Genomic DNA, 144,179 nt, shown 5'->3' on the forward strand with positions numbered 1-144,179 from the left:
TGTTTTAAATTTCCTTAAAGTTCTCTTTGGCATAGAAAGTATTGTTAACTAGATGGGAGGTGTTTACCATTGCTTTGCATAGATCCTTCTGTGCTGCAGTTTTTATAAAGCTGTTAGCTCTGCCCCGAACAACTTTAGTCGCAGCCATGCTTCGATAGGGTGTGTACCTTTTCCCTTGGATTTTTGGGGGACTCTTTTTTCCTAAGCATATATGTGTTTTAGGAGGAAGAGGGGGTGAAACTTGCTGCCTCCCTTTCTTTAATGCATGAGAACTCTGCCCGCAATTTGACCTGGGGCTTTAGGTGGTGGCAAGGAAGAAGTAGCCTAACCTTTGGCCATAATCTCACAGTTGTCCACTGCCTAGCAACACTTTTGAAATGGCATGCTGCCTTTCCTTTCTTTAGCCGTAAAGTTCTTCCTGCCCAGAACTATCCTCCTTTCTTCCTAAGTGGACAACTGAAAACTTGCGGGCGGTCACCCTAGTGCGAGTCTACCTTTGCTTCTTTGAATGATCATGATCCAGATGCCTTAGATCAAAGCACATTGTGACGTAGGTACAATGTTCTCCTCCCAAGTTTAACAAGAATGATTGTATAACTTGTTTTGAACATGCTTGCTCTTTTGTCAGGCTGTTATCAATTGTGAATTCACAAATATGATGCTGTGGAGTCACTTTGCTTACCTTTATAAGAGGTTGATATGGGGTAAGCAGACTTACTGGAAGTTATTTTATTGCTCTAAATCATGGAATCACTTCATGGCAAATTGATGGGGAAACAGTGGAGACAGACTTTATTTTGGGGGGCTCCAAAATCACTGCAGATGGTGACTGCAGCCATGAAATTAAAAGGCACTTACTCCTTGGAAGGAAAGTTACGAACAACCTAGACAGCATATTAAAAAGCAGAGACATTACTTTGCTAACAAAGATCTGTCTAGTCAAGGCTATGGTTTTTCCAGTAGTCGTGTATGGATGTGAGAGTTGGACCATAAAGAAAGCTGAGCGCCAAGGAATTGATGCTTTTGAACTGTGGTGTTGGAGAAGACTCTTGAGAGTCCCTTGGACTGCAAAGAGATCAAGCCAGTGAATCCTAAAGGAGATCAGTCCTGAATATCCATTGGAAGGACTGATGCTGAAGCTGAAACTCCAATACTTTAGCCACCTGATGCGAAGAGCTGACTCATTGGAAAAGACCCTGATGCTGGGAAAGATTGAGGGCGGGAGGAGAAGGGGATGACAGAGGATGAGATGGCTGGATGGCATCACCGACTCAATGGACATGGGTTTGGGTAAACTCTGGGAGCTGGTGATGGACGGGGAGGCCTGGCGTGCTGAGGTCCATGGGGCTGCAAAGGTCAGACACGACTGAGCGACTGAACTGAAACCATGGGATTGAGTGCCACTCGGATTTCTCTATCACTGTATAAGCTAGCCTCCCATCTAGTGTGATCACTTCTTTAAAACGGAGTCTTGGTTTTATTAATAAACTGCAAGGAGATCCAACCAGTCCATCCTAAAGGAGATCAGTTCTGAGTGTTCACTGGAAGGACTGATCCGTTGAAGCTGAAACGCCAATACTTTGGCCACTGATGTGAAGAACTGACTCATTTGAAAAGACCCTGATGTTGGGAAGGATTGAGGGCAGGAGGAGAAGGGGACGACAGAGGATGAGATGGTTGGATGGCATCACTGACTCAATGGACATGGGTTTGGGTAAACTCCGGGAGTTGGTGATGGACAGGGAGGCCTGGTGTGCTGCGGTTCATGGGGTTGCAAAGAGTCAGACACGACTGAGCGACTGAATTGAACTGAAAGATGCCATCCAAAAACCACAAACTATTAGAACTACTAAATGAATTCAGTAACACTGCAGCATACAAAGTTAATATATAGGAATCTATTGCATAGATTTCTACATCTGGTAACAAACTCTCAGATTTTTAAAAATATTCCATTTACTCTTGCATCAGAAAATAAAATACCTAGGAATTAATCTAACCAAGGATATAAAAGATCTCTACTTAGAAAAGTATAAGATAATGATGAAAGAAATTTAAGATGATACAAGCAAATAGAATAGTATACCATGCTTATGGATTGGAAGAGTTAATATCCAAATAACCATACTACCCAGAGCAATCTACAGATTCAGTGCAATCCCTACCAAATACCAATGGCATTTTGTCTGATTTTCAGAGAATCAGACAAATAATTTTAAAATCTGTATGGTAACACAAAAGACCTCAAATAGTCAAAATTATTTTGGAAAGAACAAGGCTGGAGAAGGCATTATGCTGTCTGATTTCAAACCACACAATGAAGCTACAGTGATAGGAAGTTTTATGGTACTGGAACAAAATAAGGGAGCCCAGAAGTGACCTCATATTTCTATGGTCAATTAATCTATAGCAAAGGAAGCAAGAATATACAATGGGGAAAAGACAACCTCTTCAAAAAATGGTGTTGGGAAAACAGGACCCCTACATGCAAAATAATTAAACTGCACTACCTTCTCATACCATATACCAACATCAACTCAAAATGGATTCAAAGTTTAACAACACCTGAAACCATAAAACCCCTAGAAGAAAACATAGGAAGTGTATTAACATTAGTCTTTCAAATATCGTTTGGTGGGGATATATGTCCTCAGACAAGAGAAACAAAAGTAAACATAAGTGTGACTACACCAAAATAAAAAGCTTTGGCACAGCAAAGGAAACTTAACAAAATGAAAAGTTCTACTGAATTGCGAGAAAACGTATGCTAACTGTAGAGAAAGATGGTGGAGTAGAAGGATGTGCACTCACCTCCTGTGAAAACACCAAATCACAAGTAGCTGCTGAACAACCATCGAAAGGAGGATCTTGGAACCCACCAAAAAAAGATGCCCCATGTCCAAGAACAAAGGGCAGGAGGGGTGCAATCACATTTAAAATCAAACCTCCTACTTGCCAGACTCGTGGAGGGCACAAAGAAAGCGCTGTGTGCACCAGGACCAGGGAAAGGAGTGGTGACGGTCACAAGAGACTGGGTCAGGCCTGCGAGAGTCTGAGGGTCTCCGCGCCGGGTCAGCGGTGGCCTGCCGCGGGGGCGGGGCACTGATGGCGGCAGCCCTGGGAGGAGGCATGGTGTGGGGCAGAAGCCCTCTTGGAGGAAGGCGCCGGGACGATCCACAAACAGGAGATCGACTATACCAAAGACGTTCTCGCACTGCTGTGCAAGTCCTAGGCCCCACAAGACTTCCCAACCTGGGGACCTGGCGAAAGGAATGGGAATCCCCCGGGAATTTGGCTTTGCAGTTCAGCTGGATTTGATCGCACAACTTCTATAGGCCTGGAGAACAGAGACTGTGGGAGGGCACAGACAAAGCCACGTGCACACGAGAACCCAGTAGAAAGGAACCGTGACCCCACAAGAGACTGAGGCAGACTCGCCTGTGTGTCTGGGAGGCTCCGGAGCAGGCGTGGGTTGGCGACGGCCTGCCGCGGGGTCGGGGCACTGGCAGCTGCGGTCCCGGGAGGCGAGGAGTGCTGGCCTAAGTTCTCTTGAAGGAGGTCACCATCACCCCTGGACGGAGCCCATAGCCTGCCACAGAGACTGCAGCTCCAGGACTGGGCTGCCTCAGGCCAAACTACTGGGAGCACGGCCCATCACAGAAAACTGGATTAAAGCCCTACTGAGCGCGGCGCCGCCCAGCAGAGCAAGACCCAGGTTTCCCCGATTGCTCTGATGGGCAGGGCCAGGCTCAGGAAATGTGCGTTTCCATTCACCCACATATCCTCAGTCTTCCTTCTCAATTTCTGAATTAAGTTTTTATTTTCATTAAATGCTGTCATTTTCCTCTTAATACTCAATTGGATTTTAAATAAGGAATTAGAAAAACAATTTAGAATTTTCATTTCTGAAATTTCTTTCCTTCATGGAGGTATGTTTCACCAGATATCACATGCCTTCAATGTGAAGAACTTCAACATTTCTTTTGTGCATATTTCCTGGTGTCAACTTTTTTGTTTTCATTATAGAATTTTAGCTTGACATTTTTTTTTTTCTCTTCAGCATTTTAAAGACATTGTTCTACTGTATTCTTGATTTATGTTGTCCTGGTTAAGTTGTTCATTCTTTCCATTGTTCAGTTATGTGTCAAAATCTTGACTGCTTTTTAAAATTTTTCATCTTTTTTAGTAATTGATTGTCATCTTAATATGTATTGTTTGCAGTTCAAGTTTCCTGATGGATGTGTGGGTTGCTTTTTATTTTTTAAATCAAGTTTGTAAAATTTTTAACCTTTATTTCCCCACATATATTTTCCTGTTCCAGTCACTCTTGATTTCCTCTGGATCCAACTATACATGTTAGACCACTTGTTATTTAGCTCATATGTCAGTTTTTTAAATTCCTTTTATCTCTCTCTTCTTAGTTTGAACAGTTCCAATTAAACTGTCAAGTTCATTGACCTTTACTCCTATAGTGTCTTGTATATTTTTATGCCATGTAGTAAATCTTTCATTTCAGAATGTATTTTTAAGCTGTAGAAGATATGGGGTTTTTATGTTATTGTTCTCAGACTCACTAAGAATTAAATATTCTTTAATATTTTGAACATTTATGTAGTAGCTTTTAAAGTGTTTCTGCTATTTGTAATATCCGTGTCAACTGTGGATCTATTTTGATGACTTGTTTTTTCCCTCTGCTTATGGTCACGTCTTCTTGTCTTCACACCTAATTTTTTATTGCATGTTGTATACTGCGGATGCTGTAATGCTGCTGAGGACCTGGATTTTGTTGTCTTTAGAGAGCGTCAGGTTCTGTGGCAGCAGTTAATTAGCTTACTGGCACATTTAGTGTGATCTTCTTGAGGACTGGTTTTAGGGTAATGCTGATTTATAGTAACTATTTCAAAGGCTTGGCCAGTTTGGGGTCTCAACTGAATGTCAATGTCTGGCCTTTATTTAACTTCTACAAAAGTAAAGTCAAAAGTTCACATACTCAGACTGCTTAAAACAGAGAGCTATGACTAAATCTTATTTTTATTGTATTATTTCCAAAACTCCAAAGAGATTCTGCTTTTTAATCATTCTTTCAAGAGCTAGACTTTTGAGGAATGAAGGAGATGCCCATATCACAGTATGACTAGCCAAAATATTTAGTACTTTCCTCTCTCCCTGAATTAAGTAGTTGATACTGATGGATAATGATAGATTTAAAATAATGGGACAGAAATTGATCAAGAGTATATTACAACAGAGAAAACACTTTGATGTTACACGCAACACAGGGCAGCTAGGTTTGAGGGAGAATTGAGAAATGGGAGGTTACTAAAAACGAAATTCTTAACCACGTTTATTAAGGCCCTGTTGAAGTTTTCTTTTCCCTGAAACCTTTCTTCTTTTTTGGTGAATATTCTCATTGCAAAAATGCTATTGAATGGGTAAAAGGGACTCCTCCTGCCAGAGGAGTCTGGCAGGCTACAGTCCATGTGGTCGCAAAAGAGTTGCACACAACTTGGCAACAACAAGAAATCATCTTCATAACAAACTCATTTTCAATTTAGAAGCAAAGAAAAGCATCCCATCAACTCATTCAGAGCTCAAAAGAACAAGAAAGTGCTCAATCAAGTGCACCAAAGGATGTCGAACCATATCGACAGGTGTGAAATTAATTTGAAAGTTATGATGATAAAAACTGGTACATCATTTCCAAAATCAAGCTAATCAGACGTGACATTTTATCAAGAGAATAAGAATTCATCCAAAACAACTAGTTGTAGATGTCTCTTCTAAACAATATTTTAAGGTGAATTAATACTTTTTAATAAATTCTTAGTAATAATAAATCTATAAGCACATGGACAGATAAATATTGACTTCTAGTCCATTATACCAAAAAAATAGAAATAGACTTTCAATAAACACATTACAGGTGAAATAAATTTAACCAAAAAGACAAAAAAGAGAGAGAGATAGACTGGGAAATTCAATTTGCCACAGAGAACTTTGTAATACTTCTTTGTCTAACACAAAATGTCTAGAGATTTGTATGAAAATACAGACATTAAGCACACCTAGGTATAAACCAAGACAGGACACATACTTCAATAAATAACCATAGGATTAAACGCTATGTCATCTCCAACAAAGCATTTCAAAGTAACCATCTTGAGAATAGGAAAGGCAGGTTTTAACCTTCTATATTTTAACCTTTAATAATTCTGATAATACCCAAAAAGTACTGCGATATTAAAAGTACTTACACCCAAACATCTTTAAGTTTCAGTGACAGGAATTAATTCAGTGTTCACACAGAAATAAGTAGTTCCATTCAAAATTTATTGAACTGCAAATTCGTTTAAGGGTTATGCTCGTTAACTAGAGAATATAGCTCCAGAAACAACCCTGGCAGGTTCCTGAATATATGCCAACATTATTAGATGGTTTATTAGAAGCTGAGAATATGAATTGCCTGTCAAGGTTTCAACAATAAAAAAAAAATTAAATCCCATCATATTTGTCAATAAATTAGACTTATACAATTGATAATTTCAAAATAAATAAAACCTGAGTTGATCATGCCCTCTATTTCCACCCACCCTCAGCATATATACATTTACATCCCATTTCCTGTTAGACCAGTGTGTATCAGACTTTAATAAGCATACATATTTGAGGATCTTATTAAGATGCAATTTCTGATTCAGTAAGTCTGCTATACTGCCTGTGAGGCTACCTTTCTGACAAGCCACAAATGGAGCTGACGCTGTCTCTGAACTACCCTTTGGGCAGCACAGTAACGCAATACATAAAGGGAGGCAAAGCTCTGGCCTAATGACTGCGGTTTTATAGATTCGATGCTGTTATATTTTGGAATCAAACATAAATAACCAACAGTGATCACAAAAAAGTTAAGTCTTAGAAGAAAAGAATGTTCCAGTTAAATGAGAACTTAAAGTATATCAGACTGGCAGTGTTTCTATTTGTCTGACAATTGACACCTTTGATACATTACAATGTAACCAGGACAAAAAACTCTAGTTAACTTTAAAAAATAGTTACTATCGCTTGAGGCTCTCCTAGTTAATTCAAGTTCGGAAAATTCAAGCCAGTACACTGTAAAATCTCTATTAAAAATCTTTAATGGTAAAGTGTCCATATAAATTACTTGTAAACCTGCTCTACACCATGCCATCTCCTCCTCTTTCAACGAATAAATGCTTTTTTTTCTTCTGTCTTATAGCTAAACAGCGTGTAACACCCAGTGCCCCTCCCTTTAAAAACCGAACAAAATTGTCTCCAACCAATGGACCCAATGCAAAAAGGTTGGCTTCTTTAACACACTCATAGGTATACGCATCTATTTCCACAGGATTCCCCTTACACATGATTGGCAGGCTTGAGTTATGGCCCAGGTAGCGCCCTTGCTCCTTCAGGAAAGACAGGTTGGGATGAGAGCCTATCAACACCACTGCTGCAGACAGCTTAAATACTCTCTTCAGTCCAGAGAGATTCAGAAGAACGCACTTCATGTCTGACTTAAAGGCAAGCACACGGTGCTCAGGAAAACTAGTATAATCAGGTAAGAGATTGGAGTCTAAAGAACATGACTGAGTACACATCATATGATAGACTTTATGGTATTCTGGGTAAAGCTTTTTGGGAAGCTGCTTGAAAATTAAGTCTGGATCAGTTACTCGTCTGCGAAATACATGAATCACAGGGATACTATTGTTGTAAGCACACAGGACCGCATCAGCTGCGGTGAGCCCAGAACCGACAATTAACACTGGGTCCACTCTGCCACGCAACTTTCCTTTGCTGACAGCAGCTCCAAATTCAGGCATTGAATGAAACACAAAAGGAAAATCTTCCCCTTCGATTTCCAGACGGCCAGGAGAGTCTAATGTTCCAGTTGCCAGAGCGACATTTTCAGCAAAGAGACAGAAGGGAATATGAGAACCATCTCCTACGCGTTGATAACCCCTGATTTCCCAGTTTCTCTTGGTAAATTTTGATTTCTCTATCTGTAAATGCTGTGTTGAGATATTTCTGCCTTGACCATCATTATCAACTTGATCTCTGTAGAGTCTTGATACAGAGGTAATGTAAGTGTTCTCTCTGAAGTTCTTCTGAAGACCCATGACTTTGACGTAGTGTTTATAGTAGCGAGCTACTTCCTCTGGCATAACTCGGTCCCCTTTTAGGTTCCTGTGAAAAGGAAAGGGAAAACATTCTATGAGGATAAGACTTTTAGTTTCCATGATTACTACTTCTCCATCTAGTCAACTACTATATCTTTTTACTTCTCTGGATTGTGTAAGCTAAGCTAACTCTTACCCTAACACTTCATAAAGAAAGCAAGCCTTTCCTTTTCTTTAAAAACGTTAATAAATTAAAGGCTGTCCCTGGTGGTCCAGTGGATAGGAATCCGCCTGCCAATGCAGGGGATGCGGGTTTGATCCCTGGTCCAGGAAGATTCCACATGCCACGGAGCAATTGAGACCGTGTGCCACAACCGCTGAGACCACGCTCCAGAGCCCACGACCCACAACTCCCGAGCCCACAGGCCACAACTCCTGAGCCCACGACCCACAGCTCCCGAGCCCACGGGCCACAACTTCCCGGAGCAATTGAGACCGTGTGCCACAACACGCTGCTCCAGAGCCCACGCTCCACGGAGCCCACAGGACCCACGACCCACTCCCGAGCCCAGCCACAACTCCCGAGCCCACGGGCCACAATTGCTGAGACCACGCTCCAGAGCCCACGACCCACAACTCCCGAGCCCACGGGCCACAACTCCCGAACCCACAGGCCACAACTCCCGAGCCCACGACCCACAACTCCCGGCCCACGACCCACAGCTCTCCCGAGACGGGCCACAACTCCCGAGCCCACGGGCCACAGCTCCCGAGCCCACGGGCCACAACTCCCGAGCCCACGGGCCACAACTGGAGACCCACAAACACCCGCCCAGCCCACGACCCACAACTCCCGAGCCACGGGCCACAACCGCTGAGACCACACTCCAGAGGCCCCCGACCCACAACTCCCGAGCCCCACAGGCCACAACTCCGGAGCCCATGGCCACAACTCCCGAGCCCACGACCCACAACTCCCGAGCCCACGGGCCACAGCTCCCGAGCCACGACCCACAGCTCCCGAGGCCCACGGGCCACAACTCCCGAGCCCACGGGCCACAACCGCTGAGACCACGCTCCAGGGCCCACGACCACAACTCCCGAGCCCGCTGAGCTCCCGAGCCCACGGGCCACAACTCCCGAGCCCACGGGCCACAACTCCCGAGCCCACGACCCACAACTCCCGAGCCCACGGGCCACAGCTCCCGAGCCCACGACCCACAGCTCCCGAGCCCACGGGCCACAACTCCCGAGCCCACAGGCCACAACTCCGGAGCCCACGGACCACAACTCCCGAGCCCACGACCCACAACTCCCGAGCCCACAGGCCACAACCACTGAAGCCTGTGCTCCACAGCAAGAGAAGCTGACGCTCTGCAGCTCAGAGCAGCCCCCTTCCTCACAGCACTAGAGAAAGCCTGTGGGCAGCAAAGACAACCCAGTGCCACCAAAAATAAGTTTTTAAAGTGCTAATAATTTATTTTTATCAACAGAGTAAGTCCCATGAGCATAGAAACTGTAGTTAAGGCATCTTTGTTTCCCCAGTGCCTTGTCTAAATATCTGTTCAGGTTAGCCGTCTTTGTCAATAAACTTCTGTTAAATAAATGGATTAAAATGTGGTTATCTGGAAATCAGACTATTTTACTCTATCTCACAATTGTAATCTAAATAATTCAGTCTACAGCTATAATATCAGTCTGTGTTCTACACACCTGTAGACTGAATTAGATTATAACCATCGAGCTACTACAGGTCTGACTGTAATATACATACTTCTTAAAGATAATATTTAGATACACTTTTTAATAAGTTGCTTTTTACTTTCATAATGACCAAAAATAACACAGATCCCTTTTGCTGAACAAAATCATCCTACATTTAAGTAGATAACATTTCTCTCTGTATTTTCCTACTCGTTTATTATTCATTCGCCCAGTGGTGTCCGACTCTTTGCAACCCCATGGACTGCAGCACGCCAGGCCTCCCTGTCATTCACCATCTCCCAAGGTTTGCCCAAGTTCAAGTCCATTGCATTGGTGATGCCATCCAGCCATCTCATCCTCTGATGCCCTCTTCTTCTTCTGCCCTCAATCTTTCCCAGCAACAGGGGCTTTTCCAAAGATTTGGCTGTTTGCATCAGGTGACCAAAATACTGGAGCTTTAGCTTCAGCATCAGTCCTTCCAGTGAGTAGTCAGGGTTGATTTCCTTTAAGACTGACTGGTTTGATCTCCTTGCTGTCCAAGGGACTCTCAGGAGTCTCCTCCAGCACCACAGTTCAAACGCATCAATTCTGCAGTGCTCCCCCTTCCTTACGGTCCAGCTCTCAGAACCGTACGTGACCACTAGGAAGACCAGAGCCTTTGACCATACGGACCCTTGTTGGCAGAGTAATGTCTCTGGTTTTCAATACATCATCTAGGTTTGTCATAGCTTTCCTGAAAAGAAGCAATCGTCTTCTGATTTCATGGCTGCAATCACCATCTGCAGTGATTTTAGAGCCCAAGAAGAGGAAATCTGTCACGACTTCCACCTTTTCCCCTTCTGAAGTAATGGGGCCGGATGCTATAATCTTAGTTTTCATAACATTCAGTTTTAAGCCGGCTTTTTCACTCCTCCTTCACCCTCATCAAGAGACTCTAGTTCTTCTTCACTTTCTGCCATTACAGTGGTATCATCTGCATATCCAAGGCTTTTGATGCTTCTCCCACTTATCTTGATTCCAGCTTGTAACTCATCCAGCCCGGCATTTCTCATGATGTGCTCAGCGTATAGGTTAAACAAACAGGGTGACAGCAGACAGCCCTGTCTTACTCCTTTCTCAATCTTGAACCAATCAGCTGTTCCATACAGGGTTAACTGTTGCTTCTTGATCCACATACAGGTTTCTCAGGAGACGGGTAAGATGGTCTGGTATCCCCATCCCTTTAAGAGCTTTCCACAGTTTGTTATGATCCACACAGCCGAAGACTTCAGCATAGTGGATGAAACAGAGGTAAATGTTTTTTCTGGAATTTCCTTGCTTTTTTTTTATGATCCAGCAAATGTTGGCAGTTTGATCTCTGGTTCTTCTTCTTTTTCTAAACCCAGCTTGGACATCTGGATGTTCTTGGTTCACATAATGCTGAAGCCCAGCATGCAAGATTTTAAGTGTAACCTTACTAGCATGACAGATGAGTGCAACTGTCTAACGGCTGGCACATTCTTTAGTACTACCCTTTTTGGGAACTGGGATGAGGATTGGTCTTTTCCAGCCTGTGGTCACCATTGGGTCTTTGAGATTTGCTGACATATTGAATGCAACACCTTGATGGCATTGTCCTTTAGGGTTTTGAATAGCTCTACTGGAATTCCATGACATTCTTCCTACTCATAAGGAGATCTAGAAATATAATCTTCTCTTTATGAAAAAAAGCACATTAATACCTCTTTTATTTTCCACTTGAACTGTAAAGCAATGGGCATTAGTATCCATAAACACTGCCCCAATTACAGGTAAGCAGCAGAAAAAACACCAAGTCAGGGAGCTCCCTGGTAGTCCAGTGGTTAGGACTCCACGCTTTCACTGCCAAGAGCGTGGGTTCAACCCCTGGTTGGGAAACTAAGACCCCACAAGCCACGTGGTGGGGCCAAAAAACAAAGCAAAAACGATTCATTTCACACAATTCAGTGTGACTTGTAACTGGAGTAAGTAAAAAGTTTAATGACTACAGTAACTAAGAATGTATTAACTCTCAATTTTTACAGAAATCCTATGTAATAATTATAATTATTATTACCTCAATTTTGCAAACCAGGAAATTGATAGCTAATGAAATGATACTGTTTTAAGTTCTTTGACCAGGGTCACAACATTAGAAGTTACAGAGTCAGAATTCAAACCCTGCAATTAATCTCGAGAGGCCTAAGACTCTTCTCAACACCATGCAAGAGCAGGAACTAAAGCTGATATTTATCACAAGAGTCATTTTCACATGTTACTTAAACACAGCATGCTCAACTTAAAAGGACGAACACTTCTGGTATAAATCATAAAGCTTCTCCTTGTTTACCTGCATCATAAAGGGGAAAATATGTTGAGCAATTTCACTTTTTTATGAAAATCAAGAATTTATACAATATGCCCAATTGTGCAATTTTACATTTCAAACTTACACAATAAAACTTCTGTTAAAAAAATCCCAAAGTAATATCTGAAAGGCTTAATTTCAATTACCCACGCCGGTCTAAATTTGCTCTCCTTAAACCTCACATTAAGGATAACTACTGAAGATTAACATGGCTTTTATCTAGCAGGAAGTCAAGCATTTGAACATTACAGCCCTGTTTCAAGGGTTTTGTGTAACTTCCTGTTTTAATTTATTGTTTCTCTGAGCAGTCAGAGTAGATTCTCTGTATTGGTAATTCCTATCTCTAGGAATGAAAATGGCTTGATAATGATAAGGCTTTTCATAATTTCTTTCTTTCAACTTTGAATTCTTTCTCCCAAATAAATATAAAATAAATTTGTATTCTTTCAAGTTGAGATTATCATATTTTCTTTTCTCATACTTTACTATTCTTATTAAATATTTACCTCTATAGCTGAGTAGATGATCACATCATGGAATCGATTTTATTCCATCATTCTAAATTATTCATTATGGTTTTTCTGGTTTTTCTTCAGATTGTATAAGTCTTTTGCCTTTTTAAGTTATTCATTATATATATACTCTTCTACTCTGAAAATTCAATACTTTAGGTATCTGAGATATGCATTAAATGAAGTGATCCATTTATAAAAATGAGCAACTGCATACTTCAGGAATGTATACATAAGATATGTATACATTGAAGATATACATATTCACTTATAAAAAAAAGTTATACAAATCCATTCTTAAAAATAAGTAAACAAGTAAAGGATATGTAGGTGGACAAGAAAATAACTAAACAGAGAGTGGTTTAAGAGTAGAGTGGGATAAAACGGTGGTAACAATCTGTAGACAAGCCCATACCTCTGTGTACTTACTGTTATAAAATCTCTAAACAGAACTAGCTCATAACCACCACTATTAGGAGGTTTTATTTGAAAGATACAAACATCAGTATTATTCATCTAGGACAGCGTCACAACTATTTTGAAATTTGCTGATAGACTCTTTCCCACTGTATATCAAAATTTTAATAGTTTGATCTTTACCTTCGTTTGCTAGATACCCAGTCTTTAAATTTAAGTCCAGGTAGCTCCATCCAATTTCCAAAGCTGATTGTCAACATTGAGCCTTCCATATTCTATTTGAATAAAAAATGCATAAGCAAAAAACACATTTTATCAGTAACATGGTCTTTTTCTTTTTTTTTTAAACCAAACCCATCTCATTTACTCTAAGTCTGGATAAGGAGAGCTCAAAGAAGTCCTAAATGGTCTGTAAATTACCTCTTGAAATTTATTCCAATTAACTTTCAAATACTTTCAATATTTGGTAGTGTCTATGCTCCACTCCAGTATTCTTGCCTGGAGAATCCCATGGACAGAGGAGCCTGGTGGGCTACAGTCCACGGGGTCGCAAAGAGTCGGATATGACTGAGTGACTTCACTTTTCACTTTATACTCCTTTCATATAGTTATACATTTATAAATCAGATTTACATTACCTGATGCCTACACAATGGTGATAGCTTTGGCCTATAAAACATAATTAGATGCAGAATACAGTGTTATAGGAGCAAATCAGTTACTTTCACACTTTAAACAAAAGGGAAAAAGTTAATTCCTAACACTTTAAGAAACCAGGGAAATAAGCAAGTGGTCCCATCCGATTAAGAACAGACTCAGTGCTGAAGCCAGAGTGGCCTTTAAGGAAGGGAGCCCTGCGAGCGTGCCCTACTTACTTCTCTTCTGCTCAGCACAGAGCAAGCAAAGCCCAAGGGCCAGAAGCACCCTTCCCAACGACCTCCATGGTCTCTTTCAACCAACTCTTTTCAGCTGTGCTTTTTTTTCCTAATCCGAATCCTTCTTTCCCTGTTTCTGTACAGCCCAGTATTGGGAATGGGAGTCATTATTATTATTATTGGCTAACATTTATAGAGCACTTACTGTGTACTATCGCTTATAAAGTCTTACTATTTGTGATAGTACAAAATCACCACAGGAAGACAATGCATAAGGCCGCTACTGCTTTGAAGCAGGCTGGGCCTGATACTAGGATAAGAACCAAGTTTCAGGTATATTTCACGTTACCACTGATTCAAATATGCTTCCAGTAATCAAGGCTTATCCACACTTTAACTTTCTGATATGTAAATGGGAGAAAAGAAAAGATGAATTATTGCCTACAGCACATTTTTCTAAGGAGAAAACAAACAAGTACAATAAAAACTCTGGAATTTATAGAAGGTATCCTAAAACTTAAAAAATGTATCATGGCTGTTTCAATAAATGCAGTTTTATTAAGAATGCTATTTATTAACAAAGCAAACATAAACATGTAAGCTAAAAGGCATAGATATTTTGATAGTTGTGATCCATTACCATAAAGGTAATTAAGATTTTTAAAAGTTAGTGATATATTTCCTCTACAAATATTCCAAAACAGTTGTTTGATAAATGTAAACCTTCAGTCATATAACATTGCACTAATACAGGAATATCCAACTGAAATTTATACTCAAGATTTGATATTAAATGTTAAAATTCCCACGAAGTCTGTATTTCATAACATAGCAAATATTATTTAACATTTATTTGTACAACAAATGAGTATTTACCATATGCTAGACACGATACTAGCTGCTGCCTGCTAAGGAGACAGGCTGGCTCTTTGTGGTGCTCAGTTTGTGGTTTATCTTCTGCTACGGACTGAACTGTATCATCCCCTAAATCCACGTGCTGACACCCTAACCCCACATGTGGTAGTATTTGGAGATGGGCTTTTGGAAGGTAATTAGGGCTAGATGAGGTCATGGGCTGATGCCCTCATAACAGGATCAGTGACTTTACAGGAAGAGTTTACCCTCTCTTTGCCGCAGGAGGATATGCAAGAGAGCAGCTGCCTGCAAGCGCGAAGAAGAGCCCTCAGCACAGACTGAGGCACCTGGCACCACAGTCCTGGGCTTTCCAACCGTCAGAACGTGAGTGTGTTTTTAAGCCACTCACTCTATGGTATTTTTGTTTTAGCAGCCCAAGCAGATAAATACAATTTTTTTTCTTTTACAATACATTTTTTCATTTAAGCTCTTGAAAATATAGGGAAATAATAGGTAGTAGTATGAAATACTGTGTGAGATTTTGTAAACTCTACAATAAGTAAACATTTTTTTTTACTATGCAAAACATTCTTGAAATATTCTCTATATAATTCTTAGAGAAACATTTATTCTAAGACACCATCAGTAATCAAATTTGGCTTAATTTCTACTATCAATTAACTTGGATTTCACTGAACACATTAAAATTCTCAGATAAAGATATGGTAATCATCATATATAACATTATAACATAATGTTTAAGAATCAAAATGGTCTTATCAAGATGTCATACAAAATAACTCACACTCACTAAAATGCTAAGAAAAATATACTCACGTGCCAAGCTCCACCAGGTGGACCTTTACCAAGAACTAAGTGAGGGATATAATGATGCTGTTCTAATTTCCAATGCAAAACGGATGGGTAATCATATCCAAAGTCAGCATCTGGATGAAGAAGTGTGTCGAAAAGTACTGCAACTGGATTGGATGATCGGCCCTCAAGGCCCTCAGACAAATACTCTAAGTCCTAAATAAGTTAAAAAAGAAAAAGAAAAAAAGACATAAAGAAAAAAGGCAGATAGAGTTTGGAAAAAACAAAAAAACTCCAGCTAACATAATAGAGAAAACCATTACTCTAATCCAGCATTTTACAGACAGAGTACAACAAAACACTGATACTCCTTAGAGATCTTAACAGATTCTCAGGTCAAATAAATACAGGAAATGGTTGGTTTCAAAAAGCTAGTCAGATCGTTTTACTACAAAATTTGAAGATGGCTTTAATATGGCAGTATGCCTTAATATATCTACCCTGACACTTTAATAATAAAAAGCAGTATTTCCAAAACTTATCTGAGCATAAAGCACCTACTAAACTCCATCAGGGTATAATTTGGGAAATTCTGCTCTAATTAATTCAAGAAAATAAATGGAAGTTAACTCAGCAAAATATATTTACAAATCTAAAATTAAAATGTTAAAAAGTGTTATTTAAAAGGAAAGGTTTTCAGCTAAGAAATGCAATGCTCATGTAGCAGAAAATTAACTTTGTCTCAGTATAAAAAATTGAAAAGGACTGACATGTAAAAAATAATACCTGATCAACAATGGAAAGATGTCTTGCTTCCTCTAATTTACTATGTAAGATTGTATTTGGATGGATTGCTTCTGATGATAAATACGGTCTGTAGCCTGACAGCATATAAGAAAGGCAGATTCCTGAGGGTCCATTTCCTATTTTTAAAAAAGTGGAGAGGGGTGTATCATTAATCTTAATACTCACGTTCTTTGGCTTTTCCATTCCATAGATGGCTTTTCTCCTCCATCAATTCTTCCATCCCTAAATTCTTAAAACCAAGTATTCGCAAGAGAAGACTTTTACTTTCTCTCCTGTTTTCTTCAGGGAATCTCACCTACTCAAAACTTCAACTCTCTATGCTACTAACCTCAAAATTAGATTTCTAGGCTGACCTCTATCAAAATATATCCCATATTTCCATATGCCACTTCTTCACTCCAGCTGACTGAACGACTAATAACTGTGTTCAAAAGCAAATTCATGACGTCCTCCATTTTTGGTGCCCTCTCCTTTAAACCTCATTCCTCCTAATATACTTACTAGCAAAATCCTAAGTTAATTATAGTTCTAAACCTCTTTTGTCACCTATATCCATTCAGCTGTTGTAGCCATTATCATTCATATACTCTCACTCAGAAGACAAAAATCTCTTCTTGTTCAAGATTCACCTACTCCAAATCATTTCATATTTTACATTCAAATGACTTTTTGTAACACAGTCTTCATTATATTAACCAATCTCTTCTAAAGCCCGTCACTGTTTGTTTCTGACTATCTCCACATTCTGCTCTCAACCATCTTCTAAGCCCCACCTCCTAACACCTTCCCTCCTGTATATGTATCTCCTTTACCTAAAACAAAACTGGAAACAGGTTTTTGTGGAACCTATTAAACTACTTTGATTTCTATAGCTCCTTTAGTCTGGATTGCCACTTCTCTATTATCTCCATCTACCAAAAATTGAATCCACCTGGGACAACTTTTACCCATCAGAGAAAATTCTGATCCTTGCCTAATATTTTGCTCCAAATAAAATAAACTCAAAGATGTAAATATGGAAAGTAAAATCATGATATCAGAAAAGAGAGCAATATTTCTACATATAATGCTCTAGTAGGAAGCCTTTAAGTATGACACAAAACTCAAAAGAAAGGAAAATATAAATAATTTTACCTCACAAAAACTTTTAAAATGACAAATACTGAGGAAAAGGTCTAATTTCCTTGAATGAAATGAAAGACAAAACTAAATAAGTAAAATCATGATAATACCAACAGAACAGAAAAAGCATTTGACAAAATCCAACACCTATTTATGTAAAAACTTTCAACGAGCAACAAAGGGGAACTTGTCAAAGAGTATCGACCAAAATCCAATGGCTAACATCATACTTAATGGTGAGAATTTAGCGTTGTTTTTTTTTCCCCTATAAGATCAAGGCAAGCATGTCTTTTCTCATCATTCCTACTCAAAACATACCATAAAGAAAATCCTAGCTAATGCATTAAGACCAGAAAAGGAAATTAAAGGTATACAGATTGGGAAGGAAGAAACAAAACTGTGTCTGCAAATGTGGTAATTATACAGAAAGTCCAAAAGAATTTACCAAAAAACTCCTGGAAGTAACAAGCTTACAGTAAGGTTGAATGATACAGTCAGTCACGTCAGTCGCTCAGTCGTGTCCGACTCTTTGTGACCGACCCCATGGACTGCAGCACACCAGGCCTCTCTGTCCATCACCAACTCCCGGAGCTTGCTCAAACTCATGTCCATCGAGTGGGTAATGCCATCCAACCATCTCATTCTCTGTCATCCCCTTCTCTTGCTGTCAATCTTTCCCAGCATCGGAGTCTTTTCTAATGAGTCAGCTTTTTGCATCAGGTGGCCAAGATACTGGAGTTTCAGCTTCAGCATCAGTCCTTCCAATGAATAATCAGGGTTGATTTCCTTTAGGATTGACTAGTTTGGTTTAGGTCATACCTGAATGGCCTAGTGGTTTTCCCTAAATTCTTCAAATTAAGTCTGAATTTTGCAATAAGGAGTATATGATCTGAACCACAGTCAACTCCCAGTCTTATTTTTGCTGACAGTATAGAGCTTCTCCATCTTCGGCTACAAAGAAAATAATCGATCTGATTTTCTATTGACCTTTTGGTGATATAGTCATCTCCTGTATTGTTGGAAGAGATTATATGCTATGATCACCACGTTAGACCTAATATAAAACACTAAATCATAAAACTTTTGGAAGATAACACAGGAGAAAAGTTAGATGACCTTGGGATTGGTAATGAGTTTTTAGATGTTTAACACCAAAAGCAAGATCTATGAAGGAAAAAACCAATATGTAGTACTTCATTAAAGTTTAAAATTTCTGCTCTGCCAAGTCACTAAGACAATGAAAAGACAAGCCACAGACTGGGGGAAAATATTTACAAAGCATATATGTGATAAAGCATTTGTCTTCCAACAACATAACAGACAACTATACACGTGGACATCACCAGAGTCAATATCGAAATCAGACTGATTATATTCTTTGCAGCCAAAGATGGAGAAGCTCTATACAGTCAGCAAAATCTGTGGAGCTGACTGTAGCTGAGATCATAAACTCCTTATTGCCAATTCAGACTTAAATTGAAGAAAGTAGGGAAAACCACTAGGCCATTCAGGTATAACCTATATCAAATCCCTTATGATTATACAGTGGAAATGACAAATAGATTTAAGGGATTAGATCTGAGAGAGTGCCTGAAGAACTATGGATGGAGGTTGGTAATGTTGTACAGAGGGTGGTGATCAAACCATCTCCAAGAAAAAGAAATGCAAAAAGGCAAAACTGAGGAGGCCTTACACACAGCTGAGAAACAAAGAGAACCGAAAGCCAAGGGAGAAAAGGAAAGATATATCCATCTGAAAGCAGAGTTCCAAAGAATAGCAAGGAGAGGTAAGAAAGCCTTCCTCAGTGATCAATGCAAAGAGATAGAGGAAAACAACAGAATGGGGAAGACTAGAGATCTCTTCAAGAAAATTAGAGATACCAAGGGAACATTTCATGCAAAGATGGGCAGATAAATGGACAGAAATGGTATGGACCTAACAAAAGGTATTAAGAAACAGAAGATATTAAGAAGAGGTGACAGGAATACACAGAAGAATTATCCAAAAAAATCTTAATGACCCAGATGTTACCACACACGATGGTATGATCACTCACCTAGAGCCAGACATCCTGGAGTGGGAAGACAAATGGGCCTTAGGAACCATTACTACAAACATAGCTAGTGGAAGTGATGGAATTCCAGCTGAGCTATTTTAAATCCTAAAAGATGATGCTGTTGAAGTGCTGCACTCAATATGCCAGCAAATTTGGAAAACCCAGCAGTGGCCACAGGACTGGAAAAGGTCAGTTTTCATTCCAGTCTCAAAGAAGAGTAATGCCAGATAATGTTCAAATTACCACAGAATTTTACTCATTTCACATGCTAGCAAGGTATGCTCAAAATTCTTTAAGCTAGGCTTCAACAGTATGTGAACAGAGAACTTCTGATATACAAGCTGGATTTAGAAAAGGCAGAGAAAAGAGATCAAATTGCCAATAACTGTTGGATCACAAAAAGCAAGGAAATTCCAGAAAAAACATCTACTTCTGCTTTCTTGATTACACTAAAGCCTCTGACTGTGTGGATCACAACAAACTGTGGAAAATTCTTAAAGAAATGGGAATACCAGACCACCTAACCTGCCTCCTGTGAAACCTGTATGTAGGTCAAGAAGCAACAGTCAGAACCAGACATGGAACAAAGGACCGCTTCCAAATTGGGAAAGGAGTACATCAAGGCTGTCTATTGTCAGGCTGCTTATTTAACTTATATGGAAAGTACATCATGCGAAATGCCAGGCAGGATGAAGCTCAAGTGGGAATTGATACTACTAGGAGAAATCACCAATAACTTCAGATATGCAGATGACACCACTAATGGAGAAAGCAAAGAGGAACTAAAGGGCCTCCTGATGAAGGTGAAAGAGGAGAGTAAAAAACCTGGCTTAAAACTCAACATTCAAAAAACGAAGATCATGGCATCTTGGCCCATCACTTCATGGCAAAGAGATTGGGGAAAAATGGAAACAGTTTTGGACTTATTTTCTTGGGCTCCAAAATCACTGTGGAAGTTGACTGCAGCTATGAAATGAAAAGATGGTTGCTCCTTGAAAGAAAAGCTATGACCGACAGACAGCATATTAAAAAGCAAAGACATAACTTTGCCAAAAAAGGTCCATATAGTCAAAGCTATGGTTTTTTCAGTAGTCATGTATGGATGTGAGAGTTGGAATATAAAGAAAGCTGAATGCCAAAGAATTGATGCTTTCAAACCATGGTGTTGGAGAAGACTCTAGAGAGTTCCTTGGACTGAAAGGAGATCAAACTAGTCAATCCTAAAGGAAATCAACCCTGAATACTCATTGAAAGGACTGATCCTGAAGCTGAAGCTCCAGTAACTTTGGCCACTTAATGCAAAGAACTGACTCATTTGAAAAGACCCTGATGCTGGGAAAGATTGAAGGCAGAAGGGGACAACAGAGGAGGAGATGGTGAGATGGTATCACTGACTCAATGGACCTGAGTTTAAGTAAACTCTGGGAGTTGCTGATGGACAGCGAAGCCTGGCGTGCTGCGGTCCGTGGGGTCACAAAGAGTCAAACACAACTGAGCAACTGAACTGAACTGAGTATCTGAGACAAAGAATTAGAAAGAAGTAACATTCAAAAGACTACACAAAAAGAATACAAACAAGTCATTCATAGAGAAATATACACACAAGCAGAATGCACCTCAAGTCCCAAAGATTTTCCATTCTTAACGCCAAAAACCTGAGCGTGGTATGTTACAGAGAAAAAGGACTTTGTAAATGTGATTAAAGTAAGGACCATGAGCTGCGACAGAGTACCCTGGATTATCCAAGTGGGCCCAAACTAATCACACAAGTCCTTAGAAACAAAGACCCTTTCCCACCTGTGGTGAGGAGGAACCATAACTCCTCAAACTTTACGAAAGGTTAAAAGAAAAACAGCAGTGCTAGCTTTGAAGATGCAGAAGTGGTTCAGGAGCCAAGGAATACCAGTAGCCTCTAGAAACTGGAAAAGCAAGGAAACATTCTATCTACCCTAGAGCCTCCAAAAGGAATGCAGCCCAGCTGACACCTTGATTCTAGTCCAGTGAGACTAGTGTTGGACTTCCATTCTATAGAACAGTCAGATAACACATTTATGTTATAAAAGCCACCAGGTTCGTGGTGATTTGTTATGTTAACAATAGAAAATCAATTACATATATTAAGGAAATTAGCCCATTATGGTGCTAGTGCCAGCAATAATGGCCCTATCATACATGAGGTTAAGTCACTCTTTGGCTAGCTAAGGCAAAACAGGAACAAATTGTTTTGGGGGACGTGAGGTGGGTGAGTAGGTACAGATGAAAGGAGTTTTTCCTTTTGTAACCCTGCTATGGCCTAACCAGAAGAAGACAGGCTCCTTTACCTACTGCAAGACATCCAGAATGGAAAACCAGGTTTGGACACACGTGGGAAATGGAGCACGATGTTTGGTTTCCAGCATGGGACTGCTGCAAATGCTCTATCAGCTCCCTTACAGGAGAATCTAGTCCAGAACTACCTTGCTTCCCCTCTTTCCTTCATTTATTACATCTCCTGGGGAGAGATGTCCATATGCCATACAGAGAGCAGAACTTTCCACTGCATTAACTTTGAAACAGGCCATCAAAGAAACCAAGGATGTTGTATGCCATCAAGGTCCATTATGTCCCGTAATTCTTTCCTTTGGCTTGGCTTCACACCAGATTACTTGTCCACATTAACAAGTCCCTCCAACGGCTCAGCAGGTAAAGAATTTGCCTGCAATGCAGGAGATGTGGGTTCGATTCGTGGGTCAGAAAGAGCCCCTGGAGAAGGAAATGGCAACCCACTCCATTCTTCTTGCCTGGAGAATCCCATGGACAGAGAGGAGCCTGGTGGGCTATAGACCATGGGGTTGCAAAGAGCTGCTGATGACTGAGTGACTAAACATGCAACATACATACTGGGTTTGCCAAAAATTTTGTTCAGGTGTTTTTGCATCATCTTCTGGAAAATTCTGATTGAACCTTTTGGTGAACCTAATACATGACAGGTTAACAAAATCATAAAATTATATAATTCTGAAGTAATCAAGTTTTATTAATAGCTTAATTTCTAATATATTAAATACCTATCTATTGAGGTGGATGGATACATAATAGTAATAGGTGGTTAAAATACTATAAACATAACTGTAGAGTACTATAATGTTTTTTACTGAGCACTGACTACTAACTTGCACAAGTTACTCAACTATTGAGTTTCCCTGTCTGTCCATACTTTAAAATATCAATGTGCTATAGGACTGTAAGGCACAATTCAATAATGTGCATAGAAATCCTCTGTATTGGGTTCTAATAACATTTGATTATCATCACGACCATGACACTGTCTAAAAGTAACATAAATGATAGATTACTGATATTTTAAAATAACAGAGCAATCTCAGCCCTTCAATGAAAAAATGTTTCACTCTAATACAGAATCTAATGTCAGAGAAACCAATTCCTCTCTCCAAAGACTTGGTTATTGGTTATCAGGCAACCTAAGAATACTTTTCAACACAATCCTAGGGATTTGTGCTATATATAACCATACATTTATAAAAGCAGTTAGGATCATAACTGTAATTTTAAGAGATAAAAGGCAACAAAACTTACCTATTACTACCACAGGCAAAGTCACTGATGAATCTTCAAGTAAAGAAGTTTCTTCAACTAATGGCATAGCTTTAACTTTTTGCCCCAAATTATCACCAAAATATTGCACTAATGAATTAAAAATCTCTCCTTCAGTTTCAGTGTCACTGTAGTTTCTTTTAAAAGAAAAACATGGAACAAAAAACAACAGATATATAGTCAATATAGCCTTTATAAAAATCTGTCTCTACTCAGTTTTCATTCAGGCCACAAAATATTCAATAGTTTCATAAAAGGAGAAAAGGAAATCCTTCTGATTAATGCTTTCAAATTAGCTTAGCTACATGTACACCACTTTGTCAGAAATCCTAAATACAGTGGTCCCTTGCTATCCAACAGGGGTTGGTTCCAGAACCCCACCCCCAACCCCCGAACACCAAAATCCATGGATCCTTAAGTCCCTTTTATAAAATGGCATATTATTTGCATATATCTACCGACACCCATCCACAGAATCTCAACTGTCTCTAGATTAATTGTATCACCTAATACAATATAAATGCTATGTATGCAGTTGTCTTCATGCAGCACATTCAAATTTTGCTTTTTGGAACTTCTTTCCCAAATATTTCCCATCTGCGGTTGGTTGAACCCATGGATGTAGAACCTGTGGATATGGACGGCTGACTGTAGCTGCTGTGTCTTCAATGACTTGAAGGCAAGTTTTAAATAAGAAGCTATTTTTAATGACCAAAGACACAGGACCATATTAGGCATTTTTACATTCTCTGAGAGCTCCTAGGACTGGCAAGTGTCTCCTTCACTTTTTTTTCCTCATTAATAAAAAGGTATGTGCATTAGAGGCAGTACATACATGTGGGCTTTCCTGATAGCTCAGACAGTAAAGAAGCTACTTGCAATATGGGAGACCCAGGTTTGATCCCTGGGTTGGGAAGATCTCCTAGAAAAGGGAATGGCAATCCACTCTACTATTCTTGTCTGGAGAATTCCATGGATAAAGGAGCCTGGCGGACTATAGTCCAAGGGGTCACAAAGAATTGGACACGGCTGAACAACTAACACTTCCACTTTTCATGTGGAACAAGCTAGCTACATACAGTATTATAAGGAAAGGTTACTGAGCTTACATATTACCAATTGTGTATTTTGGCTAAAAAATAAGGTTTATACATCTTATTCTCAGAGATACTGAAAAGTGCAAAGATCTTAAATGTTGATTTCCAATCTACCTTCTTTCCCAACTGCCTCCCTAGAAACTAGTTTTGGCATTCTGACACATTCATGCAACAAATGGAGCATCCTCTGAGCACAGTTAATGTTCTGCATTATACAAGAGATTACTTCAAAATAGAATTCCTGAGTTATTCTTCATTTTTATATAGTCAGAAACAGGCTAATTATCTAAAAATATTAACCTGAGTACTGACTAGTGGGGGAGTGTGGTTATTACTATTCCCCAAATGACAAACATGGGAATCAATCAGTTATTTCACAAGACTCACTGATCCTAGGGGAGGAAGACAATTAGGAAACAATTAGGCAGAGAGCAATAATTTCTCCTTCCTATAACCCTCCAATTTCCCAAACTAACCTCGGAAAGGGCAGAGTTCCCCAGGATACACTGATAGCTTTCCTTTCCCCAATAATTGGACTTCCCTATCAATATATTGGCCCATTTTGGCCAGAACAGATTTCATTTAATATGGTTACTCCTCACACTGCAAAGCTGCCCCTGGAGGAAGCAACTTAAGATCAACCATCCCTTTCAGATCATTTCATCTCCTACCATTGATCAGATCCAGATGTACTAGCTGTCTTGCCTTCTGCTTGACGACTGAACTCAAAGTGAGTGAATTACACTTGGGCTTGTCCCTCATACTTCTCCTAAATGTGTGTCAAGGACAGGTTCCTCAGCTTCCTTTGGAGGCTTCTTTCTTCTTAATATATATACTTTATTGAAGTATTCTTGACTTACAATGTTTCTGGTGCAGAGTCATTCAGTTTACATATACATATAAATTTTTTTGAGATTATTTTTTATTATAGATTTTATTATAGGTTGTTACAAGATATTCACTATAGTTCCCTGTGCTATACAGTTAACCTTTGGGGCTTTTTGCATATCTATTTCTTTAAAATTAGAACTCTAGCATTCTATTCACTCAAAGTCAAACAAATGGAATAAAAATATAAATTTTTCAGTTAGGCAAAAATCCATGTTTTTTAAAAATATATGTATTACATACTATTTAAAAGATTTTCTACTATGCTTGATAAAGGTTTGAGAAAGAACATCAAAAAAAGAGAAGAGATGGAATGAAGAAACTGGAAAACAAACTAAATGAAATCGTGGGAGAACTGATTATGAAATACAAAAAGTGAAGCAAACTAGATAAAAGATTATCATATAGTCCAGTAATTTTTAAACAAACCTACTTGTCAGAAACATATCTGGGGCTTTGGAGAAAAAAAGCAATATCTGGGCATTTGTATTTTTCAGAAAATTCCAAGATAATTCTGATACATAGTTGGATTTTAAAAAGTGGTTACAGGTTTTCCCATTAAATGGTAGGTTTGATGATATAGAATTCTATCAATTTTCTGTTGACCAATCATGATATGATGTTATTGAGTAATAGTTACATAATCACAATAGTAAAAGATATTAATCAGTTTTCACAATCAATAGGGAGACAAAAAATAAGAGTTGCAAAGACAAAATAGGAACATGATTAACGTAACAATATAAACTAATTACATACAATTTGGGGGATCAAAGAAAAGATATACCAATCTGAATGCAGAGTTTCAAAGAATAACAAGAAGAGATAAGAAAGCCTTCTTAAGGGAACAATGCAAAGAAACAGACAAAAACAACAGAATGGGAAAGACTAGAGATTTCTTCAAGAAAATCAGGGCTATCAAGGGGACATTTCATGCAAAGATAGGAACAATAAAGGACAGAAATGGTATGAACCCGACAGAAGCAGAAGATATTAAGAGGTGGCAGGAATACACAGAAGAACTAAACAAAAAAGTTCTCAGTGACCACGACAAGCACGATAGTGTGGTCACTTACCTAGAGCCAGAAATCCTGGAGTGGGCAGTCAAGTGGGTCTTAGGAAGCATTACTACAAACAAAGCTAGTGGAGGTGATGGAAATCCAGCTGAGCTATTTAAAATCCTAAATGATGATGCTGTTAAAGTGCTGCACTCAATATGTCAGCAAACTTAAAAAATTCAGCAGCGGTCACAGGACTGGAAAAGGTCAGTTTTCATTCCAATCCCAAAGAAGGGCAATGCCAAAGAATGTTCAAACTACTGCACAATTGCACTCATTTCACATGTTAGAAAGGTAATGCTCAAAACCCTTCAAGTTAGGCTTCAACAGTATGTGAACCGAGAACTTTCAGATGTACAAGCTGGATTTAGAAACGGCAGAGGAACCAGAGATAAAATTGCCAACAACCAAGGGATCATAGAAAAAGCAAGTGAATTTCAGAACATCTACTTCTGTTTCATTGACTGTGCTAAAGCCTTTGACTGTGGATCACAACAAACTGTGGTAAGTTTTTAAAGAAATGGGAATACCAAACCACCTTACTTGCCTCCTGAGAAATCTGTATGCAGGTCAAGAAGCAACAGTTAGAATTGGACATGGAACAACAAACTAGTTCAAAATAGGGAAAGGAGTACTTCAAGGCTGTCTATTGTCATCCTGCTTATTTAACTTACATGCAGAATACATCATGTGAAATGCTAGGCTGGATGAATCACAAGCTGGAATGAGGAGTGCCGGGAGAAATATCAATAACTTTAAATATGCAGATGATATCACCTCAATGGCAGAATTGAAGAGGAACTTAAGAGCATCTTGATACAGGTGAAAGAGCAGAGTGAAAAAGCTGGCTTAAAACTCAACATTTAAAAAATGAAGATCAGGGCACCTGGTCTCACCATTTCATGGCAAATAGATGAGGAAAAAATGGAAACACTGACAGAATTTACTTTCTTAGGTTCCAAAATCACTGTGGATGGTGACTGCAGCCATGAAATTCAAAGACATTTGCTGCTTGGAAGAAAAGCTGTAACAAACCTAGACAGCATGTTAAAAAGCAGAAACATCATTTTGCCCACAAAGGTCTGTGTAATCAAAGCTATGGTTTTTTCCAGTAGTCATGTACAGATGTAAAAGTTGGACCGTAAAGAAGGCTGAGCATCAAAGAACTGATGCTTTTGAACTGTGGTGCTGGAGAAGACTTTTGAGAGTCCCCTGATCAAGGGGATCACGCAAGACCAAACCAGTCAATCTAAAAGAAATGAACCCTGAATATTCATTGGATGGACTGATGCTGAAGCTCAAACTCCAATACTTTGGCCACCTGATGTCAAGAGCTGACTCACTGGGAAAGACCCTGATGCTGGGCAAGATTGAGGGCAGGGGGAAAAGGAGGTGAAAAAGGATGAGATGGTTGGATGACATCATCAACTCAATGGTCATGAGTTTGAACAAACTCCAGGAGATAGTGAAGGACAGGGAAGCTTGGTTTGCTGCAGTCCATGGGGTTGCAAAGAGTTGGACACAACTGAGTGACTGAACTGAAATAGAGGGAACTTGGAAATAAATTTTTTAAAGACCATTCATGAAATATAATTCACAAATATCACAAATTTCACCCTTTTATTTATTTTTTTGCCAAGTCATATAGCATGTGGATCGTAGTTCCCTAACAGGGATCGAACTTGTGCCCTCTGTATTAAATGCACATTCTTAACCAATGGACCACCAGCAAAGTCCAAAATTCACTCTTTTAAAGTGTACAATTCAGGGTTCTAAGTATGGTCACAAGGCTTTGCAACCATTACCAATAACTCCAAAGAAATTTTACCATCCCAGAAGTATGCACTGCACTCTTTAGCACTCAGTCCTCACTCTTCCCTCCCCGCAGCCACTGGCAGCCACTAATCTACTGTCTTACTGCACGTGCCTACGCCGGAAATTTCAAGCAAATGGAACCCCTCATCCATTATGGGGCCTTTTATATCTGGGTTCTTCCATTTAGCATGACTGCAAGGTTCACCCATGTTGTAGGATGTATTGGTACTTCATTCCTTTCTAGGCCTAAATAATATTCCACTGTTTAGATATAACACTTTGTTTATTCATTCATGAGCTGATGAGTATCTGAATGATTACCACTTTTTAGCTATTACAAATATGCTATGAACATTTGTGTATAAATCTTTATATGAACATATGTTATTTCTCTCAGGTATGTTCTTAGAAGTGCATGCAATGGCTGGCCCCTAAGTTTAACATCTTGAAGAATCGGCAAAGTGTTTCCCAAGTGTGTACCATCTTATAATCCCACCAGTGATAAGCAGGTTCCAACATCTCCACATCCTCACCAGCATGTGATTTTTTGTGTTTTTTATTTTAGCTATCTTAGTAGCCATAAAGTAGCACCTCAGTGCAGTTTTGATTAGCATTTCTCAACGACAACTGATGTTAAGCATCTTTTCATGTGCATATTGGCCATTCGCATGTGTTCTTCAGAGAGTAATTCTAATTACTTGCCCACTGTCCAACTGGGCTGTTGTTTTCACTGTTGAGTTTTCAATACTGTTTTATTTATCCTGGACATATGATTTGTAAATATTTTCTCCCATTTTGTGGGTTGTCTTTTCACTTCCTTTATATTGTCTTTTGAATCACAAGTTTTAATTTTTGATCAAGTCTATTTTTTGTTGTTGTTGCTGTACTTTTGGTGTCATGTCTAAGAAAGCTCTGCCTAATCTAAGGTCACAAACCTGTTCTCTTCTATGAGTTTTATAGTTTTGATTTTTAAATTTATGTCTTTCATTTTGAGTTAATTTTTTCACATGGTATGAGGCAGCAGTCCACTTCATCCTTCTGCGTGTGGGTATTCATTTGTCCTGGCACTATTTGTTGAAAACACTGTTATTTCCATTTGTCTTGGGATCCCACAGAAGTCAATTTAACACAAATGATGGGAATTATTTCTGGACTCTCAGTTCTATTCTACTGATCTATGTTTACCTTTATGCCTGCATCATACTATCTTGATTACTGCTTCTTTGTAGTAACTTGTGAAATTAGGAAGTAGAATCCTTCAACATTGTTCTTTTCTCAAGGATGTCTTGGTTATTCTGGGTTCCCTGCAATTCCATGTGAGCTTTAGTCTTTCCATCAATTTCCAGGAAGAAAAAAAAAGAGGTAGCTAGGATTTTGATAGGATTACATTGAATTTGTATATAAATTCAAGGAATATTGTCATCTTAAGAACACTAAGCTTTTCAACCCATGAACATGGGATTCCTTATCATTTATTTAAGCCTTTCATTCTTCTCAGTGATGTTTTCTAATTTTCAGTGTACAAGTTTCACATTTCTTCTGCTAATTTCTAAATATTTCAATCTCTTTGATGCTAGTATAAACTGGATAGTCTTGTTAATTTCATTGTCAGACTGTTCACTGTTAGCATATAGAAATATAACTGATTATTGTATGTTGATCTTGGATTCTGTAATATCACTGAATTCATTTATTAGGTCTAGTAGGTTTTATGTGTGTGTGTGTGGGCCTCAAGCAATTTGATACTAGCCTCTCCCAAGACTCAAGTAGCGTATGTGGAGCCAAAGTTTTAACTTCTCTTAATTCTCCACTGAGTACAGGTGATTTGTTCTGATTTTCTACCACTGGTCATAAGTTTAACCTTTGTGTACATAATCCATAATATTGGTATAAACTATTTGTAATAAACTTTCATGGTGCTTAGTATATACTGTTTAACGAAAAACGAAATCAAGACATGAAATGAAAATAAGGTTCACTGAATTTACATAAAGCAACAGTGAAACAAAGGCCTATTAGTAAGTATACTTTGTAAAAAATTCAGAATCTAAACTATAAATTTAGTATTCCTGAACATATTTTACAGTATATGCATATCATATCACGGTCTAAGAACAGTGAAAATTTCCACTTTAGATATCCAATTTGCTGTTTGTTTTGTTTAAAACAAATACTTGAGTAATAAAAATATCTACTTTTCCTTTACTCGGGGCAATAAATTATAAAATATAATTAAATTTTAGGAAACAGTAAAGAACAGCACTTTATCCACATGCAAAAATAGTTACCCTATTGGTAGGCATCAAATTAGATGACTATTTGAAATTTAAGATGGTTTAAAAAAAAAAAAAAGATGGTTTTACATGCCTTCCATGTTTTGTTTTTGAAACAGTATGATCCAAAGTCTCAAAACAAATTAAAAGGATGGCACAGGTATAATGTTTGAATAACAAAAGACTTTTCTCACATTTAGCAATACTCTTCTAAATGATCATTCAAACTAAAATGAAACGCTTTACTACCTGAGTTTAATCTTTGGAAGCATAAGCTTAGATTGTTACCAAATTGATACTACCGTAAGAAAAACTGCTAAGTGTTAGTCGCTCAGTTGTGTCCAACTCTTTGTAACCCCACAGACTGTAGCTCACCAAGCTCCTCTGTTCAGAATTCTCCAGGCAAAAATACTGGAGTGGGTAGCCATTCCTTTTTCCAGGGCATCTTTCCCAACCAGGGATCGAACCCAGAGTCTCCTGCATCGCAGGCAGAATCTTTACCATCTGAGCCACTAGGGAAGCCCAAAAGAAGGTTCTAAAGTCACAAATGAAGCTACTCTTTATCTTCCAGAACAGTAAGTATGGGAAGTTTTCTTACTCCGAAAGTTAGGAGACAACTGTCTCACAGTCCTTGTCCTTTCAAATAAAAGACAAGATCCAAAATGTAGACGTTATCACAATTGGTTTTAAAATGCATTCCTAATGAAATTGCCCCCTGCAAAAAATAGTATTAGTAAATTATAAACCTTTTCCTAAGAAAATGTTTTAAATAGTAAATATTTTCTTTTAAAAATGTTATATAAGAGAGCTGTTTGTGCAATAAAAATATGGCTTATCAACCACAATTTTTATCCTTTGGCTAGCAGGCTTGTTTTCTTTTATCTCTCAAGATCAAACTACAGCAAATACCTTGTTTTCATCTCCTCCTCCAAATTTCTGTACAAACAGGTAAGCATATGATATCCACTACCTAGAGTTAGTTGAATGGCTATGAATCCCACGCCATGTCCTTAGAATTCAACTGTATTAAAAGGTGCCAAAAGGTTTTTGGACAGTGCCTTCTAAATGGCATATTACTTTCTCAAGCGCTAGTCCAACAAGTTTTCACTAGGAGAACTTCTTTTCTAGAGTTCTCCAAAGGGGATCTGATACTCTCAAATCACTGTCAGGTAGGTAACAAATCTGCCTAGCATTTAAAATTCAGCAGTTTATTACATAAAATAATTTCTAATATCCAGAATTTAGAGACTCCTACAAAACTCACTGAGAAGGTGGGCAAACCTGGATTACCACGCTATTTCAACAGGAATTTTGAGTTTTCTCTGTGCCTAACACCCAACTTTTGCAATTTGGTGAAGCCTCTGGACCTCTTCTTTGAATAGTATTATTAAACACATAACAGGATTTGCAAGGAAACTAAAAAGTAAACTTGGAACATGTCTTTATGTACTCCTCCACTATATTAAATAACCAGTATAATCTTGAAGAAATAAACAGTATCTCTAGGTATCTGCAACAACCAGTGTGGCATGAAAACATCTGTGATTTCTACTGGTGACCAAGTTACAACTACTACTGTGACTTACTGCTTATGTTCACAATTGAAGAACATAGATTTTGTTTAAAGTTGAGTGAAAATGCCTAGTACCATTCTTTACATCCAAGTTCATGATCCATTAAAGTCTATATATGCACCCCAATTAACTCGATCAGAATCTCATATTTTACAAAAGAAGTTTTCCTTATCATCATCCTAGCACATTTGCAGTATATATAAAGCACAGCATTTTATGAAAGTCTTCGTTAAGTTTAACTTGTCTTCACAAGGTTAAAACTAGTTTCAAGTTGTTTTTGGTCTTTCTATAACTCAATGAGACGCTAGCCAATTGGGCTAGACCTCGTGCATTCACTTTCATTTTAAAACGTATCATCGGTATCAACCCTAAAAACGGTCCCCATAATGTAGGTCAAGAGTCGTTTCACATGTTTCAAATTTCTACGATATGCCTGGCTTACAAGGGCTAACGTCTTAAAAGTCAGAAACCTATTTGTACCCAGAGCATCACATTTTAAACGTAAGTCCCTGCCTCTCTTCAACCCTCTCTTCAACCCAGTAACTTAGGTTATCAGAATGCTTTTACACTAAAAAAAAAAAAAAAAAAAAGAAATGTTTAAGATGTCGGGGGCGGGCGGTACCTCAGAAGCCTTCACTAAAACTTCGCTCTCTCATTAAGTCTCGGTTCGCAGTGGCCGCCCGGCTCGGGGCCGCGCCGTCTAGTGACCCGCACGGCCCAGGGCGAAGAGGAGGGGACGCCGGAGCGGCCCGAGGAGCCGAGGCGGGGGCCGCGGCCGAGCGAGGCGGCCTCGGCGTCCCCCTCAGAGTCGTCCCGGGTCCCCGCCCGCGCGGCCCGGCCCGGCGGCTCCCCGCCCGCCCCCGCCCGAGAAGTCACCTGAAATGAGCGGCCAGGGAACAGCGGCAGCACCACACGGGCATGGGTGGCGGCGCCCCGGGCGCCCGAGCGCGGCCGCCTCCCGCGGCGGGGTGGCCCGGTTGGGGCGCCCGCCGGGTCGCGGGGGTCCTCGTGGCCCCCCGCGTCTCGCCGTGGTCGCGGCCGCCGGAAGCTGCGGCGCGGCGCCGGCGGCGGCCGGGCTCTGAGGCGGCCGGGCTCTGAGGCGGCAGCGGCGGCGGCAGCGGCCCGGGGCCCGCCTCAGGGGAGCCGCTTCCGCTCCCGGCCCGCGGCCGGCTGAGGTCTCGGGGCGCCGCTATGGGGGGCGGGACGCGGGGGCTGGCACGCGGAGACGGCGGCGGAGGCCGGCGGGCTCCTCCTCGCAGGTGCGGCGGCGGCCGAGGCCCGCGATTGGCGCAGCCGCGCCCGGGGCCGGCCGGGGGCCGGGCCTGACGACGCGCTGGGGCGGCTGGGGCTGCGCCGAGGCCCGGGCCCCGCGGCCGCCCTTCTGGCGTCCGGCCGGCTGGGCGGGCGCGGATGTGAGGGGGCGCCCGGCGCCAGTTACCGGGGAAGAGCCGACGCTGCTCGCCCCGGCGGCCGGCCGATCCGCGGGAACCCGGCAGGCCTCGCGGCCTCTGCGGTCGGCGCGTCGCGGCGTCTGCAGTCAGGCCGCGCCGTCCTCTCGCCGAGGACGCCCCGGGACACCGCGACTCCCGGTCCACGAAAACCGCTTTATAATTTATTTTTATTTTTTTTTAAGCGCTTTCCCTCGCGCCAGGCCCGGGCCCAGACACCCGGAGCTGCCGCGCGCGCGCTTTCCGCTCTGGACCCGGCCTCACGGTGGCCTGGAAGAGCTCGGGCAACGGCGGGGACCCGGGCCCCGGGTTCTGGTGGGGGGCGTCGGGCGTCCCCGCCGAGGTCCCCCTTCCTTAAGTAAGTGGTGATGCTGCTAAAAAATCCGGGTGCCCTGGCCCAGATTCAGGGACTCGGTGTGTTTTATTTCAGTCCCTCCGAGTGATTATAATGCAGGAAATTGTTAAGAGAGGTACCGAGTAATGAGTGTCCCGCATCCGGTATTTTCAAGAAATAAAGAGGGGAGGAAACCTGGGCAGAGTTCTTGATTGCATATACTGTTCCACGGGAGACGTCTTTCGATCCCTCCTTCCAAAACGTGCTGAATGTTTTTGCAGTGAAAATCTTTGATGCAGAAGTTTCTGCTTTTAAATACTTTTAAGTTCTCAATTTTTGCTGAATGTCGTCATGAACAAACCTGGACTTAGCAGGTATTTTAGAGTCTGTGGCGCTTAAAAGGAAATTTTAGGACTCAGCCTCCCTCCAGGATTATATAATCAAAGATAGTATTCATATACATATATATATATTCATTTTACTCTGTTTATTTTTACTTTAGTGTTTCAGAAAGTGAAGAATAACTTTTCTGTTGACAGTCACTTTATCCTTTTAAAGAACTAAATGTGTAAAAGCTATGCCAATCCTGAGAGTTGAAATATGAAGGTTTATGAGTATTTTTTTATAATTTTTTCTTTTCATTATGCCTTTTTCACTTTGAGTTTTCTTGTAGTATCTTCAGGTGAAATAATAAAGTGGGCATATCAAATTTTAGCCTTAATCAGGCTTGTATTTAAACCTTGTTAACTTGCTATCATGGTTTACACTTGATAAGAGCTAATGATTAAACCAGGTCACAATAATTACATAGAAGATTTTTCTTACAGCAAATAGGGCACATCAGAGGTTTTTTTTTTTTTTAATTGTAGATGAGGTACTATTTAAATATAAAGTTCTGGTTTGATGAGGTTGTGGGGCAACAGACTCAGATACTGCTGGTGAGAATATAAATTAGTATGTAACCCCAAACTCCCGTATCTTCATAGTAGTCTCTGATCCTTCTCCAGCAGGTGTAGTCACACATTTAGGGTGGAACTCATCTCACACCAGCATCCATTCCAGTCAGTGGTACCTTCTGGGCTTGCTAAACCCTCCTTATTGGTATATAATATACCAGCATTTTATACATTAAGTTATAGAGTCTGTCTGCCAAGCGGAGATGCATGTTTGATCCCTGGGTCAGGAAAAGCCCCTGGAGAAGAAAATGGCAACCCGCTTCAGTATTCCTGCCTGGAAAATCCCAAGGACAGAGGAGCCTAGCAAGCTATTGTCCCTGGGTTTGCAAAGAGTTGGATACAATTTAGTCACTAAACAGCAACATGGATTAGATTACAGTATAATACTTAAAAGGACTGTGTGTGTTGGAATCTTCACTGTGCTGGCAGTGTGATCTTGGGCAAGTTCCTTAGCATCTCTGGGCTTTGGTTCCGCATCTGTAAAATGAGATAATACTTAGTTCATTGGTTGTAAGAATTAAATTCACAAATACTTATAAGGCACTTCCCACAGGGCCTGGCGCATGTTAATCACTGAGGAAATGTTCTTTTTCATTATAAAAAATACTTTCACATTTTCTAAAATCAAAATTCCAGGACATATTTGCCCTAATATGACTATCTGGAAATAGGGCCTGTAAAGAGGTAATTGAGGTTAAATGAGGTCCTGAATGTAGCACCCATATCCAGATGCTGCTGCTGCTAAGTGGCTTCAGTTGTGTCCGACGTTGCGTGACTCCGTAGACGGCAGCCCACAGGCTCCCCCGTCCCTGGGATTCTCCAGGCAAGAACACTGGAGTGGGTTGCCATTTCCTTCTTCCAATGCGTGAAAGTGAAGTCACTCAGTCCGGTCCGACTCTTTGTGACCCCATGGACTGCAACCTACCAGGCTCCTCCATCCATGGGATTTTCCAGGCAAGAGTACTGGAGTGGGTTGCCATTGCCTTCTCCAATCCAGATGGGTTTGTACCTTAGAAGAGGAGCTCTTGTTCTGCCAGATGAGGACACAGGAGGGGGGGCAAGCCAGCAAGAGAGCTCTCAGCAGGAACCAAATCGGTAGGCTTCTTGGTCTCAGACCTTTCAGCCTCCAGAACTGCGAGAAAAGAAATATCTGTTGTTTCAGGCACCCACAGTATGGCACTTTGTTATGGAGCCTGAGCTGACAGAGATGGTATGTTTTTACATTTTCCAGAAGCAAACAAAAAAATTGAATAGAAATTATTCAAAATAAACTTGCATTTCATATACTGGGTAAACCTGTCAGTTGTTGTTATTTAACTTATATGCAGAGTACATCATGAGAAACGCTGGACTGGAGGAAGCATAAGCTGGAATCAAGATTGCTGGGAGAAATATCAATAACCTCACATATGCGGATGACAGCACCCTTATGGCAGAAAGTGAAGAAGAACTAAAGAGCCTCTTGATGAAAATCAAAGAGGAGAGTGAAAAAGTTGGCTTAAAGTTCAACATTCAGAAAACTAAGGTCTTCGCATCTGGTCCCATCACTTCATGGCAAATAGATAGGGAAACAGTGGAAAGAGTGGCTGACTTTATTTTTCTGGGCTCCGAAATCACTGTAGATGGTGATTGCAGCCATGAAATTAAAAGACACTTACTCCTTGGAAGGAAAGTTATGACCAACCTAGACAGCATATTAAAAACCAGAGACATTACTTTGCCAACACAGGTCCATCTAGTCAAGGCTATGGTTTTTCCAGTGGTCATGTATGGATGTGAGAGTTGGACTATAAAGAAAGCCGAGTAGGGAAGAATTGATGCTTTTGAACTGTGGTGTTGGAGAAGACTCTTGAGATTCCCTTGGACTGCATGGAGATACAACCAGTCCATCCAAAAGGAGATCAGTCCTGGGTGTTCATTGGAAGGACTGATGTTGAAGCTGAAACTCCAATACTTTGGCCACCTGATACGAAGAGTTGACTCATCTGAAAAGAGCTTGTTGCTGGGAAAGATTGAAGGCAGGAGGAGAAGGGGACGACAGAGGATGAGATGGTTGCATGGCATCACTGGCTCAAAGGACATGGGTTTGGGTGGACTCCGGGAGTTGGTGATGGACAGGGAGGCCTGGCGTGCTGCGGTACATGGGGTCACAGAGTCGGACACGACTGAGCAAGTGAAATGAACTGAGTCACCAAGTTCTGTCTGACTTTTTGCAACCCCATGGACGGCAGCACGCCAGTCTTCCCTGTCCTTCACTATCTCTCAGAGTTTGCTAAGACTCATGTCCATTGAGTTGGTGATACCATCCAACCATCTCATCCTGTCGCCCTCTTCTCATCCTGCCCTCAATCTGTCCGAGCATCAAGGTCTTTTCCAGTGAGTCAGTTCTTTGCATCAGATGGCCAAAGTATTGGAGCTTCAGCTTCAGCAGCAGTCCTTCTAATAAATATTCAGGGTTGATTTCATTTAGGATTGACTGGTTTGATCTCCCTGCAATCCAGGGGACTCTCAAGAGTCCTCTCCAGCAACACAATTCAAAAGTATCAGTTCCTTTGCACTCGGCCTTCTTTATGGTCCAGCTTTCACATCTGTACATGACTAGTAGAAAAACCATAGCTTTGACTATACAGTCCTTTGCAAAGGGATGTCTCTGCTTTTTTAATATGCTGTCTAGGCTTGTCATAGCTTTCCTGTCAGTGGGTCATATCATACACTTGGTAGTGTAACACTCAGAGGGATCTAGAAAATATTCTAGAAAAACAGTTTCTCCTTTTCAGAAACTCTGGGAAGTTCAGATAGCTTTCAGATCTCTTTATCCTCAAGCCCACTGATACTTTTTAGTACAGAGAATACCTCTGTTTAGCTGTCTGTTTGGAATTCTCATCAACTCCATTCTCTATCTGGCCTTCCCTGGTGGCTCAGCTGGTAAAGAATCCACCTCCAATGTGGGAGACCTAGCTTCAATCCCTGGGTTGGAAAGATCCCCTGGAAGGGAAAGGCTACCCACTCCAGTATTCTGGCCTAGAGATTTCCATGGACTGTATAGTCACAAAGAGTCACAAAGAGTTGGACATGACTGACTGACTTTGACCATTCTCTATCTAGATGGCAGCTTGGTTTTTTTTTTGTTGTTTTTTTTTTTAACATGCTTCCCTGACTACACGGAAAATTGGGGACTTACTGATGCTGAGGACTTAATATGAAGTTTTTTCCTGCAGTTTGAACTCAGGGGATTAGAAAATTCTATACCAAGAAGGCTGCTTGCTAAAAATACAATTTATTTTTGTGATTATTGTAGCAGCCACATTCAGTTATAGAGAACAGAACTAATAAAATTCATTCTTAAGAATAAGAAGAATTTTTACAGGATATTCATAGGAGAGCTGAAGACACATAGGTAGAATTATGAGAAAAGTACCCAAAATCACATTGTAAGAGAAGTTCACTGTTTGGGAGACAGGATTTTCCCCCTCTACCCCTCTTGCATCCTTGGGGCTGTTGTTTAGTTGATAAGTTGTGTCTGACTCTTTAACAACCCCATAGACTAACTCGTCAGGCTTCTCTGTCCATGGGATTTCCCAGGCAGGAATACTGGAGTGGGTTGCCATTTCCTTCTCCAGAGAATCTGACTCAGGGATGGAAGCTGCACTGGCAGGCAGATTCTTTACCACTGCGCCACCTGGGAAGCCCTCCTTCCACTTAGTTAAAGGCTTATCCAACAGTACTGAACAGTGGTCAGAGACAAAGTATGTCAGAAGAGAGAAATCGTACAGAATTCACTGAGGTTTACAACATCAGAAGTTTTTAGAATAAAAAAAATGATCGAAACATAAGTAAAAAAGTTCAGAGCTAAAGGGAGACATGAATCTGCAATTGTGTAAGATGACTGAGCACTGAGCAGGATAAAAGAGAAAGCCTACGTGTAGGCGTACATGATTTAAGGACAGCAAGAAGAAAGAGCGGTCCTAAAAGGGTCTTCCATAGGGAGTGGGAATTAGACTGGGGATAGACTTCTCAGCAGCAGGACTGGATATTAGGAAATAAACAATTCCCTCCAAGCTCCACTTTCCTGAATCAGGGAAACGACTTTGACCTTAGACTTCTATACCAAGTCAATCTACTGACAAAATATGAAGGCAGAACAAAAAAGAAAACTAAACATAAACTGAAACTTTTATGTCCCAAATCCTCTTTTTTAAGGATGTTACTTGAGAATGTTGACTGGCAAAACAAGGGAACTGTCCCAAGAAATGGGAGCAAGTTGGATCTGTTAACAATAGAACTAATTCAGTGAAGCAGTGAGGGCAAGTTCCAGAGTGGCAGCTGGGGCGCAGGCCTCAGAGCCACCCGTCCAAACAAAGACGACAGAGCTGTGAGAGAGTTTTCCGTAGCAATGAGAGAGCCCCCAGATGTGAGAGTAAATGGACGTGTTGGAGGACCTTATACTAATGATGCCGTAAAAATAAACCATTCAAGAAAGAAAAAAGGCAGAAGGCTAGTAGAGGTGGGAGTGTAAGGCAAAAAGTATTGAAAAAAAAATATGTGTAGTCATAGAATACAACTTGTCTGGGTAGATGTAACCTACGCATTGTTCACTGATTTTCAGTTACAGTTCACCTGTACACAAAGCAAGACTCCCTTAACTATGGCTTCAAATGAGATTATAAATGTTATCCATGATGAAGTAAAAGAGAATGAGAGAGATGAAGAGTGCAGTATGGGGTACAATGTTTTTACTTGACTAAGTGAAGAGATACTACTTATAGTTGAAATAAGAAATACAAATGTAGGTATATTGCTTAACCTCACAAATGGAAGCAATGGAAAGCTAACAATAGTGATATAATTTATTAGGTATTGAAGATCGGGAAAACTTGATCTAAGTAAACGTGGTTAATTTAGTAAAATCCTTACCTATCTTAGCAGAAAGTGAGTACGCAAGATCTAATATTGATCCATCTAGAATGAGCAGCATAAATATATTATTTAGAGCTGATAGGGTTAACAATAAGGTAAATGCGACTGCCTCTGGGGAACAAAACTGGAGAAATTGGGAAGGATGGGTTGGAGACTTGTCGCCTTTTGTGTTAAATTCCTTCATTCATTTATATAACAAACATTTGTTGCATGCCCAAACTGTCCCAGACACTCATAAATGAAACAAGATTGGGCAGAATTTCTTTGGCAGATAATGGCAAAATTTGAAATTGAATTTTAGACAGCCTTGTACTTAAAATTTTTTATTAGACAGTTGATGCCAGCATGTTGCTCCCCTCTTCTCTTTCCCTTGCTGTTACATTGTTATTCTCTAACACAAGTTTTTTTTAGTCCTCTGGTACCCACACCCAGTCTTGTTTGTTGGTGTGTGGGGAACTTAGGAAAGGTGCAATCAAGGAGAACTATTACCTGTTCCACCTCTCCTCTCCAATGGCAGAGCTGGGAGGGGTCCCAGGATTTCTGTGCTGGGGATTTGTGTTGTGGAATTCCAGGTAATTATGAGATATTGCCGTGAGCTGAAGCAGCAAGGATGGTTAGCAGACTGAGTAGACTATTTGGGAGCAGGGGTGAGAAAGGCCTTCTCTTTTTCACAGATGCGGGTATAAACTAGTGCTTCTCAATCAGGGTTGCATGTCAGAATCACCCGGGAGCACTTTAAAAACTGAATGCCCAGGCACAACCCCCACCCTTCTTACCCTCTCCACTACCGATTAAATTGAGAAGTTTCTGGCAAAGGGGCCTCAGGCACAGGATTCAGATCATTAACATACAGTTCATAAGGGATTTCAGCACAGTTGATTGAGTTGAAACATCAGAACTTAGAAACACTTTTCATTCTGATACTCATTAAGTCTGAGAAAGACCAACACTCACTTCTTTGACCTTAAAATACATAGTTACAGTGTAGATACAAAATATATAGCTTTTATTCTGTCAATTAGTTTAATTCAGTAGTCAGAAAGCCCCCTAAACAAACACTCTCGTTTAGAGTTCTAATCTCACCTCTTACCCTCAGTGTTCCCATGCTGTTTTCCACACATGACAAGGCAAACTCTCCTCAGATTTTTCATGAGCTGCTCTTTCTGCCTCAAACACTATTTCTACCATATCCAAAAGGCTAAATGCCTCACCACCTTAGAGTCTACTCAAATATTATTACTTCCTCAGTGAGGCTACTGATGAAACAAAATCATTTTAAGGCAGGAAAAAAATTAGCATGAAATTTTCTCTGCTGTTTGAGCCACTGTTGCTGCTAAGCTGCTAAGTCGCCTCAGTTGTGTCGGACTCTGTGCAACCCCATAGACAGCAGCCCACCAGGCTCCTCCCGTCCCTGGGATTCTCCAGGCAAGAATACTGGAGTGGGTTGCCATTTCCTTCTCCAATGCATGAAAGTGAAAAGTGAAAGTGAAGTCGCTCAGTTGTGTCCGACTCTTCACGACCCCATGGACTGCCGCCCACCAGGCTCCTGCATCCATGGGATTTCCCAGGCAAGAGCACTGGAGTGGGTTGCCATTGCCTTCTCCGTTGAGCCACTGTATCATCCCCTTAATGCGCATTGTGCACCTGCATTAAACATTAACTAGTTTACCTAAGCTGGTTTAACACTCAACATTCAAAAAACTAAGACCATGGCATCTGGTCCCATCACTTCATGGCAAATAGATGGGGAAACAGTGGAAACATTGACAGGCTTTGTTTTCTTCGGCTCCAAAATCACTGCAGATGGTGACTGCAGTCATGAAATTAAAAGTCATTTGCTCCTTGGAAGAAAAGTTATAACCAACCTAGACAGCATATTAAAAAGCAGAGACATTACTAACAAAGGTCCATCTAGTCAAGGCTATGGTTTTTCCAGTGATCATGTATGGATGTGAGAGCTGAACCATAAAGAAGGCTGAGCGCTGAAGAATTGATGCTTTTGAACTGTGGTGTTGGAGAAGACTCTTGAGAGTCCCTTGGACTGCAAGGAGATCAAACCAGTCAATCCTAAAGAAAATCAGTCCTGAATATTCATTGGAAGGACTGATGCTGAAACTGAGACTCCAATACTTTGGCCACCTGGTTGAAAGAGCCAACTCATCAGAAAAGACCCTGATGCTGGGAAAGATTGAAGGCAGGAGGAGAAGGGGCGACAGAGGATGAGATGGGTGGATGGCATCACCGACCTAATGTACATGAGTTTGTGCAAACTCTGGGAAATGGTGAAGGACAGAGAAGCCTGGGGTACTGCAGCCCATGACTCACAAAGACTCAGACACGACTGGGTGACTGAAAACAACAACAAGATTACCTAAGAAGACAGGAATGCCTGCGCTCGCGCGCGCGCGTGCACACACACACAGTCAATTTCCTGCAGGTATCAGCAAGGAAACTCCTTAGGAGATAACATTCCCTATTTAAGCATGTAAGGGGTTATGATAACCCAGTACTCACCTTACTGGAATATGTGAACTGTCAATATGTTCCTTTGATATATAAACCTTTTATGTATAACCCTTTGTCTCAAAAAACTTACATAACTGTGCTTTGATCTCTAACAGGCAGAACATGCCTCAGAACTTTTGAAAGACTGTCTCCCAAGTTAGAATCCTTAGATAAGCTTGATTAAAATTTTCCGTTTCTTTCTTAGATTACTTATTTTTTCCATCAGCACTGGTATAGCATAGTTGGCAGGATATCAGAGATACCAGCCCGAGGACACCTGGAGTCTGCCCTGAACCTGCTTGGAACCAGCATGGGCCACCCGAGCCTCTCTGGCTTCTCAGTACTCCTCAGATGTTCCAGTGAGTTCTCCTGATGTATGGATCTCATTGCTTTTAAGTGGATAATTTTATTTGAGCTGTTTTACTTACGACTTGGAGTCTTAAGTGACACCGATGCATTTCCTAAGCAGAGACCAAGGGGGAACTTGGTGGGAGGTCAAGGGAAATACAGGTGACTGTTCTTTTTTTAATTTGACTGAAATTGGAAAAAAACAAACAAACCCAGTTTGTCTGAACAAGCTATTTGCTAGTGAAACTAGAGATTGAATTATTTAGCTCTGGAGAACTAAGGATATTTGGTTCTTCTAGCCCTAAGGTGTCCTCAGGTGACTGAGCATCTAGTGCCTAAGGATCAATCCTCATGATGTGCAGTAGTCCCACAGAGAATCCGACCACAACCATTAAGTAAATACTCTTCTTCCAAGGATGCATAAGGTCAAAACTGATTCTCCAGTGTTACAAGCACCCACAGTGGTTTTAGACTGTCAAGGGAGAAATTATGGCACCCATAAGAGTTGAACCAACTCAAGGGCAAGTCCTTGGGGAGCTAGACTCAGAATCAGCCCACGTCCAATCCACCACACTGTCCTCAGAAAGTTGTTCAGATCATGCTTCATATCTGGATTAGGCAACTAAATTAATAATGGGAAATTGTTCCCCAAAGGACAACCAGCTTTCTGATGGACAGCTGGGTTTGTGTCTCGCACTTAGGAAACCAATAAGCTGCAAGTGCGTATTTGGGAATGGAGAAAAGTCTCATCCTGAAAATGGCCAGGGTGGAACTCATCTGACATTCCAAAACTGGCTTTGGTAGACAGAGAAAGCTGGTTTGATGAAACAGCTTTACAGAATTCTGACCCTAAGGGAACAGAACTTGTTTCTTTCTCCTTGTGTGTTGAGATGTAAATATTCTGTCAGGGCTCCCAGGAACTTTTATCTTATTCTTATCTAGAGCATCTCCAATTGCTGAGACTGAGAAAAGGAAAGGGGGCAGGAAGGAAACTTTTTTAAACTGAAGCAGGAAAACTGAGATCTCTGTCGATGTATGTATGTCTGTGTGTACATTACAAATATATCTTTACCTCCAGATAGTATTACCAAAGTTAATTTGTGAAAGAGGTCTGTTTAATTGGCTTAAATAAAATTAAGCTTATATAAATACTCAGAAATATAAAAGAAACTAACCCCAAGGAATTTGAGCTTCAGGTGATCTGGAAAATAGTGTTTCGGTACTATCTGGTATTAAAGTTAGTTTAAGTTTGTTGGTTTAATCAACAGACATGTCTCTAGAATCATCAGTATTAAGTGTAATTTTATTATACTGAGGTTTGAAAGAAAGAAAAGAAAGTGAAGTCCCTCAGTCATGTCCGACTCTTTGTGACTCCATGGACTGTAGCCCACCAGGCACCTCCATCCATGGAATTTTCCAGGCAAGAGTACTGGAGTGGGTTGCCATTTCCTTCTGAAGGGGTTCTTCCTGACCCAGGGATTGAACCCAGGCCTCCCACATTGCAGGTGGATGCTTTACTGTCTGAGCCACCAGGGAAGCCCCGTACTGAGGTTTACTAGATGTCAAATAAGATTGTCAATCACAAATTGGGAACCACAAATTGGCACTTACCATGGGTGCTTGCCAACTGCTTACCATGGGTGCTTGCCAACTGCGTCTGTAAGGATTAAATTATGCACCACTGAAGCTGCTGGCCTCCAGCACCCCCTGAAGGAACTCAGGCTGGAGAGTAGAAATGAGGCAATCTGTGCTTCTGGAAACTGACCAGAGAGGTCTTTGGATGGTTAGGTATTCTCAAGAACTGGTTTTATGAGCCCAGTTCTTGTATCTCTTCATATCTAGAAAAGCACTAAAATCCTTCATAGTGACAATTGTTTCTCGTGACTAACAAAAGCTTCACAAGACCAGCAAAAACTTTTAGCAAAAAAAAATGTGTGCTTGATTGCATTCACTCCCTCTTTATCCTACACCCTATAGGACATAAGAGATACTATCTTTCCTTGCTCCCTCTCTGGAGCAGTTTCTCAGAGCTATCTGTGGTGCTGTTTCCTGGGCTACCGTCCTTATTGCCCCAAATAAAACTTAACTCACAACTCTTACACTGTGCAATTTTTTTTTTTTTTTTTTTAAGTCAAGTTACGGCGACCGTAGAAGGGACCCAGAGTGGACTTCCCTCCTTCCTTTGCCTGAACTCTACGAGGAACCAGACCCTTAATACCAGCAGTGGCCCCTTGAGCCCATCCACCTCCCTGGGGAGTCCAGGCGAATTTGGGTAAGTCTCCTAGTTCTCGGATCTCCTCTTCTAGTTAAAGATCCTGAGTTTTATTTGGTGGTAGAGCAGGTTTTCTGCCCCCTCCCACATGAAAGATACTGAGGGGGCCAGTTGGCATACCTACCCAGGGTCTGGATACTTGGTTGAAAGATATTGAGGAATACCCAACCAGTTGAAAGATACTGGGTAGGGCTCGGCCAAGGAATACTCATCCAGTTGGAAGATACTGTTGAAAAATATCAGAGTTTTCTCCATTGTAGGAGACTGAGTAGTCTTGCCTGAAGTGCTTAGGTAAGAGGCTGATCTGACGCTTTTCCTCAGTTTGGCTGCCTTAATAGAATTTGTTGGGATAAAAGTGAAGATGTTACATGAGAGCTTTACTCCCAAGAAAAGGGACAAGACTCCTCCCAGCTGGTTATGGCTTTCTCTGGTGACTGAGAAATTTATGGGAGTGGTGGAGGCCAAGCCCTCATACCATGCAGTGGTCCCACAGGGAAACCCACTCATTAATTAAACCACTTGCTCACCTGAGGGCTGCAGATAAGAACTGGCCATTCAGTGATCTGAGTACTTAGATGTACTCAGATGGTGGTCTTAGACGGCCAGAGGGAGAATCCATGATGTGTAAGACAAGCTGAAATGTCTCTGGGGTGACGCCTAGAGGAGTTAAACTCACCAGCAGCGCACAGGCCCACCACACAATTTCACTAGTGAATTATATCCCTGACGAATTCAACTTAAAATGGGAAATAAAATCTCTCAAAGACAGAAATGAAGGGTGTCAGAAAGTCAACCTTCGACTGACACCCCAGCCAGACTCATATACAATATGTAGGGAGTTCATCCTTACAAGTACCGAGTTCATTGGGAAAATTATATTAAAGGAAATCTCAATCTAAAATGGCCAAATTGGGGTTCTTTGATATTCTAAAATTGATATTTTTGCATGTACAGTTAGAAAAGGCCAGCCATAAGATCAAACAGAGTGAATAGAATGCTTACTTTGATTGGTATTTAGAATCTTCTAAAAGAGGAAACGATAGAGTAAGTTCTCTGCAGGAAACCAACAAGAAATTGCTTGAAACTGTACCAGAGCTAAAACAGGCCACAAGCCCTGACCCCATCTCCTCCTCTGCTCCTCCTACATCCTCATCTATCTGAGCTCCCTGGTCCAGATGCTTTCTCCTCTCAGCCTCCTGCTGCTCCCCTTTCCTCAGAAGAGGAGAGTAAAAAATCAGAATTATAGCTACCTTTAAGGAGACATCTATATTACATGGAGAGGTAAGCCATCCTTGGCAATCACCTATACACCCTGGACCAGAAGAGAACTTAGAGCTTTGGCTAAAGAATTTCCTGATCCAGTCAGGATCCACTGGGATAAGAAATTTGAATTAACCATCCGGACCTATGAACCCAGGTTTTCAGATCTATATCAACTAATATAGCTATTAGTTTCTGAAAGCAAAGCAAGGGAATGGGTAGAGAAAGCAGGGTGGAAACACCCCTTAATGAACTTTGAATCACATAATCCAGAGGCTTGCAATGAATGTCTGGAATTAGCTCAGAAATTACCTGATCTTATCCCAGAACTTTCCCCTAAAACTGTAGACTGGGCAAAGATTCAACAATGTAAGCAAAAACCAGATGAATCAATTCCAGACTGTTAGGAGAGATTTGAAAAAAACTTTTAAGCAATGTTCTGGCTTGACACCTGAGTCATTCTCTAGCCATAAAATGGATTTTTTTTTTTGCTCAACTCCACATTTTTAGAAGGTTTGGATAAGAATTTGGCCACTGATCAAAGACACAATCTAGGTTGGTCTGCATTACATACCAATACCCTTGTTACACTGGGTGACCAAATTTCCAAAACCATTAGAAAGAAAGCGGTTATTTGCAAAATCATGAACCTTCAACTGCACCAGTTAAGTACCTAACATCAATCCAAGGTCAACCAACTCCCATTTATTTCTCAACTGAGAGCAAAACAAAAAGTTTGCTTTCACTGCAAAAACCCAGCATATCAGAAAATGAGCTGTGAGTTAAGAAGAGGCCTAGAAGCAAACTGGATTTTAGATTGGAATTTTGAGTTAAACAAGAATAGGGCTGCTCCCAGGGAACCTGGAGAGTCTTTCCTCTTCTCTCTTAACACCTTGGGAGAAGTAGAAATGATTATACAAGGAGAAGCAATGAAAGCCCTTATACATAGGGGTCACCTCTTCAGTTTTGAACACTACCAAAATTAAAGGCTCTCTTCCTCAGAGTAATACCTTGGTACAGATGGTAGGGGTTTCTAATGTGCCTATTAAGGTTATTTAATCATTACCTTTAGAATTGTACTTAGGTGAACTTAAAAGAAGATACTCCTTTCTCCTAGTAGAAAATGCTCCTGTTTACCCAATAGGTAAAGACCTATTGGAAGCTTATGAAGCCCCTATTTCTTTCATTCCTCAGGAAGAAATGTTTCTAGATCTAAAGGATCAAGCAGACTTCCTTCATCATATAATGTTTGTGACTCATGATGAGGATGACCCTGAACAAGACAACTTGCTAGGCTTAGTACCTAAAGAATTATGAGCACTTGATTCTACTGACATTGGATGAATACATTCCACATCCCCTATTCAAATTACTATAAGCCCATGCCCAGTATTTGTCAGTATCCATTAAGGCAGGAGGCTGTAGAAGGAATAAAACCTTTAATGTCAGGTTACATTGAGAAGGGGCTTATTGCACTTTGCACCAGCCCTTGTAACCCTTCCATTTTGCCAGTTAAAACACCAAATAGCAATTGTTGAAGATTTGTACAGGACTTGAGATCTAGCTCAGTTGGTAAAGAATCGCCTGCAATGCAGGAGACCCAAGTTCAATTCTTAGGTTGGGAAAATCCTCTGGAGCAGGGATGGGCTACCCACTCCAGTAGTCTTGGTCTTCCCTGGTGGCTCAGCTGGTAAAGAATCTGCCCACAATGTCGGAGACCTGGGTTCGATCCCTGGGTTGGGAAGATCTCCTGGAGAAGGGAATGGCTACCCACTCCAGCATTCTAGACTGGAGAATTCCATTGACTGTATAGTCCATGGGGTCGCAAAGAGTCAGAATGACTGAGCAACTTCACTTCACTGAGATCTATCAATGCTATTATTATCCCTCAACATTCTGTAGTGCCAAGCAGTCGCACCTTACTGTCCTATATTCCAAAAAAGAGTGACTTCTTTTCAGATAGATCTCTGCAGTGCATTTGTTAATATTCCTGTCCATCCTGATGATCCCTGTCTCTTTTACTTAGCAATATACATGGACTGCAGTGCCACAGGGCTATACTGAGAGCCCCACTTACTTCTCTCAAATATTAAAAGCTGATCTAGATGACTGGACTTTCCTCATAAGTCAGTGTTGATACAATATGTAGATAATTTACCTCTGTGTTCAAACTCTTTGTTAAACAGCCAGCAAGACATTCACTCCAAAAGGAAGTGTTAAAGGGACATAAAGTGTTCAAAGAAAACATGCAATACCATAAGACTAGTGTAAAATATTTTGGACGTAGGATCTCTAAAAAAGAACTGTTAATTGATGTGGATAGAGTTGAAAGGCCTTCTAGTCTTCCCTGCCCTGAAGACAAAAAGACAATTAAGGGTATTTTTAGAACTTGCAGGTTACTGCAGGAAATGGATCCCAATTTTTTTTAATTGCTCAGTCACAGTATAATCTACTTGAACAAGACCAACCTGAACCTCTTTGCTGGAAAGTAGAGCATTCTGAAGGCAAGGAGACCTTAAAAGAATTTCTGACCAAGGCCCCAGCCTGGGAGCATCCAAATTATGAGCGACCCTTTTCCCTCTCTGTTCCTGAGAAAAAAGGCACTGCATTAGGAGCACTTACCCAGCAACATGGTGGTTACTGCTGACCAGTAGAACATTAGAGCCAACAGCTAGATTCGGTAGCAAGCACCATTCTCTTGCCTGCGAGCTGTCACAGCAAGAGCTGTGCTGTGTTAAACCAGAGAAGAAATGCTCATGAGTCACCCTCTCACTGTCCTTGCTCCTCACATGACTAAATTCTCATCACACACAACATTATTCAGCAAGTTGATTAATTTCCCATGAGATTGTCTTGCTCTTACCAAATGTAACTCTACACAGATGTAGCAAGCTTAATCCAGCTACCTTGCTACCAGAGGAATCAGATGTCAATGATGAAATACATACATATATATATATATATATATGTAATTATGTTGTTTTAACTGACAATTTTTTATCTCCCAGGATTATCTCCAAGAAAGCCTTATTGATAATCCTGATTTTATATTATTCACTTATGGTTCATATTTGCAGGGACTTCATGGAAAGTACCAGGCTGGTTATGCTGTTGTTTTTCCAGTATAAATTCTGGAGAGTGATCCCTTACCAACATCTCTTTTGCCCAACAGACCAAATTACTAGCATTAACAAGAGCCTGCCAGTTGGCAAAGGGAAATCTGCTAACATTTACACTGACAGCCACTACAGTTTTGGGGTAGCACATGATTTTCTCATTCTTTGGAAACAAAGAGGATTTCTAACATCCTCGTTGTTATTCAGTCGTTCAGCCCTGTGTGACTCTGCGACCCCATGGACTGCAGCATGCCAGGCTTCCCTGTCCTTCACTATCTCCCTGAGTTTGCTCAAACTCATGTCCATTGAGCAGATGATGCCATCCAGCCGTTTCATCCTCTGTCACCCCTTCTCCTCTTGCCTTCAATCTTTCCCAGCATCAGGGTCTTTTCCAATGAGTCAGCTCTTCGTATCAGGTAGCCAAAGTATTGGAGCTTCAGCTTCAGCATCAGTTCTTTCAATAAAGATTCAGGGTTGACTTCCTTTAGGATGGACTGGTTGGATCTCCTTTTTGTCCAAGGGACTCTCAAGAGTCTTCTCCAATACCACAGTTCAAAAGCATCAGTTCTTCGGCACTCAGCTTTCTTTGTGGTCCAATCTGACATCCATACATGACTACTGGAAAAACCATAGCTTTGACTAGATGGACTTTTGTTGGTAAAGTGATGTCTCTGCTTTTAAATATGCTGTCTACGTTGGTCATAGCTTTTCTTCCAAGGAGCAAGTGTTTTTAATTTCATAGCCACAGTCACCATCTGCAGTGATTTTGGAGCCCAAGCAAATAAAGTCTGTCACTGTTTCTATTGTTTTCCCATCTACTTGCCATGCTTTTTAGCACATAAAAATTAAAAGCCATCTTGGTAAAACCTTAAACAAGGCCTTCTAGGGGGCAGCTCAGATTTCTCTGTGTCTTTCAGACTTAAATGTTCTATCTGATCTTCCTAGGTTTTTCTATTGTGTGTTTGTTCCTGTTAGGCCTATAAGAGGTCTTTTTTTTTTGGCATTCTTAATGGATTGCATCTCTCTTGAGATATAATTTATTGTTAGCCAAAAGATGGATCCTTTTAAAATTAGAGAAACTAACAAATTATGAAATCTAGAGTGCTCTTGCTGCAAGCAATTGTATTGGTACCTACAAAACAAAAGTCAAATTACCCTAAGAACTTATTTTTAGAAGGAAAAAAACTGGTTTAGGAAGCTTCATTGTGGCCTTCCCCTTAGGGGAACTTACAGATGTTAATAAGAACAATTAAGAATATCAACAAAAAAAACCTTTAGAGAAAGAGTCTAGCTATTATTTCAAAGAGGTAAAAAAAATTTTTTTAAAGGAGCTACCTCAAATGAATAAAAATCTTTGGCTGGTTACTTACAATGGGATAAATAAAATAGACATTTGTGTGATTAAAACAAGACTTGATTTTAATCAAGACAGTGATTTTTGGAGTCCAAGAAAATAAAGTCTGTCATTGTTTCCATTGTTTTTCGACCTATTTGCCATGAAGTGATGGGACTGGGTGCCATGATCCTCATTTTTTGACTGTTGAGTTTTAAGCCAGCTTTTTCACTCTTCTCTTTCAGCTTCATCAAAAGGGTCTTTAGTTTCTCTTTGCTTTCTGCCATTAGGGTGGTATCATACCTGAGATTATTGATATTTTTCCTGGCAATCTTGATTCCAGTTTGTGCTTCATCCAAGCCAGCATTCTGCATGATGTTCTCTGCCTGTAAGTTAAATACTCAGGGTGACAATATACAGCCTTGACAGACTCCTTTCGCCATTTGGAACCAGTCACTGCTCCATGTCCGGTTCTAACTGTTGTTTCTTGACCTGCATACAGGTTTCACAGGAGTCAAATAAGGTGGTCTGATATTCCCATCTCTTAAAGAATTTTCCACAGTTTGTTGTGATTCACACAGTCAAAGGCTTTAGCACAGTCAGTGAAGCAGGAGTAGATGTCTCTCTGGAATTCTCTTGCTTTTTCGATGATCCAGAGGATATTGGCAATTTGATCTCTGGTTCCTCTGCCTTTTTTAAATCCAACTTGAACATCTGGGAGTTCTTGGTTCCTGTACTGCTGAAGCCTAGCTTGGAGAATTTTGAGCATTACTTTGCTAGCATGTAAAATGAGTGTAATTGTGCAGTAGTTTGGACATTCTTTGGCATTGCCCTTCTTTGGGACTGGAACGAAAACTGACCTTTTTCAGTCCTGTGGCCACTGCTGACTTTTCCAAATTTGCTGGCATACAGAGTGCAGCACTTTCACAAAATCATCTTTTAGGATTTGAAATAGCTCAGTTGGAATTCCATCATCTCCACTAGCTTTGTTCATCCTGATGCTTCCTAAGGCCCACTTGACTTCACATTCCAGAATGTCTGACTCTAGGTGAGTGATTACACCATTGTGGTTATCTGGGTCATTTTTTTGGTATAGTTCTTCTGTGTATTCTTGCCACCTCTTCTTGATATCCTCTGCTTCTGTTAGGTCCATACTATTTCTGTCCTTTATTGACCATATCTTTGTAGGAAGTATTCCCTTGGCATCTCTAATTTTCTTGAAGAGATCTCTAGTCTTTCCCATTCTATTGTTTTCCTCTATTTCTTTGCATTGTTCACTTAGGAAGGCTTACTTATCTTTCCTTGCTATTCTTTGGAACTCTGCATTCAGATGGGTATATCTTTCCTTTTTTTCTTTGCCTTTTGCTGTTGGTCCTTTATTGGAACGGAACCTGATGGTCTGGAGTCGACGATGAGAGAGTGAAAGAAGGAAAGAGGCTAATATTCCCTGGGTTATGCAGCTGACTTTTGCACTCCAGGGAATCAGCCACAAATAGAGAGCAAGAGAGAGAGAGAGAAAGACAGACATGGGGACCCAAGCTCTGATGGAGCAAAGGTGTTTTAATCAACATGGTGTGGGCATATATACTGTCTTACAAGGTAGTTTTTTCAACAAAGATAAAGATTAAAATTCCCGACTTAACACATAAGGCAATCCCTGTTAAAGAGGGAGAGTTGTAAACAATCACTTTTTACCGTATGGTTCATAAGAAGGAAGAGGGTACTTATCACCATATTGAAAAACTAACGAAAGAAATGCCTGGATTCCTCAGCCCCAGGAAAGACGTGCCTTTCCTATTAAATCCTGAATATTCAGGAATTAATAAGGACTAGAGGATTCCTGACAGATCCAAAACAGCACACAGGAAGCCTCCTGTTAAATGCTTCCTGACATTTTGCATCTCTTCTTTTCTCAGCTATTTGTAAGGCTTCCTCAGACAACCATATTGCCTTTTTGCATTTCTTTTTCTTGGGGGTGGTTTTGATCACTGCCTTCTGTACAGTGTTACAAACCTGCACCCATAGTCCTTCAGGCACTCTGTCTATCAGCTCTAATCTCTTGAATCTATTTGTCACTTCCACTGTATAATCGTAAGGGATTACGAATCGTAATCTTTACAATAATTTGATATTCCTTTGTTAGTTCACCTCAGTTCCAGAAGCACCACTCAAAGTATCATCCTTCCTGGTCTTATGAATGTTCACAGGGTGCTGTATTACAAAAGAGAAACATGCCTTATGTGTAAAATAAAAGTTTCCAAAGTGCTTTTGATAAGAAAGTGCCTGAGGACACTCTGTGTGTGCTACTGCAGTTGCAGATGTTGTGAAGTCAAAGACACTTGTAAGTATGATGGTCAGGACATTGCCTTGACTCTAGAATCAGGTGCATAGAGGCTTGGCTTATTCTATGATTCAATATGTAGTGCTCCCTTTAAATATATGAAAGTATAACCCTTGATAATTTACATTTTATCTTGAGTCTCAGGTGTGAGATTTGTGATAGCTTGTATCGTGGAAATAAAATTACATTATGCAGTTTTCTTCATAATAAATACTGTCATTATACAAACTTCCACACTAAATTTCTTTCCGTTTTAACTCATGTTTAGCTTTGATGGGAATACAAGATTTTCCTAAATGTTCCACTGCTAACAATAGAATGAAAAGAATAGCGGTGAATAATCTGCTGCTGAATAATCTATGTTTTGAGTCATAAGGCTTGTCAAAAATCACTCTGCTGTTTGTCAGTTTATCAAATAAAACACTTAAAGCTATACCTTACCCAAGTCAAACCATTCTCAGTAGACAATATTTCATAAGAGGGAAAATAAAATAGCTTGGTTTTGCAAAATGGTTTAAAAATCTTATTTTAGGTGTCCACTGACATTGGCTTCAGGGTTCACATTAATCCCCTTCTGTTTCAAAGGGTAACATGACTACCACCCAACCCCTTCAAAAAAAAAAAAAAGGTTGAGAAACTGATCCTGTCTGAATAGGGGCCTGTCTGCCGCTGGGAGCTGACTTTCTGAGTCAGCAGAACTGAGGTCTGTTTCTGGGAGCGATGCTGCCACTGTTGGCAGCCAGAACCGAGAGGCCTGAACGCGCTTCAGAGTCTGATTAAACCGAAGACAAAGGATTGTTGGCATCATCAGTTCCCTGAACAAGCAGCAAGTGGGCATTCCACTGCAGGGGGAGCTGGCTGACCTCATGATCCTTCCCCAACTGTGAGAAAGTTACTTTTAGCTCAGTCATTAGGAAACAAAGAAAGACTTACATTCTGTGAAAACTGTCGCTTGAGGGTTTTTTTTTTCAGGACTTTTGATTTGAGAAAAACTAAACATGTTTCAAAGCATGCCTTGTTTGAAATATTAGATATTTCTATATATTCAACAAATTCAAAAATTAGGTTTTTTAAAATTAAACATTTATTGAGCTGCTTTGTCAAGTACCAGAGATACAAAAATGACTAAGATGTACTGTGCTCAAGGAATATAGTTTCGTGAGCTACACGAACATATACATATTTTACATGTAAGATAAATCCAATCCCTCTGATCATTACAGATTTACCTGTACAGAAGACCTGGGTGGGGTGCCATTCTTGTCTTGTAAAGTCTGTTTCTTCATCTATAAAATGAACACAATACCACCTGGATGAAATTGCTATATTATCTGCAAGTGCTTAAAGAAATATCTTTTACTAATTGTGGGGAGACAGCAAATTAGCCAAGATGGCATGTTCAGGCTCTCTCATCCCACGTTTTGTAAATAATGACTACTAACAGCTGAGATCTTAGAGCACTGGGCAGGCACCTCAGGAGGTCCTTGGCTTGGTCATGGACTACTTTGTGCTGTGCTGATAAATGAAAGTGAAAAAGAAAGTGAAAGTCGCTCAGTCCTGTGGACTCTTTGCGACCCAGTCCATGGAATTCTCCAGGCCAGAAAAGCCTGTCCCTTCTCCAGGGGACCTTCCTAACGCAGGGACTGAGTCCAGGTCTCCCACTTTGCAGGCAGATTCTTAACCAGCTGAGCCACAAAGGAAGCCCAGGAATGCTGGAGTGGGTAGCTTATCCCTTCTCCAGGGGATCTTCCTGACCCAGGAATCAGGGTCTCCTGCACTGCAGGCGGACTCTTTACCAGCTGAGCCTCTCTGAGCTCCACCTGAAAAGAGGCGGCATTTACTGCTGCGTCACGGCTGTGTCCGCTGGGTCAGCCAGGAGCGAGAGTGCGGCTCCGGCCGCTGCATCAGCCAGGAGAGAGGTTGTGTTGTGGTCGGTTTTGCGGTGGCTGCTCCTACAGCTGCGGGCCAGCCAGGAGGGAACACGCGCATCCGCAGTTCCTCCGGCCCGTGAGTTTTCTTCCCGCTTCGCTGCCGGCACCTTGGCCACCCTGGGTCCAATGAACAGCGCGCAGAGAGGCGCCGCACGACGATCGCTGCTGTGAACAGGTCAGCAGGACACTAGTTATTTCTCAACTTATCATCTACCTGAATTTATACCACACTGGGCGCTGCGCTTGTTTAAAAGGACAGCTTCTTGGGCTCCCTCCCGGACCGGTTTTATTAGAATCTGAGGGTGGGGCCCAGAGGCCTGTATCTTAATGATGGCCCTCGCTGGATTCCTGTGCCCACAGAGTTTGAGAAACTTTGCTTTATTCAAACGTGTTATACAGTTATTATTAAATTATTGCACTCAGAACTAAAATTTGGAGACCTGCACAAGATCACTTAGTATGTGGTTGAAACCGCCCCAATTCGATTATCTGTAAATCTAGTTCTCTTTCCACAACATCAAGTTGTGTCTTATACGAAAGGGGTTACCTGAATGAAAAATTTGATTACTTTTCCTAGTGGGAGCTACAAACTACATTTCAAAACTAGTCATGTTAAGAATAGACAGTGGTAAGGGGTGGTAGTTCTCTTCTGAGAGGTTGGCAGAGATGATTCTGGGAAACAGTGAATTAGCAGGCCAAGAGATTAGCAAAGGTGGATCTTAGCACTTGGATGACTTCCTTTTCTAGCCTCCATCCAGAACAGGTCTCTCCAGAGTAAATACTAAGAAAAGGGAGGTGTTCCACCTGACTTCCTTTTCTGAGAGTATAATTTCCATAGCTTAGTTTCCAAACTGTGTTCTTCAGTGCTCTCAAACTCACAAGGGTTCAGTGGAATATTTTAATTTTTCAGGGGATCATAGTGACACCTTTACGAATTTCTAGTTTGAGATGGTTCACAATTTCAGCATTAGAACATGCTAGGTTTCTTTCTGTTACGTAATAACAAGGGAGGTGGCATAAAATCTGGTTCCAAGGCTAGAGAAGTTGTGTGGTACCCAAGCAGCACATTTGTACCATTAGTAAGTAGCTAGGGACCTTTTCAGAGCAAAGGGATATTTTTTCAATTTATGTATATCATTACTTTTCAAATGGCTACTACATTAATAAATTACATAAATTACATAAATATCATCAAATTGTTTGGCCCTAACTACTTAACTAACCTGGAGAAGGAAGTGACAACCCCCTCCAGTATTGCTGCCTGGGAAGTCCTGTGGACAGAGGAGCCTGGTGGGCTACAGTCCCTGGGGTCACAAAGTTGAACCCGACTGAGCGACCAAGTACAGGCATGCATGTAACTAACCCTTAAGGTCTTGGGCACTGTGATGCCAAGGATGCCATGAAGCTATAAAAGTTGGGGGATTTCTGCTTAGGGTGGAGAGAGGAAAGAATTTGATTGAAACTTTCAATTCAGTTAAATACATTTATTCATAGAGAAAGCATTCATTTCTTTAAGCATCAGAAGGCAGTGGTCAATAAGCTGATGGCCTAGATAGTCTGGGCCCTCTTAGATATGACAGAACTAATGAGGATGCTGGGGCTCAGCTGTTTCTTCCTGAAAATAAGACTGTCTTTTCTGATATTTCCTCTGCAGTCTACCCAAAACCTTATCTGACTTACTGGGCTTTACCACTTCCTGTGACTTTGTGTCTCAGAGCACTGACTGCTTTGAGCCTTCTCTAATTGAAAGATGGAGATGGAAAAGAAAGGGCTGTCCCCTATCTCCCGACTCTGCTAATTGCTCATAAATAGGTGTAAAAGGGCCCACTTTTATGGTTTGGGGAGTACTCAACATAGAGGTGACTTAGCAAATTATTATCATTACATTTCTGCTTTTTCTTGGACTTCTAGTCAGTTTACAGAAATACCTTACCATATTTTTCAAGAAGCACAACCAGAAATTGGAAAAGAAATTGATTCATTTTGCTGGTGAAGTGAAAGTCACTCAATCCTGTCCAACTCTTTGGGACCCCATGGACTGTGGAATTCTCCAGGCCAGAATACTGGAATGGGTAGCCTTTCCCTTCTCCAGGGGATCTTCCTAACCCAGGGATCGAACTGGAGTCTCCTGCATTACAGGCAGATTCTTTACCAGCTGAGCTCTCAGGGATCATTTTGCTGGGATGTAGCATTAAGTAGAGAGAGGCTGTTCTAGGTGGGAAATGTGCGGGGCTCAGCACAGCTATGGAGACGATGGGCACTAAATTCTTGGCTTTTTTTCCTGGCTTCTCCTTTTATAAAATGGGCATAATAATGTCTGTCTCAGAGGGTTATTAAAAGGATGTAGTTAGTGAAAGGTTATTAAAAGGCTGTAAAGTGAGGGACAGCATGGGGCTTGGAACATTTGAAACATCTGATAATTGTAGTGTTTTCCACACGTATCTCCTGAACGTTACTTTCATTACACTTCCGAGACTCGGTTTTCATGCTGACCTCAGGGTTGCAGATATCTACATTTGTAATATCAGGAAACAGACTCACATGTTGCCTCAGGCTTTCTGAGAAAGAGAGCTCTGTCTCTACCTTCTTCTCAAACGGTCTGTTTTAGCCACAGCTGCTTGGCTTGTTCCTCCTCTGCCAGGAGTGGCTCGGCTGATGGAGTGTCATCGTGCCCCTGACCCTGCTCTGTGGAAGGGGAGGCAAAGGCATGCCCACCCCGGAGAACTGCCCCCCACAACTCCCGTCCTGCTATTCAGGCTTACTTACATGAGGAGCCGCTTGCTCTGTGGTACAAATAAACGCTCAGTGCAAACTTCCTGCAGAACGGGTCTGTGTCTTTGCTTATGCTCAAAATTGCCTGTTCCCTCTCCAGTTCCTTTCTCTTTCTATCCAAAATTGACACGTTCCTTGAATTACACCTTTTCTGGTTAACGCATCTTACAAGAGTTCTCCCCAGTTCAAAACCCCTGAGCACTTACAGTCCTAACTAGTCATTTAGCACGTTGAATATTGTATAGCACAGTGTGTTACTTTTCCTCCCCGCGCGCGGTTTGTAGCTCAGCTCCAGAGCCATCGTCTCAGCTCCAGTTCTGGCCATGTTGCGCTTTGTAAGTTGGTCTCCTTAAGCCTCACTTATCTCAGGTGTAAAAACCCAGGGTTACCTTCTATTGCCGCCTTTTGTATCCTTGTTGCATGAGGCCTTGCGTGTAGCAAATTTCCCTCAAAGTCTCAGTAAATACTGTGAAGGTTATGGACTTGCAGAGAGGCAAGAGTGAAGAAGACTGTATAAAATATCAGCTCATATCCTAAATTAATTTTATTCATCTGCTGAATGTGGTGCTTTTTTTCCCCTGAAACTGAGTTTGTTAGAGTTTGCTAAAACAAAGGCCTCTCTTCTGTATCTTCAGCAGAGATCTAAAAGAAGAGATAAGAGACCATTAGCCTTTTGATGAAAAGCTCTAACGTTACCAGACAACTAGAGTTCACTGAATCAACAATAACAGCCAAAAGTTGTACATAAAAGATGTTAGTGAAAGTCACACTCAGTTGTGTCCGACTCTGTGTGACCCCATGAACTGTAGCTCACCAGTGAGAACTTACGGTGAACCGTGAACGGTGCCGCCGGATTCATGGTTTCTGAAGGAGAAGATTTAAATCTGGGACCAAAGACAGTCTCCGACAGTCAGAGCTTTGTGTAGATTTTATTTAAAGTGAAAGTGACAGAGAAAGCTTCTGACATAGACATCAGAGGGGGGCAGGAGAGTACCTGCCTCACTAGTTTAAGCGGGGTCTTCCATATTTCTCAACTAGCTGCTGAGAATAGATTAAAAAAAATTACCTCAAGGCTGTGAGAATTTCACCCAGATCCTTTCCCCTAACACACATCCTGGGATGGGATGACATCAGCATGAGATTAGCCAAAAGGAACAGGTTAACCCAGAGCTTAAGGCAGTGCAAGTTTTACCCAGACCTCTTCCCATGACATTCGTCCAAAGCTCAAAAAAAGGCATGCCCTTGAACAAGAGATATTACTGCCTAGGAGGCTTATTTCTCTGAGGCAAAAGAATGCGAAAAAGAAAGAATGTTTACCTCCTCCTTAAAGGGGCCTTAGGCTTGGACTCCTTATCCACCTGCCTAAGTTAACTCTCTCACCAGGCTCCTCTGTCCATGGGATTCTCCAGACAAGAATACTGCAGTGGGTTGCCATTACTGGAGATTCTTTTACCACCTGAAGTGAAGCGTTAGTCATTCAGTTGTATTCAACTCTTTACAACTAACACTTTGCCACCTGAGTCACCAGGAAAGCCCAAAAGTTGTTATGTGTAACATATATCCAGAGCTTACAATGTGTCAGGCAGATTTCCTTGCTTTTTAAATATATGATTGAAATAATCTGCCCAAAAACCATATAAAATAGGTAGTGCTATTGTTCCTATTTTAGAGATGAAGATATAGAGACAGTTTAGGACACATGCTTCAGGTTTAGAGCTAAAATGATAGACTGAACAATGGCCTCCCAAGGAAATTCATATCCTAAACCCTTAGAACCTGTGATTGTTACTTTATGTCATAAAAGGACTTTATGGATATGATTGGGTGTCCCTGGGGGCTCAGACAATAAAGAATCTGCCTGCAATGCAGGAGACCTGAATTTGATTGTTGAGTTGGGAAGATCCCCTGGAGAAGGAAACAGCTTCCCACTCCAGTATTCTTGCCTGGATAATTCCATGGATAGATGAGCCTGGTGACCTGTAGTCCATGGGAAATAGATATGATTAAGCTAAGGATTTTGAGATGGAAAAAGTGATCCTGGACCATCCAGGTGGGTCCAATGTAATTACAAGGATTTTTCTTTTGTGTTTGTTTTTTTTAAATTAATATCTGCAACTTGTCTTTTGGGTTTCCCCTGTGGCTTAGTGGTAAAGAGCCTGCCTGCAGTGCAGGAGACCCAGGTTCGATCCCTGGGTCAGGAAGATTCCTTGGAGAAGGAAATGCAACCCACTCCAGTATTCCTGACTAAGAAACCCCCTGGACAGAGTCATGTCAAAATGCTGAGTATAGTTCCTGTCTCTACAGGAGGTCCTTGTTGGTTACCTGTTTCATATACAGTGGTGTGTATATGTTGACCCCAAACTCCTGATTTATCCTGCCCCCACCCACCTTTCCCCCTTTGGCAACTGTAAGTGTGTTAGCCATGTCTGTAGTCATAAAGAAGGAGACAAAAGCAGAAGGAGATGGCATAGTAGAAGCAGACCTTGGGGAAATGTGCTTTGGAAATGGAGAAAGAGGGCCATGAGGCAAGGATAGACCCGCTCAGCATCTGGAAAACACAAGGGAATGGACTCTCCCCAGGAGCCTCCAGAAGGAACGCCGCCCCGCCAAAACCCTCAAGACTCACTCTGGACATCCAGCCTCCAGAACTCTAAGATAATAAACTTGTGTTCTTTCAAGACACTAAATTTGTTGTAATCTGTTGAGTAGGAAAAAATTCAAAACACATATGTTTAGTCTTGAAGGACTTAGTTTAGAAGTAGAAACAGGCTGAAACTGGAAAAAAAAAAAAAGTACTTCTTGGAGATGCTGACAGAGAGCAGGCATACTAAAAGGGGATAAACTCAGGATTTTGTCCAAAAAAAAAGAGCTCCATGAGAGGTACCATTTCAAGACCTGGTCCTGTCACTGGCCAACTTTTCTTGTGTAAACAAATCACCTCAGCTTTCTGAACTGTTTTCTCATCTTTCAATTGAGAATATTGTACTAGTGTGGTTTGATCATAAAGATACTATTAAAAAGTTATTTGACTAGGTACTATATACATGCTCATATGTACGCTCATTACAGAATTGAAAATGTTCACAGTGAAAATGAAGTCTTTCTCTCATTTCTTGTCCTGTAGGTGTCGAAGTCCCCTTTGCAGGGGCAATTGTTGTTACCCATTTTCTTTTGTATCCTTTTAGAGATATTTTATGCATTTATAAACATCTACATATGAATATATATGTGTGTGTATATATATGTATACACATGTTATTTTTATCATAAAAATGATAGCATATTAAACACATTGTCCTTCACCTTGCTGTGAAGTTAATGAATAACTTGGTGATTATTTTGTAGGACTCTAGTAGTATGTAATGTGATTCCATTTTCTTTTTAGTAGCAGTGTAACAATTGTTTCAGTGTATCAGAAAGTATTTAACCTGTTTCTTGTTTCTAGAAACATTTAGATTGTTTCTAGTTTTTTAGCTGTTGCAAACAAAGGTGCAATGCATAGCTTGTTACAATGTTACTTTGTGTTCTAATACCTCTTTAGGATAAATATTAACCTGCGAAGTTTCTAGGTGATGGCATGTATTGATTAAAATTTTGATAAATATTGACAATATTTATCAAATATTGAGAGTGTATCACTCTCAAGAGGTGTCTTCTAGCTATCTGTGTATCCAACCACTCCAAATTTAGTGACTTAAAAAACCATTTATTATTTTTCATTCTTCTGGGGTTGATGAGTTCAGCTGGGTTCTTGCCTGGAGATTCCCATATATTTGCTGTAAGATATAGGCCTGCACGGGTTTCCCTGGTAGCTCAGCCGGTAAAGAATCCGCCTGCAAAGGAGGAGACCTTGGGTCAGTCCCTGGGTCGGGAAGATCCAGGCGGCACCCCGTTCCAGTACACTTGCCTGGAGAATCCCGTGGACAGAGGCACCTGGTGGGCTACTGGCGGGGTCGCAGAGAGCCAGACAGGACTGAGTCACTAGCACACCACAGCACGTGTGTCTCTAAAGGCAGAGTTCTCTGAAGGTCTCTTTATTCGTCAACAAAAGTACCAATAAGCAATCAGCAATAAGAATAGAAGAGTTATCTGAGCCAAACTGAAGACTAGCCTGCTTCCCCAGTGGCTCAGAGGTAAAGAATCTGCCTGTAATGCAGGAGACACAGGAGACCTGGGTTCAGTTCCTAGATCAGGAAGATCCCCTGGAGGAGGGCATGGCAACTCACTCCAGGCCTCTTGCCTGGAGAATCCCACGGACAGAGGACCCTGTGTGCACGCACGCGTAAACACTAGCCCAGAAGCCTGCTTCCCAGATGCTCTGAGAAACTGCTCTCAGAGAAACATGTTTTCCAGGACAGTGTTGTATCTTATCAGGACAAAGAGCATTAAACTTGTCAGGACTGCATTTCTTCAAGGTCTCAAAAACAAAAACAAAAAATAGACCAGCACATTCACAGTAAGTCAGCATGGCCTTGGTGCCTGGGAAGGGAGTCTTATCTCAAAGGAGTACCAGCATTGGCGTCCCAGGAAGAGAGAGATTTAATCTTTATGTTTAACTTGGACATCCTTTGCTTTTGGTCCATGTTTTTTTTTTTTTCTCTACTAATTAAAGTATATTTACAATATATGTTTGATAGGCCATAAAACAGGCCATTTTACTTAGCATAAAATTCAAGTTAAGCCAGAATAACCTCCCTATTGTCTCAGTTATGTGAACATTTCTTTTCTCAACTTACATGTGTGACACTTGGTCTAGGAGGAACTGGCAACTGGAGACTAAGAATTTTGAGACAACCTTTACCCTAATGTAGGGTCAGTCTATATCTCCTCCTCACTCCCAGCAATATATTCTTCTGCTTAAGAGAAGAAAGGCAGAGTCCATCTTGATAAGTTAAAGATGGTATCTCATAATTTTTACTTGCTTTTTTCCTTTTTGTGAGGGAAGTTTAGCATTGTTTCATATGTTTAAGAACTATTTGTATTTACTTTTATGTGCATGTCCTCATAACTGTTCTCATAAATTTTGCCCATTTTCCTATCAAGTTTTTAGTCAGGGAAGGAAAAAAGGTTGATGGGTCCGTGGAGTAGACTTCATGGGCTGACAGGGGAGGAGAGAGAAAAAGAGGGCCAGGGGTCAGTGGTGCAGAAGGCATCCACTATTCTTTGCACTGTCTGTGAAAGTGATAAGGCCCCAAAGGACATGGCTGAATGTTTCAATTTGTGGATACAGACCTTCGTGTAGGCAGCCTTGTGAGAAGGTTCATGTGTTCCAGACATGTTGTAGAAGCTAGGAAGAGTCACAGACCTAAAGAGACCATGCAATAAGAAACAGTGGATAGGCATTACAGGTGTCCAGATAATACAGATATCTGGACACGTGACTGATCTCATCTTCAATGCTTTGGTCCTTTATAGGATCCAGTAACTAGGACTCAACAGGTAGGCAAGATGTAAAAACCCCTCAACATGACTGAACTTAAGTTTTCTGCCAACCCTGTAGAATAGGGACACAGAATATAGAAAACTAAGTCGTATTTCTTGCCCTCTTGATATGGTGGATTTGTTAGTTCACAATCACTTAAAACCTACAAAGTTTTTGGTTTATTCAAGATGTATTTTGAGTGCATGTTGCTTTGCTAGGCATTGTGTTAGTTACTATAGACCCAGTGGTGAATTAGCAGTCAGGATTCCTGTCCTTGTTATTTGAACAGGTCAGCAGAGTTAAACAAATCATCATAAAATGAACTATATAATTACAATAGTGAAAAATACCCTGAAGCACAGGGTTTTATAAGAAGTTATTGAGCACCTAAAAGAACATATTTTATTTTTGAAATAATAATTTTTGAAAAGATTAAAAGGTCTTAATTTCTAAAAAAAAAAACTCAAAAAGAAATAAGAAAGAAAAAATGCAAATGTCTTGCAAAAAATGGATCTGCAAGAATTTTTTAGGAATTTATTTAATAGCCAAAATACAAGAACTACCTAAAATGTCCAACAGTAGTGAATTATTTAAATATAGTACAAACACCCAATGAAATGCTATTCAACTTTTACAGTGTTGATGTAGATGAATTATTAGTTGGTTCCATGAAGAAAAGGGTTTAGCAAACAAAATGAATGATATCCTATTTTTTTTGGCAAAAGATTTAATAATGAATATATGTTAGCATAGAAAAATGGATTATTTCTGAGCAGTAATTTTCTTCATTTGGCATGACTGACTTTTCTAATTTTTCTAGAAACATCTTTTTACTAATTTTTGTAACAAGAGAAGAATGATAAAGAGTGCCTTTTAACAAAAATATGAACAAGCTTGTAATGTTCTGCTGCTGCTGCTAAGTCACTTCAGTCGTGTCTGACTCTGTGCGACCCCATAGACGGCAGCCCACCAGGCTTCCCCATCCCTGGGATTCTCCAGGCAAGAATACTGGAGTGGGTTGCCATTTCCTTCTCCAATGCATGAAAGTGAAAAGTGAAAGGGAAGTCGCTCAGTCGTGTCCGACTCTTAGCGACCCCATGGACTGCAGCCTACCAGGCTCCTCCGTCCATGGGATTTTCCAGGCAAGAGTACTGGAGTGGGGTGCCATTGCCTCTCTGGCTGTATATAAATAGTCTAGGTGGGAGGGGCACGGGGCAGGGGAAGAAGGAAGTAGCTCTGGAGCATGTCTTATCTGTGTTCAGATTCAATGCCTTCCCTGAGAACAACAACAGCAAAAGACTTTTTCTGGCTTGTGAAAAAACCAGGCTTATGAAAAAAATGTGTGATATTAATATTAAAGTGGGAGATAGGTGGAGATAGCCTACAAGAGGTAAACAATCTTGGTTATTCTTTAGCTATTACTACTAACAAACACTTGTCGCTGGACTTGTCCTTCATAAAGCTAACTGCTGTCTGAGCCCATGTAGATTATACTCCATATCTGGCATTCTTCTCCCCCACCCTACGTTCTCTTGTAACATCGTGCATTTCAGAAAGAAGGTCATGGGCCGATAACTTCAGGGACACCAGACCCAATCACTGAGTTGTGTGATGCCCGCTGAGTTTGTTTTGAAACTTTGCAAAAGAAAAAAGTGCAAGACCTTCAAGAGGATATAAAACCTCTCTCTATTCCTGAGAAACGGGGGCACAGTTCTTGAGGCCCTAACTTGCTGTGTTTCCCTTTTGCCTGACAAAAGTAATAAAGGTAATCTTTTCTGTTTCCTCCATACTCTCTCTCGTATTTCTATTTGGCATTGGTGGGCAGGGAGCCAAGATTTTGGCAAAAATATCCTCTTCATTCTTATTTACAAAGCTCATTTAAGTAAGTTATGTCTATGAGGCCTAGAATTGTCTTTTGCTGTTGTCGTTGTTTAGGTGCTAAGTTGTTCAGCTCTCTGCACCCGCATGGGATGTAGCTGCCAGTTTGAGCCATAAATAGTGGTGACAAAATAAAGGTATCATTTGTTTTTTAAAAAAATGTATCCATCACAACAGGTGTACTTATGAGCAGTTCCACATAATAATAACACAGACTTTTATTTTCTTGGGCTCCAAAGTCACTGCGGATGGTGACTGCAGCCGTGAAATTAAAAGATGCTTTTTCCTTGGAAGAAAAGCTATGACAAACCTAGACAGTGTATTAAAAAGCAGAGACAGCAGTTTGCTGACAAACGTCTGTATAATCAAAGCTGTGGTTTTTCCAGTAGTCATGTGTGGATGTGAGAATTGGACTATAAGGAAGGCTGAACACTAAAGAATTGATGCTTTCAAACTGTGGTGCTAGAGAAGACTCTTCAGAGTCCCTTGGACTGCAGGGAGATCCAACCAGTCAATTCTAAAGGAAATCAACCCTGAGTATTTATTGGAAAGACTGAAGCTGAAGCTCCAATACTTTGGCCACCTGATGCAAAGCACTGACTCATTGGAAAAGACTGATGCTGGAAAGGTTGAGGGCTGGAGGAGAGGGGGCTGCAGAGCATGAGATGGTTGGATGGTCTCATCAATTCAACGGACATGAGTCTGAGCAAACTCCAGGAGATGGTGAAGGACAGGGAAGCCTGGTGTGCTGCAGTCCATGGGTTCGCAAAGAGTCAGACGTGACTGAGCGACTGAACAACAAGGGTGGAGTATCATTTGAGGTCCAGATTCTGTTCCTGAGATAATTATGCTGATCACCCTGTACAGACTCCCCTCCTGAGACTGAGTGAAGCATATTTCATGCATCACGTTCGAGTCTCCACTCATGCATTCCATTTTGTACCATTGCGAAGAGAATGAGCCATTTCAGAGGTGCTTTCAAAAAAGTGTGTGTGTTATTTTGACAGTGGCCTTACAGAGATGAAGATATTTATGCTTGTCCCATGTACAATGAAAAGCATGAGAATTAATGCTTTAAGTCAATTTCATTTTCTTGGAAAATTAATGGTGTTGGTTTGTTTGGAAACTCTTCAAACAGCACAATGGAATGCCCATGGGATGTGATTGCCCAGATGTTGCACTCTTAGAATATAAGTGCTAAGCTCCCTCTAGTGACAATAAAATAGATACATTTGAGAACTGTGACACTTGTACTTATTTCGCAATTTGATTCAATAATTTTTAATTTCATTAATTCAGTTACTTTTCATTCCACTTAATTTACACAACAAATATTTTGAATCAGAAAGCTTGCCAAGAAAACATTTATAAAACTATAATTTTAAAAGATCATTAAAAAATAGCAAATTATAATTGTGATAACTGAGAGTGTTTCATGTGAGTATAGCGTAGTGTGAAAAAGACAATATTCCAGCTCACTTTATTTGTACAAGGGCCCCCTCCACAGAACACACACACAGACACACACACACACAGACGCACACACATCCCCAGCTCTGTTCCCGTATAGTACTCATCACAAAGCCCACACCTTCCTTCCTTCCTTCCTTCCTTCTTCAGCCTCCTTGCAGAAGGTAAGATGAGGGTTGCTACACAGGGGTACAGGGGGATGAGGATACAGGGGGACTAACCTGCTACCACTGCTGGAAAACCAAAACAACATAAGAGTGTGTCCTATTGGTGAACCATTAAGATTATGCCTTTTTGTTTTTAGAAGTCCAAAGAGACTTTGGGACTGGTTGTGAGTTTTGCCTTTCCAGACCAAAACAACTCATCTCACAAATCAACTATCATCATACTTTGTAGTAACGATTAAGTGTAAGAAAATTTGAAACCAAAATAGTTATTAGAACAGAAGCATCTATTGGACACGTGTATCCGTGCAACCCCTCCTCTACCTTACCACCAGTATGACATTTCAACAGCCCCAGTCTCATCCTGTTACTTCTCTTCTTGAAGTTCTCCAGGTCTGAAAGAGGAGGCACAGTGCAGTAATTGGAGCTTGGGACCAGGAACCACACTGCTGGACTTCAAGACCTGCCTCTGACTCTTGAGAGCTGGGTGACCTTGAGCAAGCAAATTTTGTCTGGAAAATGACAGTGAATAATAACAATGTCAGCTTCAAATGACTAAAGGATCCCTTGGCATATGGTAAAGCTCAACCAATATGATCTGCTCTCTAATGGGGATGGCAGGACTGGGTCCTGGGCTGGCTATTTACGTATGTCTCTCAAAACCAGGCTTTTCCAAGCAGTACTTTTCTCTTTGAGGGATGAGATTTGGTAGGGTCTCCTCAATAACAGAAGCCAAGTTCTTCCCTACTTTATCTTTCTGGGCTCAGTGGAGTCCGTATTCTTTGGCATGTGCTGAAAATTTCTCAGCACTCTACCTGAGACATATTTTTTACAATCTTACCACTCTACTACTTCGAGTATAAATTCTTCACTGCTTCTAACCTGCTTTATTCACTGCCTTTAGCACAACCTTATCTCTTCTGTCTCCTTTGTTCCTCCCTTCTCTACCTCCAGCCCTCCTATCCTCCTTCCTTCAGTCCTTCCCTCCTTCCTTCCTTCCTTGGCTGGCATGAACACCAGCCATTCCTTTTACTATCCTTAAGGATTAGCTCAAACTCTACTTCCGTAGTGGACATTTTGCTCAGGGAAATTGTTGTAGAGTATAAACTACACTATATGAATTCTTCAGTAAATAACTTAAGAATACACTGGGTTATGCAAGGTTTGGGGCATCTTAGGCAGAACACACTTAAGGTCTTGCCGCTGAATGGGAGCAAAAGTATGTTAGCTTTCTCCCCCTCCTGGCTGCTCTTGTGGTGGGAAAAGAATGCCCGGCTTACTGCTCACCAGAGGTTGCCTGGTTAGTGTCAGAATATCTCCCAAATCTCTGACGTTTGCCAAGCGATAGGCCCTGACACTTCTATGACATAAAGAAATTTAGTTTAAATTTTTCCCTCATGTTTAATTTAGGGAAATTTAGCATTTAAAATGAAGATGATAAAATCACCAGTTTTTATTAACATGACTGAAGACATTAAAAAGAGAATTTATGTTCAAAACTTAACATCGTGATTTATGCCTGTTAACTTAATTTTTTATTAAATTTTTTTTAATTTTATTTTTTATTGAAATGTAGTTGATTCACAACATTGTTTAGTTTCAGCTGTACCACGAAGTGAATCAGTTTTATTTATATATATGTTCTTTCTTCTGCAGTATAATTGCTTTACTATGCTGTATTGGTTACTGCGGTACAAGGAAGTGAGTCAGTCCTGTCCGCACAGATACCCCCTTCCGCTTGGACCTGCCTGCTACCTCGCCCCGTCCCGCCCTTCCAGGTCATCACAGAGCACCATCCGGAGCTTCCTGGGCCTTTATCAGCTTCCCACCGGCTATCTTGTTTCACACATGGTGGTGGATATGTGTCCAGCCCAGTCTTCCAGTCCGTCACACCCTTCCCTTCCTCTCCACATCAGCACGTCTGTTCTCTGTGTCTGCATCTCTATTTCTGCCTTGGAAATAGGTCCATGTATACCATTTTTCTAGATTCCATATACACGTGTTCATATATGATGTTTGTTTTTCTCTTTCTGATTTTGCTTCACTCTGTATGACAGACTCGAGGTCCATCCATGACTCTCTAAGGGACCCTATTTCATTCCCTTTGGTGGTGAGTAATACGCCCTTGTATATGTGGACCGCATCTCCTTGATTCATTCATCCGACAGTGGACATCTCGGCTGCTTCCGTTTCCTGGCTATTGTGAATAGCGCCCTAGTGAACATTGACTACATGTGTCTTTTTCAATTATGGTTTTCTCAGGGTACATGACAAGTAGTGGGATTGCTGGGTCATATGGTGGTTCTGTGTTTAGGTTTTGAGGAACTTCTGTACTGTTCTCCACAGTGGCTGTATCAATTTGCATTCTCACAAATAGTGTAGAAGGATTCCCTTTTTCCCGCACCCTCTCCAGTATTTGTTATTTGTAGACTTTTTGATGTTGGCCATTCTGACTGGCATAAGACTATATCTCATGGTAGTTTTGATTTGCATTTCTCTAATAATGAGAAGTGTTGAGCTTTTTTATATGTGCCTTTTGGTCATCTGTATGTCTACTTTGGAGAGATGTTTTTCTAGAACTTCCACCCATTTTTTGATTGCATTGCTTATTTTTTTGTTTTTGTTTGGTTTTGTTTTGATATTAGCTGTATGAGCTATTTGTATACTTTGGAGATTAATCCCTTGCTGATAGCATTGTTTACAAATATTTTCTTCTGTCTATAGTTTGTCTTTTTGTTTTATGGTTTCCTTTGCTGTGAAAAATCTTTTAAGTTTAATTGGGTCCCATTTGCTTATTTTTGGTTTTCTTTTCATCACTCTAGGAGACAGATCCAAAAAGATTATGTAGCAATTTTTGTGAAAGAGTGTTCTACCTACGTTTTCCTCTAAGAATTTAGAAGTATTCAGTCTTACATTTAAATATTTAATTCATTTTGAGTTTACTTTTGTGTATGGTGTTAGAGAATGTTTTAATTTCATCATTTTGCATGTGTCTGTCCAATTTCCCCAACACCACTTGTTGAAGAGACTGTCTTTTTTCCACTGTATATTCTTGCCTGTTTTGTTGTAGATTAATTGACCGTAGGTGCAAGGTTTATTAGTGGGCTTTCTATTCTGTTCCATTGATCTCTAATTCTTTTTTTTTGGTGCTGGTACCATACTGTTTTGACCACTGTAGCTTTGTAGTATAGTCTGAAGTTAGGCAGCCTGATTCCTTCAGCTCTGTTTTTATTTTTCAAGATTGCTTTGGCTATTCAAGGTCTTTGGATTTCCATGCAAATTGAAATCTTTTTGTTCTTGTTCTGTGAAAAATGCCATTGGGAACTGGTAAAATTGAGACCATAAAATTTGCCAATTTTTCTTACTGGAGACATTAAAGGCAGAATTTATTCCCAAAAATTAACATAATAATTTAGGCCTACTAACTTTTTAAATTTCATGCAGCCATGAAATTAAAAGACACTTACTCCTTGGAAGGAAAGTTATCACCGACCGAGACAGCATATTAAAAAGCAGAGACATTACTTTGCCAACAAAGGTCCGTCTAGTCAAGGCTATGGCTTTTCCAGTGGTCATGTATGGATGTGAGAGTCGGACTATAAAGAAAGCTGAGCACTGAAGAATTGATGCTTTTGAACTGTGGTGTTGGAGAAGACTCTTGAGAGTCCCTTGGACTGCAAGGAGATCCAACCAGTCCATCCTAAAGGAGATTAGTCCTGGGTGTTCATTGGAAGGACTGATGCTGAAGCTGAAGCTCCAGTACTTTGGCCACCTGATGCGAAGAGTTGACTTATTTGAAAAGAGGCTGATGCTGGGAAAGATTGAAGGCAGGAGGAGAAGGGGATGAGAGAGGATGAGATGGTTGGATGGCATCACCGACTCAATGGACATGAATTTGGGTAAACTCTGGGAGTTGGTGATGGACAAGGAGGCCTGGTGTGCTGCAGTCCATGGGGTCGCAAAGAGTTGGACATGACTGAGCGACTGAACTGAACTGAACTTTTTAAAAGCACTTTCACATCTGTCATTTCATTTCATACTTCCAGCAAATTCACAAGAGTTGTTCTTCAAAAGGCTTTAAGTGATCATGACTGAGAACTTGAGGAATGTACTTAGCTTCCTCTTTTCCAGTCAGTGGGCCACTTACTGGAGATCTTTTACTGGGTCTCTGTATGAATGATTATTTACTTTGAATCATGTAAGTAAGGTCTTGGTTCAAAATCTGGGCTGGATTAGATTTCTATGCACCTTCTTGTATGATTTTTTTTTTTTTTGTAATTGATTTTCGAGGATGTGGAGTGTGGGCAGAGGAGGAAAGATATAGGAATGGAGGGAGACATGTCTAAAGTCTGGAAAATATGATATGTACACCAGAAAGTGTGGAAACTGAGTACATTTTGAAGGACAGAAAGGAAAGGCATGGTCCACTGTCCTCGGCGCTGGGGGAGTGACTGTCTGGGTGTTGTCTGACCATCTTCCTCCAACACTGCACATTCTCTCTCCTGCTGCTCTTAGTAGAGGATTGATTTCAGGGAGAAAGTAATCATGAATGAGACATTAAATAAAAGGAAAATATTCTTCAGAAAATTCAAGAATATACAAAATAATATAGATATTCACCAAACACTAATTGAACACCTATTATATGCTGGACTCTGGGGATACACTTATAATAGAGACAACCCTGCCCACAAGGAGCTTATCGGTCAATGAAGGACGAAAGTAGTAACAACAGCCATTTATTAAATGCTTGCACTATGTGGAGCTTGATTGCGCTTGACGTAATCTTCACAGCAACTCTGTGATGCAGTTCGTAGTATTTTCACTTTGGAGATATGGCAGCTGAGGAACAGAAAGGAGAAGTCGCCTTTCTAGAGTTCCACAGCCGGCAAGCAACAGAACTGGAAATTTGAATCCAGGGAGGGGATGTCACAGTGTTGACCTGGCCCTCTGTTTTCCTCCCCAATAGTGCTTCCCTGATGGAAAGGAAGAAGACATTATGTTGAATGCGTGTAGTGTACCAGCTCTGTAGCGGGTTCTGGGGATTCCCGGTGTGTAGGGTTCACTGTGAAGATGGAGGCCAATAGACAGGCATGAAGCAGTTGTCATAAGCGGAAGTACATGTTGAGAAAGGGGCTTGGGGAAAGAGTTGGTTATGAGAAGCCTCTCTAAGAGTTGATGCCGAGCCTTGATGGGTGAGTAGGGGCCAAGCAAAGAACAGAGGGAAGCACCTCCAGGCAGAGGACGCTGGATGTTTGAATGCTTGAAAGAGCATAGTTTGCTGAGAGAATGCAAGTAATCAGTATAATTCGAGGCAGGGGCTACAGTAAGGACTAGCAGAATAAAGAGGAGAAATGTCAAAGCTGACTAGGCCAAGAGGAGATAGTGAGGGCTCTTTATTTAGTATTGTTAATGTTTTATTGTTTCTGCAAAAGTGAAAACTTTATTTTTGAAAAGGATTTAAATATTGTGTGATAATAATATATACAAGTAAAACAAGCAAAAATCACTTGAAAGTCTTCTCAATCTGAGATTACAACTGTTGATACTTTACTGAGCATCTTTCTATACTCTTTCCCTCTATATATGTAATTTCATGCAAGTAGAAATATACTATGCACGTTGTTATGCAACTTCTGCCCATTTTTGGTCAATGATGAGAATCTTGGACTTCATTCTAAAGAACAGAAGTGATTTTCAATGGGGAGATATCATAATAATATTTGTAAATTATGAAAGAACACACAATAGTATTGTATAGTGTCAGCTTGAGGCAATGGTGCTGGAAATACCAGAGAGCCCAGGGCAGAAGCTGGTGACGTGAATCGGGCAGAAATGCTGGTGACGTGACTCGGGCAGTGGTGATGGGCTGGGAAAAGGGAGAAGTCCAGATGATACAGGAGTCAGCCAGGTGCCCTGCGATTGTGCAGGTGGAGTTGTCAAGCGGATGGAGGTGCTGAGGAAGGGAGAGAGAGAAAGAGAAATCACCAGCGATTCCCGGGTTGCTGGCTGGGAATGTGTAGGTATTAGCGCATTAACTAGCGGTTTGGAATGCCTGTGGGATGTTCAGTTGAAGAGAGCAGGTAAGCATTTAAATATACGGGACTGCAGCTCAAGGTAGAATTCAAGACTAGGAGATAGAATTCTGGGCATATCATCAGTGGTTAAAGCTAAGAGAGCCAAGGACTGAACAATGGGTGACACAGGCCAAGCAGGAAACTTTGAGTGGGGGCCTTGTTCTGTTCAGTGTTAGATCCTCACAACTGCCCCTGGCACATAGCAGGGGCTAAGTGTTTCTTGAATGAGTAATTAAATGATAATAAACATTTCTATTTCAATAGGGAAGCTTCTTATTGTGGCAGCATAATGTTCCACTGAGTAAATATATTAAAACTGGTATATCTGTTTTCCTATTTTTCCAGTTACGGATAGCTGTATAAAAACCACCCCAAATCTAGTGGCATAGGAAACTACTTTGTTATGCACACAGATTCTGTGGGTCACAGATTTGAAAGAGGCACAGAAGGAGGGCTGTGTATTCTCCACAAAGTTTGGGACCTCAGCTGGGAAGATGTGAAGGCTGAATGAATCTGTCAGCTTGTTCACTCATTTGGCAGCTTATTCTGGCTGTTAACGGAGGCCTCATTGGAACTGTGCATGTAGCATCTTGGGTTTCAAGAGCAAGTGTCCCAAGAGGACCAGGCAGAAACTGTATTGCCTTTTATGACCCGGCCTGTGAAGTCACAAGATAGCATTGCTGCCATCGTACAAACCAACTCAGTTTCCAGGGAAGGGAACATGGATCCTATTCCTCGGTGGGAGAAACGTCCAAAGTCAAAGTCGCCTTGTGAAAACAGTTTGTGGGATAAGAGCCATTGTTACGGTCCTCTTTGGAAAACGCAATCCGCCACAGCTCTCCTGTGTTCCTCACTGTTTGCTCATTACTAAAGCCCTTTCTTAGCTTTCCGGTCAATCACATCAGTGTCAACAACCCAAGTAGGTAACTAGCCAAGACCCCCGTGTTGTTCCTGTAGGGTAAGGGAGTTAGAGAAGGCGAGGTTCAGAAAAAAGAACCAGACCGGCACTTTACGAGAACAGATCACCTTTAACGAGGCGAGAAGGGGCAGCAGTCAGACCAGTGAGCTACCGCATCAACCCAAGAAAAGAGTAGGTATTATGCAGGCATGCATGTGGAAATCTGCTGTCCTAAGGGGGCCCGTTCTTCTCTGAGGTTATTCCTAGGGGCAAGGAATTCTGGAGATCGGCCAGAGGCTGGACCAGCCGGGAGCTGCGTGTAATCATAATGTCCATTTTTTTTTCTTCGGGTGAGGGAGTTCTTTGTTTTGCATAGAGTGGTGGGGAGGACAGGCTATTTTGAGCCATGAAACTTTCCTTTAGTTCCCCAATGAACTGAGAAGCTAGCTATTCCCCTTTCATCTGATGCATAATTTTACACTTTAGTTTTGGGTTAGTTACCATTAAACTTAATTATCATTCAATACATATTTATTGAGAATCTGCCATTTTTCTAAATATACTCTAGGCAATTGGGATAGATTGAATACAATACAGAAAAATGTTTCCTTCTCTCAGGAAGTTTACAGTCTAGAGGAAAAAAAATAATTAAATTAGAGATATCCACAGTAGGTGAACAGAAACTTCTATTAGCTTGCTCCTCTGTCAACAGGATGCCTGCATGCACACTAGGTCACTTCAGTCGTGTCTGACTCTGCAACCACATGGACTGTAGCCCGCCAGGCTCCTCTGTCCATGGGATTCTCCAGGCAGGAACACTGAAGTGGGTTGCCATGCCTCCCTCATCAACAAAGAGAGGTAGGATTTAATTTGTTTCCAGGGTATTGTGTATAGAAAAGTTTTGTTTGGTCGCTTGCTAGACTCCAGACAGATGGGCTGCCAGCGTTCCCCAATCCCAGCAGTCTGATGACCTCTCAGAAAAGGAAGTGAACTAACTGAAGCATGACTTATGCTTCATGAATTCATGCTGGCGTGGAGTGATCACTGCTTCCCCTTTCCCCCTCTTTTTGTAGATCTCATTCTAATTTAAATAATCTTAAATAACCTTCTTACGTGTTTAGTAGTCATCTATATTTAATGTTTTTAAAGGTTCAGAACCCCCTAGAATCTCTCTGAGGATACTAATATGCTTATTTCAGCATTTTATTCTGTGTTCCTGTATTGTGTATCCTCTGGGGTTAGATTTATTCACTGAGTTTGGTGCTTTTATTTCCATCTTCTTGGTTGTTTTATCGTATTTGTAGACAAGACCCTACCTTTGTGGCTGGGGAGTAAGAATTCTTATTGGCTTGACTGGAAGCTCAAGTTTGGATTAAATCAGCTTTGACTTAAGTGGGCACGTGTGGCAGGAACATGGGCGTTCATTTAAGATGTGGATATGGCTTGTCTCAAGGACATGAAGCTCTCTTTCGCTTGTGACAAAGTCCTGATTCTCTGGATATGTTGTCCATTTTGAAAGCCTCTTGGGTAAAAAAAAATCTCGCAGTTCACAGCCTAGGGCAACAGAGCTCTGCCTTTGCTAGTTACCCCGCCCCTGGCCAGGACTCTTTTCTTCCTGCCAGCTTCTGCTTATTTTGATTGTAAGGCTTTTGCATAATTCTGCTGGGACGGCTTGTATTTTTGAAGTTCTTTTTCAAAGTCAGGACTTGTGGATTGTTTATTCCATTGTATTTTAGTATCAGTATAGCCCAGAAATTTGTCACTATTTGGATTGACAATCAATAACTCCCTTCTGAATTTTCTAAAAGTTTTTCTAAATATTTACCCTTTAAAAAATATTTCTATGGGTTTTGGGAACAGAGGTAAATGCATGTATTCAACCAGCTCTGGTGGGAAGTCACCGATTTCCTTCTTTGGTGACCAGTAGAGAGTGCTCCTGGGAATCACAGCAACCTCTCCCAACGTGTTTCTAGAAGACATTGTTTTCTCTGTTCTGCAATTAGGGCATGCATGTATCCATGTATCTTGCATCTCTCCCATTCTCTGTAGGTTTTCAAAGATTGCCAGTGGTCCTTTGCTGATACTGACAATTCCTTTTAGTGCTCTGGGAAGTATTTCATGGGGACATTGAAAATAGCTAAATGGTCTTAACATTTCTCACTTATTCAAATGAACTTCAGTTCTCTCTTGGATGTGCTTGTTTTATCTTTTCAAGTGTTCGAACTTTTCACTGAAGATCTTTTTATTGACTGGAAAGAAGGCGGCCAGACCTTAGTTGTATAGTTCTACATTTCCCCCCTGCCTATTAAATATTACACCATCACCACTAATAATGAGGAATCCCTTTTGTCCTTATTATCTCTGACCTTTAATTTTTTCTCAGGGATAAACTCATTTCAAGCTTTGGCACTCCTGCCGTTATTCATAGAGGCCTGGCCATGACTCTAAATTTGTTCTTAATTTTTACCTCCGCTGCTATCTTTTGTACCTGTTCTTTTAAAGTCTCAGTGCTTGAAATGACTCCTTGTACCATCTTAGCAGCTCAAGGGCAATAAAGGTAGAAGGAGAAACTAAAGGCCAGAAAGTAAGGAGTAAATAATTGGTGATGAAATATAGGCAGTGTGAATAATAAATTCTGAAGAATTTGCTGATAAAATATCACATATATAATAACTCCCCTGCTGAGATGCTGGGTTCCACCTGTCACCTCCAACCTGTGTCCTAATAACTCTTTTCTACTGACAAGACGTGAATGAGTCATCTCGACCAAGAGACTTCTCCATGTACACCGTGTTTTACAGGTTCCAAAGCTCTGTCATGTATGCTATTGCAGTTCAGTTTCCTTCCTATTTTTATAACACTCCTTTGAAAGAAAAGAGGGGACTAGTAGCTAGGGGAGAACGGACTGTATTTTAAGGCCCAGAAGAAGAGATGAGAGAGGGAGGGGAAGTCTTCCAGTGAGAATGGGCTGCAAGTGACCTCCTTCTCGGTTCTTTGCTGTCTATAACTATTCTCTCTACTCCTTGAAACTCTGACCTTGGCTTCATCAGTAGTATACTCTCTTGATTTTCCTTTTGCCTTTCAGGCCCATCGCAGTCCCCTTTGCTGACTCTTTTTTTTTTTTTTAATCCATCAAAAATGGAAATCCTTTTGAAAAGGCAAAATGCTTTTGATATAGCCCAAATGCCATGTTTTAAATGAAACTTAACTCAGAACATTATTTTTGCCATGTGAGAATTACTTGCAGATTATTCAAAAGGAACTTGGACTGGAAAGGAATGGCTACCCTCTCCAGTATTCTTGGGGCTTACCTGGTGGCTCAGATGGGAAAGAATCTGTCTGCAATGCAACACTGATTTGAAAAATATGCAATTTAAGATTTATCTAGCAAGTACAATCCACAGATTGTAAAACTTGATACTTTTCACAACTGCAGAAGTACACATTTGAATGACAAAAATTCCCAAATTTAAACACCATTGGTATGCATCTTGAGAAACAAATGAAACTTTCAAAAACATAATGCAATTTCTACAAAATTTAAATATTAATGGCACTTTTGCCTAAGCCAGATTTTAAAAGGTTAAAATCATTTAACCTCAAATGATATGCTTTTATATAGTAAGCTTATGTTGCAGTCGCCTACACTTTTTCCACAATGTCGATGTGTTACAAAATGTGTTACAAAAAAAAAAGGTATAATTCTTATGTTTTCCATACTTTCATATTTAACCTTCTTTTTTTTTTCCTATGCAACCTCAGATGTAATACTCACTCCAGAACATTATTGAAACATATCAGGACAGCGTCTTTCTTCTAGTTTCTTGGTGACACTTTTGAACAATTGTTCTTTCCCATCCCTCAGTCACCTGTCCTCAAGTCATGTTGCTGCCAGTTTTCTCAGTCAGCTCTGGCCTTGGGGAAAAGAGGCAAGCATGGAACACCAGGAGAAACCGTGTCATTGCTCCTTTCACGGATACACTCAACCTCAATCAAATGTGTTTGTTTTCACACTCACAGTGGAGTTTTCTATGCTTTCCCATTCAATTTGTTGTTGTTCAGTCGCTCAGTCGTGTCCAACTCTTTGCAACCCCAGGGACTGCAGCACACCAGGCCTCCCTGTCCTTCACTATCTCCTGGAGCTTGCTCAAACTCATGTTGAGCATTGAGTCAGTGATGCCATCCAACCATCTCATCCTCTGTCGTCCCCTTCTCCTCCTGCTTTCAATCTTTCCCAGTCAGGATCTTTTCCAATGAGTCAGCTCTTTGCATCAGGTGGCCAAAGTATTGGAGTTTCAGCTTCAGCATCAGTCCTTCCAATGAACACCCAGGATTGATCTCCTTTAGGATGGACTGGTTGGATCTCCTTGTAGTCCAAGGGACTCTCAAGAGTCTTCTCCAACACCACAGTTCAAAAGCATCAATTCTTCAGTGCTCAGCTTTCTTTATAGTCCAACTCTCACATCTATACATGACTACTGGAAAAACCATTGCTTTGACTAGGCGGACTTTTGTTGGCAAAGTAATGTCTCTGCTTTTTAATACACTGTCTAGATTCATCATGGCTTTTCTTCTAAGGAGCAAGCGTCTTTTAATTTTATGGCTGCAGTCATCATCTACAGTGATTTTGGAGCCCAAGAAAATAAAGTCTATCACTGTTTCCATTCTTTCCCCATCTATTTTCCAAGAAGGGATGGGACCAGACGCCATGATCTTAGTTTTCTGAATGTTGAGCTTTAAGCCAACTTTTTCACTCTCCTCTTTCACTTTCATCAAGAGGCTCTTTAGTTCCTCTTTGCTTTCTGCCATTAGGGTGGTGTCATCTGCATATCTGAGGTTATTGATATTTCAATTTCTCATCCACTAAGGCAACCCAAACTGATCCATGAGAGCCCAGAGCAGGCAGGTTTTTCCTTTTCCTTCTAGATGATATGTTTGAACTTATGAATCCATGTTAAATGCAATATTCTGTAATCCCTAGTGGTAGAAATTTTAGGCAACTTCAGAGAGTTAAATAAAGTATATGAATTAAGGAAATGTCCAAGGTCACACTGCTGGACCAAGTCAGGGCTAGAATCCAAACTCCAATTATAGTGCTCATTCCTCTGAATCATAATGCTGTGAATGTGAAGCCTAATTGAAGAACAATAGCCTTGAAATACTCTTGGTTTACTCAGAGAAGTGAGGAAAAATGATAAAGCATGTGTCATTTAATTCTCTCTAAATGTTCAGGATCCTCATCTAAAAATATTTCTTGAAAAACAGCTAACACTCGAGTTGGATGATTCACAAAGGTTGTTTACAATATTTTTTTAAAAAATGCCCTAGGGATTTTCATAAAAATTTCCACTTTCCTGAAAGGCTTTTATTTCCTCATCTTTCTCTTTCTGCCTATATATATACATGCAAATTCACTTCCTACTGTCTGTACAGAAACAGGCTGTATTGAAATAGATAACCTAAGTGGAAAAGGGTCACAGTTACTATAAATCATGACTAGATCAGTGAAGTGAAAGACCAAGGGCTCAATGTCGTTACTGTTAGTATTAAAATATTAGCAGAAGAAACTGATGTTGGTTTACTGTGAGCTAATAAGAGCAATAAGTACTTAAGAGTTTAGAGCTGTAGCTTTATTCACTATTCACTTTTATGATTGTAATACAACTTAACTTTTTGTTAATGAACTAAGATAATAAATATATTCCCTTGATATATATACCCTTGATATAGGATATCCTCCTGCACAAATTATAGATATTGAGTGAATTTTCATGGAAAAATAAAGAAAAAGAAGTATAGCTATCTAGTCAAGTATTTTTAAAATTCCACCAGTAAAATAAGCCCTCTCTGGCAGAGAAAGGGTAATCACAGCATATAAATATATACTTATATATAAAGAAACTGATAAAGCAACTAGGCTACAGACAAGTTCAAGTCATTTTAGAAAATGACACATGATTGTAAACATCCAATGAGTTGTACTTAGATTTTTCTTATCTTTTTCTCTTGTTCACCATCCAAATTCCTCAGGTAACAGTAGCACAGTAACTGAATGTTATTTTGTTATTGGAGCTACAGCATACACAGAGAAACAAAACACTGGAAATCACATTAATGAAACACAATTTGGGGAAATATTTACTCTAAATATTGCTAAGTATGACTCCCAGAGGCATTCCAATAGAGGTTTTCCCCAGCACACTTTAGGATATGGCAGACCTCTTATTAAAAATTCCAAGGAAAAAATTTCATTATTTCCCTTTGGGGAAAAAAATCCATTATCATAGAAGCCTCATTGTACAAAAGTTCTTCCATCTCCCATCTTATATGGCAAAATTTTCCCCCTTCTCTTTGGAAGCAGAAAGAATCAGGTTACCACCTTTTATAAATATTTAAGATTATCCTTAAAGAAAGAACACTGAAGAGAATCATATTCCTGAGCCATAATTCAAGACAACCATTTGCCCCTAAAAAACATTAAACTATTTTCTTATTTTAAGTAATAACCTATGGTTTATTGTTTGAAATACAAGGGAGTTAAGTGTCACATTTTCACTCTGAATGTTAGATTTATTTCTTACTTCCCTATATTGAATTAATATTGACATTCAAAATAAGACTAACAGTAGACAGCAAAATAATAAATGATTAGTCCTATGAAAACTAAAATCATGGCATCCATTTCTGTCACTTCATGGAAAATAGAAGGGGAAAAATTGGAAGCACTGACAGATTTTATTTTCTTAGGCTCCAGAATCACTGGGGGTGGTGACTGCAGCCATGAAATTAAAAGACACTTGCTCCTTGGAAGGAAAGCTATGACAAACCTAGACAGTGTATTAAAAAGCAGAGACATCATTTTGTCAACAAAGGTCCATATAGTCAAAGCTATGGAGGAGACATAAGATGTCAGGGAATGTTTGACGGGAGGATTCCTACGTGCTGTCCCTCATGAGTCCTTTGTCCCTCTTCAAGCGGAACAGCACGCTGCTCCCAGGGACTGAGGTCATTGTGTGAGGCAGGCTTGGGTCTCCTTTAGTAAACATTCTCTTTAGGACAAAACTGCTTAGTCTCGTTCCCTTTTCTTGAGATATGGATTGTCTCCTGACCTTGTGGCTAACATTACCCCTTGTTCCCTTGGTAATGGTTGCTGTACGTTTGGTTTTCTGATCTCTATCATTCCCGAAAGAAGTTTCTTGTACCACGACCTATATATACTCATAGAAAAATCATTAAAGCACCTTTGCTCCATCAGAGCTTAGGTCCCTGGTCTTTTTTTGTCTCTTTCTTTCACTTTCTTATTGTCGACTCTGTACCACCAGGTTCCAGTCCATTAAAGGACCCCAACAATAAGAGATGCAGGTTTGATCCCTGGGTCAGGAAGATCCGCTGGAGGAGGAAATGGCAACCCAGTCCAGTATCTTTGCCTGGGGAATCCCACGGACAGAGGAGCCTCGCAGGCTACAGTCCATGAGCAAGGATTTGGATACTACTGAAGTGACTTAGCACGCATGCGCATGGTTTTTCCGGTACTCATGTACGGATCGAACCATAAAGAAGGCTGAGAGCCAAAGAATTGATGGCTTTGAATTGTGGTGTTGGAGAAGACTCTTGAGAGTCTCTTGGACTGTAAGGCGATCCAACAAGTCAATACTAAAGGAACTCAACCCTGAGTATTTGTTGGAAGGTGAAGCTCCAATTCTTTGGCCACCTGATGCAAAGATCTTACTCATTGGAAAAGATCCTGATGCTGGGAAAGGCTGAAGCCAAAAGAAGAGGCTGGGGGGACAGAGGACAAGATAGTTAAATAGTATCACCGACTTAATGGCTATGAATTGGAGCAAATTCCAGGAGACAGTGATGGACAGAGGAGCCTGGAGTGCTGCAGTCCATGGGGTCACTAAGGGATGGATATTATTTAGTGCCTGAACAACAACTAAGCCCTATGAATAGGCATATAGAAGTTATTTATTGTTTTTCCCTGTTGTGGGCATTAAGCTCGAGTTTGTTTAGATGTAAAAGTCCCATGGTATTCAGCCCCATCACGTCATGGCAAATAGATGCTTGCTCCTTGGAAGAAAAGCTATGACAAATCTAGACAGCGTATTAAAAAGCAGAGACATTACTTTACTGACAAAAGTCTATCTAGTCAAAGCTATGGTTTTTCCAGTAGTGATGTATGGATGTGAGAGTTGGACGGCAAAGAAGGCTGAACACTGAAGAATTGATGCTTTTGAACTGTGGTGGTGGAGAAGACTCTTGAGAGTCCCTTGGACATAAAGGAGATCAAACCTGTCAATCCTAAAGGAAATCAGAAAATTTCCTTTTCTTCTGGAATTCCATCACCTCCACTAGCTTTGTTCATAGGAATGCTTCCGAAGGCCCACTTGACTTCACACTCCAGCATGTCTGGCTCTAGATGATCACACCATTGTGGTTATCTGGGTCATTAAGAGCTTTTTTGTACAGTTCTGTATATTCTTTCCACTTCTTAATTTCTTCTGCTTCTCTTAGATCCTTGCCATTTCTGTCCTTTATTGTGCCCATATTTGCATGAAATATTCCCTTGGTATCTCCAATTTTCTTGACAAGATCACTGTTCTTCCTCATTCTATAGTTTTCCTCTATTTCTTTGGACTGTTCACTTTCGAAGACTTTCTTATCTTTCCTGGTTACTCTCTGGAACTCTGTATTCAGTTGATCATATCTTTCCCTTTGTCCCTTGCCTTTCGCTTCTCTTCTTTTCTCCACTATTTGTAAGGCCTCCTCAGACAACTGCTTTGCCTTCTTGCGTGATGTGAGCCAGTCAGTTTTAGGTCTTGTTTTCACTGGCTGTATAGAGCTTCTCGGTCTTTCCAGTGGTCATGTATGGATGTGAGAGTTGGACTATACAGAAAGCTGAGCACCAAAGAATTGATGCTTTTGAACTGTGGTGTTAGAGAAGACTCTTGAGAGTCTCTTGGACAGCAAGGAGATCCAGCCAGTCCATCCTAAAGGAGATTAGTCCTGGGTGTTCATTGGAAGGACTGATGCTGAAGCTGAAACTCCAATACTTTGGCCACCTGATGCAAAGAGCTGACTCATTGGAAAAGACCCTGATGCTGGGAGGGATTGGGGGCAGGAGGAGAAGGGGAAGACAGAGGATGAGATGTTGGATGGCATCACCGACTCAAAGGACATGAGTTTGGGTAAGCTCCGGGAATTGGTGAAGGACAGGGAGGCCTGGAGTGCTGCGATTCATGGGGTTGCAAACATTCGGACATGACTGAGCAACTGAACTGATTGATAGATCTTCTCCATCTTTGGCTACAAAGAACATAATCAGTCTGATTTTGGTATCGAACATTTGGTGATGTCCACTTGTACAGTTATCTCTTGTGTTGTTGGGAAAGGCTGTTTGCTATGACCAGCGTATTCTCTCGACAAAACTCCATTAGCCTTTGCCCTGCTTCATTTTGTACTCCAGGGCCAAACTTGCCTGTTATTCTAGGCATCTCTTGACTTCCTAACTTTGCATTTCAATCCCCTGTGAGGAAAGGCTTTTCTTTTGACCCTGTGGAGACTGTACGAGCCCAGAATTTTGGTGCAAGCGCTGTTTTCGGCGTGGATGCTTGCCACATATTCCTCAGAGCGCGCTCCTTGGTCCCTTCCTTGGGGGTGTGGCCGGGGTCACGGTGACCAGGGCTTGCAATGCATGTAGGGCAGGAGCTCCTCTTTGGGGTTGTCACCACCCTGCTGGGGGCAGGATCTTTTGCCCAGTTGTTGAAATTTCAAGCAGTTTTAAGCTGAGCTGTGAGATGGACAGGACGGGAGAGCTCCCTCTGGGAAAGAAGCAACTGCATTTTCTCTCCAAGAGCTGTTTTGTTAGTAAAGGCCATTCTGTGCGGCCGCCTGCCACTGGGTGTGCATGCCCAACGAAGACCACCACTGCGGGCCTGTCCTCTGTGCCCGCTTCCACTGTCGGGGGTGCCGTCATTGGCTTGGAGGTCCGGTAGGCCTGCGTGTGTCCTCACAAGGCCACTGGCAGGAAAACCTGCAGAAGCTGGTTCCTGTGCCCAGCGTGGGAATGCTAGTAATTTGGACCAGCCCCGCCTCCACGTGTTCACACCCATAAAGTCTGCCAAACTTGCTGCAGCTGGCACCCTGCCCCACCGTGAGCAAGCTGATAATGGGGCTGCTCTGGTGGACCCACGCCCCGTCCCTCCCTGCTGTCGACAGCGTGGCTCCTGTAGCAGACCCACACGGTCCCGTGCACACCCCAGGCCCTCAGGCTGGCCGTGCAGCCAGACCGAGTCCCCTCCCCTGGTCTGTCTGCCAAAGCCAAGGTCTCAGCGCTGAGTAGCTGGGCACGCCAACAGGTGTGCCTCTGGGGCGGGGAAGTCTGGAAACGCGTCAAAGACCGCCAGTGCTGGGCTCTTTTTATCCTTCGGGGTATAGGGCAGCTCTGCACTTGCTTCTGTAGCTCCTCTGTCCTGGCAGACCTCCCCGCCAGTGAAGGAGGTTCCCAGGATGAGCAAACATTTTCCCCAGTTCTCTCCCTGGGCAGTAGAACCTGTCCAGATTCCTCTCCTCTCCCCTTTATCTTACCTGGTTATCTGGGGGTCTCACTTGTAGCCTAGGTTGTATGAGATTTCCTGCAGACTTTCAGTATGTCTTCTGCAAGAATCGCTCCACATGTAGGTGTATTTTTTATGTACTAATATTTGTGGAAGGAGTTCCACACCCCTCTGCTCTGTCATCTTCATCCCCTTCTCTGTGTGTTTCTTTAAACAAATTGTCTCAAACATCAGAGATTGAGTCTGAGTGATCCAAAAGATCTGGGTGAGTTAGGGACCATGAGTCTGTACGTCTCACAAGTTCTGGGTGATTTTCAGGCAGCTGCTCTGTGGACCAATCTTCTGGGTAGCACTGCCTCAACATATAGCACAAAGAACGCACGAGCATTACCTGTTACTACCTAGTTAAAATTATAACATTTTAGCTCCCTCCTTAAGAGTGACTGAATCAATGTCATTTTATTCTATTGTTCACATTCACATATACTACCTACAATTTAGTAATCCAAATTGTTATTTGAATATTTAAAACTTTATATAGTATATATTACAAATAGAAAAATGGTGACACATACGTAGGTCATCTTCAAATGAAATACAATTCAAAGTTACAAAATTCCTGCTGAACGTTGTTCTTGAAGTCCTCTCTTTTTGTTAATAAAGGATGATAGAGGGGATAAAGGATAATAGCACAATTTCAACATTCACTCTCCTTTACTTAACTAGAAGACGTGATTAAAAAGAAATTCCTATGTGACTCAGACGTTAATTTAGTGCTGTTTGTCTGCTTATTCCCTAAAACAGTCTCATCCACCGCCAGCTGTATTCGCATTACATTGGGAAGTGTGATTTCAAGGGAACATCTTCCTTCTCTCTTCTCCAGCTTTCATTCCAGTGACGCTCATTAAGGAGACATTCAGACGGTCTCTGCCAGGCCCTGTGCTACACTGACAGGTCAGGCTCAGAACTCCCTGTGACACCTTCCTCTAAACATCACTGCGTCATCAGGTGTTAGTACAATGGAAACTGCCTGCCGAGACTGCAACAATTCTCCTAGGGGCTGAGAGCTCACTGTAGATTCGTCTTGATCCTTGTCATCATCATCTTCATCAATACAATGTTATTATTCATGCAGAAAAAGTCTGCAGAGCTGAAATGATGGACAACTACATCTGTGCTTCCCGTATATTAAGTTAGGCGACAAAGTGGCTGATATGCATGTAGTCATAAGCATACAGACTGGAAACCTTGAGTTTTTAGATCTAGGCAGAAAATGAAAACAAAACAAACAAACAAAAAAAACCAGGGCAAAGTTCACTTTATCAATCCTGATACCACATCATTAAACTGATATACAAGTTAATTTGAAACCATCAAGATTCAAAATAATTAAAAAAAAAACTATATAAAGGGGAAAACCTCCAAATGATATTCTCCCTCATTTCCCAAATTAAATCTTTATCCAAACACTTTAAAAATAAGATATAATAAAAGATAACTCATATAGTTGGTTTCTACCTTTCCCTAGTAATTGCCATATTTCTCAGAGACACAGTAATGAGGCACCAGAGGTCCAGCTCCAAAATGGAGACTAAAATATCTATTTTAATAAAACATTTAAATTGCCTCAGTGACATCTACTGATTTTACTCATTTTTTCAAACTGTGGGTCATACTGTATAGCCCAACTTCAAAGTCTGTCCTTTCAAATTTATCTTACATCCCAGTTTTTGCTGACATTGCTAATAAACATTTTCAGCAAAGGGCTGTAATTCCTTATTAGTTTTCATCTTAGTGACGTAACCCATTAACCAAAAAAACCTCACACTATATATATCATTGGTTTGAACAAGTTAAGGAAATGAAAAAAAAAAGCTCTAATAACATTATACAGCAATCAAAACTTACAAATTAAGCTTGAATGTGATCTGGAAGGCTTCACATGATGTACTAAGTGCAAAAATCAGGTTGAAGTATGATGTGTTATAACAATGATAATATTAAGAAACAATCCTTCCCCAAATGAGCATATATTTTAAACATGAGTAGGAAGAAAGTGATAGAATGATACATATTAATCTGTTAATTTCGGTTGTTACCTTGGTTGTTAGTTCAGGCTAGAAACAGGAGTACAAACACATGTTGAAGGATTTTTTTCCTTTATACACTGTACTCCCTTATCTTTGAAACAACCTTTTAAAGTAGTCAATAAATAACATTTAAATGTGTCATGTGGATAACAGAGCTTAATGAACAACTCTTTCAAGAGGACTGGAACCCAGGACTGTAGGGCAGGAATGCTATACTATCTGATTTAAGTCTAAGGGGTACACTTTAAAGAGCGGAGCATCTCAAACAATTAATAAATAATCCACAAAGAAAGCGTATGTGAAAATGGTTTCCATGAGAAACACGTGGAACCTGAAAACATTGTTTTGTATAATAAACATATAATTATTGATCAAAAAGTTTTAATTAACCAAAGAAGACAAAAATTGAACTATGCAGCAGAACACAAACTTTCTACTGTATTAATTTAAAAAAATACTATAATATCATGGAAGGAGACTAATATTTATCTGAAGAAGAAACCGCATTAAAGTTTTAAATACTCATATGAATCTCATAAAAACAACATTATCAAGGCAAAAGAAATATAAAATACTCTTTTATACACTGACTTCTTTTCTTGGAAAGTTACTTTTTATGGCTTTTATTGTGAAAGACATTTAAAGATGGTGGTTGAGAAAGCACAAGTATTTCTGGGTAAGGTTGAAGACCCATTTGCTTATTATCTTTCAACTTCTGTACTATAACTCTGGCAAATTCTTCTCCTTGAATGTCAGTGGTATCTAATAACTGTCTGACTTTTGAGGTCCTTGTAGGTTTGGTACTAATGAGTTCATAGTCCTCCTTCATTATCAAATCTCTGGACAGGAGGGCGTCTAGAGATTGGTTAAGGCAGGCTTCGGTCATCTGGCTCACAATGTCTTCCCTTTTACTCTGGATCCACTGTTGGGCTATACCAGGCTGAAATCGCCCTGTAGAAAAGCAATGACAGGTAAAAAGGTGGGGACAGATATACAGCCTTGAGTAAAATCAGATGAAAAACAAAATAATAAGGTGTAAAAGCTAATTTTTCTGTAATTATGCTAATATGGAACAGCAGTATTTTGAAGATGCTATTAATTTTCAGGAAACATTCAGACATTTGGGTTATCTCTTCCCTTCCCCTCCAAGAAAATGCACTGCATTTTTACTCTCTGTAAATCATGGAAGCAAATGTCACTTTTTTTCAGATTTTTTAAAAAAACAAAGGATATTTGAATATTTGATAAATAAAAATATATTTACTTTAGTGACATATTAAGTCACACCTCCTCTGAGCACTCCCTCCCTAGACAGATGTTCATGGAATACCGTTTAGGCCTGTGTTCACATGTTAACACTCACGTCTTCAGGGACTGGAGTGCTTTCCTACTTATGGTACATATATACCATACTGAAGAACACAAAACGTTAAATAGCAAATCTATTGAATATACAGTTGTGAAGTAAATGGCATCACTTACAAAATGTTTCACAGCACATATTTACCTGAGTTTCCCTCAGCTGAGAGAGGATTCACTATTGCTAAAGAGCATGGGGCAGTCCTGTGATCACAGAATGCTACCCGATGATCCACACAAATGTTACTGTCCTGACTGTGATTCACTGAACATTGACGCAGCACAGAAAAATCTGGAGTTTTTCCTATAAAACACAACATCTCCATTAGGGGTAGAATATTCCTATTAGCTAAAATATGAATGTCTGGATCACACAGAGGGTGGTATTTAATGTCTTAATTTTCATTGCATAAGCTCGTTCATAAACCTAACTCACAAGTAAATAGTTATTAGATCAAAAAGGTTTATGATGAATGTTTTTTTAAAACCATATTTCTGTCTGTGCTTGTCTGTCCTATATAAATTATAAATTATAGAATTTTACTTCTTTATATCATATTTTTTCTTCTGTGTCATCTTCCCCGTTCTGCACTTCAAATGTGCCCTGTGAATTTATATATATCTTTCCACAGTTTCCTTTGGCAATCTTATTAAACATCAACATCTCAATGGTCACCTCCCTTCCCAAATCCATGTAATGGAATTTTCTGTCTTCAGTGAACCTTAAGTCTTACATTTTCAACACCCTCATATATGCTAAGCACCTCAAATTGGAAAACGTTAAAAACAATTATTCATCTTAACTCTAAAACCCATTTCAACTCCTATTTCTGTTAACAGCACCAATGTTCTTCCAACTAAACTTGTTCAAAGCTTTATCTTTTTTTCCCCTATTCTCTCCTACAAATGAAAAGCTGTAAAGTCCTATCAGTGTGTCCTCCGTAACGCTTCTCACACCATTCTCCTCTTCTTATACTCTGGAGCAGGTTTCATAATTTCTCATGGAGTACATTACTAGACCAATAGTCTCCTCAGTCAGAGAAGGCAATGGCACCCCACTCCAGTGCTCTTGCCCGGAAAATCCCATGGATGGAGGACCTGGTGGGCTGCAGTCTGTGGGGTCACACAGAGTCGGACATGACTGAGCGACTGAGCAGCAGTAGTCTCCTAACTGGGCTCCCCACCTTGAATCTCCTTTCCCTTCCAAAATATCCTACACAATCCAGCCAGGATGAATCTTTCTAAAGAAAAGAGTTTATCATGTCACACACACCCTTGCTCAAAAATCTGCAATAGTTGCTTCCTACCCAAGCAAATGAGTCCAAATGGCTTAGCCTAGTATTAGAAATCGTCCTGATGACTCCACCCTCCTCATCTTTGATTACCTTTCATTCACCATCTTCGCCAGCTAGACCCAACTACTCACTGTTCTCTGGGTTTTCTTGCTTCTTTGCCTCTATGTAGTTCCTTTTGCCTGGAATGCCCATCCTTTATAACTATAGGTCCAACTTTCAGCCAGAAATAATTTCTTCATGATGACAACATGGTGTAGTAGAGTAACATGAAAATGTTTATCAAAAAGACCTGGGTTCAAATCTTGGATGTGCCAGTTACTAACTATGTGATCCAGCAGTCTTGGTCTTAAGAATCTGTAAAATGAGGAATATCTCCCTCACAAGGTTGTTGTGAAAGTACTTATAAGAATGTTACTTTTCCACTATACTACCATAGCGCTACATCCCTATATCCCATACAGCATATTGCTTTTTATCTACTGCTATGGTGATTTAGAAATATTTTTCTTATAAGATATTTTAATAAATATCTTTCTGTGGTGTCTAACAGAATGCCTTTATATGTAAATGCATCTGTTTAACGTCCTATACTGTTTTCACATCTTCAGACTGTCACTTTAAAAAACAAGTTATGAATGCAAACCAAAGACATGTTCCATACGAACCATGGCTACCTGCAAGAATATGGTCTGGTAAGAAAATTGAAAACTTATAAGTAATAACTGACTGAAAAATATACACACCAGATGAAAAGTCATTGTCTTGAGGAGCTGACAGGGACCTTGAGGTTCCAGGAGAACCACTAGTTTTATGGAGCTGAGAGGATCCACACGATTCCTAAAATAAATAGAAGATAAATTATTTATGTTAATGCAAAATTATTCAGAAAGTTGTACAGCTTTAATTTCTAAACAGGTCTTCCTTTTGGCTTATTATAAACAAAGAATCAAGACTAACACAAATTATACTTTACCAAATTAAACACATGTATGAAATAACAAAAAGCAAAGTGAACTTGATTTATCAGGTCGATTGGGTGGGTGGGGCAATAGTTAAATATACTAGAAATCATTATTTTTTCAATATTTTGTATATAATCTCACAGACTGTCCAGCTGATAAAAAACTTGAGATCTGTAACTCTGATTACCTAATATTGATTCAGATCAAATGCCTATTCTCAAGCCTCAGGTTCCTTCAACATGGAGGAGCAGAAACTCACGGAAGAAGTAATACTGAACTTGGACCCAATCCTAGCTGTGCCATGGAGTCACTGCCTAACCTCTGACAAGGCATTTACATAATCTGGTTCTCAGGTTCTTTCTGTATACCTATCTAAAACCGTGCATGTATGGGCTCAAAGATTCAAGAGACAGCACATGTAAAGACTACATACTGTGTGTTATGGTTCATTTTGAAGGTATTATTACTTTTCTGAATCCATAAAGAGAACATATCTTATATGTTCCTAAAAGAAATGATTAATGTGAAATAATTCTGAATAAATGCTACTAAAGAAATCCTTCTATTTGAACAGCCACCTAAATGGCATTTTCCCTTTATCCAGTCATTGTAAAAAGTTAAGAACAAGGCAGGTAGTACAGCTTATAGTGGCAGAGTGTATCAGTGATTTGCCTGTGTACTACCCTGGGACACCAGTCTTCACATAAAACGATGACAGGGACAGAATTCAACGCCCAAGAAAGAAGCGAGCACTGTGATTTGATGAGATGAACCAAACTGGAGACTGCCATCTTAAAATCCTAAAACCTCCCTGGACTTGAGCTTCTCATCTATAAAAGAGTGAGATAGACTAAATGATTTTTCATGTTCTTGTCACATTTTGAGTTTAATTAGCATAGTTTTTTTTTTTTTTTTACCTCCTGTGGACCAGAATTTACAGGTATGTTTGGAGATAACTCCCTTTTCTTCTTGTCACTTAAGTGAACAGTTCTTGAAGCATTCTGTAACTGAAATACATACATACATGTGTTTGAATTAGAGGTGATTAGAAAGTTATATGAGTAAAATACAATCTACTTAACATATTTTATATGTTTATGCAAAATCAATGGAAAGAAAAGCTCAATCAGTTGAGAATATAATATCTAACTTAAAGGTAGAGATAGTGTAGAATAGGGGAAATAACTTTAGAGATATATGCTTTGAATTCTGTCTCATATTAACTGGTTACCTTGAACAGATTCATCCTTTAAAATGGAATGATATTTACATGCAGGATCATTCCAGAGATTAATAAAGTACCTAGTTCAAACTAAGTACTTTATATATTTCAATTTGTGTGTATATCTATCTATCCATAATTATTAAGCATTTACTATATTTTAGGCACCATGATTCTAAGTACTATTATTATTTCTATTTTAATGATAAGAAGTTGAGGGCTGGACTAAGTAAAGGAGGCAGAGTGACCTAACAGAATGATGGGGGCCAAACAGATCTGACTTAGAATGCCAGGAATCCTGTCTGAGTCAGGGCATGAGACTTAATCTTAGTTTACTTATCTGTAAACTGGAGATAAGAATATTATTTTTGTGGATTACTGCAACGAGGATTAGAAGTAATACATGCAGAGGCCTTAAGATTACTTTGTAAGCATTCAATAAATGATATCCATTAATAAGCAGATGATTTATTTAAATGCTATGCCTTTGTAGTAAAATCATCTAGTGATTCACGCCTGTCTCTTTAGGCCAGGTTTGGATTAGTCCCCATCACTACTGAGTGATTTAAAAACAAACCCATCAGTCTGTTTTTCTTCCCCAAACCAACACAATACCAGCTGCTCTACAGAACTTTAGAAATTGGTGGGATCCATACCCAGCCCTTCATTATTCATACTTAACAACTGTCTGATCTGTAACATGTCTAAGAACTTTTAAGAGAAAAAACTACTATCCATCTGTGTACATAATCTATCTGAGAGTACTTTGTATACAGCAGTCCAATGAACATGTTAAACAGATTTTTATATGAACCTTTTAAATTCATGTTTAGATCCATTTCTGTTATATAAATCTTTTCTGTGCTTTTAAATTTATTAAAATATTTATGATAATCTTTATGATTATGCAATATCATCAATTACAAACATCATTTTTCATAACTGATCAGTTAATTCAAATTATTTATGAGTCAGACCCTAGAAAGAAATACAATGAAATATGAAGAAAAAACTTTGATTCAGTTTTTACTATTGAAGATATGAGATGCTATCCATGAAAACATGTATTATAGGAGCCAGTTCAAAGAAAAAATGAAAGTTCAAACAAAACAACTCACCCCAAACAATTTCAGAAGTTTCTTCATGAAAAATCTTATTATCTTATTAAATTTGTATTCTATTCTTGGCCCTGCCATTAGTTAGCTGTGTAGAGTGTTATATGACTTACTTCCCTATACCTCAGTTATTTCATCTATAAAATGGAGATGATATTCTTTCCCTAAGAGTTTTAGAGAATTGATACCAAGATTCCAAAAAAAGAAAAATGTAACTAAAACAGCTCTGAGTGAAAACAATACCTCAACTTAAAAACACTGACTAAAGACAGTAATGCTATTATTAAATGATATTCAAGTATTTGAAAATACACACTTTATTTAAGAAGTAAAAATTTCTCCCCCAAATTAACAGTTTTAAATATAGATCCTAGTATTTAAGTTGGTTGGGGACAAAAAAGGAACTGAACTGCTTCTCTTCCAGTTCAGTTTTTTATAATCAAGGTAGAAAAGGTACAAGAAAACAGATCCTTTTATCCACCTTTGCTTGGCAAAAGAGCAGCAAGTTGTAAGGAAAGAAAAGGGAACTGAAAAGACAAAGCAAAAAGAAATATTATCAGAAGTCTGTTTCTACTGCGAAGTGGAGAGACTGGAATGTTCTGGAAAAAGACTACCTATTCAGAAGCAGGGAAGTCAACGAAAATTTATCAAAATATTAAAACACAGTTCCTCAAAACATTCAGGCACTAATACTGCCAACATCAATTTTAAGTTTGAGTGAGGGCAGTTGTTTCCTTTATGTACTTCCCTTTTAAACCAAAATTTTATGGTTATCCTTTATGCGCTTCCCTTTTAAACAAAAATTATGTTAACAGATCCACAAACTGCAAGAGGCAAGCAATGTCATTTAGTGATAAATCTATGGTAGATTATGCCTGTCACAGCCTAACAATTCAGCTAATGAATGACGTTTTTATTATCATATTCCAAATGCTATTTCGTGAAACCCAGCAAGTGTTAAACTAAGCTGCCTTGTCCCTAAAGGACTGTAGTTGCTCTTTAAAACAATTTTTAATAACAGCAAGAAAACCCTGAAGTAATAGGTCCCTTCCATTGTTCTTCTGATTTACAAGAGCCATAAAGAGTAAATAAGACAACCACTCTAGGTAATTCATATCAACTGCTACTTTGGTCCCTGCAACATGGAGTGTCTGAGTGGGAAAACACAAATAAGCAATAAAACATTCACATTTTGGTCTCAATTATTAATAAAAACTCTATAGCTTAATTGGCAATAAACCTCTGAAAAACCCAAGAAACCTGAATAAAGATAAGTACAATAATCCAGGCATCTTTTACTCTGTATGTATCAAAACTTTAGGGAAATAAACATTGATTAAACAATAACAACAACTGTGGCAATTTAGGGTAATAATTATACACAACAGGCACTAATTGCACATGTCAAATTTACATTTGATATATGGGAGGTCCGAAAATGTCTTGGAAATCTGGAGGTGGCTGTTTGAATGAAATGGAGAAGTTCTTTGGTGACAGATTTAAGACTGCATTCATACTCTCTAATAAATTCTACTGCCTCAGTACTGTAGCCTATATCTGTGGAAGGTGTAAAACTAAAGGAAAAAAAAAAAACTAAAGTCTCCACGACTTAAAGTTTTAAATTTCTAACATTTCATATGACAATTTACCTTTGTTTTCTTTAGCTGAATAACAGCTTCAAGAAAAGTTATCTCTTCAAATGTTCTCAAAACCGGTTCAAGTTCTATTAAACATTCTAAATAAGAAAAAAAGAGCTCAGGTTGCTTATAACCATTAAAATGAAAAACATAAATGCTAATATTACGTGATAAGGCCTTTTAAAGTCAATTTTTTCCCAAACTGATGACATTCAAAATCATTAGACTGTTTACTGCCAAAATAAGAATGTTTATTATAGGCATAAAGATAGATATATCTAAATAAAGACAGATCAACGGAATATAATTGAGAGTCTAAAAATAAGCCTTTGCAAGTATGGTCAATTATTCTTTGACAAAGCTGCTAAGATAATTCAATGAAGAAAGGACAGCCTTTTCAACAAATGTTGGATACCCACACGAAAACAGATTTTAGACTCTTACCTCACAACATACAAAGAATTAACTTGAAATGGACTATGCACCATGGACAGAGTAGCCTGGAGGGCTACAATTTTAAGTTTGAGTGAGGGCAGTTGTTTCCTTTATGTACTTCCCTTTTAAACCAAAATTTTATGGTTATCCTTTATGCGCTTCCCTTTTAAACAAAAATTATGTTAACAGATCCACAAACTGATCCCCATTCCATGGGGATCCACAAACAGATCCCCATTCCATGGGGTTGCAAAGAGTGGGACAGGACTGAAGTGACTTAGCATGCATACACTGACTATGCACCTAAATGTAAATATAGGTGGAAATCTTCATTGCCTTGAGTTAGGCAAATAATTCCTAGGATATGGTATCAGAAACAGGATCTATAAAATATCTTTGATAACTGGACTTCAAAAAAGTCAAAACACTTACATTAAGAAAAATGATGCATTAAGAAAAACAATGCTATTAAGAAAAATGAAAAGACAAGCCCCAGACTAGGAGAACACTTTTACTTATCATGGATCTGGTAAAGAACTTACATCTAGAATATAAAAAGAACTCTAACAACTTAAGACAAATAACCCAATTTAAAAATGAGAAAAGGATTGAATTTCAGCAAAGGAGACACACAGATAGCTAACATGAAAATATGCTTAAACACCATTAGTCATCAGGAAATGCAAATTAAAACTACAGTGAGGTATCACTCCATACTCACTAAAATAGCTGTAATTAAAAAGACAGACAATAACAAGTATTGACAATGATGCTGAGAAAAGGAAAACCTCACACATTGCTGGTAGGAATGTATCACGATGCAGCCGCTTTGGAAAACAGCTTGGTGATTTCTTTAAAATGAAGGATAAATTTACCACACAACCAAGCAATGCCACTCATAGGTCAGAGAAACAAAAACATATGTTCACAAACACATGTGCATGTGAACAGTCATAGCAGGATGATTAATAATAGCCAACAAGCAGAAACAGCTATAATTCTGCTATTACTACAATAATACACATACATGCTGCTCAAGGGAGAGGTCAGGGCTCCAGAAATAAAACTGAGCATCAAGAAGGTAGAGATGGTATGAAAGCCATGGTTTGGACTGGATCATCTAGGGAGAAAGTGCAGATGGAAAACAGTAAAGGACCATATTAAGCTCTGAGCCATTCCAACAGTTAGACGCTGAGCAGAGGAAGAAAAAAAGAGAGAGAGGAAGAGACGATAATAGGGAGGGAGCGTGGTCTCTGGTGCCTTGGAAGCTATCAGAGGGAAAGTTTTGAGGAGGCAGAGAGTCAGCCAGGACTCTTCTGCTGAGAGGCTAAGTGAGATAATCAGTATTTCAACACTGCTTTCCTTGGTAACTTGATCAAACATAGCTTTAGTGGCAATATGAAACAGAAGACTGCTGTAAGTCTGTTAATAAATAAACTAGAAGGGAAGAAGTAGAGACAACAAGTATGGACAATTCCTACAAAGTGTTAGATCTAAATGCGAGTGGAAAAATTAGGTGGTAGCTGAAGGATGATGTGGGGTCAAGAATTTTTATCCTATATAAAGATAGGATCTAACAGTATAATAGATCTGTATGACAGATGAGAGATCCAGTACACAGGCATAGACTGGCAATGAAAGAGCAGAAAGAATGTTAAGGAACAGAATGCTGGAGAGAGGAAGAGAATGGCATCCAGAGTAGAAGAAACACTGCTTCGAGTTGTATAAAAACACTCTTCTTTCCACTGTAAAAGAGACAGGCAGTAAGACGGGTCAAGTACAGCTAAGCTGGTAGATCTGGTAGTGGAACTACGAGGGAATTCTCTCTCATGGTTTCTACTTTCTCAGTGCTCAAAAGAAACATGGAACATGGGGTGTAGGAAGCTTAAGAAGGGAAGATAAGGTACAATATGGATTACCTGTCTTCTCTTCCTGAGTTCAGAATCTATTAAGCAAAGCTACCCAATTATGACAGATGGTGATCAAAATACCACCTTTATTACAGATAAAGCTAAATGGAATTATGTCCCTTTTTAGATATGTAGCATATGGGCTTACTAGCAATATTTTGCCCCTTCAACTGGGTTTTACTCACTCAGCTACAGGCCTCACCTGCTTCCATATGGGGAAGCAGAAAAATGTATGCATCTTTTAGACAAGCTTACTTCCAAAAGTAGGAGAAAACTGAGAATGGATTAGCTAAGTATAGTTTTTCTCCAAAATTAATGAATGAGCAGGAGTGTTGAAGGGCAGACAGAAGCTGGAAATGTTCCTCCCATGCTTTTCTTCTTGGAGATTGAAACAGGATTGCATCTCCACTTTGGGAACATAAAGTATGGGACTTATGCATCTCCTGCAGTAGTTCAAGATGATCATCTAGGACAGCAATTTTCAAACTTTTGGGTCTCAGAACTCTTCAAAATTATCCCAAAGAGCTTTTGTGTATGTTGATCATATCTACTGAGATTTACTATATTAGAAATTAAAACTGAGACCATTTTAAAACATCAGAGTATATGAAAATACATGACATTATCCCAATGATATCATTACACCTCATTTAGTCTCTGGAAACTATTTTTCCAGAGGATGAGAGTGAAAAGGGAAAATAATACCTTAATGTTTATTATTTTGAAAAAGTTTTGATTTTGTGAATCCTTTATAAGTCTCAGGGACCAACCCCACCTCCAGGGGTCCCTGTACCACAACTTAAGATAGGTGATCTATGAGAATGTATTTGAAAACATACCAGAATGCTAAGTAGTGTTCAGACTTCAGTTTTAGCTATTAAAGAGAAACCAGCGAATTTCATTTCTGGACAAGATGAAGCAACAAGGACCAATCCATCCTCCTGTCTTAAATGCCCGACAGTCAGACAAAACGCATGAAACAGTGGGTATGAAGACACTAGATATCAGGCAACAAAAAGGGACAGTGATCTCTGAGTGACAAGAGATAACTGAGGTGAGTCCTGCCACACAGCCTGACTGCCCAAGCATCCTGACCTGAGAGTTTCCAGCTATACTACAGGGACGGGCAAATAAGGTGAGCCTGGTGGAACCTCAAAACTGAAGACACAGGGCTTAGAGTCAGGGTAGACCAAGGCAGATAGAGTTTATGGGACAGTGTAGGAAAGAGGAGAAGTACGCGTAGAGAGAACTCCAGAGATCTGCAGAACACTCCTCTCAAATATTCAGCAGCACTGACCAATGCAGGACGTAGAACTCACTAAGCCAAAGGCCAGTGTTTTCAATGAACAATAGGGAAAAGCTAGGAAGTCTGTAGAGAAGTTAAGTAAGTTAAGTATATCTTCCTGGCCCAAAGAATCTGCGTGCAATGCAGGAGACGAGGGTTTGATCCCTAGGTTGGGAAGATCCCCTGGAGAAGGGAATGGTTACCCACTTGAGTATTCTTGCTGGAGAGAAGTAAAGTAAGTTTTGACTAATGGTATGATCTTCAGAAAAGCTAGAATCTTTAGGGAATGGAGAAGAAATTACAGTTTGAAAGTGGCACTGGGGACAAAGGAGATATATGTATCTGCTATTAAATGGTGCTTGGAAATAAGAGATACAATGCTAATCCATTATTACAGCAAATTTTGATTTTTTTTAAGTATAATGCTGATGAGCACTAGACATAAGTTTGGAATGCAAAATATATTTCATTATTTTTCTAGTTGGAAAGAAGATTTCCAGTCTATAGCTTGTCTTTTCATTTTATGTAGCATCTTTTGAAGTGTAAAAATTTTCAATTTCTTTGAAATTCAATTATCAAAATTTTTTAAAATAGATCTTGTTTTTGATGTTATATATAAGGAGCTCTTGGGTCAACCCAAGGTCATGAAGATTTTCTTCTATGTTTATATTCAAGTGATGATCCATTCTACCTCTGAAATATACCTTAATTCTATCTGATTTTTTGATTTCCAGGATTGGTCTAGAGATTCTACTCTTGCCCTTCTCCAATCAATTTTTTTACACAGCAGCAAGTAGCTCCTAAACTTTAAATTTATCATGTTCTTTCTCTGAAAACTTGTATTTGGAATAAACTTCTAATCTTTTAATGATAGCCAACAGTCTCTCCTTACTACTTCAATCTCATCTAATAAAAATGACTGAATTAAAAAAAAACAACAACAAACTTTTGACTTCGTCATCTAACTTGTGTGACTGTTCAAGGAATACTTTATTTACAGCATATTCGCTATTTTTGTAATTCAAAAGGTCCAGATTAAAACTGTACACTTACTTAAGAAAGACGGTCTTTCATCTGGGTTCTGCGCCCACCCACTTTCTATCAGGGAGACCATCAGCGCTCGATGAGGTATATCAGACGGCAAGCTCTCTTCATTAGTGTCAGGTCGATGTCCTTGCGACACACCATACATAATCTGCAAAGGGTTAGTGACGTCTGCCAAAGCAAACGGAGACACACTTCATTCATCAGAAGCATATTATGGTCTCATGCATTCATCACATTCTAACCTCACCCAGATGAAAATCGGAGAAATCTTAAAAACCTGAGGAAGAATTCATTACCTCCCTTTCTGTCAAAGGAATATTTACATCCCAGCTATTCCCAGACTTACAGGAGGAGTTTATAGCTTCACCTCTTTAATTCTGGGCTTGGCCGCGTGATCTGACTGGGCCAATGGAATGTGAAGACAGCAGAGCAAAGCAGAGCTGAGCAGAGCTGAGCGGAGCTAGCAGAGCAGGGAAGAGTCACAGCAACTAGCCGTCTAGTGTGGACAAGAGACATTATCACGTTCAGTCTGTCAGCTGCCAAGACTCTGAGGCTGTGACACAGCAAACTGACCTGAACGGACCTCAAAGAAACAGAGAGCATTATCAGAAAATGTGCAAATTATTCTTCAATGTCTGCTGGTCTTTAGAAGGAGCACTAATTAAATTTTCATATAAAGAATTTTGTAGTTGGAATGAACCTTAGAAATAAGAATTCAAAATTCTTATTTTGCGGATGAAAAAAATGAGGACTTAAGAGATTCAGCAGCTTAATAATGGAGTTAATTACTATCAGAACAAAATGAATCTATATTTTTCCAATCTTTAATTCAGTATTTTCCAATATACATGGGATTCACATTGATAAACTATTATGCTTTCCTAGTGTGTTTTCCACAAAATGAGTGGTAGGCAGATTTAAAATAGGTGATTTTTATTCAGACAGTTCTGAGTATGATTTACCAACGTGATGGCATAATAAGGAAGTCAAAGTACACTTACCTTCAAAAGGCTGTTTTCTGGATAAGACTTCCCAGGTAATAACTGCATAGCTGTTTAAGATAAAACATACATATAGTAACTATGCATAATAAACTAAATAGTACCGATTTTAAAAGCTGACAGTGGAGATACCAGTTTTGAAAATAGTAATGTAGTGAAATGCTGCTTAAAGAATCACTATATAGAACCAAGATGCTGAATATTTGTATACAGTTTTACTTTGAAAGGAAAATAATTCAATTTGAAAAATTAGGAAATTAGTACAATAAAAACAAAGTAATAGGCAAGCAATATAACTTGTGGATGATTCATTAATACTATGTCCTTTAATTACATGATTCTATTATTCACACAAAATAAAGAGTAATAAAAAAGACTGTCTCAGGTAGCCCTATTCTACTGACTTTTTTCTGGTGTGAGTACTGTCTCCTTTGGTAAAGTTACATGTTATTCACACTGTTTCCCTCCCTCTCTCAAGGTCACATATGATTAAAAACCCCCGAATATTACAAATTAATAGAATAATAGACATGTTTTAATATTTTTTAAGGATGTAAAAGTAGCTTAAAGCGAGGCACCTTTATTTTTATATTTTTTTATTTTTACTTTTTGACTGCTCTGCACAATTTGAGAGATCCATTTCCCAACCAGGGATTAAACCTGGGTCATGGCAGCGAAAGCCTGGAATCTTAAATCACTAAGATGCCAGGGAATTCCTTAAAGCAGGGCATTTTTAATTTGAAAAATATTAACCACTGTCTCTAATCTATTTTCACCACACCTATAAGAGCAGCATAAAAATCATACTTTTAAACTGTAGCTTCAAAAAAAAAAATAATAAACTGTAGCTTCAAAACTCTGATTGATTAATATTATGGAGAAGGAAATGGCAACCCACTCCAATACTCTTGCCTGGAGAATTACATGGACAGAGGAGCCTGGTGGGCTACAGTCCATGGGGTTGCAAAGAGTCAGACACGATTGAGCGACTTCACTTCACTTTAGGCAAAGTTAACTATGAGCAAAAGTAACATACTGTACCTATATATATCATGCTTGACAGAAGCCCTTGCTTTCTGTCCGGGTTCATAGTTTTCAGGTGGCATATAGACAATTGTCCCTCCTTCTGGTGCCGACTTACTACTTCGTGATTGTGAGAGGGACATCATACGCCATTTTGATAAACCAAAATCTGCAATCTGGAGGGGAAAAGAGTAATTAAAAAATTTTCTTTTTTAAAAATCCAGGAATTGTTTGCCTTTCTTTATATTTATAGTGTTTAGACATGAGACCAGAATAAATGCTATACATACACATATGTATTAATATTTTATTTCTATATATTCCACCAGTCTCTTAACAAATTGGATTCCATAGTGCTGAACCCGACAACTCTAGAAGCAACACAAACTGACTTAAGAGTTCAGCATAAAAACTAAGATTTGAAAAATTTAATAGAAGTATTTTTTGCATTTAGAATAAAAGAATAGAATGAGTATATCCATTTTACTTTTTGTGACAGGTAGCTTTATATCACGTGCTTTCAAAATTTACCTATACCTCACAAAACTGCTAAACTACTCATATCTAATATGACTGTCACTGTGCATATATTCTTTATATGTGCTTAAAATACTACTTTTATATTTTGAAATAAGTAAAATTCCATTAAAGTGTAACTCATTATTATATGACTTTTGCTTACCACTAAAAGAATATCTGTTGACAACAGTGTAGTTAGCAATACAACATATTTATGTCCATGCCAAGTAGTACCTAAAGAATTGTCAGTGACTGACATTCTGTACTTTTGACATGTCCTTTATAGTTTACTTCAGTTGAAAATTTTGTGCAGATACTACACAATATTTTGTAACTACCTAAAATGCTCTAATATTTTTAAAAAGGGAGACAAAAATGTAAGAACAGAAACAATATTTAATGAACAAAAAAGTATAAGGAAAGCTTTGAAGACATTTAATTTAAATTACTTAGACCTTAAACTGCGCCATTTAGGAGTTGACAGAGTGGAATGAGCTCCATCCGCCATCCACCATACCATTTGTGTTTCAATCGCTTAACTCTTAAAATACTTACAAGCTTTAACAGAAGAAATAATTTCTTTAGTGTTTAGATGAATTTGAGATTAAAAAATTATAGCCCCACTCCAAAAAGGGACGGAGGACTACACAAATCTTTCATATATTACTATAATGAAAGGGTAAACTTAAGAAAAAAAATTAGAAAAGACCAAGAGAAAAAATGGTGCCATGATATGAAGAGCTAAACTGGACTGATTTCTAAAGGCGATGCAAGATGTTCTTTAGTCACTAAGTCGTCCAGCTCTTTTACAACCCCATGGACTGCAGCATGCCAGGCTTCTCTGTCCAGGGGACTTCCCAGCAAGAACACTGGAGTGGGCTACCATTTCCTTCTCCAGGGGACCTTCCCAACTCAGGGACTGAACCCAAGTCTTCTGCATCAGAGGCAGATTCTTAACCACCTGAGCCACCAGGGAAGCCCCACTCAGAAGAGTATTTGACACATAACGGGTGAACCATGTGTGTTAGTATTATTAATGTTTTATATACAGGAATAAACCTCTAAAGCTTGCTCTTATTCACACAATACCAACAACAGAGAATGCAGTTTGAGGGTCTTTAATCTAAACTTTTAGGTGTAATTAAGACTCTGGGCCTCTTGAGAAACCTATATACAGGTCAGGAAGCAATAGTTAAAACTGGACATGGAACAACAGACTGGTTCCAAACAGGAAAAGGAGTACATCAAGGCTGTATATTGTCACCCTGCTTATTTAATTTATATGCAGAGTACATCATGAGAAACACTGGGCTGGAAGAAGCACAAGCTGGAATCAAGATTGCCGGGAGAAATATCAATAACCTCAGATATGCAGATGACACCACCTTATGGCAGAGAGTGAAGAGGAACTAAAAAGCCTCTTGATGAAAGTGAAAGACGAGAGTGAAAAAGTTGGCTTAAAGCTCAACATTCAGAAAACTAAGATCATGGCATCTGGTCCCATCACTTCATGGGAAATAGATGGGGAAACAGTGGAAACAACATCAGACTCTATTTTTTTGAGCTCCAAAATCACTGCAGATGGTGATTGCAGCCATGAAATTGAAAGACGCTTAGTGGCTCAGAGGGTAAAGTGTCTGCCTGCAATGCGGGAGACCTGGGTTTGATCCCTGGGTTGGGAAGATCCCCTGGAGAAGGAAATGGCAACCCACTCCAGTATTCTTGCCTGGAAAATCCCATGGACGGAGGAGCCTGGTAGGCCACAGACCATGGGGTCGCAGAGTCGGGACACAACTGAGTGACTTTGCTTGCTTGCTACTCCTTGAAAGGAAAGTTATGACCAACCTAGATAGCATATTAAAAAACAGAGACATTACTTTGCCAACAAAGGTCCATCTAGTCAAGGCTATGGTTTTTCCAGTGGTCATGTATGGATGTGAGAGTTGGACTGTGAAGAAAGCTGAGTGCCAAAAAATTGATGCTTTTGAACTGTGGTGTTGGAGAAGACTCTTGAGAGTCCCTTGGACTGCAAGGAGATCCAACCAGTCCATCCTAAAGAAGATCAGTCCTGGGTGTTCATTGGAAGGATGATGCTGAAGCTGAAATTCCAGTACTTTGGCCACCTCATGTGAACAGTTGACTCACTGGAAAAGACCCTGATGCTGGGAGGGATTGAAGGCAGGAGGAGAAGGGGATGAGAGAGGATGAGATGGCTGGATGGCATCACCGACTCGATGGACATGAGTTTGAGTAAACTCCGGGAGTTGGTGATGGACAGGGAGGCCTGGCGTGCTGCGATTCATGGGGTCGCAGAGAGTCGGACACGACCGAGTGACTTAACTGAACTGAACTGAACTGAAGACTCTGGGCAACTGTATCCCAGTTACTGTTACTTGCCACTCTCACTCATCCTCTAAAAGCAGAAACAGTGCTCCAGTTACACACTGGCTAGGATAATAAGCATTACTATGAGAAGGCAAAGAATGCTGAGTGCCAAAGAATTGAGGTTTTCGAACTGTGGTACTGGAGAAGACACCTGAGAGTCCCTTGGATTGCAAGGAAGTCAAATCAATCAATCCTAAAAGAAATCAACCCTCAATATTCACTGGAAGGACTGATGCTGAAGCTGAAGCTCAAATACTTTGACTACCTGATGCGAAGAGCTGACTCACTGAAAAAGACTCTGATGCTGGGAAAGACTGAAGGCCAAAGGAGAAGGAAGTAAGATAGCATCGCCTACTCAATGGCCATGAATTTGAGGGAACTCTGGCAGTTGGGGAGGACAGAGGAGCCTGTGTGCTGCAGTCCATGGTGTCACAGAGGCCAACACAACTTAGCGACCGAACAACAACAGGTTCTTACACTGGAACCATGCATTGCAAACTACGGGGCTAAATACTGGTTTGAATACAGTGCTGCAGAAAATGTATTCTTAGTTTGCTTATGTGCTCCTTTTACTTCACATTTGTGTTTTGAAACCTTATCTAGAAAAATTAATCAGAATTCCCTTTATCAGTTAATTTAGTTTGGTTTTCAATGAATGAAAGAAATGAAACTACATTTCTTCCCCTTCTCTATCACAAACATCATATACAAAACACATGATTCATTAAATCTGGATCTTGCAAAGAAGAGAAAAAGTGAAGAATATGAGAGGGATACAAGTTCTATGATTTCTTGAGGATCCTGAAATATTTGTCATTCAACAGTAAAGACAGAGAATAGGAACTTTTCATTTCTACACAAGATCTTAACATACATTTTAAACGTAACAGATCTGTTTAGTTAAAAACAGATGATAACACAACAAGAATTTATTGTATAGCACAGAAAACTATATTCAGTATCTTATAATAACCTATAAAGGAAAATAACCTGAAAAATATATAAAATTGAATCACTGCTGTATAACTAAAACTAACATAATACTGTAAATCAACTACACTTCAATTAAAAAAATTTTAAAAATCAGAGGAAATTCAAAACACTTTGTTCATAAAAATCATCTCTAATCCTACCACCCTATCAGAATAGCTATTTTCATTTACATAGTATTTCATAATACTATCTGTCTCTTTAAAACTATGATGTTATCATTAGTAAGAAGCTATGGGAAGACCTTCCAAGCAGTCTGGTTTCCACACAGGACTGACAAAATAGTAAAGAAATCAGACATGGTACACATAAATATTTATTTCAAAAAAGCCTATCATGGGTTCATTTGTATTTAAGGTGCACAAATAGATACTGAGACTTCCCTGGTGGCTCAGATGGTAAAGCGTCTGCCTGTAGTGTGGGAGACCTGGGTTCAATCCCTGGGTCAGGAAGATCTCCTGGAGAAGGGAATGGCAACCCACTCTGGTATTCTTGCCCACCCCCATCCCCCCCAAAAAAGGGGTTCAATGGAACACTGGAGAAGGAAATGGCAACCCACTCCAGTACTCTTGCCTGGAGAATCCCATGGAGGGAGAAGCCTGGTAGGCTACAGTCCATGGGGTCGCAAAGAGTTGGACACGACTGAGCGACTTCACTTCACTCAACAGATACTGACCAGCAGACCAACAAATTGAATGTATTCTTTTGAAAGCAGAAAAGTCTTGATTGATCTTAACTAGTAGTAAATATTTTTTTTCTAGATACTATTAATATGTTTCTGATTAACATTACAGTGAGAAAATTTACTTAAAACGAACAAGGTGTGAGGTTCCATTTAATCTCATTAAGTACTACAAGAGATTTTTTTGTATTTCATTTAAATGACTTTCAAGAAGACAGGTAGATAGGATAACTTAATTTTTCATGAGTCATGGAAACTGTGACTTTTAAAGGACATTTATAAAATAAGTAGTAGAGACACACAGGATACATATAAAAGTGTCACTAATTTATAAGAACCGTATTAGAAAGGTCACAGTTTTGTATGTGCTAAGAGTAATAAAAATTAAAACACACACACACACACACACACACACAAAGCCAAACTATTTTAAATTCTATTCATGTCAAAGAAATACTATGAAGAAGTATTCAATGAAAAAGAGAATGATCAATGAAAAAGAGAAAGTAGGGATCGTTATCACCTATTACTTTGCTTCTGTCTTCTCTACCAAGGATGGTTTCTGGACTGAGATGAAGAAAATAAAGTCCAAGGAGGTTGAAAAGTTTATAAAGTACAAGTCTCAGTTCATTTTACATATATTTCAGGTTTAGTTAGAATACTAGCAAATACCTCCACGGAGAGATAAAAAGTTACAGAACAGAGAATAGCATTTGTTTTGTTGAAGGTCTGTACGGACATCATGACCTGACCCATAAGGAGAGCTGCAAACACAAAAGGTCCAAGAAACTTGCCACCACCATCCATACCCTCTCGCCTTTTAGTATAAAAACAAAAGCCTGAATTCTAGCTTGGGTGAGGCGGTTCTTTGGGACACTCATCCATCATCTTCTTGGTCTACTGGCTTTCCAAATAAAGTTGCTATCCTTTGCCCCAACACCTCATCTATTGATTTACTGGCCCTGTTGCGTGGTGAGCAGTATAAAGCTGGACATGGTAACAAGGACACTTGGGAAAGCAGTCAGAGAAGGACTTTTATAACACTTGTACGAAAAAAAAGGAGAAAAATGGACTGTGTAACGGCTCTTTTAGGAGTATGCCAAACAAAATGACTGTTTATTCTCCCAAAGTCCTAATTAATAAAAGGCCTGATCTTGACCGGAAGGGAGGTTTTTAGAACCATGTTGCGTAGCTCTGATCTGGGCACTGTAATGGCTAATAGGTAATCATGACTTGAAGATACAAAAAGTAGCTAATTAAATTTGAGGATGACACAAAGCTAGAAGACAAAGTTAAAAAAAAAGGTCATGACATGACATGACATGACCAACAAAAGCATGATCATAAAAGAAAAAAATTAAAACTTTTGCTCTGTGAAAGACCTTGCTAAAAAGGATGAAAAGAACAAACTTTGGACTGGCAGGAAAGATTTGCAAACTATCAATACATATCTGACGAAGGACTTACATCAATAAAATACACAGAACTTTTAAAACTCAATAGTAAAAAAGCAAAGAGTCCAAGTAGAAAATGGTCTTAAGATCTGAAGACACACATCACTGAAAAGGATATAGAGATGGCAAATAAATAACACTATTCAACATCACTGGAAAATGAAAATTAAGGTCATGGTGCTATATCATTATACATCCATTAGAATGCCAGAATAAAAAACTGTGATAATATCAAATGCTGGTGAGGGTGCATACAATGGGTCTTTCATACATTGCTGGTGAAATGTACAATGGTGCAGCCACTGTGGAAAATAGTTAGTTTCTTAAAAAGCTAAACATACTTTACCATATGACCATGCAGTTAAACTCTTGGGCACTTATCACAGAGGAATAAAAACTTAACATTTGTTCAAAAAGTTGTATAGGACTATTCAATGGAGCTTTATTTTAACTGCCAAAGGCTAAAAATAACCAAATCTCTCTCAGTAAGTGAATGGTTAAACAACTCTAGTATACCCACACCATGGAATATTATTCACCAATGAAAAAGAAACCAACTCTTGACACAAGCAAAGACTCAAATGGATCTCAAAGGCCTTATGCTAAATGAACAAAGCCAATCTCAAAATATCATACACTGTATGATTTCATTGTCAAAACAACAAAATTATAGAAATGAAAAACAGATTACTGGTTGACAGTGGTTAGGGACGATGGAGGGAAGGTGAACATGACTATAAAGGGATAGTATAAGTGGTATCTTTGTTGTGATAGACTAGTGTTGTATCCTGACTGCTATAATAGTTACAGAAATTTACACAAGATAAAGTGAAACAGAACTACAAACTACATATGTGCACTGTACCAATGTCAAATTCCTGGCCTTGAAATGGAACTATTAATTATATGTGATGTAACCACTGGTAGAAACTGGGTGAAGTGTACATGAGACTTGTTTACTTTGCAACCACCTAAGAATCTCTAATAATTTCAAAATAAAAAGTAAATAAAGGTATACTTAACAATTTAAATTAAGAATATAATGACTTTGTATCTGAACCATAGTTTTATCAGTATCTGTAGTCTAGGAATAACTAACCCACTGCAGCAGGAAGAAGTGGCACTGAATTAGGGGCCATGGAAAAGGCAGAGATATTAAATCAGCAAGGTAGAAAAATTAACTAAAAAGTCTTTAAATCTATTAAACACAAGGATACAGATAAGCTTTTATGAAAAGCAGTAATTACCTTAACATGAAATTCATTATCCAATAAGATGTTTTGAGTCTTCAGGTCATGATGAAGTAGAGGAGGATTCATATTGTGCAGGTAATTTACACCTAGAGCAATTTCATGCAGAATACGAAATCTCAATGGCCAAGGAACATCAGGATATTCGATTTTCTTCATATATATGAAAATAAATAAAACTAAAATTAGTGGCCAAATTTATTTCCACTTTGAAAATGAAATATTCCATGAGGAACAGTATAAACTAAATATCTAGTATAACTAAGTATAGGGCAATTTTTATATAATAAGTAAATATAAATATAAAATAAGTAAGATATACTTATTTTATTATACAGTATCTACTTGACATTATTTAACATCCTTGGATCTTATTTTCCTTATAGAGAAAATAATGCCTTTACAGTACTAATATTTCCTTTTAGTGTACACTGGCAATGTAACTACATGGTATGGGCTCTTTCTCCAGTTGAGATAGTTTGTTTTCATCTGTATAATACCCAGACACATGTATTTATACTCTACATGTTTTCTCATTCCAGGTTGTTGTTCAGTTGCTAAGTCATGTCCCACTACTTGTGATCCCATGGACTGCAGCATGCCAGGTGCCTCTGTTTTCTACTATCTCCTGGAGTTTGCGCTCAAATTCATGGGCATTGAGTTGTTGATACTATCTAATCATTTCATCTTCTGCCACCCCCTTCTTTGGCCTTCAATCTTTCCCGGCATCAGGGTCTTTGCCTATGAGTCGGCTCTTCCCATCAGATGGTCAAAGTATTTGAGCTTCAGCTTCAGCATCGGTCCTTCCAATGAGTATTCCAGGTTGATTTCTTTTAGGATTTACTGAATTGATCTTGCTGTCCGAGGGATTCTCAAGAGGCTTCTCCAGCACCACAGTTCGAAAGCTTCAATTCTTCGGTGCCCACCCTTCTTATAGTCCAACTCTCACATCCCTATGTGACTACTGGAAAAACTAAAGCTTTGATTACATGCACCTTTGTAGCAAAGTGATGTTTCTACTTTTTAATACACTAAATTTGTCATAGCCTTCCTTCCATGGAGCAAGTGTCTTTCAATTTCATGGTTGCAGTTACAGTCCACAGTGAGTTTTGGAGTCCAAGAAAATAAAATCCATCACTGCTTCTACCTTTTCCCCTTGTATTTGCTATGAAGTGACTGGACCGGATGCCATGATCTTAGTTTTTATGATACTGAGTTCCAAGCCAGCTTTTTCACTCACCTCTTTGACCCTCATCAAGAGGCTCTTTAGTTTCTCTTCACTTTCTGCAACAAGGGTGATATCATCTGCACGTCTGAGGTTGTTGATTTTTCTCCCAGCAATCTTGATTCCAGCTGTGATTCATCCACCTCAACATTTCACATGATGTGGTCTGCACAGAAGTTAAATAAGCAGGGTGGCGATATATGGCTTTGTTGTACTCCTTTCCCAATTTGGAACCAGTCAGTTATTCCATGACTGGTTCCAAATGTTGCTTCTTGACCCACATACAGGTTTCTCAGGAAACAGGTAAGGTGGTCTGATACTCCCATCTCTTTAAGAATTTTCCAGTTTGTTGTGATCCACACATTGAAAGGCTTTAGCATAGTTAATTAAACAGATGTTTTTCTGGAATTCCCTTGCTTTCTGCATGATCCAATGAATGTTGGTAATTTGATCTCTGGTTCTTCTTCCTTTACTAAATACAGCTTGTACATTTATAAGCTCTTGGTTCACGTACTGCTAAAACCCAGCTTGAAGGATTTTGAGCATATCCTTGCTAGCATGTGAAATGAGCACAACTGTATGGTAGTTTGAACATTCTTTGGCATTGCCGGTCTTTGACACTGGAATGAAAACTGACCTTTTTTAGTCTCGTGGACATTATGCATTTTCCAAATTTGCTGACATATTGAGTGCAGCACTTTAACAGCATCATCTTTTAGGACTTTTAAATAGCTCAGCTGGTATTCCATCACCTTCACTAGGTTTGTTCACAGTAACGATTCTTGAGGCCCACTTGACTTCATACTCCAAGATGTCTGGCTCTAGGTGAGTGACCATACCATCATGGTTATCCAGGTCATTAAGACCTTTTTTGTGTAGTTCTTCTGTAAACTCTGGCTACCCTTCTTAATCTCTTCTACTTCTGTTAGCTCCTTGCCATTTCTGTCCTTTATCATGCCCATCCTTGCATGAAATGTTTCCCTTGACATCTCCAATTTTCTTGAAGAGATTTCTAGTTTTTCCCATTCCATTGTTCATTTAAGAAGGCTTTCTTATCTCTCCTTGCTATTCTCTGGAACTCTACATTCAGTTGGGTATATCTTTCCCTTTCTTCCTTGCCTTTCATTTCTCTTCTTTCCTCATTTGTAAAGCCTCCTTGGACAACCACTTTGCCTTCTTGCATCCTTTTTGAGATGGTTTTGTTATTGCCTCCTGTACAATGTAATGAACCTCTGTCTATAGTTCTTCAGGCACTCTGTCTACCAAACCTAATCCCTTGAATCTGTTCATCACCTCCACTGTATAAACATAAGGGATTTGATTTAGGTTATATCTGAATGGCCTAGTGGTTTTCCCTACTTTCTTCAATTTAAGTCTGAATCTTGCAGTAACGAGCTCATGATCTGTGCCACAGTCAGCTCCAGGTCTTGTTTGGCTGACTGTATAGAGCTTCTCCATCCTTGGCCGCAAAGACCAAGGATCTTTTTTTATATTGACCATCCGGTGACGTCCATGTGTAGAGTCATCTCTTAGGTTGTTGGAAAAGGCTGTTTGCTATGACCAGCATGTTCTTTTGACAAAACTCTCTTAGCCTTTGCCCTGCTCCATTTTGTATTCCAAGGCCAACCTTGCCTGTTATTCCAGGTATCTCTTGACTTCCTACTTTTGCATTTCATATATAATATAGAAACATTACAAATGTAACGCCTTTATTTCCTGGTACTTACAAATAACAGTCATCTGAATTTTCTTAAATGTTTTCCTAACTTAAACATTAATACAGCTGCCCAGGAAGATGAACATACTCAGAAGAAGTAGATAATCACTGGGGAAGATGGCAGATGAGTGCTCAACTTGTACTTTATGATTCCATCCAGAAATTAGCAATGTCCCTTAGGAGGCTCTAGAATTTCTAACGGGCTTCAAATTTGGGTACCAGAGTATCTACTGGGGTGCTAAGGTATGGGAGGGAAACATTAGAATCTATGCTTACATTCATTCAAAAAAAGGAAATTGTGTTTTGTATCTTAAATGCTGTGTTGGTTACACAAATCTTATGCACCGACACTAGTCACTTTCCTCTGCCCTTGTTTTAGATTGTGCCGTCACAAACAGAATGTGTTGCATCCTAAAATAAAGAGGAAGTCACTCCATGAGTGGTGATAGGGGCACCCATGCTTCCTCATTTGCTCATAGAACATTGTGATGCACCAAAATTTACGAGTGTTCAGTGACTGGATTTTACAGATTATGTTACTACTCAGTTTTAAGTAAAGCAACCCTCACAAAAAAGACCCAGGTATTTAAAAATATTTCTTGAGGGAAACTGCAGGCTAGAGATAATCTTAATAAGGTCAAGCAAACAATAGTAGATGAATACACACATTTTGAGAATGAGGACCTCGCCCCCTCAAAGTTGTTTACCAATGGCTTTCACAGTTAAAGACAGAGTAATTGGTACCTTGAAAAAAAGGTAATACTGCTCATGCCACTGCCTATTATTGGAAAAACTCATGTATTTGATACTCAGAGATAGACAATTTGGCCTATTAATTCAGAACTTTGTGAACTGATATTATTAACATTTAATTAGAATACTAAATTGTCTTTAACATAAAAGTTGGCTTAAACCAACAATAAACTGTACAGTGTGCAGAGTCTATCTTTTCTCTCTCCTGCTCCTCTCCCACATATATATACATGTGGATACTGAAATTCAGTGTAAGCCTCAGGAACCTAAGCAGCATAATCTAAGTGACTAGAATGCAGGGTCTGGCTCCACAGTATTTTTAACAACACAAAAGAAGCCAGAAATGGTGAAATTTTACCACTGCAACTGTTTGTCATTATTCTTATTTTGACTCACATGTAAAACCAAAGCACTGTATAGGTTAACTAACAGAATTCTAGCCACTGAATATGTATAGTACTTACCCTATGTAGGAGCTCATTTAATGATCCATTTGGCATGTATTCAGTAACTATTCCCAAAAATTCAGGCTCATTGCAAATTCCCAAAATTGGAAGAATGTAACTGAATCGAGCTTTGTGTAAAATTTCAGCTTCTCTTAAGATATCATTTCTTTCACTAAAGAAAAAAAAAGCATAATTATTTCAAAATAATGAAAAATACACAATTATCATGCCCATAATATTATTTAATTCTGGATTCTTTCATTCATTCATTAGCTTTTGACCTTATGTAAATTAGGCAACTTTTCTTAGTTTCTTCATATTTAAAGGAGGGATAATATCTACCCTACATATTCCATACGTCTGTTTAGAGATCAAAATAACATATATAAACCACTGACAGAAAAAAGTGCTACATGTGAAAAAAAAAAGTGCTACATATGGATTAAAACTGTACTTTTCCTAGGAAAGGGAAAGAAGACAATGTTTGTTTATAAAGTATTTGTATTAAAATGACAGATGCTTGGCCTAATTACATAAGTTTCCATTGTATTAAAATGATAAAATTTGATTAGACTGTTACCTTAAATTTTACAGTTGCATCAAGTCAAGTCAAGTCAAGTGAAGTCACTCAGTCGTGTCCAACGCTTTGTGACCCCATGGACTGTAGTCCACCAGGCTCCTCCATTCATGGAATTTTCTAGGCAAGAGTACTGGAGTGGGTTGCCATTTCCTTCTCCAGTTACAGCTGCATACCATGTAAAAATTTTCTAAATATCCTGAATATTAAAACATTTAAATGTTGTAGATTTTAGTGACTAGATGATAATAGTTGCATAAGGGTCAAAAACACTCAGAAATAGGCTGGAACTCAGGAAAAGAACACTGAGAAAAGATAAATGCTTATAACGTTCCTGGGCTAACTCTGGATTCCAGATATTTCCTTATTCACTCATAAAAGAAATAAGTGTTGAACTTTCATCATGAATAAACCACAGTGCTCAGCCCTATGGAGACAATTAAGCTAAAAAACAAAACAAAACATGTTTGCTGACTTCCCTGGTGGTGCAGTGGCTAAGAATCTGCCTGCCAAGGCAGGGGACTTGCGTTCAGTCCCTGGTCTGGGACGATTTCACATGTCATGGAGCAACTAAGCCCGTGGGCGACAACTACTGAGCCCATTCACCACAACTACTGAAGCCTGCACGCTCCAGGCCCTGCAGACACAGCTGGCGAGCCCCTGTGCCACAGCCACCTAGGCCAGCGCGCCTGAGTCTGTGCGGCACAGCGGGAGAGGCCACCGCAACGAGAGGCCACGCACCACAGCTAGAGGGGCCCCCGCTCTCTGCCAACAGAGAAGGCCCACATGCAGCAGCGAAGACCTAGCCCAGCCAAAGGTAAACAAAGCAGTGTGCACAGGTCAAGCAAATAACAAATCAGATACAAAAATACAGTCTGTGACCTCAAGCTAACCAGAAACCTTTTTAAGAAACATACAAACTCATCGTGGTCTTGACTTGTGCATTTCCAATGATTAGTGGGCTTCCCAGGTGGTGCTAGTGGTAAAAACCTGCCTGCCAGTGCAGGAGACATAAGAGACTCAGGTTCGAACCCTGGGTCAGGAAGATCCCCTGGAGGAAGAAATGGCAACCCACTCCAGTATTCTTGCCCATATTACTGATGAACACAGACACAAAAATCCTCAACCAAGTATTAGCAAACCAAATCCAACAACATACTGAAAGCTTCATACACCATGATCAAGAGCGATTTATCCCTGGGATAAAAGGATTCTTCAATATATGCAAGTCAATGAATATGACAAACCATATTAACAAACTGAATAAAAATCACATGATCATTTCAATAGATGCAGAAAAAACTTTGGACAAAATTCAACACCCATTTACGATAAAAACTTTCCAGAAAGTGAGCATAGAGGGAACCTACCTCAACATTATAAAGGTCATATATGACAAACCTACAGCAAATATTCTCAACGATGAAAAACTAAAAGAATTTCCTCTCAGATAAGGAACAAGACAAGGGTATTCACTCTCAACACTATTATTCAGCATAGCTTTGGAAGTCCTAGCCACAGCAATCAGAAAAGGAAAAGAAATAAAAGGAATACAAATTGGAAAAGAAGACATAAAACTGTCACTGTTTGCAGATGACACAATACTTTACATAGAAAATCCTAAAGATGCCATCAGAAAACTACTAGAGCTCATCAGTGAATTTACTAAAGTTGCAGGATACAAAATTAAAACACAGAAATTTCTTGCATTCCGATACACTAACAAAGAAAGATCAGAAAGAGAAATTAAGGAAACAATCTCATTTACTATTGCAACAAAAACAATAAAATACCTAGGAATAAATCCACCTAAAGAAGCAAAAGATCTGTACACAGAAAACTGTAAGACACTGAGGAAAGACATTAAAGATACAAACGTATGGAGAGATACACCATGTTCTTGAACTGGAAGCATCAATATTGTGAAAATGACTATACTACCCAGAACAATCTACAGATTCAATGTAATCCTTATCAAATTACCAATGGCATTTTTCATAGAATTAGAACAGAAAATTTTACAATTTGTAGAAAATACAAAAGATCCCAAATAGCCCAAAACAACCTTGAGAAAGAAAAATGAAGCTGGAGGAATCAGGCTCTCTAACCTCAGATTATACTACAAAGCTGTCATCAAGACAGTATGGTACTGGTACAAAAATGAAAATACAGACCAACAGAATAGGATAGAAAGCCCAGAAACAAATCAATGCACATATGGTCACCTAATTTATGACTAAAGAGGCAAGAATATACAATGAGGACATCCTCTTCAATATGTAGTGCTGGGAAAACTGAATGGTTCCTTGTAAAAGAATGAAATTAGAACCCTCTAATGCCATACACAAAAATAAACTCAAAATGAATTAAAGACCTGAATGTAAGGCCAAACACTGTAAAACTTGGAGGAAAATATAGGCAGAACATTCTTTGACGTAAATCATAGTAGGATCTTTGCTGACCCACCTCTTAATGTCAATAAAAAACAAAATTAACAAATGGAATCGGTGCTTATTATGCACACATGAGCACATTTGCTCAGTTGTGTCTGCAGCCCGCCAGGCTTTGCCACCTTATGGACTGCAGCCCGCCAGGGTCCTCTGTCCATGGGATTTTCCTGGCTAGAATAGTGGAGTGGGTTGCTATTTCCTACTCCAGGGGATCTTCCTGATCCAGGGATCAAGCTCACATCTCCTGTACTGGAGGTGAATTCTTTACTGCTGAGCCACAGTTGAACTTAAAAGTTTTTGCACAGCAAAGGACACCATAAACAAGACAAACAAGAAAATATCTGCCAATATTTTCTCCCTCAGAATGGGAAAAAATACTGGCAAATGAAGTAACTGACAAGGGATTTACCTCCAAAATATACAAACAGTTAAAGTAAAAAAAACAAAAACAAAAAACAAACAACCCAATCAAAAAATGGTGGAAGACCTACACAGACACTTCTTCAAGAAGGCATACCTACGGCCAACCAACACTTGAAAAGATGCTCAGCATCACTAATTATTAGAGATGTGAAAATCAAAACTATAATGAGATATCATTTACACCCATCAGAATGACCATCATTAAAAAAAAAAATCTACAAACAATAAATGCTGAAGAGGTTGTGGAGAAAGGGAACTCTCTTGCACTGTTGGTGGGAATGTAAATTGATATAGCCCTATGGAGAATAGTATGGAGGTTCCTTCAAAAATTAAAAATAGAACTACTGTATGACCCAGGAATTCCACTACTGGGCATATACCCAGAGAAAGGCCATTATTCCAAAAGATAAATGCACCCCAGTGTTCACAGCAGCACTATTTTTACAATAGCCAGAACATGGAAGCAACCTAGATATCCATCTACAGATGAATGGATAAAGAAGATGTGGTACATATGTACAATGTAATATTGTTAGTCAGCCATAAAAAAGAACTAAATTGGATCATTTGCAGAGATGTGGATGGACCTAGAGACTGTCATACAGAGTGAAGTCAAGTCAGAAAGAGAAAAACAAATATCGTATATTAATGCGTATATGTGGATTCTAGAATAATAGTATAGATGATCTTATTTGCAAAACAAAAATTGAGAGACAGACAACAAACACTGGACACCAAGGGGGGAAAGGGGGTGGTGGAATGAATTGGAAGATCAGGATTGACATATATACATTATCGATACTATGTATAAAATAGATAACTAATGAGAACCTACTGCATACATCAGTGTACTCAGTGCTCTGTGGTAACCTAAATGGGAAGGAAATCCAAAAAAGAGGGGATATATACACACACACACACACACACATAGACATATAGATGATTCAGTCTGCAGTACAGTAGAAATACAACATTGTAAACCAACTATTACTCCAATAAAATTAATTTTAAAAAAGCAAAACAACAACAAAAAATGTGAAGCAACGAGGGTCTGAAACTAAAAAGGTTGCCGTGGAAATGGGAAGAAAAACACTAGCTGAGTAGAATGCCCAGGCTGTGATGACTGACTGACCTTACTGATTAAGGGGGTATAACATAACTTGTTAAGGAAACATAACACATGGCACACACAGATGTAAAGGAAGGGAATTGGATTTGTCATCAATTTTTGCTGTGGATGATTTGGTGTTGGCAGCAGCAGTAATAGAAAAAGAATCATCTCTAGCAGCAGGAGATCTGGGTTCGATCCTTGGGTTGGAAAGATCCCCTGGAGAAGGGAAAGGATACTCACTCTAGTATTCTGGCCTAGAGAATTCCATGCGGTGTACAGACCATGGGGTCGCAAAGAGTCGGACACGACTGAGCGACTTCCACTTTCACTTTCAATTTCTAGTAGAAGCTATTTGGCAAGTGATGACGATGGTTGTTGTTTAGTCACTCCGGCTTGTCAGACTCTTATGTGACCCCATGGACTGTGGCTCATCCAACCAGCTCCTCTGTCCATGGAATTTTCTTGGCAAGAATACTGAGTGGGTTGCCATTTCCTTCTCCAGGGACTTACTCCACTGTGCAACAGCAATCCAAGTTCCCCCTTTCAAAAGGAATCTTTCTCCTCTGTCAGTAATGTTCCCCCCGCCCCACATTGGCTAATGATAGGAAAAAGTCCTGCCAGCAAGCCATGTCCACTTCTAATTCACTGAAACCATGTTTCCTAAGAATCATTCCTCCTTTCAGTACTAAAACCTCCAAAACCACTAAGACTGAAGCTGCAGGGACCAAAAAATTCCTCAAGTAGTTTACTAGACATAATAAGAAAATGCAACGCAACTTCGTACATGTGTACACCAAAAGACATACACAGCAATGTTCATAGAAGCTCTCGTCCTAATAGTCAAACAATGGAAACATCTCTAATGCCTATTAACAATAGAATGGATAAATAAATGTGTTATAAAGTAGAATACTGAACACTGTATAGCAATGAAAATGAATGAATGAGTGTTACCTGCTCCAGGTAACAACATGGATAAATCTTACAATGTTAGCTAAGAGAAGCCAGAAACTAAAGATACATTATGCATTTAATTTATATCAAGGTTAACCACTATCAAGCCTAATCTTTGGTGTTAGAATTCAGGATGGTGATCACCCTTGGGAAGGATGACGAGTAATGACTAAGAAGGGACATAGTTATTGATGTGGGTGGTGACTATAGCTATCTTCACTTTATGATGTCATGCTAAACAATTACATTTGTGTTTTTCTATACATGTTATGCTTCCATTAAAAAGCTGATTAAAAAAATTCATATAACTGTCATCTTGCATATAATGTATAATTTCTCCGGGTGCTTTTGTTTAAACCACCGAAGATCTTGATGAATGGCTGCTGAAAAACAACACATTCCAGACCAGACTATGAGGCTTCCTTTAAAAACAAACAATAAACAAAGTAAAGCAAAAATATCTTAGCCATCCATGCTTTGAATAGGTAATATATTTACATGTTTCAAAATTCAAGAGTTACAAAAATACATAAAGAGCCTCTATCCTTCTTCCTGTTCTTCAGACACCTAGTACTCCAACTGTGAGGCAACCAATTATACCAGTCTGAGACCACCTTTAACTAAATTTGTTCCCTAAATTGCAACAGGTCTGCATTTGCCTTAAGAGATGTAGGTCAACAAGACAGTTATAGACTAGCACCTTTGCAGGGAAAACACAGGACTGACCTGAAGGTTCCTGGATACCCTGAGAATTATAGAGAGGGCATGCTAGGGGAAATCTTGGTGATACTTAACATACTAATTCCTCCTCCTATTAAGAGTATGAGGCATTCTTCCTTCTCTTGTGATCCTATTATGTATCAGTCACTTTACTTAAGTTGGTTTTATTACCCCTATGAGAGCACTGCTGCTGCTGCTAAGTCGCTTCAGTCGTGTCCGACTGTACCACCCCATAGACGGCAGCCCACCAGGCTCCTCCGTCCATGGGATTTTCCAGGCAAGAGTACTGGAGTGGGTTGCCACACTAGGCTTAGATAAATGAATAATTTTCTAATGGTCATGCTAATAATAAGTGGCAGGTTTGCAGTCAGATTTGAATTGCAATTGTGGGTTCTAACTCCTTTGCTTTTTTTCCAATCACTGCTTAATCAGAGAAGGAAAATTCCTGAAGTCATATTTCAAAAAGAATGAGAGAGTGGGAAAACAGAGTAAGCTACAACAGTTTAAAAATAGGTTTTTATTGAGTTGGCCAAAAAGTTCATTCAGGTTATTCCACGTCATCTTGCAGAAAAATCTGAATGAACTTCTTGGTCAACCCAATTAAAAAACAAAGAAACAAACCAGAAATGTAAAATACAGCTTCTATAGACATAATGGCAAAAAAGAAAATTTCAGTCACAAAACAGTTAAACTATTTACACAAGGTGTTTGAACAACCAGTCAAATTCATGTACTCATAAGGATCTGGGAGACTGTTGGGGAAGGTCCATTGATTGGGCAGAAGTCAGGTTATAGAGAATGACTCACCAATCACTAAAATAAGAACATGTAACAGCACATAAACTTATTTTTCTTTTCTTTCAAAGAACAATGCAAACACTATCCACACGAGAGCCCAAGGAGTACATGTATTTGTTATTCCCACTTCGTAAGTGAGGACACAGACATCCTGTGAGTCAACTGCATATCCAGTCCTACGCTCAAGACGTCATAAACGCAGCTAATGTTAACATTCTAGGTGACAAGTAGGAGGAAATACACAGTGCAGTAATGCCAGAGTGTTGCATTGATCTTTAAGGCTTCTTTAAAGGCAGAATTAATTTCCTACCCAATTTAGTAGGAATTTTGGATTATGAAAATTGTTAATGAACATGGAAAGTGAACTCCCTTTTCATTTCTTGGCTCCAAATGGCACAAAACTTAAAATCTTGAGAAGCAGCATCCAAAATGGGAGGATCAATCTGCTTTAAAATACCTAATGAGTCCATAACTGCTCGATTTCCATATATTTTAAGTTGATTTTAAAATACGTCCACCCTCTCTAGTCAATCACCACCCTTCAAAGTTGACTACATATACATAACACATACACATACATGTGAATTGCCCTGTACTTGCTACACAGAATTCAAGACCTAGAGTAAACATACCCTGTATATCACTAAATCTGAATTATGGTACACAAAAGATGGAAGCAATCCCTAGAGGTATCTCAAACTTACTGTGGGACCTTGCCCATCCAAGCCTGATAGCAAGAGAACAAATTAAAAACACAGGCAGATGAAAGTCAGTAACATTAGCAGGACTAAAGCTGAGGAATTTATCTGCTGTTGGACACTGACAGATAATCAGGCATCTAGCATGATGTATTTTCACTTATATGATATAGGGGGAAGACCTGGGTTCGATCCCTGGGTTGGGAAGATCCCCTGGAGAAGGGAACCGCTACCCACTCCAGTATTCTGCCCTGGAAAATTCCATGGACTGCATAGTCCATGGGGGTTGCAGAGTCAGACACGACTGAGTGACTTTCACTTTCATGGGGGAGGGGGAAGAGAGGAGAATGTTTGCAATCATGGATGTTAACTTGCTAAGAATTGAATGCAGAGCCTAGTTAGATTTCTACCGGAAGGAAAACAGACTGGTGACTAAACTCACTGACCAATACATATAGTTGAAAGGTTTTCCTGGAAACAGAAACTAATGCTAGCCCTCCCATGAAATCTGGATGGTACACTAAAATTGTTCAATGGGAGAGGCATTCCAAAGTTTTGTCATTTAACAGTCTTCTGATTCCAGTTTATTGTTAGCAAAAATAACACAAGTTTCCTCTAGAGACAGCCTTCCTTTCCTGTGAGAGTGAGGAGAAACTAAATTGAGTTGAGTTTTATGTCTAAACTCTTCTGACTACGTGTAGTAAACCAAAAACCACAAGAAAAAGCCCAAAGCAAAACGTCCCAGATTCTACAGCGGTGCTGGTCAATAAAAACATGTGACCCACCTATACAATTTGAAATTTTCAAGTAGCCACTTAAAAAAAAAAAGGTAGAAAGAAATATGCGAAGTGAACTTTACCAATATATTTATCACAACATATCAAAAGATACCATCTAAGCATATCATTTAAAATTATACATGAGATATTATAAGTTTTGATAGTAAGTGTTAAAAATCTAGCATGTATTTCCCACTAAGAACACATTTCAGTTCAGACAGCCATATTTTCAGCGCTCAACAGCTATGTGTGGCTAAGAGTTACCCATTGGGCGGTGCGAACCTGGAGTTCGACTTCAAAAGAAAAAAACGAAGTGAACACAACTGAAAATCAATAGACAGGACGTTTAGAGTTGGGCTGTGATTGCTGGCTCTGGTGTCTGGAGAAAGGAAGCCCAGGAAAAAAAATAACAAAGCAGTGACAAGAAGCGAGATGGTGGCATCTCCAGAGAAGCCAGCCGTTCCCCCCCGGTGAGCCGGGCCGGTTCGAGGGGAAGCGGTCACCGTCGTCGGGGCTCCGGAGCCCATGTGCCCGGGATGAGAGCCTCTGAGCCGGGCAGGGCCGCGGCCCTACCTGTCGAGCAGTGGGCTGTGGATCTGCAGGTGCTTCACGGCCACCTGAACGCGCCAGTCGGCGTGGCGGGCGGACGACACGGTGCCGGACGCGCCGCGGCTCAGGAAGCGCAGGTCGGCGAGCTTGTGGTACGGGATGGCGGGCAAGGCGCTGCAGACGGCCTCCGCGCTCATGGTGGCGGGCCGCGCCGGCCCTCCGGCCGCCGGCCGCTCCCGGAAGTGCCAGCCGCGCCCGCAGCTCCGCCCCGGCGCGGGGCCGAATACTAGGTTGCCAGGCCGTCCATCCCCCAGGCGGCCCGCGCCACGCTCCTTTTCCAAGGCCCGGGCGAACTCTCTCTGCAGGCAAGTGAATGCTGAGGCGACGGGGCGCTCCGAAGACGGCTTCCTCTCGCCGACCCGGCCCCCCAGGCCGCGGCCGCCACTGGAGCCCGCCGCTCGGAGCTCCGCCCTCCTCAGACGCTCCAGTGACGTCAGCGGGCGGACGCCGAGCCGGGGGCTTTCCCGCGCGCCAGCCCGAGGTCACGGCCGCGGGGAGCCCGGACCGCGTGTCCCGGGCCGGCGCGGCGCGGGCGACGGCCTGGGAGTGGGAAAGGCGCCCGGGGCGCTCGGTGCGTCTTCTCTCTGCGCCCCCGACCAGCGAGGGTTTGGAAGGGGTTTCCTGTGAGGAAATTTCTCCTCAGCCCTCTCACAGTTGGTCCGCAGGCCCTCCCGCCCTGGAAGACGCTCCTCTGGTCCGGTCTGCTGGCAACGTATTTTTCTTCCCCTCATCCGTGTTTACTCCCGACGCCCGTATTACAGCCAGAGATCGAAAAATAATCTTGAGAGAGTCCTTCCCTCTGATTTCAGATAAGACTGCAAACATTTCTTTCTCATAGATCTGGGAAGAACGCAGTATTTAATACCAACCAAAAAAAACGATGGAAGCATCTTTTCGTCTTTTTTACCTTAAACACCTGTCTACACCTGAAATGGCTGTTTTGCAACGTGTGGTGCAGATATTGTACACAATAGCAAATTCGTGCTAGGCATTTAATGAGTTCTAAAACGTAATTAATAGGAAATGCCTGAGTTGAATCAGGGATTTCTGCCTAGGGAAATTCAACGCTTCCTGTATTTCTTTATTGCCCAAAACGTGAGTAGCAATGATATATTTTGCAATTAATGGAAGCTGTAATAAAGATTGTTTTGAAATCTGGTAATTTAAAATAAATTGCTTAGCTTTAAAGCTATGGTCTGATAATCTGTGGTTTATTTCTAAATAAGGTTTTTGCTACAAAAAGTGCTCAGAAAACTTTTCGTATTCATTCATCCAGTTTACAAACTAAGAGTTCTGGAGAAAGAGAACAAAAAGTAGGGAGGACGTTATCAAAATAATAACTCAAGAATTTTTGCCAGGATCAAAGGTCAAAGGTCTTCATGTTGAAAGGGTCTACCAGCTAAGGTGGCCGCAGTGGTAAAGAATCTACCTGCCAATGCAGGAGACTCGAGACACCGGTTTGACGCCTGGGTTGGGAGGACTGCCTGGAGGAGGAAATGGCAACCCACTGGAGTATTCTTGCCTGGGAAATCGTATGGACTGAGGAGCCTGGCAGGCTACAGTCCATGGGGTCACAAAGAGTCTGATACAGCTGAGCGTGTGCATGCACACACACACACACACACACACACACACACACACACACACACAGCACCCACAGTGAATAAGAAAAGACCTATATTAAAGTACATCATTAAAAAGGTCAAGACCCTAAGAGCAAATAGAAGATTCTAAGATTTCAGAGTGAAGAAACAAGAACAAACGGTGGGTATTAGAATGGCATCTGATTTCTCAGCAATAATGCTTCTATGCAGGTTTGTATTGAAATAGCTTCCAACCTAGAATTCTGTAGTCAAACTATCCATCAAGTATAAGAGCATAATGAAAACATTTCACATATATAAGAATGTAAAAACATTTATTTTTCATCTATCTACTTTTTAAAAGAGAAAACTACTAGAGGATGTACTCCAACAGAACATGACAGCAAAACGAGAAAGACATGGGGTCCAGAAAACAGGACCAGAAGGATGTGAAGAGAAATGCGAGGTGAAAGATATGTGGCAGGATTAGAGAGCAATTGTTTTCACTGGAGCAAGAAGATGGCAGATTCCAAGAAGAAAGAGTGATAAAAATCATTGAATTTATTTAGATGATTAATTTTGAGTATTTTTAAAGTTATATTGCTAGATATTTGATAGATCTAATCTATGAATAAAATTTGAGCGGGAGATTTAAAACTATAGCAAAGTGAAAAAAATTATTAATTCCATGAAAATAAAAATTATACAAGAATGGAAGCAACATTTCTCCAAACTGTTGTGTGGTTGTGAAAAGTTTCAGACTTTTTAGAGCTTCCGAAATACTAGTATATTATAAATCTCTAAGAAGGAGAGAACATGCAGCATAGAAGGCTATAAAATTTATAGTTTAATTATATTTCTTGAAAGTTAACAGATAGTATTATATTCATGTGGTTCAAAATTTTAAAAATTTAAAAAGACTGATAACCCAATAAAAAGAAGAAGATGTAGATACTTCACAAAAGGGGATATCTAAACAGCGAATAGTAAATGAATGTGAAAAGGTATTTGATATCATTAGTTACTAGAGAACTACAAGTTAAAACCATGATGAAATAACACTATACAAATACAAGAATAACCGAAATTAAAAAGACAGAATGTACCAACTGTGGGTGAGGTTTTGTATCAATTGGAACTCTTGTACATTGCTGATAGGAGTGTCATTCGGGATGATCAACTTTTTAAATGGTGTGGCAGAATCTATTTAAATTACATATATATACATCCTCAGCTATTCCTTGTCTAGGTATGTTGTTTAGTTGCTCAGTCATGTCCAACTCTTTGTGACCTCATGTATTGCCACATGCTAGGCTTCCTGTCCTTCACTATTTCCTGGAGCTTGCTCAAACCACCATTGAGGTGGTGATGCCATCCAACCATCTCATCCTCTGTTGTCCCCTTCTCCTCCTGCCTTCACTCTTTCCCAGCATCAGGGTCTTTTCCAATGAGTTGGCCCTTCGCCTTAGGTAGCCAAAGTATTGGAGCTTCAGCTTCAGCATCAGTCCTTCCAAGGAAAATTCAGGATTGATTTCCTTTAGGATTGATTGGTTTGATCTCCTTGCAGTCCCAGGGATTCTCAAGAGTCTTACTACAGCACCAAGTTCGAAAACATCAATTCTTCGACTGTCTGTCTTTTTTATTGTCCAACTCTTAACATCCATACATGACTACTAGAAAAACCATAGGTTTACCATAGGTTTGACTATAGACTATATGGACCTTTGTCTGCAAAGTTATGTTTCTGTTTTTTAATATGCTGTCTCAGTTTGTCATCGCTTTTCTTCCAAGGAGCAAGTGTCTTTTAATTTCATGGCTGCAGTCACCATCTGCAGTGATTTTGGAGCCTAAGAAAATAAAGTCTGTCACTGTTTCCCCACCTATTTTCCATGAAGTGATGGGACTGAATGCCTTGATCTTTGTTTTTTGAATGTTAAGTTTTAACCCAACTTTTTCACTCTCCTCTTTCATATTTATCAAGAGTCTCTTTAATTCCTCTTTGCTTTCTGTCATAAGGGTGGTGTCATCTGCATATCTGAGGTTATTGATATTTCTCCCAGCAATCTTGATTCCAGCTTGTGCTTCATCCGGCCCAGCATCTCACATGATGTACTTTCCCTAGAAGTTAAATAAGCAAAGTAACAACATACAGCTTTAATATACTCCTTTCCCAATTTTGAAGAAGTCTGTTGTTGCATGTCTGGTTCTATTTCTTCTTGACCTGAAAACAAGTTTCTCAGGTCGTCTGGTATTCCCACTTCTTTAAGAATTTTCCACAGTTTGTTTTGGTCTACTCAGTCAAAGTCTTTAGTGTAGTCAATGAAGCAGAAGTAGATGTCTCTCTGGAATTCTCTAGCTTTTTCTATGATCCAACAGATATTGCCAGTTTGACCTGGGTTCCTCTCCCTTTTCTAAATCCAGCTTGTACATTTGAAAGTTCTTGGTTCACATACTCTTGAAGCTTAGCTTGAAGAATTTTGAGCATTACTTTACTAGCATGTAAAATGAGTGCAATTGTGCAATAGTTTAAACATTCTTTGGTATTGCTCTTTTTTGACATTGGAATGAAAACTGACCTTTACCAGTCCTGTGGCCACTGCTGAGTTTTCCACATTTGCTAATATATTGACTGCAGCACTTTAACAGCATCATTTTTCAGGATTTGAAATAGGTCAGTTGGAATTCCATCACCTGCATTAGCTTTGTTCATAGTGATGCTTCCTAAGGCCCACTTGACTTCTCACTGCAGGATGTCTGGCTCTAGGTGAGTGATCACACCATTGTAGTTATCTGAGTCATTAAAATCTTTTTTGTATAATTCTCCTCTGTATTCTTGCCACCTCTGCTTAATATCTTCTGCTTTCATTCAGTCCATACCACTTCTGTCCTTTATTGTGCCTATCTTTGCATGAAACGTTCCCTTGATATCTCTAATTTTCTTGAAAAGATCTCTAGTCTTTCCCATTCTATTGTCTAGGTGTATTTCCTGGTGGCTCAGACAGTAAAGAATCTGCATGCCTGCAGTGCAGGAGATCTGGGTTCAATCCCTGGGTTGGGTAGATCTCCTGGAGGAGGGTGTGGCAATCCACTTCAGTATTCTTGCTTGGAGAACCCACAAGGACAGAGGAGCCTGGCGGGCTACAGTTCATGGGGTCGCAGAGTCAAACACGTCTGAGGGATTAATCACAGCATATACTAGAATCCTCATAGTAATGCTATTTATAATAGCTTCAAACTGGAAATTACCCAAGTATCCAAAAACAGTAAAATGGGTAAATAATTTGTAGCACATTTACACAACGGAATATGAAACCCCAGACTTCCCTGGTGGCTCAGTCGGTAAAGCATCTGCCTACAATGCGGGAGACTCAGGTTCAATCCCTGGATGGGGAAGATCCTCTGGAGAAGGAAATGGCAACCCTCTCCAGTACTCTTGCCTGGAAAATCCCATGGAAGGAGCCTGGTAGGCTACAGTCTGTGGGGTTGCAAAGAGTCGGACATGACTGAGCGACTTTATTTCACTTCACTTCATATGAAACAGCAATGATATTGAACAATGTACAATATAGATGAATCACACAAATATCAGATGAAAAGACTGGACACAGAAGACTATACATTTTATGAGTCAATTTCTGTTAAGTACAAAAATAAGCAAAATAGCATATGCTTTTAGAAATCAGGATAATAGCTACTCTTGTAGGGTGGTCTAGTGACTAGAAGGGACATGATGAGGCTTTTGGGGTTATAGAAATATTGTTTCTTGATCTAGGACCTAGACTCTTGGTGCCAGTTACATGGGTATGTTCAGTTATGAAAATTCTTTGAGGTTATACAATGTGCACACATATATATTATACTTCAATAAAAAGTTAGTAGATTTAAATACAAAATGAATAATATACGTGGACATATATATATATATATATAAAATGTCTCTTGTGTGTGCATATCTGACTCTTTGTGACCCCATGGACTGCAGCACACCAGGCTTCTCTGTCCTTCACTGTCTCCTAGAGTTTGCTCAAATTCATGTCCATTGAGTTGGTGATGCTGTCTAACGATCTCATCCTCTGCCGTCCCCTTCTGCTTTTGCCTTCAATCTTTCTCAGTGACAGGGTCATTTCAAATGAGTGCTAGTGGTATGTATATTGTTTAATTAATGGCCATAAAGAATGGCTAAAGGCAGAAAATCTAAAGAATACTGATGCTAAACTATATCAACTAAATGAGAAACAAAAAAATGAGATATTTATGCAAATTAGGCTAAATGTATTATTAGGCTTCAACATATGTATACATTGAATTCATCTATTCAGAATTCTGTCAAATCATATTAATACACATTTTTCCATTTATTGAGAATAAAAGTTATGTATGCTGTATGTGCTATTTTAGGGACATAGTTGCTCGAAGTGGTATGCTTGAAATCTCGCATAGTTTCTTAAATTAGAAACAAGAGAGAAAAGTTGAGAAATAAACCACTTATTAAAAATACAAATACAAGATTTAAAAACATTTCATACTCTAATTTTTTTCTATTGTTTGGTCTAAAAGCATCTGGCAACCATCGAGGGAACAGGATGAAGGATATGAGGGACCTCTCTGTATTATCTTTGCAACTTCCTGTAAGTCTATTATCAGCTCCAAATAAAAGATGTTAAAAAGTTGAACTTGGATGTATCAGTTTCCTGGGACTACCATAACAAAGAACCACAAGAATTATAAGAAAGGTATGTAAATGAGATGGGCTTCCCTGGTGGCTCAGCGGTAAAGAATCCGCCTGCAATGCAGGAGACGCCTGTTCAATCCCCAGGTCAGGAAGATCCCCTGGAGAAGGGCATGGCAACCCACTCCAATATCCTTGCCCGGAGAATCCCTTGAACAGAGGAGCCTGGTGGGCTACAGTCCATGTGGTCGCAAAGAGTTGGACACGACTAAGCGACTGAGCACGCACACGTGTAAATGAGAGGTAAGCTTTCTTGATTCTTCAGATCTCTAATCCAACTCCCTAAGGCAACAGGTAAATTTAACGAATATTATATGCCATAATGTAGGTGCTACAAGGATAACCAAAGACGTGTGATCCCTATCCTTAAAATGCTTTTAGTATTCTAAGGGAGATAGAACCCGAGCATACAGTTACAGTAGCGTGTGATACATGTTCTGACAGGGAAGTCCAGCACATGATAGTGAGGTCCAGAGCACACTCGGATACTAGGCGAAAGAAACCTGGATGGTAATTTAATGAAGAGAGGTGAGGCAACTACCCAAAGTCAACAGAGTTTTTAAATTACAGAGACATGATTCCTGCACAAATCCATTTGAATTAAAGCTCACATTCTTTCTGGGAACTGCTAGAGTATTCCATTTCCAGTTTCACATTATATGATGTCCCAGGAGAGGAATTTAGTAGCAAGAGGGAATTTCCCAGCTACGAAAAGATAATGATGGACCAAAACTAGCTATTAATGGACACTTCATGGGAAATTCCACTTGCTTTTGATGTTTTACTTGGCAGGTTTCCAAGCGTGGAAAGCTATATTACTAGTAACTTCGTCTGCATTTAAAATTTTTAGTCTCTGAATTTAGCAGGATATTTTATTTTCCAAAATGACTTCAGAGCTCAAAATAATTTTCTCTGTCACTCCTTGTATGCAAAATATACTAAGGTATATTTTTTAGACAATGCACACACACACACTTTTTTTTTTTTTTGCTTTAGGCAGTGACTGTATGAAAGAGATTGTAAATTTAGTACCCCTTTTAGCATCCTTTTTTTGGGCAGACACAGACAAAACTGTGGAAGAAGGCAGAACCTTTCTTATTGTAGTAGCCAATATAGTCTAGGTCATAACAGCACAGGCTGGTGTAATTGTCTGGACTCAGAAACTATGACTGAAGCAGGGATCCAGTGGCAGCAGCTGAACAGGTTACCAGAGAGAACTCTAAGGTTTATTGGGAACTAAGGAACACGCAGGAAGTTTTTTTAATTTTCCCAGTTGTAAAAAGGAATAGAAATGTCTGCCCTGCCAGGGAAACCCTGTTGTACAACTCCAGGGGACACTATTCCTGCTGGGGAGGTGCCAGCGTGCAATACAGTGTAAATGGGCCCCCTAGTGTTACACAATGTGGAGGCCCTCTAGCTTACCCATCTCCCAGAATTGTTCTGAGAGCCTCAAGTTATACAATGAACATAAAAGAACTCTAAACTGGTCAATCTATGTAAATAGTATAATAGTACTTTACAAGTTTTGCCCTTAAAGCAAAACATTCTTACCTAGTCTGAGAAAGAGAAAAGCAGCCGCTATTAGCTGGGAGCTGGCCTGGCATTCTCAGTGAATCTGCGGCATTCTCCTGTTCAATCTAAGAAACTTTCATAGAACAGCAACCTCAGACAAGACTCCTTTGCCACTGGAGAGCAAGAAAAAATAAGACCACTTCATGATCATGTTTGAACTGACAGAGGTAAAAGCATTGTTCAAACCACAAAAATGAACAAACATCCCCCTTGCTTGGCTAATAGTGAGTACCTACTGCTTCTTTAACAATTTTAGCTTTAACTTGATCTTATTATTCTCATTGTCTAGATACAAATTAAGATATCCAATCAGAGAATCACTCCTCTTCCAGATAGTATCCAATGCAGGGAAGATACCTGTTTTTCTTGAATGCTCCTCAAAATCACCTACAATAAGCCCAAATCCTATAGCAAATTATTTCTAATATCCTCTTACTGAAATGTCCTGTGATTCCTGGTGTTACAGAACTCCTGCTTGCAATGAGTCAGTAAATCCAGTTCATAGAACTGCAGATGTGTTGCTGATGGTCTTTGACTAGAGGACATTGACAGGTTCATGGAGCAGTTATTGCCCAGCCTGGAGCCCTCACTTTCTGCATCTCAGCTCTTCTAACTTCTGTAGGGACACGTCTATGGTCTGTTTCACAACACAGAACTCCTGAGGAAGAGATTCTGGCTGGCCGTAATCTCATCCTTCAAGCCCTTTGTGGATTATGGGGTTATGGACATGAGGTACTGAATTTCTAAAATGGCAACGACAATATAGCGACAGCAATAACAGCTAACACATATAATGCTTGCTATGTGTCAGGTACACTTGTAAGCAATGTCCATAGAGTAATTCATTTAACACAACAACACTATACAATAGATGCTATTATCATTCTCACTTTGCAGATGTAGAAACCAAGGCACAGAGATGTTAATTACTTGTGTAAAGCCCCACAGCTATTAAGAGGCAGAGCCAGCCAGCAACTGAACCAGAGAATTATATTGCTGTATTCTGACTCAGTTCAACTGTTCTCACAAATAGAGTCCTGAGAGATGGAGCATGACTGATTTGGCCCCACTGAACACAATTTTAGGGCTTCCCTGGTAACTCAGAGTGTAAAGAACCTGCCTGTGATGCAGATTCCCGGGTTTGATCTCTGGGTTGGGAAGATCTCCTGGGAGAGAAAATGGCCTGGAGAATTTGTATATTTAATGTATTTGCCTGGAGAATTCCATGGATACGAAGCCTGGTAGGCTACAGCCCAGTGGGCTGCAAAGAGTCAGACATGACCAATTGACTAACACTTTCAGCACACTTTTAAATGAAGAGTTATGTTATATGTGAGCAAGGATATCTTTTAAAGAAGTTCGGTCTAGTAATCCTAAAGTGTTGATATGTCTCTTTGATAATGGTATCTGTTAAGAATAATGTAAACTTTATGGAACCAATCCTATTGGCTATAATTTGCTTTATCTTTTATGTATTAACATTTTAATTCAACATTTATTGACTGTCTATGGTGTGAATGGCTTTTTGGTACATAGAATGGGACACACAGGACAAGTAAAGTCTACATTGCTATCTACAAAAGTTATGACTAAAGTCTTTATATACATCATTTTTATCCTTAGAAATCTTCCTTATTGTAATAGCAAGTTGGAATTGGGATATGACCAGATCAAGGCAATGCTGTAAAAAATCTCTCTTTAGGAATTTGAACCCTAGAATGCATGTGTGTGTTTGGCTCAGTCATGTCCAGCTCTTTGCAACCCCATGGAATGTAGCCCACCAGGCTCCTCCGTTCATGGGTTATCCAGCAACAAGAATACTGGAGAGGGTTGCCATTTCCTCCTCTAGGGGATCTTCACGACTCAGGGATCGAACCAGTGTCTCTTGCAGCTCCTGCATTGAGATGATGGATTCTTTACCACTGAGCCACCTGGGAAGTCCATGGGATATAATTGGCATTAACTTATCTGATTCTAGCAGAGATATATGAGGCTTTGATATCTAGTGGAGTGAAATGTCTCTTTCTTCATTAACCAATGTGTATGACCTCTTTCGTATTTTGTAATCTCAGTGAGTCTCATTTCTTTCATGTATTAAAGAGTGAAAACAATATTTTTCTTAAGTGTTTTAAGAGAATTAAATAAGATAATGTTTACAAGATTATACCCAATAAATACTACTTTTCTTTCAAAAATTACTTTATTTCAAAAATAAAGAGTTTGAGTCTTGCCGATTTTAGTTTGGGCTTCCCAGGTGGCTCTGTGGTAAGGAATCCACCTGCCAATGCAGGAGATATGGGTTTGACTTTAGGTCAGGAATATCCCCTGGAGAAGGAAATGGCAACCCACTGCAATATTCTTGTCTGGGAAATCCCATGAAGAGATGGCTAGGTGGGCTACAGTCCACGGAGTTGAGAAAGAGTCAGAGATGACTTAGCAACTAAAAGAGCAACAACAATTTTAGTTTAAGTGAGAACTATCAACTTTATGATTATCAAGGTTGGCTTATGAATTACTGAAAAATGGCTTAACTGTGTAGCCATGCTCTTGTTTCAAATGTGATCTCTGTGAAAACATGGGCTATATCTGTTTTGTTCAACCTTACTTAGGACAATGAATGAAAGTCATAATAATTTACCTATTGTCACTTTAGGCTGTGGAAGGATGTTATGGCCAGTAGAAGACTGCAGTTCTTGGGTGAAAAGCATGCAGAATTATCTGATGTGCTCATTGCAAGTTTTTGTTTTTTCAGAGTTACAAGATCATGTTTAAAAATCAGTAAAGTTCACAGAGGTAAAGTTATGATAAAAGTACCAGACTTTTAAAAATCTTTGCAGCCAATATTCTGATGACTCTCTGAATCTAAGCCATATCTCTAAACTCTTAGACTGTATCCAGCATTTTCTTTCAGCTATTTAGAAGTTTAAAATATTACTAAATAAACCACGTATAATGGAATCTGTTGGATGGAAGAGGTTTCATTTCAAGCACAGTTACAAATATTCACTTAAGTTTATTTAGTATTTAAGTTTATTTAGTAGATTTAGTGAAAGCCATCATCTGATTGAATGAGTAAATCAATCTCCTTTAAAAACTTACTATGAAATAAATGATAGAATTATTAAAATCAAATACTAACTCCTCACACATAAAAATGTTTTATGTTCTACCAAATATAATATCATAAGACAAGCTTGTGTTGTAATATTTTCCCTTTTGAGATTTGATGGCGGTAATAAATAACATGAAGGCAGGAAGATTCCAAAAAGAAAGGGAAGAAAAAGGAATATCAGCTACTATGTTACCAAACTCAAAGTCAGGCAAAATACTCCTTTTCTCCTAGAAGGAGGACAGGCCTGATGAAGGAGGGGGCATGGATGATGCAGCCATTGGCGGGGAATATTATTCCAATGAAAGAATTCCTCCTGGAAGAGAATATCTGGAATGAGTGGATGGTGGTAAGTGTTCTCCCCAACAATTTCCATTTTAAAGATGGGAAAACTGAGTCTAAGAGTAGACTGACTAACTTCAAGTATTAAAAGTAACAAGTGATAGAACTGGGAGTAAACGTGATGGTTTATTTCAGGTTTATTACATCAGGGGACCCTTTTTAATGAGGTCTATCATACAGTATCCTAGAGTCACAATATAACTAGGACTTATATATATAAAAGTCAAAGCCAAACATCATAAATTTGCAGCCTTCTTTACATTTGCTTTGTGATTAGGTAATGAACATTGCTTCCCTTGTGGCTCAACAGGTAGCTTATTAGAATAAAAGCATTGCATATATTTGGTGAGTACTCAAACTGTGCAGAACACTGAATTAAATGCCTGAAATACTTCAGTCATTAAGAAGCTATCATTGGAGACAAAGCAGAGTGTACATACGATTTTACATACAAATACTTAACGGAAATACTGTAAAAAGATTCAGTTATATCCATGCTGAAGTATGGCAGTTACCAGAGAGTTAGTGAATGAGGAATTGAATCACTATTATTTTGCAGAGTGTGAATGACCAGGAAAAATTTATGGAAAAGGATGATCTGAAAGCCAGTTCAAAGGAAAGAATCACTTTAGTTATTTTCAGAGGCTTTTTGGTACATTTTGTAGAGGGCTACAATAGCCAAGAATGAGAATCACGTCTTTCAGGACAGCTGGTGGGTCTGCATGCTGCAAAAGAGCAATTGAGTGGTGAGTGAAGTCTGGACCTGCCTAACTACACTCTGGGCAATAAAGCGTTTTAAGAGTTGGGTTCCATATTTTAGTACCTGCAGTGCTTATCCTTACTGAAACTAGCTTTCCTCACTCATAATAGAAGTACTCTGTGAACTGTGACATATTAATTAATGTTAGTTTTGAAGGATAGCTCTCTTCTAATGTCTTCTTTATTCTAGGTTAGTGTCATTTGAGGGTGAATGGTGGACAAGGCACATAGAGAAAAACACAAGGTATTTCCTGCCTTCCAGGAGTTTTAAGAGAAGAGAGAACACTTTTTAGAGGCTTAGCATTGATTCCACCCTTGGGTGGTTTCCTGCTAACATGGTTTCTAAAATTACTCATCTGTGTGGAGCATAATAAATATTTCTCCACTGACTAACATAAGACAGGCAGATCAAGTAATTAAATGTAACACTTAAATTCACCCAATGTAGCATGTTATCTTACACATGGAAGTTGGCAAGATGTTCAAAGAGTAACCAAATTGGCTTTTAGGATCTAGCTGTGCTAGTCAGATTTGATTTATTATCTCTCCTCTGCCTGCTTGTAACTTGTGTTTATTTATGTAATCTTCATGTATACTTCTAAATTGTTTACAAGAGCTAGACATTATGGTTTTAATAAAGTCACAATATGATTAAGGAGTTGTTTTCTTTTTTAAAAAATTATTTATTTTACTTGAAGGATAATTACTTCACAATATTGTGACGGTTTTTGCCATACATCAGTATGAGTCAGTCACAGGCACACATGTGTCCCCCCATCCTGAGGCCCCCTTCCTACCTCCCTCCCCACTCCATCCCTCCAGCCTGTCGCAGAGCACCGGCTTTGGGTGCCCTGCGTCATACATCAAACTTTCACTGGTCATCTATTTTACATATGGTAATGCATATTTTCAATGCTACTCTCTCAAATCGTCCCGCCCTCTCCTTCTCCCCATGGGTCCAAAAGTCTGTTCTTTATGTCTATGTCTCCTTTGCTGCCCTGCATGTAGGATTGTCTGGACCATCTTTTTAGATTCCATATGTATGTGTTAATATATGGTATTTGTCTTTCTCTTTCTGACTTACTTCACCATGTATAATAAGCTCTGGATTCATCCACCTCATTAGAACTGACTCAAATGTGTTCCTTTCCATAGCCGAGTAATATTCCATTGTGTGTATGTACCACAACTTCTTTATCCATTCATCTGCTGATAGCTTTTGCGCAGTGAAGGAGACTATAAGCAAAGTGAAAAGACAGCCCTCAGAAAAGGAGAAAATAATAGTGAATGAAACAACTGACAAAGAATTAATCTCCAAAATATACAAGTAGCTCATGTAGCTCAATACCAGAAAAACAAACAACCCAGTCAAAAAGTGGGCAGAAGACCTAGATGGACATTTCTCCAAAGAAGATACTCAGATGGCCAGTAAACACATGAAAAGATGTTCAACATCACTCATTAATAGAGAAATGAAAATCAGAACCACAGTGAGGTGTCACCTCACACCAATCAGAATGGCCATCATAAAATATCTACAAATACAAATGCTGGAGAGGATGTGGATAAAAGGGAACATTCTTGCACTGTTAGTGGGAATATAAATTTACACAGTCACTATGGAGAACTGTATGGAGATTTCTTTAAAAACTAGGAATAAAACTGCCATATGATCCATCAATCTCCACGACTTGTCATATACCCTGAGAAAATCACGGTTCAAAAAGACACATGTACCACAATGTTCATTGCAGGACTGTTTATAATAGCCAGGACATGGAAGCAAACCTAGATGCCCATTAACAGATAAACTGATAAAGAAGTTGTAGTACATATATACAACGGAATATTACCCAGCCATAAAAGGAACAAACTTGAGTCATTTGTAATGAAGTGTAGGAATCTAGAATTTGTTATACAGAGTGAAGAAAGTCAAAAAGAGAAAAACAAATATCGTATACTAGCAGATATACGTGGAATACAGGAAAATGGTATTGATGAACCTATTTGCAGAGGCGGAATGGTGACCCAGACCTTGAGAACAGACTTGTGGGCACAGAGGGGCAAGGACAGCATGGGAAGAATTGGGAAAGTAGCATTAACACACACGCACTCACGCCTGACTCTTGGTGACCCCAGGGACTGAAGCCTGCCTGGCTCCTCTCCCCAGGCGAGAACACTGGAGTGAGTTGCCATTTCTTACACAGGGGATCTTCCTGATTCAGGGGTCGAATTAACATCTCTTGTGTCTCCTGCGTTGGCAGGCAGATTCGTTCCCACTGGGCCCCCAGTGGTGGTTGTTTAGTTGCTAAGGTGTCCTAAGCTATAGACTGTTAGAACCTTACATGGAACAACTGACTAGTTCAAAAGTAGGAAAGGAGTATGACAAGACTGTATATCGTCACCCTGCTTATTTAACTTATACGCACAGTACATCATGCGAAATACACAGCCAGATGAATCATAAGCTGGAATCAAGATTGCTGGGAGAATTATCAACAACCTCAGATGCGCAGACGATACCACTCTAATGGCAGAAAGTGAAGAGGAACTAAAGAACCGTGTGATAAGTGTTAAGGAGGAGAGTGAAAAAGCTGGTTTAAATCTCAACATTAAAAAAAAAACTAAGATCATAGCATCTAATCCCATCACTTCATGGCAAATAGAAGGGGGAAAAGTGGAAGCAGTGGCAGATTTTTTCTTCTTGGGTTCCAAAGTCATGGTGATTGGTGACTGCAGCCGTGAAATTAGAAGAGACTTGCTTCTTGGAAGGAAGGCTATGAAAAAAATAGACAATGTATTAAAAAAAAAAAGATATCACTTGCCAACAAAGGTCCATATAGTCAAAGCTATGGTTTTTCCAGTAGTCATGTATGGATGTGAGAGTTGGACCATAAAGAAAGCTAAATGCTAAAGAATTTATGCTTTCCATTTGTAGTGCTGGTGAAGACTCTTGAGAGTCCCATGGACAGCAAAGAGATCAAACCAATCAATCCTAAAGGGAATCAATCCTGAATACTCATTGAAAGGAATGATGCTAGAGCTGAAGCTCTAATACTTTGACCACCTGATGCAAAGAGTCGACTCATTGGAAAAAGACTCTGATGCTGGGAAAGATTGAGGGCAGGAGGAGAAGAGGGTGGCAGAAGATGATATGTTTGGGTAGCATCTCCAATTCAGTGGACATGAATTTGGCAGACTCTGGGAGATGGTGAAAGACAGGGAGGCCTGGCATACTGCTGTCCACGGGTTCGCAAGGAGTTAGACATGTCTCTCTGTCCATGGGATATATATATATATATATTTATGATTGATTTGCTTTGTTCTACAGCAGAAATCAACACAGTATTGTAAACCTATTATCCTCTGATTAAAATAAACAAATCAAGAAGTAAGTTTCAGGGCAATGTTTGGAGTGAGCATCCCTCAGTGTTGTGTTATGCATTTCTGTGATGAAGAACATTTTACCAGATGGTTCTCAACCCTTCTGGAAACCTCTTTTTTTTCTTGTCTGTATAGATGGCAGTGTCCTTTCAAAGGTTAATATTATCCAATTCTAAATCATTTATTCTTTGTTGATTCAGGAATTGTATATCTACTTTATTAGCCTGGAGTTTGCTGGGTGTGAAGGAGATGCTGCTTGCTGTTCAGTCACTAAGCAGTGTCTGACTCTTTGCACCCCCATGGACTAGAGCGTGGCAGGCTTCCCTGTTCTTCATGATCTCCTGGATTTTGTTCAAACTCATGTCCATTGAGTCAGTGATGCTATTCATCCATTTCATCCTCTGTCGTCCCCTTCTTCTGCCTTCAATTTTTCCCAGCATCAGGGTCTTTTCCAATGAATTTTCTCTTTGCACCAGGTGGCCAAAGTATTGGAGTTTTAGCTCCAGTGAATATTTAGGGTAGATTTCCTTTAGGATTGCCTGGTTCAATCTCATTGCAGTCCAAGAGACTCTCAAGAGTTTTCTCCAGCACCACAATTTGAAAACCTCAATTCTTCGACACTAAGCCTTCTTGATGTTCTAACTCTCATATCCTCACATGACTATCGGAAAAACCACAGCTTTGACTATCCATACCTTTGTTGACAAAGTGATATCTTTTCTTTTTAATATGCTGTCTAGGTTCGTCATAGCTTTTTTTTCCAAGAAGCAAGCATCTTTTAATATTATCGCTGCAGTCACCATTCACAGTGATTTTGGAGCTCAAGAAAATAAAATCTGTCACTGTTTCCACTTTTTCCCCTACTATGTGCCATGAAGTAATGGGATCAGATGCCATGATCTTATCTTTCTTAATGCTGAGCTTTAAGCCAGCTTTTTCACTCTTCTCGTTCACCCTCATCAAGAGGCTCTTTAGTTCCTCTTCCCTTTCTGCCATTAGAGTGGTGTCATCTGCATATCTGAGGTTGTTATTTCTCCCAACAGTCTTGATCCAAGCTTGTGCTTCATCCAGCCGGCATTTCTCATGATGTGCTCTGCATATAAGTTAAATAAGCAGGGTGACAATATACAGCCTTGACATACTCCTTTCCCAGTTCTGAACCAGTCCATTGCTCCACGTCCAGGACTGTAGCTTCTTGACTGGCATACACGTTTCTCAGGAGACAAGTGGTCTGGTATTCCCATCTCTTTAAGAATTTTCCAGAGTTTGTTGTGGTCCACACAGTCAAAGGCTTTAGCATAGTCAATGAAGCAGAAATATATATATATATATTTCCCTTGCTTTCTCCATTGTCCAATGAATGTTGGCCATTTGATCTCTGGTTCCTCTTTCTTTCCTAAATCCAGCGTATACATCTGGAAGTTCTTGGTTCATATGCTACTGAAACCTAGCTCGAAGGATTCTAAGCATTACCTTGCTAGCATGTGAAATTGCTCAACTGTATGTTAGTTTGAACATTCTTGGACATTGCCCTTCTTTGGGATTGGAATGAAAACTGGCCTTTTCCAGTCTTGTGACCACTGCTGATTTTTCTTAATTTCCTGATATTGAGTGTAGCACTTTAACAGCACCATCTTTAGGATTTGAAATAGCTCAGTTGGAATTCATCACCTCCACTACAAACAAATCGTAGTAATGCTTCCTAAGGCCCACTTAACTTCACACTCCAAGATGTCTGGCTCTCGTTGTGTGACTATACCATCATGGTTATCCAGGTCATTGAGATCTCTTTTTGTATAGTTCTGTGTATCCTTGCCACCTCTTTTTAATATCTTCTGTTTCTGTTAGGTCCTTACCTTTTCTCCTTTATCGTGCCCATCCTTGCATAAAATGTTCACTTGACATCTCCAGTTTTCTTGAAGAGATCTCTGGTCTTTCCCATTCTATTGTTTTCCTCTATTTCTTTGTATTGTTCACTTAAGAACAATGCAATGTTTTCTTACCTCTCCTTGCTGTTCTCTGGAACATTGCAGAATTCATTTGACATATCTTTCCCTTTCTCCCCCGTCTTTCACTTCACTTCTTTTCTCAGATACTTGTAAAGCCTCCTCAGACAACAACTTTGCCTTATTGTGGGAAAGAGGTATAATCCTTATCTCACTGTGTATGTCAGGAAGCTTTAGAAAGACTCAGTTAAACCCGTGCCCTAAAATATCTTCATAATCATAGGGCAATAATAATAATAATAGTAATAGCTAAAAATGTACTGAAAGTTTTATTTCACATGGAATATCTAATCTGTAGGTAGGCATTATTATTGGTATTCTCATTTTACAGATGATAAAGATGGTTAGAAGGATGAAGTAACTTGTTCAAATTCCATAGCTACAAGTGGTGGAGTCAAGCTCAAACACACTACCTTTGAGTGTGTGCTCTTAACCACTCATTATTCTACATTAACAAGTCTGCATATTAACCTTGGGTCACATTTTCCCTTTAAGTTGTCTGTAACATTTGACTCTGAATTCTCAGTATATGCTATATCACAGGAATTGCCTTTATGATATTGTAATGAACTTAGAACTCTTAGGTTATTCCTTCAGATGAATCTTAATAGCATTTTCATATTTTGGAAAACACTCTGACCCATTGGTTGACTCAATGAGGTAACAATGGAGAACAGGAAAATGCTGTGAATATTAACAGACAGTAAACTTGCATTTGAGGAGTGAATTCTTCAATATTATAGTAGTAGAATAGCTTTGCTATCTTCAGCTAAGCATACAGGTCTGAAATTAACTTCCACTAAAGAAATGAAAAGATGATAAAGACACAAGAATATTTTTCATTCATTCATCCATGAATTAACTTGTATGTGTAAGTAATAAGAAAATATCTTTGAAGCTCCTAGATGATGGTATTTTTTAAGTTATGAGAAATTTTGAGATTAGCAAATGCTCAAACAATCAATTCACTTATCCTTTTAAACTCATGTGATCTTAATTCACAGACAGCTGTCAGAATAATGATAAGGTTTGCCAAAACTGGCTCATTTGAGTAGCAATGTAAAGCACTTCAGGTTTGCTGTGCCCATTCTTTTAGTTGCCATTCTCTTATTGCTCACCTGCCTGGTGCCAGGTTTTGCATTAAGTTCTAGGTCTACAAGGATGTGCTTTTAACGAGGTCATAGTTTTGGGACTGAGTTAATGGAGGTGAAAGGGAAAAAAGTAAAGAAAGAGTACTTTATAGTGAAGAATGTCCTAACAGGGTTATGGACAAAACATGGTTGAAAAAGAAATCAGCTCTTTTAGGGGAAGGTACGATACCAAAAAGACCTCTTGGAGGAAGTGACATTTGGATTAGATTTTAGAGGATGAGTGAGGTTTTGACTTTAATCTGGATTCACTGGAAAACTCTACTTTTTTGGCACACAGTTTTGTGAAGTCTCTCTTAACCTGTTGTTGTTAGTCTTCTCTGATGTTTCTTCTCAAATTCCTCATCAGACAAGGCTTGTAGATAAATGAATTACATTTGCTCATATACGGACTTCCCTGGTGGCTCAGCTCATAAAGAATTGGCCTGCAATGCGGGAAACCTGGGTTCGATCCCTGGGTTGGGAAGATCCCCTGGAGAAGGGAACGGCTACACACTCCAGTATTTTGGCCTGGAGAATTCCGTGGACTATGTAGTCCAAGGGGTTGCAAAGGGTCAGACACGACTGAGTGACATTTCTTCTTTTTTGCTCATATATACATTTATATTTATTTTCATTTAACTTTGAACCCATGATAGGGAAATACATTCCTCTTCTCACTGGGAACTGCTTGCATAATTGCTCGATACAGTAATGCTCAACAATATTTGGTTGATTAAAGAATTACAGATACTGTGACCAGCTGCCTTTTTGATGTTAAATAGTGTAGAGGATTGATCCAGCTGGTTCCAGGACTATCTCTTCTCAAGTCATGCACAGATATTCATTTTCTCTTTCAGAGTGAGGAAGATTGTTTAAAGCTTTGTTTTTCGCTTGAGAAAGAAAACAGTATGTATTTCAAGAGGATGTCTGTATCTAGCTTTGATTAATTGGGGTAAATTGATTCAAGATATACTACATTAGGCAAAGTTTCTGACATTTTGAAGATGTGTCTTTTGGTGCAGCGAATCAGCTCAGCGTCTCTGTGATAGGATGAGTGCATATGATGACAATACCATCTCAACTGTCCCTTGCCCACCTGTATATGTATTTTTTGTCTCTAGTATTTCAAACCTCACTTCTCTATCCTCTCTTATCAACTTGTGTCCCTAACTTGCTGACCTAATTTGCTTTACTGTTTTATTTTTCCCTCATGTCCATATCTGTCTCGAATCTATCTTCTCTCTTCTGTCGTTTTACATTTTACGTCCAAACTTGCCTCACATAAGACTTTCCCTTAGGGACAGATCTGACATTAAAGTGTCTTTCTGTTGCTTGTTCTGAATACTAGCAATTACGCCCCACAGACTGTGACCTCTGCTGCTGTTACTCTTGCTAGGATATTTTTATAAATAATTCAGGTGCCACTTTTTACTATTTCCTGGGTATCTACTCTGTATGAAGTATTTTATTTTTGTTTCTATAATTTAAACTATTACTGACTTTTTGCCAGCACCCATAGGTGTTATTATCCCTGCTTTTCCAATAATGAAATTGAGACTCTCCCAAATTCTCACAATTTTCACCAGTGAGGACTCTCTCTATTACATGTGACAGAAATCCATCTCGAATTATCTTAAACAGAGGCTTTGATTGTCTCACATTCTGGGAAAGCTGTGAGCATCATCAAATACAGGGAATCAAACCTTGTCATCAGAAATTTGTCTTTTTCCGCATCTCGTGGATTTTCCTCCACGTGGGATTTATTTTCTGGTAGCTGCTCCCATGCAGTAACACAAAGGGTTGCTGGTGGCTTCAAGCTTACATTTTAATTGCAAGAGATCCCAGAGAGTATATGTACCGGATAGTTCCAGAAAAAGCCCTGGGAATGAGTCTGAACTGACTTGATTTAGATTCCATGCCAACCCATGGACAAGCCACCGAGGCCAGGGTAATTGGGTTCCCTGAGTGGCCCATCCTGTGTTTGTTGCGGCCTTGGAGCTGGAAGATGAGTCCATTCTCCTGGGCCAATTGGACTGTGATTAGCGATGGGAGGTTCTCCAAAATGTGCTGGGGAGAAAGAAAACACATTTCCACTACAAATCTGGAGATGGAAATTGCTAATTCACACAGACCTAGAATTTCAACCTAGGTCTGTGTCAATTAGAACATCAATGTGAAAATGTCATTATGCATTCAGTCAACAAACACTTAGGCACTTTTCAAAGCTGCATAATACAGTCATGAGCAAGACGATGTGCTTGCCCTCAGTCAAGGCAGAAAATAAAATACTCGAAAGGCACAATATAATTTCCGATAACAGTAAGTTATATAAAGAAAATAGAAGCATATTAGGGAGTTAAAGAGTGACTGAGTTGACTGAGTGAGGGGTTCGTTTAGCTAGTGAGGCTGGGGAGGCGACATTTGTGCGGGGACTGAATGAAGCTGAGTTGGGTGCTGTCAGCAAAGCCCAGGGAAGAACTTTCCTATAAGAGACAGCAGGGGCCTTGGGAGATGACTTTCATGACTTGAATCTCTTTTCCCTTAATTTCTCTCCTTCCCACCTCCTTAAGTGTCAAACACCTAGCATTCTACCCATTGAATTTATGAGTAAACCTGGATTGATTCTACATGGATTCTTAATTTTTGCTCCTGGAAATAGTCACTGTAATGATGATTAAATGGTTAGCATTGAATTTTGTAGTCCTGTTAGACTTCAGAGCTGTACTAGCACCTCTATCTCCATTGTTAATAATAATTCTTTTTTGTCAATGTGGCAGCTTTTCATCACTTCCAATGCCTCCATTCTCCCCTGACAGTTGTTTTGCTTGTCTTCTTGGCTGCTTGCCATTTGCTCATTTTTTCTTATTTCTTCTCTCTCCTCTATCTTTTTCTGTTGCTTAGTCCAGGTAGCTTAGATTTTGTACAAATGGGCTTGGCTGGTATAGTCATTAGTATTTGCAGAATATCCTTTCATTCTGTAATTCCATCAATCCTTGCACATTCTGTGTACTTTTCCGGTCTTCTGTTCTGAACAATTTTGCTCTTATTCTCTTTTCTTCTTCTAGAAGTACTTACACCTACTTGATGGGTGCCATTCTGAAGGTTTCAGGCTGCAGGACAGCTGACAATCTATGAGAGTCATCGTTCTATTTTATTTTCTTCTTGCTCTTTGTAACCTGCATCCACACTCAAGCCTAATATAAGGATCCTTGCTATTTTCCAAGTCCTTTAAATTTAATCTTGACATCATCCTTTTTTTTTTCCTTACTGCTTTCAGCCTGACCAATGTAATTCAGACTCTTACAATTTCATACCTGAACTAATACCTGAATGAGCAACTTTCATCTGGGCACCTCTATCTTTAGCCTCCCCTGTCTGTCATGTACTTTTCATAGTATTTTATTCCTAAAATACTACTTTCATTATCCTTGTGAAAGGACTACTTATGTCATCCCTGTGATCAAAATCTTTCAAAGTTAAATTGCCAAATAGATGGACTACCAACTCTTTAGTGTCACATTCAGCACAGTTCATAGTAAGTTATGAATCTACCTTTTCTGACACTAATCCTCCAGCCTGTCTAGGATCCCTGCTCTCTAGGCAAACTAATCCAGCACTTTCTCTGAATGCACGTTAAATAGTCTTGACCTCACACTATTTTTTCTAAACTTGACTCCTTTCCTTCAACCCCTAAAGTTTCCCTGTTCTTCTTTGCAACTATAAGACAATCCATTGAAAAAAAAAAAATCCAGTTCATAGTCCCTATTTATTTTGGAGTCCTCTGCAACAATCCAAGTTGGAACTTATCATTTCTTCCCAAATTCCATTTATTAATATATGAAACTCCTCATTTCGTCAGATATTGTTAATTACTTTTTATATCTGAAGATTATCTCTAACAACTTGCTTCATTTTTCACCATTCTTGCATTTCTTTCTGTCCTTCTTTGTGACTGTCTAGTGTTCCCCTCAAAATATGAATATTGACCTTTTTCTTCTTAGTATAAGTGAAACTCATTTGGTCATGTCTGACTCTTTGCAACCCCATGGACGGTAGCCTGCCCGAGTCCATGTAATTCTCCAGGTAAGAACACTGATGTGGGTTGCCATTTCCTTCTCCAGGGTATCTTCCTGACCCAGAGATTGAACCCGGGTCTCCAGCATTGTAAGCAGACTCTTTGCCCTCTGGGCCACCAGGGAAATCACAGCTTTGTGATAATGTAGAAGACCAGGCAGGAGGGTTAAGTTTGGCTGTAGATATGGATCCATATCTCTGTAGCTGTCATCATATACATTCATCAATATCTATAAATATCTGTATAAAAAGGAAATTGCTCCAAATGACTAAGAGTACCAAATAGGAAAAGGAGTACATCAAGGCTGTATATTGTCACCCTGCTTATTTAACTTATATGCAGAGTACATCATGAGAAACACTGGGCTGGAAGAAGCACAAACTGGAATTAAGATTGCCGAGAGAAATATCAATAACCTCAGATATGCAGATGACACCACCCTTATGGCAGAAAGTGAAGAGGAACTAAAAAGCCTCTTGATGAAAGTGAAAGAGGAGAGTGAAAAAGTTGGCTCAAAGCTTAACATTCAGAAAACTAAGATCATGGCATCTGGTCCCATCGCCTCATGGGAAATAGATGGGGAGACAGAGGAAACAGTGTCAGACTTTATT

The 144,179-nt window shown here is 39.8% G+C and overlaps 3 protein-coding genes across 4 annotated transcripts; 1 reads left to right on the forward strand and 2 right to left on the reverse strand.

The window, feature by feature from the left end:
- Window positions 1-6,309: 6,309 nt before the first annotated feature.
- OSGIN2 (oxidative stress induced growth inhibitor family member 2) lies at window positions 6,310-33,120 on the reverse strand. Of its 2 annotated transcripts, XM_043483188.1 has the most exons (6): window positions 32,837-33,120; window positions 23,238-23,392; window positions 16,463-16,599; window positions 15,701-15,892; window positions 13,317-13,408; window positions 6,310-8,202 (listed from the first exon to the last, which is right to left on the reverse strand). In XM_043483188.1, the coding sequence occupies exons 1-6, from the start codon at window positions 32,878-32,880 to the stop codon at window positions 7,173-7,175; spliced, it is 1,650 nt and encodes a 549-aa protein (XP_043339123.1). In that variant the 5' UTR covers window positions 32,881-33,120; the 3' UTR covers window positions 6,310-7,172. The 2 variants fall into 2 exon arrangements, with proteins under 2 accessions (XP_043339123.1, XP_043339125.1); XM_043483190.1 differs by lacking the exons at window positions 23,238-23,392; window positions 32,837-33,120 and adding an exon at window positions 21,983-22,276.
- On the forward strand, window positions 32,879-66,998 carry LOC122450958 (translation initiation factor IF-2-like). The gene is made up of 5 exons (XM_043483328.1): window positions 32,879-32,936; window positions 33,044-33,766; window positions 42,347-42,479; window positions 44,600-44,740; window positions 66,813-66,998. Exons 1-3 carry the CDS (start codon window positions 32,879-32,881, stop codon window positions 42,355-42,357), a joined length of 792 nt encoding a protein of 263 aa, XP_043339263.1. The 3' UTR covers window positions 42,358-42,479; window positions 44,600-44,740; window positions 66,813-66,998.
- An 18,261-nt stretch (window positions 66,999-85,259) lies between these two features.
- RIPK2 (receptor interacting serine/threonine kinase 2) lies at window positions 85,260-121,253 on the reverse strand. Its single transcript, XM_043483719.1, has 11 exons — window positions 120,844-121,253; window positions 111,779-111,932; window positions 107,617-107,772; window positions 100,358-100,515; window positions 99,317-99,366; window positions 98,322-98,483; window positions 93,651-93,736; window positions 90,582-90,671; window positions 89,446-89,539; window positions 87,556-87,711; window positions 85,260-86,999 (listed from the first exon to the last, which is right to left on the reverse strand). The coding sequence occupies exons 1-11, from the start codon at window positions 121,014-121,016 to the stop codon at window positions 86,656-86,658; spliced, it is 1,623 nt and encodes a 540-aa protein (XP_043339654.1). The 5' UTR covers window positions 121,017-121,253; the 3' UTR covers window positions 85,260-86,655.
- Between the last annotated feature and the right edge of the window lie 22,926 nt (window positions 121,254-144,179).

The sequence above is a fragment of the Cervus canadensis genome, chromosome 12 (genome assembly GCF_019320065.1).
Source record: "Cervus canadensis isolate Bull #8, Minnesota chromosome 12, ASM1932006v1, whole genome shotgun sequence".
Classification (NCBI taxonomy): Eukaryota; Metazoa; Chordata; class Mammalia; order Artiodactyla; family Cervidae; genus Cervus; species Cervus canadensis.

Excerpts from the sequence above, each read along its gene's own strand:
- LOC122450958 (XM_043483328.1), top strand. The coding sequence starts at position 32,879 with ATGGGTGGCGGCGCCCCGGGCGCCCGAGCGCGGCCGCCTCCCGCGGCG. Across the intron at positions 32,937-33,043 it reads TCCCGCGGCGGGGTGGCCCG|GCGGCCGGGCTCTGAGGCGG; the intron begins GTTGGGGCGCCC and ends CCGGGCTCTGAG.
- RIPK2 (XM_043483719.1), bottom strand. The coding sequence starts at position 121,016 with ATGAGCGCGGAGGCCGTCTGCAGCGCCTTGCCCGCCATCCCGTACCAC. Across the intron at positions 93,737-98,321 it reads TGAAAGACCGTCTTTCTTAA|AATGTTTAATAGAACTTGAA; the intron begins GTAAGTGTACAG and ends TTTCTTATTTAG. Across the intron at positions 87,712-89,445 it reads AGACAATGACTTTTCATCTG|GAAAAACTCCAGATTTTTCT; the intron begins GTGTGTATATTT and ends TGTGTTTTATAG.
- OSGIN2 (XM_043483188.1), bottom strand. The coding sequence starts at position 32,880 with ATGCCCGTGTGGTGCTGCCGCTGTTCCCTGGCCGCTCATTTCAG. Across the intron at positions 15,893-16,462 it reads ATCTTTCCATTGTTGATCAG|GACTTAGAGTATTTGTCTGA; the intron begins GTATTATTTTTT and ends TAACTTATTTAG. Across the intron at positions 13,409-15,700 it reads CACCTGGTGGAGCTTGGCAC|AATATGGAAGGCTCAATGTT; the intron begins GTGAGTATATTT and ends TTATTCAAATAG.